Source organism: Equus caballus, chromosome 8 (genome assembly GCF_041296265.1).
Source record: "Equus caballus isolate H_3958 breed thoroughbred chromosome 8, TB-T2T, whole genome shotgun sequence".
NCBI classification, from domain to species: Eukaryota; Metazoa; Chordata; class Mammalia; order Perissodactyla; family Equidae; genus Equus; species Equus caballus.
This window is the reverse complement of record NC_091691.1, coordinates 24662573-24778508: the sequence shown is the minus strand read 5'-3', so window position 1 is coordinate 24778508 and position 115936 is coordinate 24662573. Positions and strand designations below refer to the sequence as shown.

Below are 115936 nucleotides of genomic sequence, written 5' to 3'. Positions count from 1 at the left end.
ATCCCACATACAAAAGAGGAAGATTGGCACAGATGTTAGCTCAGGGCCAGTCTTCCTCACTACAAAAAAAGGGGGGGGGGGAATAATCATACCACCAACTTGAGAATTGTCCACAGCCATGTATGTGTCCAAGGTGGCCCAGTGGCTGATGCTGAGAACAAGATCCAGTGTTCTGGCCTCACTCCCTTTAGACACTCTGCTCCTCTTTCCAGCCTATCCATACTCTACCTTCTTCTCCAAATTATGCCCCAAGCATCCTTCAAGATCCTATACATAATAAAACAGACATATATCAATTAGCTCAATGGACAGTGAATTTCTCCTAGCCCAAAGGAGTCCATGAGCCACTTACCTCCCTAGGGCCCCTGGTTCTCAAGGCCCAAAGTCTTGCTTTGCGTCATGAAACTTTTTTTCTCAGGGCAGGCGTGGGGGTTTGATCAGACAAGAGCCTGTGTACCAACCCACTGCATTTTAGTCAAGAGATACGGATCTGGGCAGTTGTTCAGTAAACAAGCCGGCAGCTCCACACAGGGGCCAGGCAACCTGCAAAGGGACAGCTTGGCTCGTCTCGTTGGGTCACCCTGCCGAGGCACAAGGAGCTGGGGTGGGGGAGTGGGGAGCACAGGAAGATGGTGTGTAAGAGAAAAGCTTCTACATTAAACAGAGATAATTAAAATCTTCTCAGCACAACAAAGGGACATCTCTGCTTGTAGACATCCCAGCATTTTCCATCTATGATATTGGGTCAGTGGTTAGCAGGGAGCCCATGGCCTCCTGGGGCCACTGCCACGACTCAGAATCCTTTCAGTGCTGGGCCAGTGTTGGCCGTCCTGACGATAACCTACACTCTCTTAAGTACAGTGCTTCATGGGTTACTGAGCACCCTGATGTCCATGAGTCTACGTGAACCTCAAAACCACCCTGTGAGGTGCACAGGGCGGGGGCTGTTTGCCCCAGGTCCAGATGAGGAAACAGGTAGTTTGTAGAAATACTACTGAACTGCACCCCCCTGGGAAGGGCCTGGAGCACCAGGCCCTGGTGAGCCCCTGTCACACTGGGTGCTTGTCATTGGCCCTTTGAGCGGAGGCCTCCCTGAAGGACCACTGTCTTTTGAGGCACACCTCCAGAATCAGCACCCCTCCTTGGGCCTCTCTTCTTACCCCAACACCCCCAGTCCAGGCTGAGCCCACTCCACCCACACCACCCGCCCCAAGGTTGGAATGGGGGAGCCAGTTGCGGCCATCACTTTGTTCTGATCTCATTTTATCATCTCTTCCACAGCTCAACAGGGTAGCATTTAAGACACACGTCACAGGCTTTTCAAAAAAATACGGCTTTTTATTGTCTTGGATGCAAATATAGTTTTAAAACTGCATTGTAGTGTTGAATACAGCTGGTGGAAACGTGCTTGTCAACAGCAGAGCAGAAAGGGCCGTGTTCTGGATGACGCAGGCCTGAGGGAGCCTCTGATCAAACAAGACTCTTCTGGGTTTTGTTTTTCAGACCACAAGGGTAACTCTCCTAAAGGTGCCCTGACACTACCCCCAAGGCTCACAACAGAAAAAACGAACCATTTACACAACGAACTGAAATCTGAAAAAGGAAAAGAAAGCAGTGTTTCAGCTGTGGTGTACAGAATAAGCAAACGAATACAGCATCCATCTGTGGGCTGTGTGAAGACTCAGATACCGAAAGAGCAGGACATTGTGGGGCAGAGGCTGCGTTCTCCGAGTGCCCTGTGAGAAACACAGCCGAGAATCCATCTCCCAGGGCCAAGCCTTTTACGCCTTTCAACTGTGGGGTGTAAACTCCATGGAAATGTCTAAAACGTCAGTTTCTCACAACCTGCCACAACCTCGACTCCTGAGAGCAACACATCTCTGTTCAGAAACCCAGAAGAGAATTCTTCAAATTCGCGACGCCTGGGGCTGACGGTGGAGCCAAAAGTTTGACTGGGAGATGGAGGTGAATTTTGCTACGTAATTGGAAAGGAATTTCACAAAAATAAAATCCCATTAAAGTAAACACACACAGCTTGTGGAAGCACATGCTAGTGCGCACACACACATATACACACACACACTCAAAGTCAAAGCCAACATTCAACATGAAAAGTTCCCTTTTCGTTCTCAAAGGCTGATTTTCTTAGGCCCCAACAAAGAAACAGCCGTGTGGTGAGCTGGGAAAGCCAAGTGCTCAGAAGGAAAAGAAAACCGGGCAGCTGATCCGTGTGCGGGCACATGGGAGGTCCTAAGGCTTCTCCCTGTCCCTGGAGGCCCTCTGATCACAGAAACCCGCCGAGGGGATGAAGGCCACGGTGACTAACGAATGGTGCAAACTCACACTGAGCTTCCAAGCTCTTCCGCCCTCCAGCTCTCCTCTCCCCTCACCCATGTTCAGACGTGGTGAAAATCTTCTTTAATACACAGGCCTCAGGGGCACCAAACCCCAAACCACGGCCCACCAGGCATCCTAGTGCTTCCCGCGCCGTCCATGTGAGGGCTCTCTCAACTCCGTTCCCCAACAAGACCAGGACCAAGGAAACCCTCTGCAAAGCTCGGTTTCGACACATGGTGGATGGGTTTCACCTATGGCACAGCGCCCAACAGGAAACAGGGTGTCTCCAGGGAAAGGCAATTCTTCCCGCCAGAGAGAGGAGAGAGGCTTCAGGAACGAGGTGACCACAGGAGGGGATGGGACTGCTGAGCGGGGAGGGGCAATGAGGCGATGGCAAGCCTGCCCATCTGGAGCCAGAGAGATAAGGGACTGACTGAGGCAAGGTTGGCCAGCGCAGGACCTGGGTCCACAGTACCACGCCTGCCCCTCACTGAGCGAACCTGCCGGCCACAGCCAGAGGGACCCACAGGACAGCCCCAGCTCCCTTCTGATGAGTTTTTGTTCAGCTAGACAATGAACACTTGTGATGCAGAAAACAACAATGAACCTGCCGCCTCAGGATTCATCTAGGCAGGAGGCCAGCGCCTCACAAGGAAGGGAGGCCTCCCTGGAGGAAACTGGGGTGGAGCCTGCCAGGATTGGACATGGAGCGGAGAGGTGTGTGACCCCTCTTGGCAGAGGGTCTGCCAGAATCAAGCAGTGATGTCACTCACCACCATCCCCCTTCACCTGGGGCGAGACACAGCGGTTTGGCACCAAACTGGGGTGCCATGTCCCTTAGGAATCCAAGTTTATATTTCTATTGGCCAGAACAAAAACACCTTCAGGCCTGACCTCAAGAAGGGGCTTGGGGATGGGGTCAGGTCACAAGGACAGGAAGTGGAGGTCGGGCGCACGAGGACACGTGGGTGAGTAGTGACCACCCCTCCTCCTACAGAGCTTCCAGGAACACAGCGTGCTGGGGATTTTGCCGTCCTCTCAGTCCTTCCTCTTTGACAAAATCCAGTGCTTTCATCAACGCTAACTTCTGATATTGGGACTGCTTCCCTTGTGCCGTGAAAAACCGCCGGAAAGCGGCCAGTCTGCCACGGGTCGGGGCCCTGCAAACGGGGCGACAGCTGGTGTATAACCTGCCTGAGACAGGAGGGACGGGCCAGTCAATTTCAGAAAGCCCTGTGGTGGCACCTGCTCTGTCCCTGTGCTTCTCACTCATCGTGAAAGAGCGAACAGTGCTGGGAAGGGAGCCGATGGCACAGAAAGATTTCACAGAATCACTTTCAGAGATTTATGTGCCAGACAGGCTCTTTTTCTTTTCAGTATGATTTTCTTATCCTTCAAATTATCAGCATTTTTAAGTTTTTTTAATGGGAGTAGCAACAGGAGTGTGGGTGGAAATGAGCGTAAACAAACCACAGGCCCGTGTTCAATGTTCAGTGGAGGCTGCTGGCCGGGTGGCCTGGAGGTCCCCACACCCCGGCCCAGGACTCCAGGAAAGAAGTTGAGGCTAGGCCCCTGAGATTCATCGGACAAGATTCTGAAACACGAAAACTGCGAGACAAGAGACAATCATGTCTATAGTAAGAAATACAGCTTTGTGGCCCTACAGCTGTGGTGATGGTGAGCACCAAGAGAAATGGATTTAAGAAAGATCTCAAAACAGAAACGTGCATCTAGTAACAGTCTGCTGGGACACACACACACCCTTCAAAGTCTCACACAACCTAACAGCCTTAAATATTTAACAGAATCACAAACATTCAATCAGCAAAAGGGAAAGAAGAGAGTTAGGCCAAAGAAGCAAGAGGCCCATTTCATATCCCACGGAGTTTAAAAAGATGATGCCCAGCAAAGGGTGGGGAGAAAGCTATCGATTTTGGAGAGGTCTTGGCAAGCCGAGCACTGTGGCCATCCACGCGGCTTACGAAGGCACAGAAACTGGGGAAGAGGCCGAGGGGTCAGGCTCAGGACCCTCCACGAGCCCTCACGGCTGGGAACATGTTTCGTGTTTTTCTTGTGACCCTAGCAGAATTCTTACCACAGGGGTTTCTCCTTTCAAAGGGCAACTTCATATTTATCTAGGGGGTGAAGGACGGGTTCTCTTACCACTTCCCAGTGGGCATGATGGACCAGCCCAGCCTCATCTAGGGCTCACCCCTCAGGAAAGTGATGCAGAAGACCTGTAAACACATTTTCTGGGGGTGCTCAGGGGTGCTGCCAAGCTGCTCTTCCACGGGGCTGAAGAGAGACACAGGAGCAGGCGACTGGTCAGTGACCTGTGGCATAGACATTAGCAGGGAGACGGTCCCCGTCTGTCCTCCATCAACCGAAGCTGAGGTGGGGCTGGCTGTCCTCTGAGGACCTTCTGCAGGCCTCCGAAGCAGTGGGAGCCTCCGAACTTCGGGGGTAGCACGTGGTACCCTCCCCCAGTCCCCCCTGGCTCCTCGGCTCCCTCAAAGCCCATCCTGGCCTGCCTAGAACTGCCCGGTCTCCATCTCTGGCAGGAAGAGCAGAGGTGGAATGGAAAGCCTGCTGGCTCTGAACTTCACAGCAGGACGTTAAAAGCACATTCTGTCAGCGAGGAGGTGCCCGTGGCTGGGCTTCCTGAGTGTCGGAGAGAGCGCCCGTCCACCTGCGGCCACCCATGCAGACGCAGGGAGCCCCGGACCCGCCCTCCTGCTACCCCTTCCTCTGAACCCCTCCAACTGCAATTCGCACATTCAGAGACAGCCCACTGCCCCCACAAATTCCTCTACCTTGATCAAATCTGAGTATAATTCTTTACTGTCTGATCTGGGAGATGCCTAGACAGCTCCGAGGCTGGCCACCTTGGAGTTCTGCCTGTCAACATTCAATTTCTTCTTCCAAATACAAGACAAGACAGACTTTGGGCATGGTGACATCTTTGGTCCGAGAACTCTTATGGTTTGGAGCTCCCGGCTGAACAATCCAGACAAGAGGACCAGGCTGACGGCAGCACCGTGGAGTCTGGCCTTTCAAACACTACACCCTAAGGACCACGAGTGTCCATCAGGCACAGCTGGCTTGTCTGTGGCTGCAGCCTGGAATCAGGTGGAGAACAAGGGTAGAAGGGCCATGTGGTGAGGATGCCTGAGGAGGCCCGGGCTGAGTCCTCGTCGTGATTCTCAAATCAGAGATCCAATGGATGCTGCAATGCCACGTGGAACTAAATCAAGACAGATTAAAACGTTGCCCGAGAGCACAGTCCAAGCCAGCGTAGCAGCTTTGCGTTGTTGTGCTTTCCTTCTCGTCCCACAGGCACCCACACCTGCTTTTGCACACGTGTGTTTGGGGGCTCCCCCAGCAGCCCAAGCGGTGGGAGAAGGCAGCCCACCATGCATAAGCCTGAGCAGACATCCAGGTCCACCGATAAGGTCAGAGTCAGGGGATGAAGATGCCTTCTAGCTGCTCCACAGGCGGGCCAGAGTGGGCACAGGGAGTCGTTCCCAACAGTACAAGTGCCCAGGATGTGACAGGAGGGAACATCTGTAAGTCTCAAGACAGGAACCAGGAAGCACCCTGAAGTTTCCTAACTTGCAGGAGCAGGCGTTGCCTCCTCTTGACCCATCTACTCCCCACGCTGGTGCTGTGGCCCTGACACACCACCAGCAAGACAGGACAGCACTGGACCGGGCGGTGTTCCCCTTTGTCTGGGCTGCTCCAAGGGGAGGCGAGGTCGGTGACGGAGGTCACTGAGTGAGAGTTCACAGCAAGGGCTTCCCAAAGATGGGCTATTGCTGTTGGCAGGACCCGAACCTGCTTCAGACCTGAGCATGGCATTCTGAGTGGCCCGATGGGCCAGCAGAGTAGAAGGAAGGTCCTGAGGCTCTGTGTCAGGAGAGGCGTGGGCGCAGACTCCTCTCCACAGGCAGGGAAGGGGCTCCGTGGCATCTCATGCAGCCACATGCCTGCTAAGCGTTGCTAAGACTCCCCCGATCTCTTGCCAACTCTGGTGACAGCCTCTGCCGCCTGCTCCGGCAGCTGGGACGGGTCTGTGAGAATGGAGGTGGTGGTGCTCAGATGCCGGAGGGTGTTCAGCACCACTGGAAGACAGGAGGGGGGTTAGCCTGGGGACAGAGGCACGCGCGGCAGCTTCGAGCCCCACAATGGACAGTACACACGTTCTTATATACAACTCGCCTGGTGATGCTCATGCCTGCCAAAGTGGGAGGCACCGAGCTCGACTGGCAGACCCAGGAGAACCTCGCTGCTGGGATCCAGGCACTCGCGCCTCTGCGACAGACCTCTGAACCCCACCTCCCACCTGCAGGTCGGAGAACCCCAAGCTGCTCCTGCTTGTCCATTTGTTTCAATATTACACCTCTCTAACCTCAGTTATCCTAAGAATTAAACAAGAAAAGATTTCTGAAAGCACCCGAGACAGGGCCTGGTGAATAGGAGGTGCTCAGCAAATGTGAGCCGGATTGGATCAAAGTGACACACACAGATGGTGGGGAGCTACAGTTGAAGTGCTAGAGACTGGCTCCCTGCCGAGCAGGCGGCATTTCTGGCTCTGGGCCTCCTGCACAGCAGCACCCTCGTGCGCTCTGCCCCTTGCAGTGGAGTCTGGGTGTCCTCAGCACTATCTGTAGCTAAGGGCCCTCCTCTCTCTGGGACCAGCATGAAGGGGCTGGCAAAGCCCCCGTGGCCCCATGACCCGTGCAGCCCCCACTCACTTGGCCTGAGGACGGGCAGGGAGCAGTGCTGGTCCAGCCAGGACAGCGCCGTCCGGTGCAGTTCTTCCAGGCTGCTGGTGGACACCATCCCTTTGAAGGACTCAAACAGCGGCTTGATGATGATACTGAACTGCATGGCACGTGGGTTAAAGAAAACGTAAGCAAGGAGGAGGCCCAGGTATGTGCAATGGAGCATGGGGAGAATGAATTCCAGTTACGGGCTTGCCTGAGACCGACTTCCCTTGGGATTGGCAAGTAATTGTGCACAGGGAGAGGGGTAGGGGGGTAAGGGGGAGAAGGAAGGGAGGGAGAGGGAGAGAGATCTAGACAAGGTAAGTGTTTCCTTGCATTCACCTAAAATGTTTCTAACTATAACTGAGCGCAAGTGATAACCACTGAGGAGGCCGGAGGCATTTGGTCTGGAATAGGTCCTGATACAACGACATGAACGTGACAGTTTTTATGTGTACTGGCAAGAATATTGGAGGCACACAGCAGACTGAAAGGTAGATCTGTCTAGAGATAGATCATGTGTGTCTTTTGTGTTAAACACACATATGCTGGCTCTTAATCATATTCTGTGCAGGTGTCCCAAATCATCTTAGGCAATCTGCTTCGTGAGGTCAGAAGCCTGTTTTCTCTTTGATTTGAGCCAGGATAGCACCCACAGTCCCAACGCCTCAGCCTGAAGGGGAATGCGCCATTTTACTATGAGGTTCTAACTCATCCCCGCTGCCACCCAGCTCCATCAGTGATAAGGGATCAGGACCAGAGCCAGCCAATAAAACACAAAGTAGGGAACTGGAGCTGGTGCCGGCCACCTCCTCTTTTATAAACCAGCCATCAGAGTGCACACAGAAGCCACCTGCCCTGTCAGAGCTGACGCGGTGCTGATTCTCTCCTCCCGCACTGCCTCCTCAGTCTGTCAGACCCACGGCCGGGTGGCGGTGGCAGACCCACCACGTGTGCGGGCTGTCTGCTCAGAGGGTGGAGAGTGACAAGGCAGGAGCTGCCTCTGTAAGGGCCCTGCCACCACCTAGAAGGCCAAGTGCAGGGAGGCCTTGGCCGCAGGGACAGACCCCAGTACTCAGGGGTACGTGCCTCATGACAGCATTCAAGGCCATGCGGCACAAACGCAGAGAATAGCCTGGAGGGAACTGGTTTCAAATCCAGCCTCTGCCACTGAGTTAGTTTTGAGAGTCCCGGTTTTCTGTGGTACCCGCCCTTCCCACTGTCGTAGGGACTGAGCTGGCTGCTGGGATACGTTAGACTAGATCCCACCTCCTTGCCACATTATTGCTCTGCCTCCCAGGGAAGCCCCAAGCCTGGACAGTCACCAAGGACAGCCCCACCCACACCACAGGCCTGGCCAGGCCCCTCTCTCCCAGGGCAGGAACTAGAATTGCCTGTCCTGACGAACTCAATGACAACATTTAAAGAGAACCCTTCTAAAGGAACCACAGTGTCAACAACAATGTCTGTTGTTTCAGTGCACTGGGTGGGAGAGTAGGAGGAACGAAGAAAACCCAAAGATACAATCCAGAACTTCCAATTCTGCAGGGTCCGGCTTTTTACATACTCGTCAAACATGTCTCTCATGTGATCAAACTGGCGCCGGGTAACAGGGACTCCCGTGGCAGGGAGTAGCTGCTGGCAGGAGCTGAAATAACAGGAGGAGTCAGAGGAAGCTCAGAGCAGCCAGTGGCAAATTCGGACCCTGGGCACCAGATGGGCAGAGCCAGCCTGTTGCTGGCCACGGCTGGCCCAAGAGGAGAGGTCTGGGAAGGAAGAGGATGACAAAAAGCTGAAGTGCTGCAACAAAGAGGCATCCATCAGCCACGACACCACAAAGGGTCCCCCTGCCTCTGTGTCACGCACATGTGAGAGGACAAGGCCCCGTCCCGGAGCCCCCAAGCCCCCAGCCTCACAGGATGGTGGCGTTGAGCTCCTCGATCTCCTCCCGCAGCCGCCGGGCTTCCTCCTGCATCTGGCCCCGCTCCTGCTGCAGCTTGGTGATGTACTCCACGGTCTTCTGCAGCGTGATGGCATGGCTACTCTGCAGAAGGAGCGGCCGGTCAGAGCAGTGCCCACAGTGACCCTGCATGTCCACCCAACACCAAGGCCAATGCATGGGATGCAGAAAGCTCTCGGCTGTCCTATCGGCTCCCTCACTCACCCAACACCCCCAGGCCACTTACTGGCTTGGAATTATTAGAGATCAAACTGTTCAGGGTGTCAAAGCCCATCTTGATGTTGAAGCGCCTTTTCTGCTCAGCTGAAATGTGCTTCATCTGCCGGTTCTGTTGGGGAATCAACCATCACTGTGATACAGGGCTGCTGCAGGGCCAGTTCCCTCATCCCTCCCCTCCTCCCTCCCAACCTGCTGCTGCATGGCTGGGGCAGACGAGGACCCTGCAGCTGGGCTAGAGAGGTATGTGGAAGGACGGGCACCAGAAAGCTAAAAGGCTCCAGTAAGAGCCGGGAGGGGGACAGGACAAGATGCTAGAAAACGATCTCTGCAGAAGGCAGCAGCAGGAGCTGGAAACAACTCTCAATGAATGCTGCTGACCGGGCACTTCCAAGCCACCCTCCAACATCTGTCTACTGACCCACTCCTCATGGCTGCCAGCTCCCCCACAGCGCGAGGATTCAGTGGTGGTTCCTGGGCAAAGGGCCGCCATCACCTCGAGGTGGCTAGTGGGTGGGGAATGGGAGGAGCCGACTTGATCTCAAGATTAAAGCAGCAAATGTCCCTTTCTGATGCTACCCCAGCCTGGTGGAGTACCAGCAGAGCCCATGGGTCTCTCCAGGGTGGCCCTAGTAGGGGAGGTCCCTGATATTCTTCTCCTCCTTGCCTCCTCATCTTTCCAGGGGAATCAAGACCTGGGAGAAGTGTATGATACCTTTAAAGCAGCCATGTTTTTGGGGTCTGCAGGTTTCCCTGAGCAGTGGTTCTGGGGAGACTGAGGACTGGGGCTCTGTTCCGAAGCACACGGAGAGGCCTGCCCTGAGTTCGGGCAGTCTCGACCTGAGAAGATGGAGATGCCTCTTAGGACAGTGCTGGAGACGTGGGCTCGGCAAGGCTGTGCCGGCCACAGCAGTCCCCACCCATGAAGGAAACCCCCAGGAAGTCCCGAGACTCGGAAACCCACCTTGAACCTCCCATAAAGGTTCCAGAGCAAAAACTAGAGAAATCCCTGCTAACATCCTTAGGGGGGTTTTGCTAGGCCTGAGCAAGGCCTGACAAAGGCTGGCTGGACGTGGAGTGGGAATGTGGCCTGAGCTCTGCCAGTCATAGGCCTTGGGGAACATGGGGCTTTTGAGAGGAGGCCACTCCTGACAGCCTCCTACGAAGCCACCTGGAGGCAACCAGGAGTTTCCAGGGTGTGTAAGGCTCCACTTCTTCCCCTGGGCGCTGAGTAAACAGGCATCTGCTTTACTTTTGTTCTTTAAACTCTACATAGATGTTTTCTTACACTTTTTTTCACTCTGACCCACTCTTAAAAATTTTTTAATTAAAACAACAATTCTGCACCTTTATCTTTCCAGACTAAAGGTCCTTATTCTTCAAAACATGTCCTTGGAGAAGTTCCCCTGTCTGACCCCTCTAAGTAGAGACTTTTCCCCCTTGCATCTTTTCAAGGCAGAGGCAAGATAACTATTGGCACACAGTTCCACGAGTAGCCACACCATGGTTTTATTTTAGACAAGAAGACACTTTTGGTTTCCCTTCCTGATGTGGCATCTGAAAGGAAGGAGGCGGGGTTCCACCCCCACCAGCAGCAGCACAGCCTCAGGAAAACCATTTATCCCTGACCTCCTGGCTCTTCAGATGTCACTGGACAAAATCAGTCCTACCCCGACTGTCTCACTAACAGAAGGCCCAAGATGTGGAACGGACTCACGGATGCACAGTGCCTGAAAGCTGTAAGGGACAACAACACTGATGTGGAGACAAGGCTGGGTGGCTTCTGTGGCTGCAGCAACCCCAGGCTCACCTTTTCTGAAAACCATGACGAGGACTCCTCAATCCTTTTTCTCGATCAGAACTGGCAGCTCAGAGCCAGGCCTTTCTGAAGTAGTTTAGGAGATGCACTTCCCCAAGAACACGAGTTGCCTACACTGCACCATGTCTCCTGCTTTACTGTGGTGCATCCTGCCCTGTGTTGAGCATTTCCCTAGGCTGGGCCACTGCAGGCTTACGAGACCTCCCTGCACAGCCTGAAAACCCAGGCTCAATCCTGGGGCACCCCCGGGTGGCCTCCCCAGTCCAGGAGTGGGCCTGCTCGTTTCACTCACGAAGTCCTAATCGTTCCAACTGGAGTGAACACTCACTGGAACCCGTGGCAGGGACCTGGGGACTGCCCCCGTGCAGCGGGATCTGCTCGCCCTTCACCAGGGAATCTTGCACTGTGCTTGGCGAAAAGAGCCGGGAGACGGGGGCGGGCTGGCTGCTCGAGGGGCGGCCGAGGTCTGTCACTAGGATGCCACTGTGGAACTCCGTAACTCCAGGAGCCTGAGGTGACAGAGTATAAAGAGGTCACCCCCAACCAGTCATGTGAGGTGAGGGCCATCCAAGACCAGGGTCACGCTGGGATTATTAGGATGCTGAGGGTCTGTCCAGGGTCCCCTCACCCTGGCAATGGCAGCAGGCTTGATGACCACGTTGGACTGCGACACGGTAGAAGCCAACATCCCTTCTCTCTTCAGAGGGCCTGATGTCATAATCACTGCTTGTGGTTGTCCTGAAAAGGCAGCTGCCAGAACAAGAAGGTGAGGGTGGAGGCCCCGAGGCACGGGGGCCTGCTCCCAACACTGTGACTGAACCCAGGCCCAGCCAAGCTGCACAGTGGGGTTCCCCAGGAGAGCAACGACCCATGAGCTGCCGCTGAGACACTGCCTTCCTCACCGCAGGGCACGGAAGGACAAAGCCACCAGTGCACCTGACATTTTTTACAACTTCTTGAAGGGGACAGATTACAGACCCAGGACGAGATGACCAGGACCATGTTTTTTCAAACTGGGTTGAGACTAACTTTCAGAGAACAACACAGAATAGAAAAGATACTGGATCATACACACGTAGTAACCCCAAACACTTATGTTTTATATCACAATGTGTGCATGTCAGGAGTCTGCAGCCTTGAAGATAGGAAATATCCCTCTCGGGGGAGGCAGGGGTCACGCTTTGGCTTTCCTCCACCTGACTCACCTGGGGCGATGCAAGCATTCTTCAACACCAAGGGCATATGCTCTGGTTTGGGAGCAGGCACTATTTTGGGGGGCTGCTTAGGCCTCCCGCCAGACATAGATACAGATTTGGGGTGCACAAAAGTTAAGCGAGGTTGGGGAGGCCCAACAGTCGGTGGCCGGGTGACCGGAGACAGTGCCAGGCCACAGGAGGACACTGAGGGGTTGGGGTGGTGGGTTGTGATCACAAGGCCCTGGCTCTGGCTGAAGGTGGTGGCAGAGGCATCGTGGGTAAGGGTGGCAGAGGCCGTGTGGGTGATGACGGAAGGCGACTTGCTGACTCCGGCAAACTTCTGCGGTTGCAGGAAAGCAGGTGGAGTTGGAGGGGTCAGGGCAGTGGCAGGAGGAGGGACCAAAGGCAAGGGAGGGGACACAGGCACTGGGGCAGGACTGGGAGAGAGCAGCGGCACGGTGAACAGGGGGAGGAAAGGCTGTGGGACACTCAGTGGCGGCGCAGAGGGACCAAAGTCTGCAGGCTGGATAAAGGGGTCCCCAGGCCGGGGAGCATGTTCACAGCCCTGCTCATCCGTGGGGTCCAGGGCAGTGGCTGTGGGGGGCACGATGAGGCTGTCAGGGAGGCTCACAGTGGGGAGAGTGGTGGTTGGTAGGATGCTCTCCTGAGAAAGGAAGAGAGAGAAGAGAGGAACAAATGCTGGGGTTCCATAACCCGCCATCACTTTCTAGCGCTACACACCACAAAGCCCAACAGACATCGGTGCCTGAGACGAACCCCTGGACAGAAGGGACAAAGGCCATGTCTCTCATCCCCGTTACTGCTGATCTGGGGAGATGATCTGGGCCTCCCCTGGCGTCTGCAGGGGTCTTGTTTCCATAAGGAACTAATGATAACATGGCTCAGACAAAGCAACTGTCTGCACACAGCTGGCTCTCGGCCTGGGACTATCTTGTTTCTGCAATCCAGCAGGGGTCCCCCAAAGTCCCTGCCATCTTCTGTTACAGAGCACAGGCAGCCTGGATCACAGCTGCTCATGGGGTTCCCCCAGGACAGTTTCATGTATCAACTTCTAGAGAGGTCACCTCTTCCTAAAAGGGAAATGCTAGAAGGAATTGATTGTTCAGGTCTCAGGCTCTATAGAAGAAACTCTTCCCACAGCCAGATGGAAGAAGAGCAGGCCAGGTTGCTGGTGTCTATCAGGATACAGGCACCAGCCTGAGAGCCCCTTCAGTGCAAAGAGCCGTGCCTCACTCAGCTCTGTAGCCCTGGCACCTGGTAACCAACCTGTGTAGATTGCTGAGTAAAAAGTAAAAGAAATACACAGAACTTCTTTTTATTAGTGATCCACATTTCTTTTCTTTGCTGTCTTGCTAATCTTGTCTTAAGTGATCAGAACAGAGCTTGCTGCGCACAGGTTATCTGGAGCCTTAGGCAGGAGCATATGTTTACAGACAGTCTCCCACCTCATGGATATTTACAGATGCTTTCAAGGAAGGCTAGAACAATTTCTTTAACATATCAGACGTGTGCTCAGCACTACATCTAGCAACCCCTAGCACTTTGCTTATGACTGCCTGGTTATGTCATTAGTCTAGCCCTGGCTGCAGAGCTTTCATGACCAGTCCTATGCCCCTAACCCCCAGCATCCTCTACCTGAGCAGTTGGGATGTTGGGATCTGGTGCAGGTGTTGAGGTGGGTGCAGGCAGCATGGAGCCAAAAATGGAGCGGCTGGAAGAGAAGAGGTCTGAAAGACAACACCAGGGGCTTTTCAGCTCCGCGTACCCATCACTTTCTTGAATTAAGATCCAAACAAATCAGACACTGAACCCCACCTCACCCAGAGGAGTGTCATAGCCAAAGCACCCCCCCAGTTAAGTCTGCAGAAAGAGGTCCTCTGATTGGAACCGCACATTCTGGCAACCAGTGTGGGTTCTGAAATACTCCCAGCCTGGCCTTTCACTCACTCTTACAAAGGCGAGCTCGAGGACCAGTTCTAACTGCAGGAAACCGCTGGGAGGCGGCTATGTCGTCAGCGCCCTCTGCTGCCTAGAGGGAGAACTGCTTATAGACACGGCCAAAACCAAGGCTCTAAGACTGTGAGAAGGAGAATGACAATTTCCTTGAGAGAACAATGCCCCAGAAAAATTTCCCAGACCTTGCAGCTACTACCAAAAAAAGGGCAGTTCTGGAAAAATTCCACATCTTCCCCTTGCCCATTCTAACAGTTCCCTCTATGAAACGGAAGCACGAATCCACTGTGTCCTGGGCAAAGAGATCCAGGAGCCATGCTCTCTCTCTGCCCATGTCCTCACCCTGGAAAGGCTCAAAGGTGTCCATGAAGTCCAAGTTGGGCTGCAAGGGAATCAGCCCCGGCTGAATCATGTCTGCATTGCCCAGATGTGCTGCAGGAATCAGAAAGGAGACAGAGGAATCATTCTGCCTTCTCAGACAACGTTGTAGGAACATACAAAAGGCCTGGAATGGACCTTCCTGGCCCTGCTCACATTCTAGAGTCTTCCAAGGACAAATGCAGGCAGCTGGCTTGGATTTCTACCTTCTTGTGGTTCATGGTCATTCTCCACTCTCAGAAGGCACGAAAGAAAGTTTTTACAAGAAAGGCAAATTGTACATCAGGGACGAGACACCCCCGGGAAGCCATGAACAACCATGCAGAGATCCCCTGGTTCTAATTTTTAGTCTGTGGGCTCTTCCCTGAGGAGCTGACTGCATAACTGAATGCCACCAGGTGAGACGTGGTGCCCAGGAATTCTTCTGATTTTCTTTAGAGTGAGTCCCAGGTCCTATCACTCGGCCTAGGCACATATGCTCTGTTAAGAGGACAGTATCAGAAATGTGAAACTGATTCCAACCAAACCCCCTCGCTGTTTTCTCACAGCGCCACCAGGAAGCTGCCCAGGAAGACTCAATTTGCAGTGTTACCCACTCAGTGCATGTGGTCCTCAGATGTCAGTGAGGTTGGCCAATCCTTCTCCTTACTGCCTACCCTAGATAAGTGACACCGAGCAGCTCAGAGATGGCCCTGAGGTGAGGCCTGCCCCTGGGGGTGCCTGGCAGAGAAGCAAACCAGCTGGGTGCTCAAAGTCAAGGATCTAGGGGTGGGTTACCTATTTCCCGAGGGTTGGGCCAGGCCACCGGCTGATGTGAGGAAAGTGTGGAGAAGAGAGTGTCGCTGAATTCTGACATGAGCATGTCTGTGTCCAGCAGTGGGTCCTCCTCCATGGGGACGGGGGTCTTCCATTCATCCCCATGTTTGTGCCAATAAAGCATGTCATCATCCTACCGCCAACAGAGGGGGAAGGAAAACTCAAAGGGTCAACAGAGGACCCAGGTTCCCAATTACGCTATGCTGGGGAATATGTTACCCTACTTTATGGAGCAGCAGGTGCTCCAGAAATGCAGGGAGCACCCCTCCAGCCCACCTGGCAGAGAGAAGGGGCCCATTTCCTTAGCCCTCCTTTTGAGAAGGGAGTAGTCCCTCCCCGAGCCAAAGGGAGAGTTTGTGCCCCCATCACCTTCTGCTACAGGGCTCACTGTGGGGCCACCGAGCTGTTCCTTGTCAAAGGGGGTTTCCCATGAGGGTCCTTATGTCCTCCAGGCTTACTCACCTGGGCCAGGCTGGAGAGGTCCTCATCCTTGTGCTGCTGTAGCTGTGGAGAGAAGGAGAGAGACCAGGTGGTCACCCAGGGCCCTGGGAGTGGATGAGGCCCTCAGCCTCTCCTCCCCAGGGGTGAATGAACTCTGGAAGCATCCAGGCCTTTTCTCTCCCGGAGGTATGTAGAGAGAGGGACCCTGCTCCCTGCCATCCCTAGGCTGATGCCGGCACAGGAGATTCCCAGCCAGCGTTTGTGGATAAACAGCCCTGATTCACAGCTGGAGAAAGTGAGAGCACACGTCACACGACCAAAGCAGGCCCCTCCCTGAGTAGAATTCCAGTCCTACTCGGTCCTCCACACCCCTGGGGCGGAGGGGTGGGGTCAGAGCCATGAAGCCACAGCCTTGGGGCCAGTGTTCTGAATAGGAAACTCAGTTCCTACCCTCCCCTACGGGAACTTCCTGAACATGCTCTTTTTGGAGCCCAAGCCGGATACCCTTTTCTTGAAGTAGGTTCTCCACTTGTGATATTCCCGAATTACAAACTCAATGCGGCTTTTCCAGTACTTCCCCTCTGTGGTGATGGCCTATGAGAGAGAGGCAGGTCAGAACAAAAAGACAGCATCTTGGTTGACCAGCAGAACTCAACCCGTGAACAAAGAAGTGTCTGACGCTGGAAGTCAGTCCTGAGCAATCCAGCTCAGAGAACCCTATGACGTGCCTACAACTTCATTCACAAAGGGTCCCACCTCTTCTGTGCTACAGCAGCCTCTAAAGATGAGCTTTCATCTCATGACCTAGATAACCCAGTGGGGCTTTAGCCACAGGTCCTGAAGATCTGGATTGGAGCATAGCGTCAAGACAGAATGCTGAGGCAGGCAAGACGTACAAAGCCCCTCCATGCCAGTGTAGGAGGATCCCTACAGAGATCATGGGTAGCACCCACATCCCCTTTTCCAGTGGCCTCTGCCACATTTTCAAAGGGTGAAAACAAATGGGCAATCACAGAAGTTTCAGGTGGAAAGTGACTTTCAAGGGCATTTACGCAACCTTTCCATTATGCAGGGCATGAGTCCTTTCCACGCTATCCTTGAAGAATGCTAGAGCGCCCTCTTCTCTTTCGGACTCCTTCTTCTTTATGACTAGAGTATATTAAAGCAAGTCCTAGATATCAGAAGTCCCATATAATTTCACCCTTTTTGGGACTCCATTGTGTGTCTCTAACAGTGAAGAATCTTCACAGCACAGTATTATTACCCGACCTAGCAAAATGACATTTCTTAATACAGTCACGTGTTGCTTAACGACAGGGACACATTCTGAGAAATGTGCTGTTAGGTGATTTCTTCCTTGCGTGTACATCATAGAGTGTACCTACACAAACCTAGACAGTGTAGCCTACTACACACCTAGGCTATGTGGTACTCATCCTATGGGACCACTGTCATATATGCAATCTGTCGTTGACTGAAACGTAGTTATGTGGCGCATGACTGTATTGTCTAAAACACATCATGTCCGACTGCTCAAAACTGTAGTTCATTAGGTTACTTTCAAATTTTTCCCCTTTTTTCTTAACAGTAGGACATGCTTGGACAAGATTAAAACCATGTAGAAGAATGTAAAGAGAAATAATTCTCCCCTCCTCCTCACCCTAATCCCACGCCCTTGACATACTCACTAGTAAGAGATTCTGCATATCCTTCTAGACATTTCCTATCATGCATAATCATACAGATACACACTTTTTAAAATTAATGTAAAGATACTAAAATACTGTAGTGCAACTTGCTTTTTTTCATTTACTATTTCTTCAACATCTTTCCATCTCAGTACATACAGACCTTGAGGTCATTCTTTAACTGTTAAAGATATCTGCCTTGTAAGGAGCCAGAATCGCCCCCTGTTGACTTACAGAGAAACACCAATTTTAAATGAAAGCAGAGGGTAAGTCCTGATTGGAGAATCCCTTGGTCCTTGGGCAGGTCTAGTCTGAGAAGGGGAGAGCCTCCGCCCCCCATGTCCCCATCGCTTTCCAAGGTCACAACAGCTGATGGGACAGCGCAGCCCCAGCACTCTTCCCAGTGGTCTCCCACTGCAGAACCCAAGCCTCGCTCCTAGCCCTCACTGAGTGTCTCCTGAGTGGGGTGGGTTCCCGTCCCGGCCACCGATGATCCCACGCCAGGTACCTCTGGCCGGCGATGCTCATCTACTTCAACAGAGCCGTCCAGGGGAGTGACAAAGTGGCACACGGGATTCTTGCGCTTCTCCAAATCTGGGCAGAGAGAGGGTGAGACGTCATCACTATGACTAAGAGCCCCAAAGGAGCCCTACCCTTCTGTCCACAGGCCTCCCCTCAGGTGGGACCCTCCCAAGTGTTCTTTCCTTCTCCTTCCCTTAGAAAATGAGGTTTTGGACAAATAAAGGAATCCAGGTTAAAGGAAAAGAATCCATGAATATTGTGTGGGCAAGAAAGAGAGTCTGGCTTATTAAGAGACACATCGGCCTAACCCAAGCATGGCCCAACACGCTGATCTGCAGAAGTCACCGGATCCACTGGTATGCAAGCCAGCTGGCGAGAGAACAAGGGCCTGCATCCTCTTACACCTGCTGAAATGGGAACTGTTCCCTGACTCTTCAGGGGATTCAGATGTTACCTCTCCGCTACGTCCTTCCTGACTCCTCTGAAAAGAACTAACCCCTCTCCCTGGCTCTGCCTTTACAACACTGGGCCCAAGCGTCTATTATAACAGTGAAAAGCTAGCTAATGCGTCCATCTCCTGCAGACTATGGGCACCTTCATGACACAGACAATATGACTGGCCCCTGTGCCTGATGGCCAATCAGTGTCCAGTGCACCAGGATTTCTAGGATTTAGCTTGGTTTTCCTATCTTTGCAGACTGCTCAAGAAAGACTTCTGTTTGAAACACAATGCTCCAAGAGCAGACCCTGGGCCCTGAGGTACAAAGGCCTCCAGGTGGTCATAACTGGAGGTCTGCCCCCCACAAGGCCTTGGGGCCACTGCAGTCTCCTCCTGCTCCCAGCTCACGGAGCACTTACACTGCATGTACCATGCCCGCCAGATGGCGTTATTGAGCCGGATCTTATCTCTCCACTGGAGCTTCAGGCCCTTGAAATTCTTCCACTTTGGAGACACCAACTTTCCACTGAAAGGCAAGATGAAGAGGGGAAACTCAGTGGTTCCTCTGAAAATGAAATGAAATCAATAGTGCCATCCGATCATTCTAGGCCTCAAAATTCTGGATTAATCCATTACAAGCCACAGACTAGGCTTGATAGAAAATGCAAATCACTTTGGGCGTTCTTCAAAGTAATATGGAGTAGGGAGGGGGTGGGGGTGGGCGTGGAGGTGCTGATGTGTCAGGGTATGGGGGAAATAGGATTGTGGTAGGCTGGTAATTATTGAAGCCGGGTAATGGTACGTGGGGTTCAGTATTCTTTTCTATCTACTTTTGCATGTCTTTTAAATTTCCCACAATTAGAAGTTAAAAATCTGTTGATTTTGCAGTATATATGTGTATGCAATCATCACGTTGCATACCTTAAACGTACACAACGTTATATGTCAACTATATCTCAATAAAGCTGGAAAAAAAAAGACAGAAAGAAATCTGCTGGCCCCTGAATGAAAGCCAAGCTCCTTTAACCTGGTTTCGGCCTATGTCCTTTGCCACCAGTCCTCACGAGGCACTTACAAACCAGGCACCCAAACATCCCACTGGCCCGAGAACCTGCAGAGCCCTCCACTGCCTCCAAGCCTCTGCACACACGTCCTCACTCTTCACGGAGCTCCCTCCGCCCCTGCCAACCTGCTTATCCTGCAAAATGCTGCTCAAACACCATCTCCTCCGAGCCAGCACGGGCCTCTCCCAGGCTGCTGCCAGTTCCTTCAGGGTTCCCTGAGACTATTCAAACCTCTAACACAGCACCGTTCACACTCCATATGGCAACATCTGTACCCACACGTCCCTCCATTAGACTGCAGGTTCTCAAACAGAGGGCCCTCAGGCATCACTTGCCCTAGGCACCCAGCACAGAACCTGGCACATAGCAGGGGCTCATGTAATCATTCTTTGCTGAATGAGTTAAAGATCCCTGCAAACCAAGATAACAGCAGGCAAGGGAAGTTCCCTGGTGGCACAGCCTTCTCAGACAGTTTAGTTTTTCCGAGGGCTTTGCCAGGAACCATCTCTGAGCCACCAGCATAGGGTTTCCCTTTTTCAGATGGCTTGAGATGGGCACAGCACTATTTCTGGTCCACACTAAAGGGGGTGCAGGTTCTCCCTGACCACAGGCCACAGACCTGTCCCTTTTCCAAACCCACTTCAGAAAACCCACGTGACGAGCAGAGATGTGCCAACAGTCACAACAGCAAGGGTCGTCAAACACAGTGCCCAAGCAACAAACATTACCTGCACCTGAAAATCTGGTTTATAAAGCAAAAGCCGCTGGCTGTACACCTGGCAAAAACTTCATGCCTCCCTCCACCCAACCCAGCATGGAGGCAGGCTTTCAATTACACAGGCCAGGAGGCTGTGACCTCCACAGAGAAAATGTCACAGCACATCCTCTTAGAATCTGAGGGACAAAGGGACAGCAGCAGCCTCAGCTTACAGGGTTAGGCGCTTCAAACTAGTCACACACCTTCCTTTCTGTCTCTCCCCAGTGCAAACGGACTTCTCACCCACCTCCATGTTGATCAGCTCCCACCTAAGTTCAACAGCCAGCAGCTTGCTGTTTTGCAGCCTCTACTGCATAATTGCATCCTAGCTCGGCAACTTCTACAGTCACTTAGCTTTTCTGACACAGCAGTTTCCTGGGAAAAATCAGAATAATATCATTGCCTGCAGAATGTTTTAATAAGGATTAGATGAGAGAACGTGTATGTGTACGTATGTATGCGACACACACAACTGGTAAACCCTAAAGCAAAATATAAATGTAAGATATGAATACCCATCTCAATTACCTAGATTTGTGTGTGTGTGAGGAAGAATGGCCCTGAGCTAAGATCTGTGCCAATCTTCCTCTGTTTTGTATGTGGGATGCCACCACAGCATGGCCACAGTGTGGCTTGATGAGTGGTGTGTAGGTCTGCCCTGGGATCCGAACCTGCAAACCTTGGGCCGCTGAAGCAGAGCGTGCGAACTTAACCACTACACCACTCGGCCAGCCCAATCATCTAAGATTTAAGTTATTACCAAAAGGCCTGATTTTTAACACCTCCTAACTTGAATAGTCCTTTCTTTTGTGTTTGTCACCAATGTCATTAGGCTCCTCCTCCACAGGAGGAAAAAGGTGCCACCCATGTGCCCGCTCTCAATACCAGTGAAGAAAGACTAGGTCAAAGGTTAGCCCTGGAGCCCACGTAGCTGCAGAACCACTTGCTTCTCAAGTGCTTTGAAAGCAGAGACTGGCACTCCCTTACTCATCTGACAAGTGTTAAGTACCTACCCTGTGTTGTGCCTGTGCTAAGAACAGCGCAAAGGGAAGGAGAAGGTGGATGAGGTCCCTCGCCCTCATGGAGCATACAAGTTGCTGAGGCATAAGTCCTGCCTACATGCCACGTGTTGCAAAGAAGACCAGAGGTCTGCAGGAGCGCACAGCTGGCGTAACTGGCCTAGTCTGAGCAGTCAGGAGAGGGTTTCTGGAGGAGGTGACATCTAAGCCAAGGCCTAGAGGGCAAGGGAAACTTCGCCAAGCGAAGCAGAGGAGGGAAGACCTATGCTGTTCCTTCTGCTCGGCTTGTGATGGCCCTGAACTGAGCAAGAACATGCCTGGCCAGGCAGCAGAAAACACTAGAGCCTGGAGAGCAGAGCACACACCGGAGTAAATTAGGTCCCACAACTGGGCAAAGTCCACCGTCTTTCCTCTCCTCTGCAAGATCTTCCAGCAACCTGATGTCAAGCCAGACAGCAGTTCCAGGAAAAAATAGAACAAAATAGAAAACTGTTCCTATTTTTTTATTTCCTTAAGGAAAAGCAACTTTTCTATAATTCATTTTCCTCACGCTGAAGCCTAGAATTGAAAGGCAACTTTTTCTGTGAATCTTGATGGAGCATTTGCCACCTGCGAGACAGCTGCAGGACAAAAGCAGGAGAAGGGACACAATGGAAAATGAGGACTCCGGGAAGAGAACGACCTTTGGTGTCTTGCAATGTTCTGTGAAGAACTAACCATTGCGCTGAAATGCAAACCCAACCTCACCCCTGCTTTGATACTTGAAACAAAGTGGGCTGACAGGAGCATAAGCGCATCCTCTCAGAGAAGTCCCATTATGCTGGCAGCTTCAATTATTACAGTCAGGGGGGCGGGAAGATACAGACAGAAATTTAACCCTACAGGCTAGAAATTGAATCTCATAGGCTGTAGTTTGCGGTTCTCATCTTCCTCCTTCTTGTTTGCTAAAATGTTTCATTTTTCCTTGGTATGTATATCAAACTGGGCAAACTTCAGGAGGAATATGTAGGATTTTAGAAAGTCCAACTGCCATCATCCCAAGTTTCTCAACAGCCAACAGGTGGCGCTCAACCAACACAAAGAAGTGAGTCCAAAACCAAAACCTAAACCACCCAAGAGGTGGAGGGTGAAGGAAGAGTGTCCCAGATGTTTTCATGGTGATGACCACCCCTCCCCCACCACAGTTTCAAGACAAGATCTGAAGAAGTAATATGCATAGTTCTGTGGTATCAAAGTATTACAGAGAAAAAGGATTCCATAGACAAATTGGTAGAAAAATGCTGGGATAAATTTCCGTACATTTCTTTACTGACGGGCTTCTCAGAGGCTTTAACATACTGATGTCACTTCAGTCTTCAAGGAGAGGAAGAGGAGACTTTCCCTATGCAGACGTCCACAGACCAAACCTGGACTGGGACTCCTTTATGGAGGTCCCCGAAGTCTAGTTTCCCCTGGAACATACTAGAAGAGGCTGCTTTAAAAAGTTCTAAGAGGGAACTTGAGGCGCTTGGTGGAGCTCCCTGAGGCAGCATCTCCAGGAAGCATCCATGGCTGGACTTCTGCTCCCCTCAACCCTGCCCCAGCTTAACTCATCTCCCAGACACGGTAGCTGGGATACTTCTCGGTCTACCCCAGGATTAAGCCGCGTTCCTCGTTAAAGTGTAATCAGAAATACACTATGAATATTCCTGAGACCATTAGCTTCCCTCCAGCAAATGGAAGATCTCCTGGCCTCAGCCTCCTAAACCTGCCCTCACTATGCATAGCTCCCTGGGCTTCCCTGTCATCGTGACCGGAGACTCACCTCACACTCTCCCCCTCTAGGGGAAAGCTAAGGTCTAGGTCTGACTCATCAAGGCACGGTGCTTGGGACATGGGAGGTGCTTTTAAATATGGAGTTATTAAACGAGCGCTCGACTTTTCCATAAAGAGAAATCTTCACACTCTCCTGCCATGCTGCCCTTCCTGGAAGACAGGTTCATGACACGAAACAGGAAGTTCACAGTACAACAAAGGTCTCTCTCAAAACTTTTATTGGATGGAACTGGCAAACACTGAATTCTTCAGAGGTCTGGCAAGAGAGTGCTCTGGAATGGAAATTAATGTGCAAGCTTTGCACAGACAGGAGCTGGAATTAAGAACAGGAAGTGTGGGACTGGGGCAGGAATTTCGGATTCTGTCAGTCCGGGTAGGATTAGCTCCTAACTCCTAGTCAGACCATGCTCTCCAAAAGAAAGCGAGCAAAGGGACCCGGGGTCTGTCACTATAGGTCCCAGAACAGTGGTGGAGTTCATTCACTTGCTCATTCAACCATATTTGCTTGTTATGAGGCCAAATTTCTCTGCCACTCCTGATGCCTCCTCGACACCCACTACCAAAACATTCCTAGCCCTGCCTCCCCCTACTCCCTCACAGCTAGGGGCAATGGGTATGTTACCAGCGAGTGTAGGCGGAAGAACTGGCATGGTGGGGTCCTGGCCCTCCCCCACCTGTCCCCTTTGGGGAAAGCTGCCCACTGAGGGCCACATTCCTCCTGCTCGGCTCCTACAGAGTCTGAGGGTGGGGAGGCCTGTCCTAGTCCAGGGCTACCTGGGGCTGCCTGGAAAGGCAGTCCAGGAGTCACTTATAAGCCACACTCACAGCTTTATCAAAATAGAGGTAAGGTTTTGGCTACCATCTGCTGACTCTTTTTTATTGTGGTAAAATATATATAAAATAAAATTTACCATTTTAAAGTGTACAATTCAGCGGCATTAAGTACATTTATGATGCTGTGCAACGGTCACTGCTACCTAGTTTCAGAATTTTTTTCATCACCCCAAAAGGAAGCTCTGTACCCATTAGCAGTCACTCCCCACCATTTCCTCCTCCAGCCCCTGGCAACCACTAATCTACTTTCTGTCTCTACGAATTTGTTTCTTCCAGACATTTCATATAAACAGAATGATAAAATACAGGCTTCTTTTACTTAACACAATAGTTTCAAGGTTCATCCACGTTGCAGCATGTGTCCACACAGTCAGCCCTCAGTATCCACAGGTCCCACATCCATGGATTCAACCCACTGAGGACTGAAAGGCCTACGGTGGTTGCATCTGTTCTGAATATGTTCTGGCCTTTTTCCCTCTATTATTCCCTAAACAATACAGTATGACAACTATTTACACAGCACTTACATTGTATTAGGTATTCTAAGTAATTTAGAGAAGATTTAAAGTATATGAAGGATGTGCCTAGGTTATATGCAAATATTAAGCCATTTTATATCAAGGACTTGAGCATCGGCAGATTTTTGTATCCGCAGGGGGTCCTACAACAAATCCCTAGCAGATACCAAGGGACAACTGTACGTTGTTCCTTTTTATGACTGAATCATATTCCATTGGATGGACAGACCACATTTTATTCTTTCATCCGTCGATGGACATTTGGGTAGTTTCACCTTTTGGCCCTAGTGAATAATGCTGCTATGATGCCATAATGCTGCTTCTCTGTTTTATTTCCCAATCAGTTCAGAACTCTGACAGGGGAGAGAGGCCTGATCATTAAGCTGGCACTGGGGACATGATGGGCAAAAATAATTGTGAACTTTGTTGGAGGGCAAGTGGACAGCTGTCTGCCAACATTTTAATTGTACATCCCTTTGACTGATAATTCCACTGTTAGAAACTGATTCTATAGACCCACTTGCACATGGGCACAAAGACACAAACAGGACATTAAACTGCAGCCTGTTGATCTAGGTGTTGATCAGAGGGAATTGGTGAAAAGTGTGGTATATCCAGACAGTGGAACACTATGGGGCAACTGCACAAACGACACACACTTTACATGTGCTGACATACAGGCGAGATTGACATGATGCAGTAAGTGGGGAAAATCAACGTGCCCGACACACGGCACAGCCACCACCTGCATTTTTAACAGGGAGATATGCACAGACACACAGACGAGGGAGCGTGGGAGGGAGGGACGGAGGAAGACAGCCAGTCAATCTCAGGGAAGAGACGGAAGAAACAGGTAACAGTGGAGCAGTGATTTCCCTTTGGAGAGCTGAACTGGGAAGTTAAGGGGTTCAGTAGGAGACTCAGTTTTCACTGTTTACCATTTTATACTGTTTAAACATAACACAGGAACATAATATTTTTTCAAAATAAGGAGAAAAGACCAGGTACAGTGCAAGACCTTCTAGGGCTTCTAGTTAATTGGAGAAGGCAAATAATCACATAAGGAGATAGAAAATTTGTGTGCGAGTCAACTTTGTGCACAGATCCAAATACGAGGATAATGGGTATTAAGCGGTCTCTTTAATGAGCGAGTGGATGAATAATGCTCAGACGAGTCTCTCTTCCACGACTGCGATTCTTTTTCTTCAAAAGAGCGGTCTCTATTGGCTGTTCCTGAGATCTGGGCCTGGTTCCACAGGCTGCTAGGAGCCAAAACTAACAGGCTCCAGACGACAAAGGTTCATTGAGGAGCCAAGACGTGGGGAGCAGCCGTGGAGAGAGGCCGTGGTGAGAGGCATAGCGGGAGGAGGGCGACGTGTTTAATGGAACTGCCTGGAGCTGTGGGCCCTCCGCCCTGGGTCACCCACCCAAGCAGAGCTTCCTCCCAGAGGAAGCCCATGAGGTTTTCAGGCCCTGCTCTCAGGCCCAGGCATGGGTCCTATCACCTGCATTCAACATTCATCCTCCTCGTGGGTCACTTAGTGTCTATTTTTTTTTACATTCAAAGGGAGTCCTGATGGAGAAGCAGGCTCTGAGGGCAATAGCAGCAAGGCAGAAGAATATGGGCTCTTGAGGTCCTCATCACAAGTCTGCCCTACTGATGAGGTGAGCAGGTGTGGTGTGTTATGTGGCGTATATGGGTATGTGCGTGTGTGTGTGCAGGGGTGGGGGGGTTAGGTTTGTGTGAGTGAGCAAGCACTTGCATATGTGGGCGTCCTACTGTGTCTAGGTGTGCATCTGCCCATGTGTGTGAGCATGTTTGTGAGGGCTGTGTTTGTCTGTTTTTGTATAAAAAGCTGGGAGTAATCATTTCCATGATCATCAAAAATTAGAACAACTAGAGGGAGCTGAAACCAGGCAAAATCAGACTAGCTACAGAGTGACCTCTCCTTCACCCTGTGAATGCTAGTGACCCATGTCCTTGCTGGGAACATTCTAGTGTGTTCTAGCCTTCCACCTGGGGAGAGCTATTACCATGCTTATACCATTTCCAAGCAAATGAGGAAAGTAAAGTTGTTTCCATTTCTGGACAAGTGACATAAGCTGTCCAAGCTTCACCTTCTGTAAAATGGCGATGATGTCCACCTCACAGGACAGCCAGGAATATTACAAATAAGTGTGAAAGGCCGGAGCCCAGCACAGAGTGAGCGCTGGTCAAATCTGGGGCACGTTGCTGAATGTTAGCTGGTTCTTGGGCATGTTCCTGAGTTTCAAAGCCTGGAGTTTCCTGTCAGATTCTAGCCATAACTGGACTCTCAGGGAGGAGCAGGGACACGGGCAGGCACCATTTAAAGCCATATTTATATGTTTATTTGCCACAAGAGTAAACTTGAATCCAGAACCCAGGATGTTCCTGACTCCTCTGGACTGGGGATGGGACCACACTTATGATAGGAAAAAAGTGGTATCCCTCCTTTATTTGCATCATTTGTTAATAAATTTTAATACTTAAAAAAATCCAGTGGCCAGCCTGGTGGCATAGTGATTAAGTTTGCATGCTCTACTTCGGTGACCCAAGGTTGACAGGTTCAGATCCTGGGCACAGACCTACATACATCAAGCCATGAGGTGGCAGCATCCCACATATAAAAATAGAGGAAGATTGGCACAGATGTTAGCTCACAGACAACCTTCCTCGAGCAAAACAGGAAGATTGGCAACAGCTGTTAGCTCAGGGCCAATCTTCCTCACCAAAAAAATAAAAAATCTGTGTATTAGCCATATATCTCTTACACTTTCTGAGCTGGTTGTACTCTTTTTTTAAACATTTTATCTTGAATTAATTATAGACTCACAGGAAATAAAGCTCACAAAATATAAACTCACAAAAAATAGCACTAAGAGTCCCACGTACCCTTCACCCAGCTTTCCCCAGTAGTGGCATCTACAGCTGTAGCACAATTTCAAAACCAGAAAACTGGCTCTGGTACATTATTGTTAACTAGATGACAGATCTTACTCAGTTTTCACCATCCACTGAAATGTTAGTCATTCTTCTCTAGCTATTTTATGTTGGTAATACTATAATATTAATGATATTAATCCCTTGCGATCTTTATGCAAATGTTTCCCCTAAGTTTTTGAGTTTTATTTCTTTTTATGGCATGTCTTTGAATAAGTACATTACTATTTGCGCAGCCATATCAACAGGTCTTTCTTTATAATTTCTTTTACTGCTTCCCTGCCTGCTCGTTCACCCAATCCAGAGATTTCGTTTTCCTTTTAATCCCTTTTTTAGCTTTTTTAGTCTTACTGATTTTCAGTAAATAATATACCCACATTGAGAGAAAATCCAAATGATACAGAACAGTACAAAGAACAAACGCAAAGTCACCTGCAATTTCACCACCTAGAAATAACCATTGTTTAAACGTTGGTGATAACATTGTGTAATGTAGAAATAACCTTACCCAAAGAGAAGTCTGGCCTTTGCCCTCGCCCCCTGAGAGGTGACCTCTAGGCCCCTGGAATGTCCTGCCCGACAGGAGTGTCTTTGTTTGCTTGGGGGCTTTGGCCACAGAACAGTCTCACAATGTGATTTACGATGGGTGCTTTGGACCACAGGGGATCAGTTCCGGTCTCCAGAGAAAGTGATGACTAAAGTATTAGCTGGATCTCCAGGAGGGGCTGCAGAGTAAGGCGGGCCATACCGGCAGTATGTGATCGAGCCCCATAAAAACTCTGAATACCGAAGACTCAGGTGAGCATCCCTGTTGGCAATACTCTGTGCACATCACACACTGTGGCCAGAGGGAGGTAGTGCCGACCAGGACTCCACTGAGAGGAGACAACCAGAAGCACCACATTAAGCCCCTTCTTGGACTCTGCCCTATGCATCTCTTCCCTTGGCTTGGGAAGGGCTCAATGTGAATCTTTTCCCTGTAATAAACCATAACCATGAGTATAACAACTTTCAGCGAGTTCTGTAGGTCTCTCTAAAGAATTACTGAACCTAAGGATGGTTTTGGGTACTCTCCTAACGTGCAATTGGTGTTAGAAGTGAGGGCAGTCTTATGGACTATTCTAACTTTGTAGTTGGTCCCTAAGTCCTTGTAATATATATTTATCTGAATATATATATATATTTACCTGAAAATATATATATATTCAGATAAATATATAAACATACTATTTAAATATGTGTGATCATAATCTTGTTTTACAACTCATTTTTCACTTATATGTCATAGACATCTTATTATACCAATAAATACAGTTTTATAATATTTTTATTGGCTATAGAATATTCTACCATATATATTTATCACAATCTACCTAGCCATTTCTCCACAGACATTCGTTTATATTAATAGATATATTTCTATTTTTCACTATTATAAACAGTGCTGTGATGAAGACCCTGCTACTTACATTTTTGTGCAATTGCATGACCATTTCTATGAGATAAATTCCTAGGAATGGGAAAGCTGAAATAGAGGTATGTAGATATTTATAATTTTGTTATAGTCAAAGAATCTTTCAAAGTTTGTACTAATTTACATTCCCCAAAGGCAGGGAAGAGTGCCTATTTCCCCCAAACCACTGCTCATATCAGTTACCACTAATGTTTGCTAACCTGAGAAGCAAAAATTTACTTTACTGATTTTTTGGTTCCCTATTATTAGTATCTTCTTGCTTATTGCTATTTTTATGTTAACTGTCTTCTGCTCATTTTCTGTTGTTTGAGAGCTCTTAATTTGTTGGAAATGTCTGAATACACATGACAGAGTAATATGCCCATCTTGACTATCTTTGCCTTGAATATTTACAGTGTTCTTCGTTTGGGTTTCTGCTCTATTTAACTTTTTAATGTATGGTGGATTTTTGTTGTTATTTTTAGTAGAAAATTTTCATTCGTGTAGTGAAAATTTTTAAGTCCTTTCTTCTGCTTCTAGTTATTGTGTCAAACTTAAAAAGGCCTTTTCCACCCAAAGACTGAAAACACTTATCTATATTTTCTTCTAGTACTTTCAAAGCTTCACTTTATACATTCAACTCTTTGCTCCATCTGGAAGTTATTTTGGTGTACTGAATGATACTGAGATCCCACTTTAGACAATAGTTTCTACCCATTTACTTAATCCATCTTTCCCTTGATCCTGACAGACTAAAATAATCATCTTCTTCATACACTACATTCCTATATATATACTTGGGACCACTTGTGAATGTCCTATTTCTTTTGTGCATATATTCATAAAGGTTTCACTTTCTACATTTAACTGATTTATCTGGGGGGGGGATCAATTTAGTTCCTTACCCAGCTCACCAAAATAAATTCCAACTAGCTGATTGTCTGTCGCATCTTCCCCCACTAACTTATGACACTTCCATTAATATGCATTAAATTATAATATACACAAGGGTCTGTTCTGGGGCCTTGTATCACTGATTCGTGTCCAATTTTGTGCTAGTATTACACTGACAATAATTATAAATTTGTGATATACTTTATTATCTAGGTAAGTTTAGTCCCCATCATTTTTTAAAACAAATTATACAATTCTTATTTATTTTTCCATGTGAACCTTACAATCACATTGTCAAATGTCAAAAGAAAACTATTCTAGTATTTTGATTGGGGCTGCACTTAAATAAATTACTGTGGGCATTAACTGCCCATTCCAATTGGGTCATCTCCATCCTAAGTCAGCATCTGCTTCTCCGCTTATTCAAGCTACTTAACCTACTCAAAAAGTCAGAGGCATCTGCAGCTGTCTGGTAGCCTATAATTTTCTTCATATATGTCCTTCACATTTCTAATCATAACACTTTTATTAACATTTCAAAATAATATAAAAGGAAAATTTAGGAAGAGAAACCAGCAAGACAAACAAAATCACACAGGTACACACCCAAACACAAGTCCTATCCACATTTTATTGTGTTCAGGGTGGCCCCGCCTAGCTGATGTGGTAACTGCCACCCTTACCCTGATCAAAGTGGCTAAACCCCAGATACAAGAGAGAGGTTTCTACCATATTCAGTATGGGAATAACTATCCTCAGAGAACATAGCCTTTCCCTAGCACTTTCATTTACCTCTGGAAAAGGAAATTAGCAGGTTCAAATATTCAGCAAGGTTAAGATTTTTAAGTAAAGAATGAAAAACTCCACCCCATTCCAGACATTTGGCTTAAAGAGGAAGAAATTAACAGGGGACTCTGGCCAGAGTACACATCTGGAGTCAGGACTCTAGAAACTGGCTGCCAGAGATGTAACAGAAATAGATCATGTTTGCAAATGTTTCTGAGTTCCTATGAAGACTGGCAAGAAACAAATTTGTTATTATCACCAGTATTAGTCATTTTCGAGGCACTGCCAGCTACATAACCTACTTAAAAGGCAGAGAAATCTGAAGCTGTCTGATGCATTTCAAAGGATAAGGTAACACTCTCCAGGTAGCCAAGACCTATAAATAGGCTTTGAAAGCACTGGCTCCTTTTCTAAAACGTCAGCTTTGACTATTAAAGAAAACCCATGGAATCTGTTCTCTATTGAATTTGAAACCCCAAACCTTTGGTAATAACTAGGGTCTCAGTGACACTAGGGTAAGTTAACTAAAGTGGGTATGGGTACATCTATCAAACTCTAACCTTTCTCGGGCCAGGAGATGGAGCTGTTAGTCAATTCTGCATAGCACCTACTGTAACGCCCTGTGTAAAATGGTGCATAACGAAAGAAATGGGTTGATGGTAAGAATCGGAACCTTTTCAGGTTGCATGTGGGCTATACACAGCATGAATAATTAAAGCCAGATTAACCTGGATGAAATACTACTTTCTTCATGACATTATCCTGATTCATCCACTCAATTCATTTATTTAGCACTGTTACAGGTGCTAAAGATAGAGCAGTGAACAACCAAGTCCTCAGCCTCTATTCTATAGGGGTAGACAGGCAGACAACCCAATGTGTGCCATGTCAGGAGTACCCCGTGGTATGGAGCAGGCAGGGTGCAGAGGGAGCTGGGAGGCGCTGCTTACACGGAGCAAACGGCAAAGGTGTGGGCAGAGACATGAAAGTGAAGGGTGGGCAGCAGGGCCTTGGATGGATCCCAGCGTCTGCCTCAAGAAGCCAACAAAACTGCTCTTGCCAGGGATGCTGATAATGTTCACACTGTCAAATCAGTCATTTTCAGACCTCATTTGACCAGAGCTTCCCACAGCATCTGATGCCTCTCTGGCTCCCATGCCGTCACCCCACTGTCTGGCCTTCTCCTAGCTCCAGCTGCTCCTGTTGGGTCTCTCCTTCGCCAGCTTCTCCTCCTCTCAGCCTCCAACCCTGGTGTTCTCAGGCCTGTCTTGCACTTTTCTACTCCGCACTCCCTCCCTCTCCTCTCTTCCACAGTGGTTCTTCAGGCTTCTACACCAGCTGCCCCACTTCCTCTCCTGGCTCCTCCCCACTTGCCTCCCTCCCACCCAGCAAGCCAGAAGGACGGGGGCAATGCGTGTGCCATGTCTACTGACATTTCTCACACATCTATTCACATCCCTCCCTGGCTGAAACTCTTCAGAGGTTCCCCCTGCTTGTAAGATAGAGTAGAATCCCTGAATATCCACCAAGGTAGAGGCCCTCCAGCTGCACACATCTGGTTTAAACAAGAACCTCATTCACTGTCTAACGCCTGCATCTTCCAGATATTAGCTTCCCGAGGAGGCCTCCTGCATCAGTCAGTTAGCTGTGCCTTCTCACAACACCCTGCACCTACCACCATCTGCAATTACCTATTCATGTGTCTGTTGACTGTCTGCCTCCACAATCAGACTGCATTTTCCAGGAGGCAGAGGGGGTGTAACCATGCCTGTTTGTTCACCAATACCTACGCCATGCCCAGCACAGTGCCACCACACAATATGTGTTGAATAAACTCCAAAATGAAAACCCACCGTCTTCTTACTGCCCGCCGAGCCCCACTCTTGACTAGAACAGCCCCTGCTCCCTGGCCCTGCCCCACACCTCCTGCCCTCAGGGCTCCTCTAGGCTCTGCACTGTGCCCAAGCCTCCCAAGCATCCCTGTCTATTTCAGTCCACACTTTCGTTCTCCGTCACCTTAACTCCAGACAGTTATGTGGGTGTGTTAATGTCCACTTGTTCTTGGTTTATGGTTCCCACCTCCATTCCACCTCCCTTCTCCTCCCTACCCCATTTAAAATCAGATAACATAGCGGGCCGGTCCAGTGGTGCAGTGGTTAAGTGAGCACATTCCGCTTCAGCGGCCCGGGGTTCGCCGGTTCAGATCCCGGGTGTGGACATGGCACCGCTTGGCAAGCTGGCTGTGGTAGGCGTCCCACATATAAAGTAGAGGAAGATGGGTACGGATGTCAGCTCAGGGCCAGTCTTCCTCAGCATAAAGAGGAGGATTGGCAGCAGATGTTAGCTCAGGGCTAATCTTCCTCGGGGGGGAAAAAAGAAAAAGAAAAAATCAGATAACATAGTTTTGTCAATTAACTGATTACAACTTTTTCCAGGTTTGCTTCATTTTAGAGAACACACCTAGATGAAAAGGAAGAGTATATTACAAATTGAGCAAGACTAAATCAGGAATCAGGATCCAGCACTGCAGTCCCAGTTTTGATGCTAAATAGCAGTGTGACTGTAAGTGGGATACCATCTCTGCGCAGCAAGTCATTTCTCCTCCTTGGCCTCAGTTTCTGTTTTTTACATGAAAGAGAACTGAATTAGCTTATCACAACTCCCTTGCCAGTTCTAAGGGTCTAGAACTGTACTCCTCCCCAGAAAGGGAGATACTGGCCCTAAAGAATACAAATGAGAGCTACCCAAAACAGGGATGTGTTGGGTACACCAGCTACCATCAAGCAAAAAAAAGTATAGAAGGATCTGCAAGAGCCCAGCCCCACCACAAACATTTGTCTTATCTCTGAGGAGGGGGATTTTGAAGAGCACAAACTAAAAATTTTGTACAGCGCTCCTCACATTATAGAAATTCCAAAATAAAATCAGTTTTACCTTTGCTGCTAATTTCCCTTCCAAATGCTACTGAGAATCAGCTGTCAGCTTAAATCGTTCCCTCTTTTCAGCCTCCCATGCGTGCTTTTTAATCAACTTGTTAACCTTCCAAGTAGCAGAGGAGTTTGGGATGGGCAGGAGAGCTGGAGACTAACCCACTAAATCGAAGGCAAGCTAGATAATCTGAGTCAGATTGGTTTCTATTTCAGAAACACTGTAAATCTCCACACGGATCCCACTGAAAGGAACAGCCCTTCCGCTGACAGTCTCCTGAGGCATATGTACATATTAAGTCTTTATTAGCATTCAAAATACCTACATTTTTTCTTTGTGATATACTCTTTTTCACTATGTCCTTTCTGTCAAAAGCAACAATTTGTTATTCATAAAATCAAACTTAAGGGGCTGGCCCCGTGGCCGAGTGGTTAAGTTCGCGCGCTCCGCTGCAGGCGGCTCAGTGTTTCATTGGTTCGAATCCTGGGCGCGGACGTGGCACTGCTCATCAAACCACGCTGAGGCAGCGTCCCACATGCCACAACTAGAAGGACCCACAACGAAGAATATACAACTATGTACCAGGGGGCTTTGGGGAGAAAAAGGAAAAAATAAAATCTTAAAAAAATCAAACTTAAAAACTGCCCTGGAAGATGAAGTTTCAGTTTATTATCATATCCCAATTTTAATCTCAGACCTTTATATATTGTTAACCCTGCTGCATGGCTATGTCCCGTCCTGACCAGAGTTGCAAATGCTTAAAAAGAAAAGTGTTTTTATAGCTCCATGAGAGGGTAAACACACCTTTAGTTACTACAGTGCTATAAAATCAAGGTCAGGGTAACTTATCTCTCTTTCATATTTACCCCTGCTTCAAGGCCTCCTGGCAAAATAGACATAAATAAAAAGAGAATACTAAGGCACAAATCATTTAACAAACTACGGAGAAGGAAAAAAAGTCACAAGAGAAAGTGATGGACATTTATTTTCTCAAAAGTGAAGTTCCTGATCACTGATTTTTTTCCCTCCACATTCACAAACGAAACCAACACATCGCCCAGCAGGGGCTTGTAGTCTAAAGAAAGACTGAACCGCTTGGTAAGCAGATTTTCTGTTTTCTTATCCCACAGATCTCTGGGGACCAGTGTGCATTTTCGGGGGGAGGAGAGTAGGGAGAGAGGCACTTATGAACGAAACTTGAAGTCAACCATTTTATCTGACTTTTTAACTGTAAAGTTTCCGAGTCGTCCTATTATTGCAAGGGCCTGCTCTGTTTTCTTGGCATAAGGAAGAAGGATTACATCTGATTCCTCTGAAGTAAAAATCCCAGATTTTACTGAGGAAATCTGATCCTGTCCACCATGCGGGTCTTGATGTCATAAAAACTCATCTATCAACAGACTCTCTGGCCAGGCCACCATTCGTGGTGGAAACAGTGTGCCTTCCAATGAGGGCTGACTCTGCAGTACAATAGTAGCTTTTCTACTTAGGACACTTTCACAATCACCCTTACCTGCCACTGGCCATAGGAGCGGGGCAGAGAGGATGGCCCCCACCTGCCAGCCATGCAGCCTTAGGCACAGATCTGGCCTTTCTGAACTCCACTTTTTCAGGGGGAAAAAACAACAACCTATTTCACAGGGCTGTAGTGAGAATTAAATGAAGCAATGTATTTAGAATGGACTAATAGTGTCTGTAACACAGGAGGGTCTCAATAAAATGGATTTGTGGATTCAGCTGCCGTTCCCCTTGACAACGTTCAGAACTGTTATGACTCCTGGTGCTGGGATAAAGCACAATTAAAGGCCTCTAGGCCACAGCAGCCAAGCCTCCCAGCGACTGGACTCAGGGGAAAAAGAGAGAGAATGACTGTTAGGGGTGCGTGATGAGCAAAGGTCCTTGAGAGCAGGAGAGAACTCCATTCAGATTAGATATGCGGTTCTTCAAAGCAAATGCAATCCCACCAGTACCAATAGCAGAGACACAATTGTCTTTCTTTTCTTGTTAGCACCGTTTCACTCTCCACCACAAAAGTGTATCTACATAGTAGAAAAGTCTAACAGCTCTTCCGGAGGAGCTGAAGTTGGGGGGTGCAACACTTAGGCTAGAGAGGGGAAAACCTGGGAGAGGGCAGGAGGGAGAGGAAAAACGCAAGGAGGAACGATGTTTAAACACTGCCAAGTGCTCTAGGACAAAGTGGACAGCCCTGTGGACTCATACTTGGTAGTGTAGCTGACCGCTAAGCCTCTTTCAGCTCAAAGTCCACAATTCTATGAATCTATAATAAAGAACAATAAAAGGTACCAAATGAGAAATAATCACCCTCGAAAGACAACCGGAACAATTAAAAAGGGGATGGCCAAAGAGTTTTAACTCCTCAACTATTTATAAGGTACAGATAAACATGTCTTTTGATTAAAAAAAAACAAAAGCCTGAGACTCCACCTTGCTTTCACAATCAGGAAGCAAACGTATCTATTCCTTACAGATGTGATGTGTGCATACCTGCGATGTTACAGGCTCTGCACTGAGAAATGGGTGGCAAAGACCTCAGGACCTCACAAGCTAATGGGAAAGATAGAAATGTCTTCCTTCAAGGGAGCTAGGGCACGCGTGGAGCATATGGAAACACAGAGAAGGGCGCTAAGTGGTGTCAGTGGGTCCAGGACATCTTCCTCAAGTAAGATGGCTGAGCTGAGACTCCAATGGGTAGGAGTTAACCCGGGAAAGGGAATGTAGAGCAAAGGGTTTCAAGCAGAAGAAATAAAGAGGTCTTTCTCAAAATACCAACGGTTTTGGCTTCTGGTCCCCTCCCTCCTCCATCCTTAGCTCTGACGACAGGAGTGAAGATAAGAGCACTTATTGTTTGGAGCCCTGAGGATCAAAGTCTCAACCTCACTGTGCCTTGCCTTGCCAGTGGGATGGGATCAGTGACTGCAGTCAGGTTCCTGGAAAAAGAAGACAGAGCTATGGGAAAGTCAGTCCTTATCTCACATTTAGGCTCAGTGTAATTTTCTGAATCTGCAGTTCAAAAAGGTGACAGACTAGGAGGAAGAGCTAGCTTGTCATCCCAGTTTTCGATGTAAAGCAGGATGAGAAAGGGGAAGGAAAGACAGAAAAAGAGGAAGAAAAGAAGGGGAGAGTAGGATTTAGAAAAGGAAAGTTGGGGAAACAGATCTCTCGTACTCTTGGTGGTTTGAATACATAAAAGTGAAAAATCTCTTCTAAATCAAGTCAATAAGCAAAGTTAGAGGGTAAGTGCAGAGCTGAGGGAAAGACTGTGAAAAAACCTTACTGTCTAGGGAGTTCCACAAAAGTCAGTTAAGCTTTCCAAATTCCTAATCCCAGAGAGAAAAACATATCTTTACAATGAAAAGATCTGGCAGTTAATCTTAACCAAAAGATCAAATTCAGCATCACTAATAGGGGGACACCCTGACATTATGTACATTTGATGTGACTATCTGTGAAGCACACTAAAAAAATGTTGAATACAAATGCAGTTGAGCCTTTTAGGCCTAAAAAATATGTGGTTTACGGGAAACACAGGGGACAGAGGAACAAGTCAAGCACCACACAAGAAGACAAATACAGAATGTGGGACGTTCTCAGAGACAAGACTGGTTGCTTCAAAACATCAATGCCAGGGGGGAAAAGACAGAAGGATTATTCTAGATTAAGAGAAACTAAAGAGGGACCAGCCCCGTAGCCAAGTGGTTAAATTCGCGCGCTCCGCTGCAGGGGCCCAGGGTTTCACTGGTTCAGATCCTGGGCACGGACACGGTACAGCTCATCAGGCCATGCTGAGGTGGCGTCCCACAGGCCACAACTAGGACTCACAACTAAAAATACACAACTATGTACCAGGAGGCTTTGGGGAGAAAAAGGAAAAATAAAATCTTTAAAAAAAAAAAAAAAAGATGAAAACCAAATGCAAACTACAAGTCTTGACTGAGACTTGATTTGTAAAAACTAGTTACAAAAGACATTTTGAGGAAAACTGGAGAAATTTTAATATAGACCGTATAGCATATGAATTAATATTTCCTTTGGCATGAAAATGACATAATGGTTATAAAAGGGAATATCTTTTTCTTTTTTTAGGAATAAAATGCATGATGTCTCCAACTTTTTTCCTGAACCATTTGAAAGCAAGAGAGACAGATACATAAAGCAAGTATGGCAAAGTTAAATTTGGGCTGTGTAGTGGCTATAATGGTGATGACTGCACCATTATTTCCACTTTTCTCTGTTAAGATTTTTTATAATAAAACGTTGGGGGAAAAAACTGGAAAAAGAAAGACCCACATCTCAACTTAAAAAAGAGCAAAAAAAAAAAAAAAAGAACATTAATAAATAGGTTTTACATCAGTTATTGAAGGGTAATTCAACATTAGAAAATATATTAGCATCATTCACTCCATTAAAATTAACAGATAAATTTTTTAAAAAGAGCAAAACAAAAGAACTAAAAGGAAATTAAAAAATATAACACAAATTGTCAAATTCAGGGAACAAAAACTCACTAGAGATCAAAGAATGCAAATTAAAATATCAGAGATATCATTTTTTTGCCTATCAGATTAACAAAGATTTTTAAAAGCACAGTAATAATGGTACACATTATTTTTCAAGGTAACAGCCATTTTGGAAAACAGTTTGGCAGATTCCTTTGAAGTTAAATATAACACATGACCCAGCATTTACCCAAGAGAAATGAAAACCTATGTCCACACCAAGACTTATACGTGAACATTCATAGCAGCTTTACTAAGACAAGCCAAATGTCTACCAACAGGAAACGGAGAAAACAAACTGCGGAATCTCCATGCAACAGAATATCAACTCTCGAGACCTGGAGCAACACAGATGAATCTTAAAAATAAACTGAGCGAGAGAGGTCAGGCCAAAGAGTCAGTGCTGTATGATTCCATTTATACAAAACACAGGGAAAGACAAAGCGAATCTATAGTGAGAGAGCAGAGGAGGGACAGAGAGGAACACCCGGGAAGCGAACAAGGAAACCTGGGGTGATGGAAATGTTCTGTATCTTGATGGACTAGTTACATATGTGTACACATTTGTCAAAACCATACAACCGTACATTCAAAAGGGTGAACTTTATTGTTTACATATTAAACCTCAATAGAGCTGATTTAAATTTTGAAATTACAGTAACGACACCCAGAGTTGGGAAGAAGGTGTGGGATGGCTCTCCTATGCACTGCCAGCGGGAATATTAACTGCTACATTTTTTTTTTTTTGCTAACAGCTTTACTGGGATATAAGTCACATATCATACAATTCACCCAAAGTGTACAATTCATGTTTTTTTAAGTACAAAGTTGTGCAACTATCACAATCAATTTTAGAACATTTTCACTACCTCAAAAAGACACGCCGTACCCATGATGGGGCTGGCCCCGTGGCCGAGTGGTTAAGTTCGCGCGCTCCGCTGCACGCGGCCCAGTGTTTCGTTAGTTCGAATCCTGGGCGCGGACATGGCACTGCTCATCAGACCACGCTGAGGCAGCGTCCCACATGCCACAAGTAGAAGAACCCACAACGAAGAATACACAACTATGTACCGGGGGGGCTTTGGGGAGAAAAAGGAAAAAATAAAATCTTTAAAAAAAAAAAAAATTAATTAAAAAAAAAAAAAAAAAAAAAAAAAAAGACACGCCGTACCCATGAGTCATCACCTCCCATCTAAGTGACTACTGATCCACTTTCTGTCTCTACATATGTGCCCATTCTGAACATTTCATGTAACTGCAATCATATAATATGCGGGTTTTTGTGACTGGTTTCTTCCACGTCACATGTTTTCAAGGTTCACCCACGTTGCAGCAAGTATGCCATTCCTTTTTTAGCTGAATAATAGTCCACTGTGTGGATACATCACACTTTGTTTATTTATTCATTAGTTGATGGGCATTTGGATTTTGGCTACTACAAAAAATGCTGCTATGAACATTCATGTACAAGTTTTTACAGGGACACATACTTGCATTTGTGGAAGGGACTTGCTGGGGCAAACGGCACCTCGTATTTTAACTTTTTGAGGAACCACCAGACTGTTTTCCACAATGGCTGCACCATTTTACATTCCCACCAGCAGTGTAGGAAGGTTCCAACCTCTCCACATCCTCGCCAACATTTATCACATCCTACTGGGTGTGAAGCAGTGTCTCAGTGTGGTAACGATTAACAGTGTTGAATATCTTTTCGTGTGTTTATTGGTTAGCTGGACATCTTTGGAGAAATGTCTATTCAAGTCCTTTACCCAGCTTTTAATGGGGTTGTTTGTCTCTTTCCTTTTGAGTTGTACAGTTCTTAATATATTCTAGATACATGTCCTTACTAGATACATGATTTGCAAATATTTTCTCCCATTCTAGAGGTTGTCTTTTCTAACTGGTATTGCTTTTGAAAACCAGTCTGGCAACACATATCAAAGATTTCAGTGTGAATATCCTTTGATCTTACAGTTTTACCTTTAAGAATTTATCCTTGGAAAATAATTAAAAAAGTGAAATGAGAAGAGCTATAACAAGAACACTCATCAAACTGCTTTTTAAACTGAATCTCAACCCTTACCTCACACCAAACACAAAAATAGATCATAGTCTTAAATTTAAGAGCTAAAACTATAAAACTTCTTGAATAAAACATAGGAAAAAATCTTAGAGACCTTGGGTTTGGTAAAGATTTCTTAAATATGTACTACAAAAAAAGCATGAACTCCAAAAAAACAAAAATAACATAGATACATTGGACTTCATCAAAATTAAAAACTTTTGCGGGGCTGGCCCCGTGGCCAAGTGGTTAAGTTCGCGCACTCCGCTGCAGGCGGCCCAGTGTTTCGTTGGTTCGAATCCCGGGCGCGGACATGGCACAGCTCATCAAACCACGCTGAGGCAGCGTCCCACATGCCACAACTAGAAGGACCCACAACGAAGAATATACAACTATGTACCGGAGGGGCTTTAGGGAGAAAAAGGAAAAAATAAAATCTTTAAAAGAAAACAGAAACAAAAAAAAACTTTTGCTCTTGAAAAGACAACTGAAAATGATAGCAAAGGACTATTTTTACCTACACAGTAAAAGGAGATAGTAACAAAATAACTAGGTATATAATTCCAAGAAGAGTGTTTCAGAGGATTCTGCTCCTTTCTTTATATTTTTCTGAAATGTCTGAATTCTCCAGTTACTATGAGTATGCATTCCTATATAATGAGGAGGAGGGTTGAAGAGGAACCTCCACAAAACTATGTCCATTTCAAAAAGGGGAGAGGCCGGCCTGGTGCCGCAGTGGTTAAGTTCGCACGTTCTGCTTTGGCGGTGGCCCAGGGTTCGCCGGTTTGGATCCCAGGTGCGGACATGGCACCGGTGGCAAAAGCCATGCTGTAGTAGGCGTTCCACACATAAAGCAGAGGAACATGGGCATGGATGTGCGCTCAGGGCCAGTCTTCCTCAGCAAAAAGAGGAGGATTGGCAGCAGATGTTAGCTGAGGACTAATCTTCCTCAAAAAAAAAAGGTGGGGGGGCAGTGAATTTCCGTCTCATAATTAATAGAAAATAACACTCAATTACCCAGAGGACACAGTGCACCATGTTGATTTGGAGTTATTTTTTTATTTGCCACATTTCAGAAATAAGAATATACTGCCATTTTCCTTTGCCTCTTCCTATGATTTGCAGATAATTTCTATCCTTCATACAAATTAATCTGGTCAACAAATTGCAGTGATGTAACTGGATAATAATTAAGATTATTCTGTGAAAGAAGTTTATATGTATAGTATTATCTCACAACTATGTGGAGCTTACTTTAGTTATATAGAAGTAAGCAAAAATAGTTCTAGATAGATAATAAAGGTCTGTGCACTTGACTCAGAGGAGAGTCTCTAAACCCTCACTAAGTTAATTACTCTTATTTTACACTCAATTTAACAAGTTATGCAAACCAACAGAAAGTGGGAGGCCCCAGACAAAAAGGGAGGGTAAGTGGCCAACTCTCTGCAGAGCTAGCGGCAGCCAGCAGCCTGGAGGAGACAATGGTTAGACGTGAAAACCCTCCCCGTGAGAGAGCCCACAAGCGTTGAGAAGAGAACCAAATATACTCTAGCGGTGCAAGAATCTAAAGAAGTTAGTATAATAATACAATGAATAATATTCAGAAATAGGTTTCTAAATAATCAAAAGTTATATTACACTCAATACGCTCAAGAAAGCAGTGAAGATTATTATTCATTTGAGATTTCCACTTTCCATTAAAAATGGCTAATTTTATAAAAGAGATGATTAATGAAATAAACAATGGTGATCTGGAAACCTAGCTTACATCACAGGAAGCTGTATTCTTTAAGAGAGGGGCAAATAAGTAAGGTATCTCTGCAAACAAATTTTAATAGTTGTACAACTTTAATGCCACAAAACTCAAAGGATTGAACAAAAGAAGTAATTTAGATTCATTATAGATTCTTCTGTCCTCCTCAAATCACACCACGTAGGTGGTTCCCAAACCTGCCTCTGAGTAAGAACTAACCGTGTGGATAGGGTCATTTCTACATTACTACCCTCCCATGCAGCTCTGTCCACCACATATAATCTCCTCCTGTCTTTGCAGCTCCACCTTTGAGAAAAAGCACTTTAACTTCGCTGTCTGGGGCTGGGGGTCTTAAAAAAATTTTTTTTCAGACTGCATTTCCACATTTCTCCTAAGCCCTTCAAATGCCACTTTGCGAGCCACACTGCTTTGGAGAGCTATCCATTCAAATGCAAAGTTCCCAACTCTGAGAGAGGAAACAGTCTGGGTCTTCTCACCACTGTGTGAGGTACCTCCACCTCCATGTGAGCTCCTGCTGTCCTCACCCATGAGGCTGGGATGCCCACAAACACAGCTGGATATGACTAATCTGACCACACAAATATGAAACCGAACGAGGGGTAGAGGTAAGACAATGAGACCTAAGTCAGCATCAGAAAGAACCCAACACTGAGTTTCTGCTCCCAGTCTTGAGGGACTGCATTTGGGAAGCCAGCCAGAGGAATCATTTGCTCTTCGAATTAACTACGTAGCTTGAAGCATCATACATATGATAGGGACAGGTGCCAGGCCAACATGTTGGCAGGAAGGTCAGCCAGGCAGCAGTGAGAGCAGGTGGGGAACCTGGCCAGAGCAGGTGGTCTCCTGTACAGGTCCTCAAGTGCCAAGTGAGGCTGAGGCCACAAGCAAGCAGCCTGATTCCTGGAAGCTCCATGCCAAGAGGCTATGATGGCTGCGACCCAGCTGGGGTTCAGGAGCAGCCTGGGATGCCCACTGACCAGGACACAGCTGTCTATTCTGGAATGGTTAACTGATCACCTAAGATGCTGCTGAGCAGAGAGGGGAAAGGAAAGCAGGTTCTCCCTCTAGAATGGGCAGTCCTCTTCCCATGTCCCCTCAGGAACGCGGCTGAGGTGGAAGAAAAGCAGCCAGTTTCAGAGCACCGAAGCGATTCAAACCAAACCAACCGGTGCTTTATTCAAAACAATGATGGTTTTGTCAGGAGATTGCAACAGCCCAACAAGAGCCAGTTGAAAAACCTTCCCTCCTCTCCTAATTTCTACCCCTTAGGCCCCATGACTTTGAGACATCACATTAGAAAGAGGGAAAGATACATACATAAACTGATATCAGCCAATCCACGTGACGCAACAGAGGCAGGTCGGCTGCCAGTCAGAGATGTCACGGCACTGGAGCTGGCTGTTTGGCAGCCATGGATCTCCTACCCAGGAGCTGGAGCTCCCAGGACATATTTGAGTCTCACTTGCTGATATATTTCCAGTGATCCTAGCCAACAAAGAATACAGGGCTGAAACGTCAAGTTTTTCTACAGGGCTGTAGGTTCAATGTTCCAGTCAATTTGGGAGGGCAGCACACCCAAGACCTCAATTAGAGCTGCTGAGCCAGGATGGCTGCTCCCAGCTATACAAGAGCCTGAAAGCTGCTCCCCAGGCCCTCTAGGACAGGAAACAGAACGACACTCTCTTCAGGGAAGAACTGGGGGGAAACCAGCAGATTACAATACTTCACACCACACCCTGCCCTGATCACTTCATCCATATTTTACCAATCAGCAGCAATCATCCCAAGAACTATACACACACACCCAAATCTCCAAGGAGCCAGCAACAAGCACAAAAACAGAGATAAGCAAACAAAGCCATTGAGCAAAAAGCAGCTGGCTCACACGGGGCTGAGCCAGCTCAACCGTCATCAGTAGGTCTCTGGTGTGCTGCTCTGAGAAGCGTCTGGAGGAGGCCGTGCATAGCACAGGTGAGCTTCCCCAGCACCACCTGCCTACTGGCTCTCATGTACTGTGCAAGGACAACGCCAAGGACAAGCCAGAGGTTGGGCTGATAACTGGGTTCTTTGCTTTTATGAGAAGGCCTTTTTCCCATGGGACAAAGTCTTATGCCAAGGTTTCACATGGGGAAAGAAAATCATGAATTCCAAAGCTAAAGGGAAACAGACTGGTCCATTAGACAGGGGAACAATCAGAGAGCGAGCTGGGAGGCTGGGGACCAGGCCCTGCTGGGCTCGGAAATGGAGTCTCAGTAAGCACTCCTACACTAGAACGTAGTGGGTGGACGTGGATGCCACAGGGGGCAGCCGAACCTCTCCACTGGGCCTCAGGAGTCATAACGACCTGATCCAGTTTTTAAAACATAACCAAACCCCTCACACCTTCACTCAGCCCCTCCACCACACACTCTGCCAGCAATACAGGGGGTGGGATAGATGGGATCCCAGAAACCCCACACTGATTGAACCGACGAGTAAGGCTGCCAAAGCCAGAGATCAGCATCTCTGCACGCAGTGTGACTGAAAGTATTTAAATTGTTTTCCAGTGTGCTGAGCCAGTTCTTCCTTCCAGGTACCAAGTCATGCCAGTGCTGTGTTTTGTAACTCGAAGGAAAGTGCATCCACATGGCTCCCCATCGCATGTCAGCTCACCAAGCCAAGTGGACTCAGCTGAAATCACCACCTTTCGAGAAGCTCGATGCTCTCCCTGCCTCTGGAACAACAAAAAGCAAAGGGACAGCATTCACCTGCTCACATCACTGCGAAGCCCTGGCCTCAGGGGTCTGCCAACCAGCAGGGCACAATATGGACATTCAAGCTTGGGCCCCGGTCCAGGTGTGCATGCTGCTACTGGGCGTGTCAAACACCAACTGTGTGTCCCCTGCCCCTCTGCAGGCTGTAGGGACACACGTGAAAATGCGGTGAGCTTTCTTAACAGCAGCCCAGGGCACAGAACAAAGGCTACTTTTCAGCTGCGTACCTGCTCACCACCTTCCTCCACACACGCCTTATCGTAAAGGTGGGAGGGTGTGACAAGGCAGGCAGGGCACCTAAGGTGACAATCCCAACTGCCAGCTTTCTTCAAGAGTCCTGCTGAAAGGTTCTCAGGGTAAAGGAAGGAGGAGACAGAGGGACACTCTCAGAGAAAGTAGCCAACCTGGGGTATGTTAACAGAAATGACTGGAACAGGGGCCCAGAAACACCTTCAAGTCACACAAAAATACCATGAAATATTCTCAATGACCAACAGAGATGGATTAAATAAATAATAGCACCTCCACACAATGAAATACTATTCAGCCACTAAAAAATACTGCAGATGAATATTTTGGAGCTTGGAAAGGTGTTCACAATCTATTAAATGGAAAAAAAATACATTCATCATGCCAAAAAAAATGAAAAACAAACAAAAAACCCACAAGGTCTGGAAAGATAAACATTAGGGAATTGACAGCGGTTATCTCTGGGTGTTGGGATTTTTTTTTCCTGGAAGGAGGCATGGAATACAGTCAAATTCCAAAAAGTAAGGTCCTAAGCTGAGAAAACGAATTCCCCAACTTTTCAGTGAACGTGTCTCAGCAGAGGAAGCACTGCACCTCTGATAAACTCAGAGTCTGCTTTCATCTGGCTGAGGAGCACAAGCTACAGCCTTTAAGCACCAGAAAGCTATTGGCCGACACCTTTAGAGATCAGATCAAACACAGATAGAAAATCCGAGTACACTTGTGTGTGGATCTGTGTGTTAGGGGGAGGATTCTGAAGTGGGCATGTCCATTCCTTTCTTAACCACCCCAAATGCACACACGTGTGCACGCACACAGGCACAAGTATACATACTTGTACTGGGGAAGCAAAGCCAGAGGCGTGGAATGCAGTAATGTCAAACGTGTAGGTTAGAAACTTTAAACAAGAGCCAAGAAAGGGACCTCCTCAGTCTAACTTAAAGATATAATTTTGTTTCAACTATAACGAAATCAACTGTTTGCAGTTAAGTCAAATTACCATCCTTTCCTCTACCCCAGAATCACCCCATGAAAAGAGCCCACCCCAGGCAAGCATGGTGGTGAAGTTAAGGGGTAACAGTCCAAAATGGAATGTAAAGCTAGGAATTTCAGAAAATGGAGAATCAACCTTCCAGCTCCAAGACAAGAGTATTTAAAATAACTGTGCGCGCTCCTCACACCTCAGAGTAACTTCATACCGCTGGGCTTTACCAGGCAGACAGTCTCAGATGGTGTATTCAGATTATGGTCCTGCGACTTTAAATAGGTACATACAAGAGTGAGAACACCTAAAAAGATTTTCCTTAGGCCTGAGCTGAGCTGCGGTAAAACAGCACAACACACCCCTTCATCTCTTAGACCAAGACTCATTTCTAAACTAGGTTCAACCCAGCTGAAACTTACTCTCCCAGAATAACTAATACCTGAACTCTGACATTAAATTACAAATTGAACCCAAATTTAAAAGCAGAGTTCACATACAAATTCAGATTTCTTTCAATTTTTCAAATATGCCAGCTCTCGGGGCCAGCCCAGTGGTGCAGCAGTTAAGTTTGCACATTCCGCTTTAGCAGCCCAGGGTTCACTGGTTTGGATCCCAGGTGCAGACCTACGCACCGCTTATCAAGCCATGCTGTGGCAGGCATCCCACATATAAAGTAGAGGAAGATGGGCATGGATGTTAGCTCAGGGCCAGTCTTCCTCAGCAAAAAGAGAAGGACTGGCAGTGGTTGTTAGCTCAGGGCTAATCTTCCTGAAAAAAAACTGTAGCACTCACAACTAGAATATACAACTATGTACTGTGGGCTTTGGGGAGAAAATTTAAAAAAAAAGAAGATTGGCAACAGATGTTAGCTCAGGTGCCAATCTTTAAAAAAAATAATGTACCAGATCTCATCACACTGGGCTCACATTCTCAAATAGCAAGAATCACCTGCAGCTGAGTGATGGCTGCCTCCTTTAGACCAGGCAAACACTCTCTAGTGTGCCACAAACCCCACCACTCCCTATAACCTTTCCATAACTGAGGCCAAGTCAATTGCAGTTTATGCTTGCATGGTTGTCAAAATGAAAAAAATATTTCTCTGTAACCATGACTTTATCAAAAGGAGGAAAATGAAAAACAGAAAAGGTCCTCTTGGCCTTACAGATGGTCCACTTTATTTCCTGGTCCTTGTGGTCATTTGAGTTTGTGACCTCTGACCCAGACAATGTTAAGAGGAAAAAAGATCTTAACAGGATAACCTTAAAGAGGGTGATTTGGCAAGCTATAGGGCAAGTTGGAGAGACCAATTCCTAAGCTAATTTTGATCTTGGGGAAATGCTCAGGGCAGGTCACTTTCCCAACCATTCTCTCATTTGCTCTACACAGAAGAGATGGAAGATACAGAATTAGAGAATTTCAGACACTAACATATTTATGATCTTTAAGATCACATGGTCCAGTGCTTGCCAAATCAGATTCCCTAAAGATAACGCCAAAAACCTCAAGTGTTTTGAATATCTTTTTAAATAACAGCTCTACTGAGACCTAATTTACATGTCATGAAATTCACCCTTTAAAAGTCTTCATGGGGGGCTGGCCTGGTGGCGTAGTGTTTAAGTTCACGCGCTCTGCTTCAGCAGCCCAGGGTTCACGGGTTCAGATCCCGGGCGTGGACCTACACACTGCTCATCAAGCCATGCTGTGGTGGCATCCCACACACAAAACAGAGAAGACTGTCCCTGAGCTAACATCTGTGCCAATCTTCCTCAAGCAAAAAGAGGAAGATTGGCAACAGATGTTAGCTCAGAGCCAATCTTCCTCACCAAAAAAACAAAACAAAAAGTGTTCACTGGTTTTTCATATATTCACAGACTTGCGCTGCCGTCACCATTCTCTAATTTTAGAACATTTTCATCACTGGCTCCAAAAGCCATTAGCAGTGACTAACCATTCTCCTTTCCACTTGGCAACCACTACTCCACTTTCTGTTTCATGGGTTTGCCTAATCTGGACATTTCATATAAATGGAATCACAACAGGTGGTCCTTTGTGTCTGGCTTCTTTCACTTAGCAAAATGTTTTCAAGGTTCACCCATGTTGTTGCATGGGTCAGTACTTCATTCAAAGACTTGTTTTCAGTATTTTTTAAAGTATTTATTTGCCCATGATAAAGACACAGTGGTCATTCTTTAAATAAATGCAATTTATCTCACTTTTCTAACATTATGAAAATTTTAAAATATACATAAAAATCGAAAGAACTGTACAGTGAACGCCCGTGTACCCACCACCTGATGCTACAATTAACTTTGATAGATTTACTATATTACAAATTCAGCTATCCATCCACCCTTTTTTTTTTTTTTAAGCAGTGGTTCTCAAAGTGTGATATGGAGACTCCTGAGGGTCCCTGAGACCTTTTCAGGGATCCATGACATCAAAACTATTTTGAAAATCATACTAAGAGGTTAATTGCCTTTTTCATTCTTATTCTCTCAAGAGCCTGTGGTGAAGTTTTCCAGACGTGAAATCACAACAGATGAATGCAAAAGTCAATACGAGCATCCAGCTGTCTTCTAACTAAACGTTAGCCAAACATTAAAGAGATCTGCAGATGTACAAATCAATGTCACTCATTTTTTTTTGAAAATAGTTATTTTCTACAAAAATATGTTGTTTATTTTGACATGTAATGGGTTTATTTTTAAATGCTTTAACAAATATTGTACATTTTTCTCAGTTTTCCTTTCTAATACAGTAAACACCAATAGCTCTAATCCACACAAACAACAGCTCTTTGGAGTTTTCGATATTGAAGAGCGCAGAGGGGTCCTGAGACCAAAAAGCTGGAGAGCCACTATTTCAAAGCATTTCCAAGTAAGACGCAGGCATCAGTCCACTTCATCTCTGAGTTCAACATCTGTCAATGGTTCTTTTTGTGCTGGGTAAGATTTACATATAATAAAATGCACAAATCTTAAGTGTGCCGTTCAATGCGTTCTGACAAACGCGCACACCATCCCTACCAAGTAACCCCCATCCTAGTTCTCTCATGCCTCTTCCTGGTCAACCCCTCTCCAAACCCCCTCAGAGGCAAGTACCGAGGTAATTTTTTTCACCATAGATTAGTTTTGCCTATTCTAAAACTTCATATAAATGGAACAGCATACACTCTTTTTGGGCAAGGCTTATTTCATTCAACATGTTTCTGAGATTCATCCATGTTGTTGCACATTTCAGTAGTGTGTTCTTTTTTATTGCTGGATGCAATTTGTTTCTAAGGCAATATCTCTCAAAAACTTAAGGTTCGTGGAACAAAAATCAGTTTGGTAACCATGATTCTAGTCTAACCTCCCCCCACCCTCCTCTTGCTTTTTTTTGTTTGTTTTACAGTTGGAGACACCAGGACTTAGAGCAGCTAAGTGACCTGTTGCCACCAGTGGCACAGCTGTCCTGTGGCGTCCAATCTAATCATCTTTCCACCATATTCACTGCCATTTCCTAGTCTCACCTTATAAGCAAGTTCCTATCTGAATCTGTAAGAAAAGTTTATCATAGGAAACGGAAAGTCAATACCCAAATAATGAAGGTTTTAGGCTTCTCTAAAAAACATGTCTGTCAATGAATGGGTAAACAAAATGTAGTATATTATTACAATGGAATATTCAGCAATAAAAAAGAACACACTACTGAAATGCGCAACAACATGGATGAACCTTGAAAAAGAACCTTGCTGAGTGAAAAAAGCCAGACACAAAAGGCCATATATATGATTCCATTTATATGAAATGCCTAGAAAAGATAAATCCTTAGACACAGACGGCAGATTACCAGTTGTCTGGGGCCAAGGTGGGACCTGGGATTAAACGTAAAAGGGCATGAGGCATCTTAGCAAGCTGATGGGATCCAGCTCTAGAACTCGACTGTGATGACAACCACACAACTAAAGCTCAGTGAACTGGACACTTACCACGAGTGCACTTTATGGTATATAAATGACATACGTATACAGGAGATACATGGTATACAAATTACACCTCAGTGAAGTTTCTAAAAAACAGCCAAAATTTGTCTGTCTACAAGTGGATGAAAGAGTCCTACTCTAAGACAGACAAAGACCTGTTTAATAATTTAAACAAAGGAGGCAATTTAAAAGTCCCTGCTATTCAACCAGAAAATAGTTGTTTAAAACAGCAAAGTAATATAATCATATACATTTTAAGAATTCATTGGAAGTGTTTCATTTTAATAAATAAAAGGGATTTACAAATCAACTTTCTCTAAAAAGCTTAGTATCAAGCTATCTGAGCAGGTCCCAACTGCCAATCATAAGACAAGGTAGTCCATTTGTAAAAGGGCCAGTTATCACAAGAGCATATGAAGAGGTTCTTTAGGTTGTTTTTTCAAAATGCTAGACTATTGGGTAAATATCTAGAAACTGAGTTAATTCCCCTACTTTCTACATAAGAATTTGGTTTTTGTTTTGATGACCGAGCTTGTCTCATGGTGACAAACCAAAAGTGGTCACCTTCTCCCCTACGCCCACAAGCCCCCGAGGGAAGAAATCCGAACTAGCTCCCAAAATGGATCCTCCTACTCACAGAATATTCCTCAACAGTGAAGACATGCTACCAAAACCCCCATGGCTTCCCCTCTCCAGTGCAGCTCAACCGCCCAAAACCTCTGTTTCTGCCAGCAGCTGGTTCTCTCTGCCGTCCCCCCACTCCTCAGCTCTCCTCATCACCACTACTCAAACGGATTCTTTATGTTTACTCCTGAGACTCAAAAGCTAACAAGGAATTCTGTTTCTGGAGTTATTTTTCGAGATCTTGGACACCCTCCTGGAACTACCAAAATAACCCCTTCTACACTGCCTCCTTCTAGAAGATTTTCCTGATAGTGCAGTCTAACCTCAAATACATTAAGAACACTAGCTTGGGAGAAGTTTCTTTAGGGCATTCAAGACCAGGCAGTATTCCTCTAACACAACCAGACCCAACTGAGTAAAGTTACCATTTGGGATATATGACATATACATTTCATGGGGAAAGACATTATGTTCTGAATGCCAGCTTGGCACTCCAAAACCTCCCCTCCCCAAAGGGCGCCCTCACGAGGCCCAGCAGCGGTTAGGGAGGCAAGATAGAGCAGCATGGACAGAAGAAAGCATCCAGGGTGTCTCGACTGGTCAGGGCTAAGTGGAGAATTGCTCTTGGCGACAGTGAGGACCTCACTGGGCAACTGTAGTGCCCCCTACACTGACAGCCCCGTTGCAGCCCCTGCCGGGGAAGCTGCCCCACCGGCAAGGCAGCCTGCGGCAGCCACATTTATCGTGCAGCACAGCAGTGTCCTCAGCAAAACACACACCAGCCACACAGTCAACTGGGCCTTCATCAGCTTCCTCATTTCAATAACGACCCATGGCGCAGGCCAAAAACTTCAGCCACTATTGATTCCTTTCTTTGTTTCACCCCCCACATCCAATCTATCAGGAAGTCCAAACCCACCTTGAATCCATCCACTTCTCATCACTTCCATGCTGCCATCCTAGTCTGAGAAAGGAGCGCAACAGCCTCCCAACTGGCACCCCGCTTCTGCTCCCGGCCCCCATCATCCAGTCTCCACAGAGCAGTCTCAACGAGGCACTGCCCAATGCAATGAGCAGAGTATCTCAACTTCTCACCACGGCCAGCCAGGCCCCTTGCCTCCTCAGTCTTGTCTCCTACCACTCACCGCGGCCCTCAACATTCTAGGCATGCCGGCCTTTTTTCTAGCCCCGAATGTGCCAAGTTCATTCCACCTTGGGCCTTTGCCTCGGGCCCTTCCTCCGCCTGGAATGACTATCCACGCCTGGCTCCTACTCACCACTCAGGTTTCAGTTCAACCTGAAATGTCACCTCCTCAGAAGATTTCTGACCACCCTCCCCCACCCCCTATCACTTTCCACCTTTCATCTGGTTTTAAGTTCTTCACTGCACTAACACCATAAATCTGATTTGCTTACTGATTCCCCTACTAGAACATAAACTCCATGAGGGGAGATGACTCATCTGTCCTGTTGACTACTCTATCCCCAAGGCTACACCAGTGCCTGGCATACAAGAGAGGCCTGATTAATACTTCTGAAAAGAACAGCCAGTCCAAAGACCAGGGCCAGACTCATGCTCTGTGGCCTGTGACATTCTGCTCAGTGACGGAGGAAGCAGCTATTCTCCCTCAAACATCTGAATTGGAGGCTATGGGGCTAATTTAATTAGACAGTTGGCAAAGAGCACTGGCAGTAATAGGAAGCTCTAAGTGAGGTCTCTATGTGAAACACAGGCCATGGGCAAGCTCCAGTCAGGCAGATGCAGAACCTCCCATAAGCAGTAGCTCTGAAGCAGAGAAGAAACAGGGCAGCAGGTGACAGAGCCAGCTGGGAGTGGAAGAAGTAAGACCGCAAAGAAAAGCAGGGCCTGAGAGAGGAGCCGTCACTTAATGGGGTGAACTAGTAAAGAAGGACAAACTCCCCCGGCTGAGGACCCAGAAGAGCTTGGAACCCAGCTCCAGTCTCCACTGAAGTCAAGCAGGCCTAGGCATCCTGGAGTTGTGTGAGACTGCTAGCACCCTTCCTGATCCTTGCAATAAACCCCCATTACACAAGCCAGCACAAGAGGGTCCCTGATCCATGCAGCCAAAAGAACTCTGCCCAAAACCCAAGTCCTGTGGCCTGGAATTCTAGCCATAGACAGAATTCCAACAAAGGATAGGAAATATCACCTAAGCTATTTGCTGTCTGGACTACAAAAAATATACCCAAGAAGTCATTCAATTCTGGGGAATGGGAGCTCACACTCTGAATTTTTCACCAGCCATGATATGAATCATTAAAAATAAGTAAAATGAACTGTCCTGGGGAACAAGGAAACAGCCCACCTTACAGACTTTACCTTTTACAATGAGGGCCCTCCTGTCACTAGATCCTCTGAACTCGTGCCTAATACACTCAGTGTAATTCAGTGTAATCCAGGGTGGGCCGCTCTGCTCCCCAGCAGTGGAAGAAGAGCTGGGAGAGACTTCGAAACCTGAGTTATGTGTTTAAGAATGTTACTGCAAGAAACTTTTGAAACCAGTCAGTGTTAGTCTCCTATTGCTGCTACAACAAACAACCACACGTTATGGCTTAGAACAACACAATGTACTACCCCAGTTCTGGAGGTCAGAAATCTAAAATGGGTCTCACGGGGCTAAAATCAGGATGTCAGCAGGCTTGGGTTCCTTCTTTAGTTCTAGGGGGAATCCGTTTCCTAGCCTTTTCCAGCTTCTAGAAGCTACCCACATTCCTTAGCTCATGGCCCCTTCCTCCATCTTCAAAACCAGCAACATCAGCCCAAGTCCTTCTCCCGTTGCTCCCTCTCTGGTTCTCTCTTCCGACTTCCTCTCCACTTTTAAAGACCCTTGTGATGACACTGGGCCCACTCAGATAATAATCTCCCCATTTAAACGCAGCTGAGTAGTAACCTCACTTCCTCTTTGCCATGAAACCTAGCATACTCACAGGTTCTGGGGATTAGGACGTGGACATCTTGGGGTGGGGGCATTAATCTGCCTCCCATACCAGTCCACGTGGGCCACAATACAAACACCCACCTGGCAAAAGCACTTAGCCCACTGTCCCACTCCACACCAAAGTCCCCTAAAGCACTGTTCCACAGAGGCTGTATTTGTCTTTGCACAGCTGAAGATGAACAATGTTCACCAGAGGCAACTTTATGATGTTGGCTTCCAGGTCTCTAAGCTTTCCTTTTCAACTCCATATATATTTCCTAATCACGCACTATGTAGCAGACACTGTTAGGCTCTGTGGGAAAGTCAAAGGTGAAGACAGCAGGAATCCTGATCAAGTCAGGTCTAGGTAATGACATGAGGCAGGATCAGTAAGGGCCACAGAGTTACAGAGGAATATGGGGTTCGCTCCCTTTGGGAAGACTTACTAAGGCAACTGGCACTCGAGCTAAGTCTTAAAGGAAGAGCAGGATTTCACCAGTGGGAAGGGCAGCACATGGAAGGGCATGGAGCAGCCTAGAGGCACTCACTTAGCCCAGCTTGGATTCTCCATGCCTTAGCAGAGGAATTAGCACTTTCACCTCCTCTAACAGAAGTGCAGGCTTTTGCCAGCAGATGAGGGAGGTAAGCCCCAGAGACGCTGCCTTGGACAAGCTGCCTAACCTCTCAGAGACAGGGCAAACTAACTTCTAAGCTCAGGTTTCCTTCTTTTTCTCCTTTTTAATCTGAACAATAAGAATTCCCCCATCACCTACCTGAAAGGATAATTGTGAGAACTGCTTAAGATAATGTAACAAGAATCTAGGACATAATAGTATGCAGTTAGTGTAAATTCTCTTCCCTTCTCCCACCCTAGCAAATAAACTCCTTCCATCTTCTCCTCTAACCTCTTTTCCCAGGCTCTTCCCAATTTTATCCCTCTTCCTCCCCCTTCCAGATGGCAATTAGCCAATCAGCCTCTATATAAAAAGGAAATTTGGTTCTGTGCTACTGAAGTGGAGAAGATAGGTTAAAGGAACACTGGGGCTTCCGGTTGGGCAATATGATCCATAACTTCTGACAGCTAGCCACATGGGGAAGGGGAGATAAGTATTAACCTTGATGTCAGGGGAAACTGTCCACACTGATACCCATTATGGAAACACATACTCAGTCTGGTTTTGGCACCCTTCCTTGGTACTGCCATTAGACCTGGTTCACATGTTTTATCACAGCCCTTGATAACTGTTCTACAACTGTTTATCTGTCCCCAAGTCTGTGAGCTCCTTGAGGACAGAGACTGTCTTTCTCACCTCTGGAGCTTCACTCCTATCTCAGTGCACACCCTTTAACGGCACACTATGCAATGATTAAAGACTAAAGAAAGCACAAGAGAAGAAACACTGCTTATTTTCAGCACGGTTGCAGAAGAGGAACATTAATTTAGTCATTCGTGGGAATGGTTCCATTCACAACTAGTCACTCTGGCTACATTAGAAAGTTCCTCTGTTGAAAACTTACAATTTGGAGGACATAGTGCTCTAAACCTTTAATCCCTGCTATTCCTTAGGTGTGGCAGAAACTCCCACCTTGGGCAGGAACAGAGGGTCACTATACAGGGCATACATATATGGGGCAACATTCCAAGGCTGTCTTACAGGTCCAAATGAAAAGGTCTCCTCAAATACACATTTAAGCAGAAACCCACTGTCCAAAAAGCTATTGCTTATCTCTATGTACATAAAAAGACCCTCTCTTACTCCCTGAGACATTCACACCAAAACACCCTAATAAAGAACTACATTAAAAGGTAGAGAAGTGAAACCAAAACCAACCACAAAAAGCTGTCTACGAGATGTGTTCAGAATCTGTGTGGGTGATTTACATGTGTGACATTCCTTAAAATGTTAAGAGGGCAAGAACCATGAACTATGTTCTAGAGTACATAGCTCCATTGTGGAGCCTTAGAAAGTACGGGCAAAGCAAGAATGCAGCTATTTAGTATTTGTCAAGCAGGCATTTGAGGGCCACACTAAAAGATCCTAGTTAGATACGTTATTTCCCTCCGTTTACAGATGAGAAACTTGGGCTTCTAATAAATGTCAGTTGAATGAGGACACAGAATTGGACTCAGCCTGTTAAAGCTCCTCTTGCGTCGTCTTTGCCAGGTACTGGACATGTTCAGAATTATCTCAGTTAATCCTCACATCCACCCTGCAGGGAAGTTTTAGCCTCCCCATTTTACAGTGGCAGACAGGAAGGCTTAGAAAAGGTAAGCCATGGGCTTCTTCCCCATCCTCTATCACCTAAGTTTTGCCCTGGGGAAAGGCAACTTCTTCCCCTCCAAAATGTCTCAATACCTGAGCACATGCTGTAGGATCAAATCGAGATGTTTCGCTATAGGGCTACTTAGCACCAGAGAGTGGGAAAGACATGGATTTTCTGTTTTTTAAGATTTTATTTTTCCTTTTTTTCTCCCAAAGTCCCCCAGTACACAGCTGTGTATTTTTAGTTTTGGGTCCTTCTAGTTGTGGCATGTGGGATGCTGCCTCAGCACGGCCTGATGAGTGGTGCCATGTCTGCACCCACAATTCGAACTGGGTAAACCCTGGGCCACCGAAGCAGAGTGCGCGAACTCAACCACTTGGACACGGGGCCGGCCCCAGGGACATGGATTTTAAGGCCAGCTGCACGAAGCCGGAATCCCATATGCACTGTTACTTACCCAGATAGGACACTGGGCACACTCACACACAGTCCCGATTCCTCAAACACCCTATTCCCCACCCAAAGTCAGTCTTGCCAAAGACCCTTTGGGAGTTCAAGACTTTGCATGTTCAGGAACAGATCACATTCAGAATCCCCAGACCACTTCACGGGACTGGGGAAAAAATAACCACAACTTCCCCTGCCCTTAGTACCTCCCCTCAAAGAGCTGTTCAGCCTCATCTGGAAACAGCTGGGAGGCGGCAGTTAACAGGAAACCAAACCAAAAGAAAGCACAGAGTGTACCAGGGAGTTAGGCAGCTGAACGAAGAGGCCAGGGGACCGACAGGAAGTTGAAGTTAGAAAGAGCCTAGGCCAGAAACAGTCGCACAGAAGAGGAGGCCCAGCTGGCCTCCCCCTCAGCCCAAGGAGAAGGAGAAAACCTGGAAAACCAGTGGTGAAGCCTCAAACCCCACTGAAAATGAAGTTAGACCACCTGAGAGGTTAAGTCTTCTTTCCTCCCTGCCCCCGACCTCGACCCTACTTCTCAGAAAGCCAGCGAGTGGTCACGATAGGACAGTTAAGGTCAGAAACTCAGTTCTGTTCTCGAGCTGCTTTCCGTGCCAAAGGATACAGCACAGACAACTGGTTTTGAGTCATTCCTCTCTCAATCTGTACCAAAGTTCCACACTGCCAACTAAACTCGGGGACCGTCCAAATCAGCCTCCCATAGAGAGACAAAGAGCATCTTCATGAGAAATTACTAGGCAGATATTCACTGCGGACCTGCAGAGGCAGGATTTGTACACAGGGAATACCTGCAAAGCAAGAGAGCCAGAGGGGATGGAGGTCCTGAAGGGCAAGGTAAGTCTTGAAACAAACTAAGGGTGCATTTTTCAATGAAGAAAGTTAACTGAGCAATGGCCAGGTGCCAAAATATTTTTGAAAGAAGTAAAAAAAATATGCCACTACTAAAATTCTTTGGTGTTAGCCCATGCCGCCTGCTACTCAGTCATCCATTCTCTCCCTGTACATGTAGAAGTTTATATTAAAATAAAAATGAGGATTAAGTTCTCTTAATAAAACATTCCTGTCCTTCACCTCTAGTTTTGTTTGAAAGGGCTCTCTCAAAGTGTAGCACATGCTACAATCTAGTTGGGTTTGATTCCAATGGAAGTGCTCAAACTTTGAGACTGAGTAAGCAAGGCTAAAAAGACGGCTCAGGGCTGCAATCTCAATACCATTTGCTTTTTTACAAAACAGAACATCTTCGCAGGCTCAGTGCCAGGTGAAGCCGGCAGGACCAAAGAATCAGAGCAGAGCCTGACCAATGTGTCACGTAAGGGGATGGGAGAAGAGCTAAGGGTAATGTACAATCATCAGAGAACCCTTCAGAAGAGGAAGGGGGGTTCATTTCAGGAACACAACGAAGGAACAAGTTGACTAATCATTTATTCCAGAGGGGGAAAATGCCACCCAGAGCCATGTATCTAGTGTTTTAACTTCAGGTAAATGTGTAATGTTTTAACTTGGATATATCTGGGGCTCAGGGCTCTCCAAAAGGAGGGAGCGGGGGGTTGTTCCTGCTCTTCTTTACACTGCTTCTGGAGTCTCCTAGGAAACTCTTCCTGCGCTGCCTGCAGAGTAGACCTAAGACAGCCCCAGCCAGTCCAGTTACTAATGCAATAACTCCCATTCAGCACAGATCCTATCATGAGCTTTGCGCAGGGCTGGGCTGCTATGCACTGCAGCTAGCCCAAAGAAGTTCTGTCGCTGAGGCAGAAGTTACCTGAAGCAAATACCTAACATACACACTGAGGAAGGATGAGAGAATGGAAAGACGTCTTAATCCTTGAGGGTCAGGCATCTCTGTGACTTAGGAAAAAGGGATCTCCTCCTGGAACCAAATCCACATGTCAGGATGGTGTCTGGGATGCCTGCCCTAAACACTGACATCCCCATATCATGTTTCAGGGTTGGCCAGAGAACTCTCCAATTTGCCAGGAGGACAGACTGCACCTCCAACAGCTGTGGCTCCAAACGCCTTCCTAGGAGGCATCCAGGGCCCCTCCCAAGTTGGAGGAGGGCTTTCCAATAAGGGGGATGTGAGGGGACCCAGCTTCCCTCTGCCAGGACAATAAGAAAAGTAGCTAACATTTATGGAGCATCCAATTATGTGCCAGGCACTGAAATAAGCACTTTACCTATCTTATTCCATCCCCACAACAGCCAATGGAGGCAGATACTACTGTCATCCCCTCTTTATAAAGGAGGAAATAGGCTCTGAGATTTTACACAACCATTAAACACAGTGGAGCCAGTGCTTAAGCCACCCCCTGGACAGGTGATCTTAGCCACTACTCGATATTGCTGGAAACAAAGCATTTGGGGTAAGGGGCGGAGAGAGTCCAGTAACATAAGGTGCAGCCTGTATTTACACCTCTCTCTTGCCCAAAATCGGTGGCCTGGGGACACTGGAGGGGAAGGCCTGGATGGGAACGTGGAGCCGGAAGAACCCAAGCACTGCTGACAGGAGAAGAGGCCAGGACCCCGGCCGCTCTCGCTTCCTCTGGGGACCCCAGACCCTAACTCCTCCCGAAGGGGGAAGACCCAAAGGGAAGGCGTGAAGCCAAGGAGCCCCCAGGCGGCTCGGCCCTCCACGCCAGTTTTGTCAAAGAAGGAAGCCCTGCTCGAGGTGGGGCGGGCCGGGCCCGCCGGGGGTCGCCGAGTCCCTACCTGTAGGCCAGGGTCATGCACTCAAAGAGCTTCGTGAGCGAGGCGTCGATGGACAGGTGGCAGGAGCTGGTCTTGCCGAAGCTGTAGGTCTGACACGTCTGCTTGTTGACCGTGTCGAAATCGTAGCCCTTCTTGGGCGGGTGCTCGCGGTGCGGCGACGACACCATGAAGTGGCCGCTGTGGATGATCTGCTGGCGGCGCGGAGGCTCCTCGCGGCCCGACCCGGCCCGGGACGGCTGCGGCGCGGCGCTCGCCTGGGCCCGGGCCGGCGTGGCCGAGCCGGAGGCGGGCGGCGGGGACGGCTCATCCGTGTCCGAGTCGTCGTCGTCCTCGGGCACCTGGGGCTTGAGCAGCATCGGGCGGCACCGACTGCGCGGCCGGCGCGGGGAGCACATGAAGACGTCGGTGGCCATGGGGGGACCCGGCCGGGGGCATCCCCCGGGGCCCGGGGCGACGCCAGGAGCGAAGCTGAGGGGCGCCGGCCCAGCCCGCGCGCCGACCGTCCGCGAGCGCGCGGCGGGGCGGGAGGGGGAGGGCGCGGGCCGAAGGGGCCGCCTCGGCGCCGGCCCCGGAGTGACGTCACGGGCGCGTCTCGGCCAATCGGCTGCCCGCGTCGGCCCCTTAAAGGCGCAGGGAAGCCTTTCCGCATCTAGGCGGACAAAAAAAGAGAGGAGGAGAGCCGGAGGCCACGCCTCCCGGCCCCGCCCCTCGCCACCCCCTCCCTCCGGGCTGCCCCGGGTGCTGCGGGACGTGATGGCTGGGTGGTGCCGCTCGCCAGTGCCGGGGCCTGGGAGAGGCGTTGGCCGAGCGGGCCGCGCTGACCCCGCCCGGCGGTCCGGAGAATCGCCCTGCGGCCTTGCTGCGGGCGGGGCGGGCGCTCCACGTGGTGGGTGGGGGTGGGGCTCCTTCCCCCTCACAGGTCCCGCTTTCTCTTGCAGGGCCCGGAACTGCGTTCTACCAGCTCGTCCCGAATGTTACTGTGTGCTGTCGTTATTGTCCCCATTTTATTGATGAGAAGACTGAGTCGCTGAATACCAAAGGGATTTTTCTAACGCGAAAACAAGAGCAAGAACTCTTCTCACTGTGACCTCACGTCCACAGACGTGCAAGCTGGCTCTGCCAAGTTAATTCACTTGACTAGGGCATCACAGCTAGTAAGTGGCAGAGCCGCCAGCTCCTTTACAACTCAAACTATTGTTAAGATCTTAAGTTTGGAAGGTGAACCAGCCTCCAAACAATTCCAAAAGGGGAAGTTCTGAGCCGTAGTTTTCTTCTCTTTCAAATAGAGAACAATTCCTATGCCTCAGAAAGTTGCGACAATTTAAAAAACGCCTTAAATTGCTTAGTACTGTGCCTAGCACAGAATGAGTGTTAAATAAATGTATGCACTAGACTGAAGGAATTGAACCAATCAGACCATGGGTACCTAGAAATTCCCAATACTCAACCACTTTTTGACTGCGAAACAGTAATTTCATATGGTTCAACCTAATACTTGACACTTCTAGAAAGCTGGCAAGGGGTTCAAAGCCAGCCTAGGGTGGGGACCGTGTGGGGAGGGTGGGGGATGGTAAGGCATCAGGAGGGTGAGCAAGGCCCCTGGGGCAGGAGCACCCACAGTCGTCCCGGCAGGGCCTCACGAGTCCTCCTCGAGGCGCCAGTGCTCTGCTTTGAAGCCATTTTCACTTCCAGATTTGGATGGGGGCCGACAGCCCCGCCCCACCCTCCTCCTGAAGGGGAGGGTGTTGGGAAGGAAGGAAAAAAGGCTCTTTCCAAAATGGCTGCACTAACTCCTTACTTAGATGTCTCCAAGGAGGCATAGGCCACAGCGACTGGCAGCCTCGGCATGAGTTTGAGATCTCCCCCTTGCCAAAACCACTGCTCTCAACTCTGGTTGCAAATGTCTGCAAGTCCACCCTTTGAGTTGCCTTCCTTTATCTGGAGACTTTTCCCCTCCGTAAACTCTTAAATGCCCAGCCACATTTATCACAGCAATTTCACTTCTAGAATTTTTTTTTTTTTGAGGAAGATTAGCCCTGAGCTAACATCTGCTGCTTATCCTCCTCTTTTTGCTGAGGAAGACTGGCCCTGAGCTCACATCCGTGCCCATCTTCCTCCACTTTATATGTGGGACACGTACCACAGCATGGCTTGCCAAGGGGTGCCATGTCTGCACCCTGGGATCCGAACCGGCGAACCCCCAGCCACTAAGCAGAACATGCAAACTTAACAGCTGCACCATGGGCGGGCCCCTAGAATTTTAACCTAAGGATATGTGTACAAGGACGATGATTGTAGCATCAATTATAAAGAGGAAACATTGGAAACAATGTCATGCCCAACAAGAGGGAATTCATTGAATATTATAACCCCCAATACAATGGAACACTACATATTAAATGATGTACATGTATATTTATTGACAGGGAAAGAAGTCCATGATATATTATTGCATGGAAAAACAACTTTTAAACAGTTATCGGTGGTTTGATATCAATTTCAAAAAACTATGTGTGTGTGTATATATATATATATATTAAGATTTAATTTTTCTCTTTTCTCCCAAAGCCCCCAGGTATATAGTTGTGTATTTTTAGTTGTGGGTCCTTCTAGTTGTGACATGTGGGACACCGCCTCAGCGTGGCCAGATGAGCAGTGCCATTTCCGCGCCCAGGATCCTAACCCGTGAAACTCTGGGCCGCCAGAAGCAGAGCTTGCGAACTTAACCACTCGCCCACGGGGCCGGCCCCAATATCTATTTTTATATGTATTTGTCATAAAGTACCATCACTATAATGTTGACACCAGTTATCTTTGGGCAGGGTGATTTTTTCTTCTCTTTTTTTTTTTTTTTTTTTGGAGGAAGATTAGCCCTGAGCTAACTGCTGCCAATCTTCCTCTTTTTGCTGAGGAAGACTGGCCCTGAGCTCACATCCATGGCCATCTTCCTCTACCAAGCGGTGCCATGTCCACACCCGGGATCCGAACCGGTGAACCCCAGGCTGCTGAAGTGGAACATGCAAACTTAACTGATGCACCACTGGGTGGGCCCCTGTTTTCTTTTTTATGCTTATTTATTTTTTCTAATTTCCAAAAGAAACAATTATTACTTGTATTCTTTTTTGTTTAGGAGTGTACTCTATTTCTCTTTGGTTTCTTGACACAAAAGACATCCATGTGGGAGGATGTATACTTTTTTTTTAATTAAAAAAAATGAACATCAATTCACTGGGAGAAGATAACCTCTTAAGGCTGATGTTGCAAACTGGCAATCCGTGGGCCATATTCGGGGCACAAACATACTTCGTTAATCCTCACCATAAATTCCTAAAAAACTGTATTAGAGAAGAAATAAGACTGGAGGGAAATCACAGTTAAAACTGCAGGAAGCAGAGGACCACCACGAACGAGATCTGGAGGAGGGCGCTCCAAGCTCACAATCAATGGCTGGAAGAAGGTCTCAGGGGCAGTTTTCCAGGAAATGTGGAAATGCTCGAAGAGGATCTAGGCTGATGGCCCCCACCTTCCTTCCTCCTGAATAGTGGGCAGCGACAGCAAGTGCACAGAGGGACCTGGAAGGCAGTGCCCCGGAGACTTAACAACTCCCGGGAAGGACAAAGAGCTCCCACACCCAACAAGCCACAAAGACACAGAACCTGATAAAACTGCCGTCTCTTGACCAAAAATCAGAAGCAGCACTCCGTTGTCATCAAATCAGCAATCAGGCAAATACGAATTCCCAAACGCATGTGTTACGGGCCAGCAAAAGCCAGCAAACAATTAAGGAAAGTCAGCACTCTGGAAGAAAGCTCCCTGAGAACTAACGCGTGAAGGGGAAAAGTTAACAAACAAAAGACTTTAAAAATAGTAGCCCTAGGGGCTGGCCCAGTGGCGCAGCGGTTAAGTTTGTATGTTCCGCTTCTCAGTGGCCCAGGGTTCACCGATTTGGATCCCGGATGCGGACATGGCTCCGCTTGGCACACCATGCTGTGGTAGGCGTCCCACATATAGAGTGGAGGAGGATGGGCACGGATGTCAGCTTGGGGCCAGTCTTCCTCAGCAAAAAGAAGAGGATTGGCAGCAGTTTGTTCAGGGCTAATCTTCCTCCAAAGAAATAACAATAATAATAATAGCCCTAGAAAGAATATGGAAAATTCTGCATGCGTTAAGCAACAACCCATTATGGGAAAGAAGCAAATAGAGGTCTTGGAAAATACATATAAATATAAAATTATAATTTTTAAACAAGCTGAGTTGAATAGCAAAATGAACAAGGTTGGAAAACACAGTAGTGAGCTAAAAGAGTAATCTGAGAATTTCTCCCATAAGACTGCCAAAAGGATAAAGAGAGGTTAACTAACATGGAGGATAATCCGAAAGTCCCAGGACCTGCCTGATAGTTCCAGAAAGAATGAAGAAAGTGAGAGAGAGAGAGAGGAAAAAATAGAGAGAGGAAATAATCAAAGCAGCAATAAAAGAAAATTTCCCAGTGCTAAAAACACAAGCCTTCTGTATGGGTTAGTATAGGGTGATTGTGCTGTGAAAACAAACCATGCCCAGATCTCAGTGGCTTAAAACCACAAAGGTGTGCTTCTGGTTCAAGCTACCTGTCTATAGGCTATGTGTCCATCGCAGGTCAGCAGGGGGCTCTGCTGGTCATAGTCACTCCAAGACTCAGGCTGACTGAGCAGCCACCATCACAAATGTTGCCCATCACTGTGGCAGAAGGGGAGAGAGCTCAACAGGATCTTGCATTGTCAATTAAATGGTCTGGCCCAGAGATGCCGTGTACTCACAACTCATTGGCCAGAAACAACTCATTGGCCAGAACTAATCACATGGCCCCACCTAACCACAAGGGAGCCAGGAAGTACAATCTGATCTGTGACCAGAAAACAGACAGCCAGAAATATTTGGTGAATGGCACTGATGACCACTATACCTTTGGATTTCAAAGGTCCCCATAAATGCAATACTATGGATGACTCTCAAAAGTATTATGCCAAGTAAAAGAAGCCAGGCTTAAAGGGCTGTATATTGTTTGATTCCATTTGTATGACGTTCGGAAAAGACAAAATCATGGGGACAGAAACCAGATCAGTAGGGGCCAGGAACTGGGGGACAGTGGTCTAACTACAAAGAGAAATAAGCAGACTATTTGGAGTGATTAAAATATTCTGTCTCCTGGGGCTGGCCCCGTGGCCGAGTGGTTAAGTTCACGCGCTCCGCTGCAAGCAGCCCAGGGTTTCGTTGGTTCGAATCCTTGGCGCGGACATGGCACTGCTCATCAAACCACGCTGAGGCAGCATCCCACCTACCACAACTAGAAGGACTCACAACGAAGAATATACAACTATGTACCAGGGGGCTTTGGGGAGAAAAAGGAAAAAATAAAATCTTTAAAAAAAAAAAATATTCTGTCTCCTGATTGTGCTGGTGGTAACACAACTGTGTGAGTTTCTCAGAATTCATAGAAATGTACACGTAAAAAGCGTGAATTTTACTACATGTAAATTACACCTCAAAAAATCTTGGCAGATAAAAGGTTAAATGGCTTTTGCATCCATAGGCCATATTTGAAAGAATTACTAGAGGTTGTTCTCCAGCAAAGTAGACATTAAATTCAAGTAAGAGAAAGATAGGGGACCCAAGAAACAGTGTAGAGCAAAAAAATAAAATAAAATAAAACAAAATGGAATTTTTTAAGTTACAGTTTTTAAAGATTTTTATAAAAATAAAATATAGAGTTTTTAAAAGTCCACTCATGTTAGAAGGCTTATAGTTAAAAACAGTAGTCTCCTCTGTGGCCCACACATACTCATGCCTCTTACTACCTGACCAGAACTGGTCATACAGCCCTACCTACTGCCTGCCTGGAGGTAACTGCTTTCAAATTTTTTAGTTATTTCTTCTAGTATTTATCTCCAGATTAAAACCTGTATATTTTTTTCTAGAATCATCAATTTCAGACATCATCTACTGACTTACGTTAGAATGATTTTACTTTGCTTTTTTATTTATACACTTCTTTCCTCCCTCATCCTACAAACATAGCTAAATCATATCTTGTTAAATTCATACCAATGTTTTTACTATTTTGACCACAAAAATATTGCGTGCTCTTAAGTCAAGTTGTACATTATGATTTCTTTTCCTTTATTGTTGAAATTTTTGATTTTCCTGGAGTTATCAGCTGCCTTAATTTTTTCCCATTTGCTTAGCTTTCTTTAAACCCACAGTTTAGGACTTTGCACATCAGCCAATAGCTTTGTTACATATCTCTCAATATAATTCTCACACAGTCAGCCCTGTCAGATCCTATCTGTCTCAATTTTCCCCTCTAACACCCTTTGTCCTAACCATATGGACCGGCTGTTCTCTAGGCCTAACACATAGCTATTGTCCTGGGACCTCCCTTTATCATCCTGGAAATTTACTTCATTTCTTTCTTGCTTGCTTTTTTTTTTTTTTGAGGAAGATTAGCCCTGAGCTAACATCTGCCACCAATCCTCCTCTTTTTGCTGAGGAAGATTAGCCCTGAGCTAACATCCATGCCCATCTTCCTCTACTTTATATGTGGGACGCCTGCCACAGCCTGGCTGGATGAGTGTTGTATAGGCCATGCCCAGGATCCAAACCTGCAAACCCTGGGCCGCTGAAGCAGAGTGCATGAACTTAATCACTATGTCACTGGGCCAGTCCCTGTACTTCATTTCTCTTGTATCACAGCTGCTATTTCCTGGATCTCTTGTCTTTGTCTTTCTTGATGTACTTCCTTGTTTTACAGGAGCACATCCTCCAGAAGTCTCTTCAGAAAGGTCACAGGAAGCAGAATTTTTGAAACTTTGCACAACTAAAAGTTATTTTAGGGGCTGGCCCGGTGGCACAGCAGTTAAGTTCACACGTTCCACTTCAGCGGCCCAGGGTTTCACCAGTTCGGATACCGGGTGCAGACATGGCACCGCTCATCAAGCCATGCTGTGGCGGGAGTCCCACATATAAAGTAGAGTAAGATGGGCATGGATGTGCGCTCAGGGCCAGTCTTCCTCAGCAAAAAGGGGAGGATTGGCAGTAGTTAGCTCAGGGCTAATCTTCCTCAAAAAAAAAAAAATTATTTAATTTTACCTGCACACATGTTGGGTAGTTTGGCTGGGTAGAGAAACATAGGCTGAAAATCACTTGCCCTCTGAATTTGAAAGGTATTGCTCCACTATTTTGTAGCTTCTGACATTACTTTCGAGATACCCAATGTCATTCTTTTTTTTTTTTTAAGGTATGGTTTTTGGTGAGGAAGATTGGCCCTGAGCTAACATCTGTTGCCAATCTTCCTCTTTTTTTTTTTCTTCCCAAAGCCCCGGTGTGTAGTTATATATCCTAGTTGTAAGTCCTTCTATTTCCTCCACTGTCATTCTTATACTGTCTCCTTTCTCTGTGACCTGCTTTTTTTTTTCAGATTGGCCCTGAGCTAACATCTGTTGCCAATCCTTTCTTTTTCTTCTTCTTCTTCTCCCCAAAGCTCCCCAGTACATAGCTGTATATTCCAGTTGTGAGTGCCTCTGGTTGTGCTACGCTGCCTCAGCATGGCTTGATGAGCCGTGCCATGTCCGCGCCCAGGATCCCAACTGGTGAAACCCTGGGCCGCTGAAGTGGAGCGCATGAACTTAACCACTCGGCCATGGGGCCGGCCCCCCAGGATCTGCTTTTCTCTCTGAGAACCTTACAATCTCCTCTCTATCACTGGTGTTCTGAATTTCATGATTATGTGCCTTGGTGTGAGTCCTCTTAACATTAATGGGCTTGGGTAATCCAGGGCTCTTATAACATGGAGGGTCATGTCCTCATGCTAGGGATATTTTGTTATATTATCTAGTTATTTTCTCCCTTTAACTTTTTCTGTTGTCTCTTTCTGGAACTTCTATTAGATGTTGAACTTGCTGAATCAACTCTAGTTTTATTGTATTTTCTGATTTTTGTCTCTTTGACTTACTTTTAGGGAAATTTTACAAAAATTAAAATTTTTTTTCTTAGAAGTCTTTCTTATCTTCAAGTGTTACTTCATATACAGAGCATCCTGTTCTTGTTTCATGGGTGCAATATTGTCTATTTCTCAAAGAATATTATTTGAGTCTATTTGAAGTTATCTTTTGCTCCCTGCACTGTTTGCTTATTTTTCTTCTTCTCCTTCTTCTTTTTTTCCCACTAGTATGTTTTGAATTCTCTCTTCATGTGGAAAGCTTTCTAAAGTCTGGATGCCAGGGCCGGCCCTGTGGCCAAGTGGTTAAGTTCATACACTCTGCTTTGGTGGCCTGAGGTTCACTGGTTTGGATCCTGGGCACAGACCTACACACCAATCATCAGGCTGTGCTGTGGTAGCATCCCACACAGAAGAACTAGAATGACTTACAACTAGAATATACAACTAGGTACTGGGGCTTTGGAGAGAGAAAAAAAAAGAGGAAGATTGGCAACAGATGTTAGCTCAGGGCCAATCTTCCTCACTAAAAAAAAAAAAAAAAAATCCAGATGCCCATTAGGATGGCTGCTAGGACCAGTGTACGTGACAGAAGCATGGCTCGTCAACCGGCAAGTCAATAGATGGCCAGGCAGCTTTTAGGTTGGAGACTCCTAAATGTCAGAATCTGAAGGCTTTCTCTCTGGGTGGTTCCAATCACACAGATGACCTCCATATGCCTTCTGGGAGGGTATAAGCCTGGCAGCTGATTCTCTGGGGCAAGGCCAGGGAAGGGGGCTATGGTCTTGCTGTTCACTCTGCCCACTGCCACTAAACTCCCTGCTTGCAGCCTCTGGCAACGCACTCCCTGTACTCCTCCATGCCTACTGGCCCTGAGTCTGAACCACTCTGAGTTAATTTCTCCAGACACTAAACCTGTCTCCAGTGGAAGTCAGCCGGGACTGTGCAGGATGGGGGGTGGCAACCTGGAGGTCTGACTGTTTCATATACAGACTTTCAACCAAAGCCCAGTTTTAGTCCTCTGCTTCCTGCTGTACTTGATGCCTCCAATTCCTACATTTTCTGCGATTCCAGGAGAGGACTGACCTGCTTCTCATTGGGATCGACTTCCGCAGCACTTGGGTCTGAATTTCCTCCACTTTGCAAAGTTCATTTCCGTTCCTCCCTCCTCCTTTCACTTTCGTATATTGTGGTTTGGGGCTCTAGATGTTGCCTTATTTCACTAAGCATTGGTTTTCTGCTTCTGCTTCTTATTTTCTCGTACTTTGGGGGTGATTTTAGAGAAAAAGAAAGGAGTGAATGTCTTTACAATAGTAAAAACTAACATCTGAACAGTTTTTTAAAAATGTGACTTGCTTGCATCTTAAAAACCACAGGATTTTGTATAAATATGACAGTGTTAGGATCTTCTTGAACTATCTGAAGATCTGACAACACTGGGCTCTTACTACTTCCACATGGTAGAGCCTGGAGCTAAGGAGCGATTAGCCCCTTTAGACACATCCTTTGCTCTTTGGCTTTCCACAGTCCCCACCACTCCCTATTGTCCCAGTGTGTTTTGCTTATTTACATTACCTGCCTGGTTCCTGAAGGCATGTGAGTTTGAAATCCCTGCTAAGCTTCATTATTAGCTGTGTGCCCCTCAGTGGAACAAGTTAGTGGAAACTTTTTCTACTGTGGCTGTGGGCGAGAGGAGACAGCCACAGGAGAGGTGAGGGTTACAGAAGGAAGAGGGCACTGGGGATCAGACTGATGCAGGAGGAAACTGGAGAAGGTCAAAGGGCGCTGGGGCAAAACTTTCACAGTTTGGGGATAATTAATACCTACTTCATAGGGTTGTCGTGAGGATTGAGTGAGGTCATATATGTAAAGTACTTCAAACGGTGCCTGGCACATAGTTCGTGGCACCATGTTGGCTATTATGATTTTTGTTTTATTAGGGTGTGATTTACATGCAGTAAAGTTCTCTTGTTAGTGTACAATTCCATGAATTTTGACAAACATATACAGTCGTGTAATCACCATCACAATCAAGGTACAGACTATTTCCAACGCTCCCGCACACACACGCGATTCCCTCATCCCTTTGCCGTCAGCCTCTCTCCCCATCCCAGCCCCCCTGGCAACCACTGATCTGCTTCTTGTTTTGCAGTTTCCAAAATGTCACGTAAATGGAATCCTTCAGTAAGCAGCCTTGAGCCTGGCTTCTTTCACTGAGCACAACACGGCTGAGACTCCTCCCTATGGTTGCGTTCCTGTGGTTCATTCCCTTTTATTGCTGTGTAGGAGTTCATTTTCAGAATGTATCACAGTTGGTTTATCACTCATCAGGTGAAGGCCATTTTAGTTGTTTCCAGTTTGGGGTGGTTACAAACGAGGCCACTGTAACATTCATATACAGGGCTTTGTACATTTTAATTTCTTTTCAGTAAATATCTGGGAGTGGTGCCAGGCTGTATGGTAAATTTATGTTTAACTTTGTAAGGGCCTGCCAAACTATTTTCCAGATGGCTGTGCCATTTTACCTTCCCCGCAGCAGTGCAGGGGTATTCTAGTTATTCTGCAGCCTCGCCAGCACTTGGTGTGGTCTATCTTTTTAGCTCTTCTGGTGGGACTGTAGTGGTATCTCACTGTGTTGTTTTTTTTTTTAAATTTTATTTTTTCCTTTTTCTCCCCAAAGCCGCCTGGTACATAGTTGTATATTCTTTGTTGTGGGTCCTTCTAGTTGTGGCATGTGGGACGCTGCCTCAGCGTGGTTTGATGAGCTATGCCACGTCCGCGCCCAGAATTCGAACCAATGAAACACTGGGCCGCCTGCAGCGGAGCACGCGAACTTAACCACTCGGCCACGGGGCCAGCTCCTCTCACTGTGGTTTTAATTTACATTTCCCTAATAACTAATGATGTTCAGCATCTTTCATGTGCTTATTTTCCTCCCGTATCTTTTCTATGATGAAGTGTCTATGCAAATATTTTGCTAGGGTGTTTTTGGGTGGGGGTGTTTGCTTTCTTAGTATTGAATTTTGAGAGTTGTTTATATATTCTAGATCCAAGTCCTTTATCAGACATGTGTTTTGCAAAGATCGTCTGCCAGTCTGTGGTTTGTCTTTTTCATTCTCTTAACAGTGTCTTTGGCAGAGCAGAAGTTTTAAATTTTGATAAACTCCAATTTATCAATTTTTTCTTTTATAGTTAGGGTTTTGATGTCATGTCTAAAAAGGCTTTGCCTAAGCCAAGGTCACAAAGATTTTCTCCTCCGCTTTCCTCTAGAATGTTTAGAGGTACATTTTGGTCTACCATCCGTTTTGAGAGAACACTGCAATAAGGTGTAGGGTATGGGCTGAGGGTCCTTCCTTTGGCGCCTGGATGTCCAATTGTCCCGACGTCAGTGGTTGAATATTGGCAATGATTATTTGCACTCTCAGGATTCCCAGAGTTCCGGGAACTGGGGGTCAGCAAGGGGACATCCTGGCCCCACACATCCCTCCAACCTAACAGCTGGGGCCTGTCGCAGTCTTTTGCCGGCAGAAGATTGGTTTCAGGTCGCTTTACCTCCTCTCTCTCCTCCTGAAATCTCTTGTATAAAACAAACCATGAAAGGGCAGGGCTGGCTTAGCAGTCTGGCAACGTCCCTTTGAAAATAAACAAGTGCAAAAACTGAAAGGCAGCGGCCATCTCGGGGGACCACTTGGAGAAACAGTTTGGGGCCGGTGCATCCGCTGCGCGTGGCTCTCCTGCCCCCCGCCAGGCGGCAGGTCGGATATAGTAAAGCCAAACAGGATCCCGATTGCCTCAGATGTCACCTCTGGCCAGGGAGATGCCTGACACCTTTGCAGGGAGAGGCCATGCTGGTGGGGAGCATCTGATCGTAGCGGGCACCGGAAGAGTTCTGTGGCTGAACAGCCCTTGACAATTTGCACAGCCAGCCTCACACCCCTAATGGAAATTGAGGCACAAAAGGGTGAAGAAATAGATGCCTGTGGGTTTGGGATTTTTTTGAGCTTTATTGAGGTGTAATTTACATCCCATAAAATTCACTCATTTTAAGTGTACAATTGAGCGAGCTTTACTAAGTTCACACAGTCGTGCAATGATGCCCACGATCCAGATGCCCCGAATCATTCCCTCCTGCCTCTTTGCGGTCAAGCCTTGCTCCCAGCCCCAGACAACCCAGGCTCTACCTTCTGTCTCCATAATTTTGCTTTTTCTAGAAATCTCATATCAATGGGATCATAGTCTGTAGTCACAGTGGAATTTCAAGCCAGAATCTAACAAGGAAGCCAGAGAGCCAGGACAGTGAGCACACCTGCACCGAGGGCTTCCCCTACCTGCTGTGTCACCTTGTGGGCACCTTTGTCTCTGAACCTCAGTCTTCACATCTTTAAAATGAGGCTACAGGGGGCCAGCCCTGTGGCCGAGTGGTTAAGTTCATGCTCCGTTTCAACGGCCCAGGGTTTCGCCAGTTTGAATCCTGGGCGCCGACATGGCACCACTCATCAAGCCATGCTGACATGGCATCCCACATGCCACAACTAGAAGGACCCACAACTAAAAATACACAGCTATGTATCAGGGGGCTTTGGGGAGAAAAAGGAAAAATAAAATCTTAAAAAAAAAAATGAGGCTACAAACTAGTCTCCCTCTCAGGGTTGAAGTCAGGGTGAAATGAGGTCTCGTATCTTGCATATTCATAATACTCCATGGAAACCAGAAAGAGACCAAACACCCCACACAGGAAAATGGGTAAAGTACATGTCGGGTCCTCACTGCATGGGATATTCTCCAGCACGGGGAAGGAATGGACTCCAGTGACATGCAACACTGATGAATCTCACAAACATCATGTTGAGTGAAAGAAGGCAGGCACAAGGAGCACAAACTATATGATTCCATGAACATTAAGTTCAAAAACAGGCAAATGACATCTGCGCGGGGAGACATCAGAGTAGTGGTTACTCCTCTGGGCAGAGTGACAGGAGGGGTCCCATCCTGGAGGGGGACTGCTGGGGGTTAGTAATATTCCGTTCCTTGATCCAGGTGCTGGTTATGCAGGTGTATTCAGTGTGTGAAAATTCATTGAGCTACACCCTTGCACGTCAATAAAAATTCAGTTAAGGGTTGCATGGTGCTTGGCACATAGTAGGTAATCATGATGATTGTTATTCTCTCAGCTACATAGAGTTTCAACAGCAAAGTGTGTTCGAGTGTGGGGGTTGGCAAACTTTTTCTGTAAAGGGCCAGATGGTAAACACTTTTGACTTTGCAAGCCATACAGTCTCTGTAGCAACTACTCAACTCTGAGGTTGTATCGCAAAAGCAGCCAGGGGCCATATGTAAACTAACGGCCGTGGCTGTGTTTCGATAATACTTTTACAAAAACAGGCGGCGGGCCGGATGTGCTGACCCTCCGTCTGGTGGAAGAGGCTGGGTTCCAAAGCATCCTTCACTGAGTCCCTGCAGGCCCCTGCTCAGTTACTTCCCTGGCCTCAGTTTTCCTACCTGTAACATGGGGGGGCTGATCCCTGCCCTAAACTACCATTCAGGAGTTCAAATGAGGTCAAATGAGCTCATATCCCAGAGAGCCCTGAGGGAGAAAAGAGCAGGATTTGAGTCTCTTGAGATTCCTTAATGCAAAGCAGATTGTTATTTCTGCCAAAGTCTGAAGAGAGGAAGCCATTGACCCCAAGTCACCCCCTGCCTCCATGGGCACCAGTGCATCCCAGAGGAGACAGGACCCACAGGCCTGGCACCGCATCCTGGTCCTTGCCTCCCAGAAGCCTTTCCCCAAGAGCCTGTGGAGGGACAACAGTGGTGAAGGAGAGAGACTGGAAAAATGAGTCCCCAGGGGCCTGTTCCTCTGAGACCCGGGGACCAGAAGCTCCCTGCTTGGGTCTGCTTAGTAACTGAGCAGCCAGGGCCTGCGGTGGGGACGTGCTGTCAAGTCTCCAGCCCTTCCCTCAGCCAGGAGTGTCTTCCCTTCTGCCTGTTTCCTGGTGGGCTTCTACTCACCCCATAGGGCATGACTCAGGCCATGGCCTGTTTGGGGCACGCTGGGTGGATAACTCCTGTCGATCATTTGAGGGAGAGGCCAGTCTTCAGAGAGCAAAGTGGCAAGCCCAAAGCAGCTGGGGGTGGGGATTCTTGCCTTTCCCTGTGCCTCATTTTCTAGGAGCTGAACTTCTGGAGTCTGGATATATAATAGTAATAATAGCAGCTAACATTTATTGAGATCTACTATGTACAAGGCTTATCCCAAGCACTTTATATGTATTAATTCCTTTAATCCTCCTGACAACCTGAGTAGGCACTATCATTCTCCTCATTTTACAGATGAGGAAACAGGGGTCCAGAGAGGTTAAGATACTTACCTTAGATCACCCAGCTCTGAAGTGCTGGAGCTCTGAGGATTATAGAAGAGGCTGCTTCAGAAGTCCAAAACAGGTCCATGTTAACCTCTGTTTGTTCCCTTGTCCTCAGCTGTGAAACTTCCAAGTCCTTGTCACATGGAGCATGGAAAGGGCAGCAGTGTGGAAAGGGAGAGAGACACTCCCTCCAAGAGAATGACACCAACAGGAGTCAGAGCTCCCATGTGGGCAACCACCCCTCCTTCTGGATCTGTCCAGGAAACACTCGCAGTCCTGGCAGAAAGGGGTGGGAGGTTCCAGGGGGAAAGACTCAGTGAAAACTGACCTAAACCGTCAAGGGCATTGATGGGCTCACGAAATCAACAAGTTCAGGAGGGCTGGCTTCAGGGCCGGCTGGGGCTGCGGGCTCCAGCTCTGCTCTCAGGAAGCTCACACTCACCATCTGTCAACTCTTTCCTGCGCCCGCTCCATTCTCAGGCAGGCTCCTCCCCACACTGGAGCAAAGGTGGCCCAAGGCTCCAGTTTAACTCCAGCGAATACTCTAGCAGAACTCTTTCCCACAGTCCCTGCAAATATCTCAGGGCTGACTCTCACTGGGCCACATTGGGTCATGAGAGCATCCCTGACCCAATTGCTGTGGCCAGGGGAGAGCCTGGGGTGGGTCACACGGCCGCCTGAGAGTGACAGAGAGTGGGCGAGGGCGACCCCTACTGGAAGAAGAGGGGAATGCAACTGGCAAAGAGCTCTGTCTACTGAGCCTCTGGAGGGAAATATGCATGGGGGGCGAGGGGTGGGTAGACATGGCCTTTAGGGTCTGCACATCCCTTCTCAGCCCAACCCTGGACCTCCATCACACTTGTTGGCTTGGTCTGGACTTGGACCTGAGCTTTCTCTGCCTGCCTCTCCCACCTGACCCCACCCACTGGGCTGCAGCACTGATTGCCCTCACATCACCTGGGGGTACACGGGTCCTCTTGCGAACTCCTGACATCCTGCTTGACCTATTGTCCCAATCCCCTAGTTGTCCTTCCCCCACCTCCAGTCTGGCCTTTTCCAACCATGCCATTCACTGGCAGTACCATCCCCAGGCCAGCAGAGCCCTGGCTCAGAAAACCTCCAGCCACTCATTAGTGTCAAGGAGAAACGAGCCTCTTAGCCTCACACCTGGGCTTCCTCCACCATCCTAGGAGTCTCCCTGACCCCCGCCATCAACATGCACCTCTTCCCTAATTCCAAACTGTGCTGGGCATCCTGGTGCACCGGCTCACTTACCTGCCTAGAGGGAAAGGGTCAAATTTCAGTCAATGTTGCCCAGGGCCCAGCACACAGATGGTGCTCAACAAATGCCTGTAAAACCTACATTTCCAGCTCTCGTGCATGACTGCTCCTTGACGAAGGGAGAAATGAGAGAAGTCAGACAGCTCCACAGAGACAGACAGGGAGCTGAAAGAGACAGAGAAACCAGGAGGGACACAGAGGAAGTGAAACAGAATGACAGATCCAGGGAGGTGGAGGCAAGAGCAGCCAAGAGAAAGGGGGAGATCCAGAGAGACGAGTCTGGGAGAAGGGGACCTTCACCTGGAGACCCAGGAAACAGACACACGGGGAGGACAGAGGAGAGCGAGGGTGTGCCAGCTACAGCATTTTTTTGTTAAGCAAACAAGGCCCCTGTGATTTGTGTTTTGTCAAGCTGAACTTTCTATATCAGGAATTTATTTGGCTGAGCAACCAATCCTGGTAAAACACTGGAACACGTTTAAAAGGGTGGGGAGGAGAGTCAGACAGAACAAAAGGGCAAGAACATTTGCCTCTAGGTGGGTGAACAGAGTACGACTTGGCACAGGCATGGCCAAAACAATCATCTCACCCACTCCCCGGTGTAGGCAGCTCACCAGGCAGGCTTCAGGTGGAGGAGGAGGAAGGGAGACTGGACAGGGAAAGAGGAGAAAGTCCACTCGGGGGAGGGAGTCTGAGCCGAGGGAGAGAAGTGCTCAAGTTGCTGGGAGGGGAGAGGGCCCTGGGAAGCTTCTGGCTCTGGCCTGACCACAAGTCACTAGATGTCAAGACAGAGTAGCAATCCACCCGTGGGCGACCCCTCAGAGTCCCTGCCAGAGGCCAGAGCCTCCTAACGTCAGGGATGTGGCAAACTGATGTCCAGGTCAGGAACCCAGGCTGGGGGTCGGGTATGGCTTTTCAACAGGGGCTCTGACTGGCTACATGACTCGGGCAAGCGACAGGCCTGCTGCTACCTCACTCACACAAGGTGGCTGACAAGGCTGCCCGCAGCATCCAGCTGGTGCTTAATGACAGCAGCTATCATGACTGTGCAAGTCCCTGTGTGCAAGGAGCTTACAGTGTCCTTATAAAGCCAGGGCCACACAGCCGTGCAGGAGGGGCCAGAGCGGCCGGTGAGGGACACCCTCCCTAACAATCTGATTTTATGCTTTATTATAACGCTACGAAATCACATGGTGTTCATGATTTGAATTTTTTTATTTTCTGAAATGGAACCATTGTACATTGTACAAACCATATCTACCGATGGAATAAATAAGTGAAAAATTATACTGCTGTACAACACACCAAAAAAAAAAAAAAAATCAAGAGGAAAATAAATTCGGTAATGGTGAAAAAAGGTCTTTATACCTCTAACCAGGTCCTTGGCCATAACGAACATTCCAAACCATGACATCGTTTGTGATGGGAGGTCACCACCCTATGAGTCGGTCAACTGCCTTCCGGGTTATGGGTTAAGTGCCAGCACTTTGTGGAATGTGTAGCCGCAGCCTCCCCAACGTCAAGTTTTGCGGGGAGTGAGTTTGCCCCGGGAGCCCTTTCGGCCACGGGGCCAGTGTCCCCAGAAGGCATTCACTGGGCTCCTGCCCCTGGCTCGCCGGCTGGCGGTCTGAGATTCTGGGGTGGGGGGAGGGCGAGGGGCGCAGGGCAGGTGGGGCAGCGGCCCCGCGGGGCGGGCAGCGGCGGGGCGGGGAGCACAAGTGGATTTCTGCAGTAAATCATCCGTGTGGAAGGCCTTCCTGGCCAGCAGTGAGTGCAGGGCCGCTGGCGCGCTGCCTGGCATGGTGGTGGCGGGGCCCATTTGGTCCCAACCACTGGCCCATTCCTACCTTCAGGCACTTCAGAGAAAAACTAATGACAGCCTCGGCATCATGGATGGTGTCTTCATCCTTGACCGTGTTGACTCCCCTTGCCTGCCCAGAGAGGCCACCGCAAACAGAAAGGGCGCAGGGGACCCTGGCCACCTGCTGTTTCCGTGGACGAGTGTGTGTGGTTCTCCTTCAGCTGTCTTGGTTGCAACCTCTCGTTTCCCAAAAAGAAATGGAAATAAATATCCAAATTCATCTTTCATCAACATGGAGTTTTGCTGCAAAGGAAAAAGTTACTCTAACTACAGGATCTGGAGGTAACACCGCCTTGAGATACGCTGAGAGGTAACGCAGGACACAGTTCTCCACAGAACTGACCGCCTGAGGGGCAAAATTGATAAGGATTTTTTTTTTAAGACAGAAAGCTTTCGGCATCGCTAACTCCAACATTAAGATTTTCAAAGTTTTTTTTTTTTCTTTCCCTTATTTCAGGAGACATTTTTGCATGAGGTATTTGAAATTCAGGAACATTTTGAATTCTTCTTGAAGTGCAGGAAATAGATTGGCTCCCTTTAAAAAAATAAAGAGCCTCACCCTCAGAAACTCTTAGAAAATGGAATCTGGCAGACACTTCCCATGGTGGTCAGGAGAGAGATCCACACGTCAAAGGTGGTACCTGAATATGCACCAATTAGCCAAAAACAAAACAAAACAAACAAAACAAAAATCAACCGATAAAACCCGAAACCCGCCCCGCCCCCCACACACAACTCAAAGGGAGTTGGAACTCCAGTGCAGTAAAGAAAGCTCAGGAAAAAGGTTAAGGTCTGAGGAGTCCATACAGGAATTAAGAGCAAACCAGGCCTCAGAACCAAACAATTAGGCAGTTCGTACAAGGGGGCATCTCCATTTCAGCGAGAGGAAGCTGTCCCAGCACAGGCGGGCAATGGAGGTCGCGAGGGATCGCCCCTTTCTGGAGGAGTGCAAAGCTTTCCAGCTTCTTGGTGCCTTGTTTCTGGCCTTCAAGGCCAAACCCTCAAGGCCCCGATCCCCTGTGGGGACCGTCGGCACATCCTGGGAATGAGACCCGATCTAACTGTTGGCTCTGAGAGTCAGGAACAGTGCAGAAGCAAGTGGATTTCAGCCAACGGCCGTCTCGCCTCCCTGGGGCGGGGCTGGGGGCGCTGGGGGGCAGAGGATGGCAGGTTGCTGTGGATTTGAAATCCAAGCAACGTCCTACGAGAGAAGTTCAGCACCAGCTATTCCTGCCACCTGCTCCCAGCCTCCTCAGCCCTTTTACCGTCTGAAGGAGACAATCCTGCAGTCAGCCACAGAAGCCATTTTGTCTTCGGAGGTGTGAGAGAAAGCGGTATGGTGGAGGCAGAGGGTGGAAGTGCCAGAACCATCTAAGGGCTCTGTGTGTCTGTCTGGGCCGCTGTGGGCTTGGAAATACCAGCCTCAGATGCCCCGAGGAAGCGAGACCATACGGAGTGGCCAGCCCTTGGGGACAGTGCCCTGACATCTGAGACTCCCTGGACCCTGGAGGCTGGTGTTGCCCCCTACCCAGGGCTCAGGGTACGTGGAAGTCAGGCGGCCTCGGGCTCTCCTCCTCCCTGCCTGCTCCGCTCCGCTCAAAGGTCCTGGGGCAGGGAGGGCAGGAGGACGGTGACAGCGCCCACCGGAACAAAACCGAGAGGGCACTTGGCAAAGGGAGATGCAAAACAACCAGGAAAACGTGCCAGAGGTCACCTCAAGGGCACAAGGCACAAAAAAAGAAAGCGGAAGGAATCGGTTGAACAGTGAAGAGCCCCGACGAAAAGCAGATTCCTGATGGGTACCACCCTCAAATAGCTTATATCGTTAAATAGAGAAGTGGAAAAAAAACAATACAGCAGCAACACAAATGAAATCTTGGCTTCAGAGACAGTGTGCAGACACTCCTGAGCTGTCGGCCCCGCTTCCCAAGGACAGTCACTTCCAGACTCGAGTGTTTTGCTTCACAGCAGAAAGTTCTTCAGTGTCTGAGAAGTCACGCCGTTCTAGGTTTTCTTGGATTTGCACTTGGTAAACGTGAAAAGTTAGTAGTTCTGTCTGCACCCGAGAGGAGGCGCTCGGGTGAAGTTGTTCTAGAATGAAGCCTGCTGATGTATCTCCCGTGAAACGTGGGTCGGAGGACTGACCTCAGCGTCTACATGTCCTCGGAGCTCTGTTGCGAAGCCTCCAGTTTCATCTTTTTAGAGGGCGGCACTCCTTCCAAATCCTGGGGGGCAGAGAAAAGAGGAACGCAGGTTAACAGGCCAGGAGGGCCATGGAGGCCAGCCGTGCGGTGACCGTCAGCCTGGGAAGGAACCGTGGGAGGGACCCCGCGGCCCGAGCGTGGACTCCAGGAGGTTCTCGGACCTACGGGGAGCCTCAAACCCAAACTGCTCCTGTGTCCATGCAGCCCCGTGTCACCCGGGCCCCACCTGTCCCTGCCACACCAGCTCCCTTCCAGGTCTCCCCGACATTGCCCTCTGGACCTCTAAGCCCTCCCTCCCTGCACCCGCCCAGCCTGGAGCAGGTGTCCCCATTATCGATCTTCCAATCTGTAATTAATTGCGAGGGTAATCGCAGTGGGGTACAAGTTTCCAGTTTTCCTCTCTGAGCTCTAAAGCCGTCTCCTGAAGGCCCAGACCAACTTGGTCAGCACGGGAAATGTCCTCCAGGGCTCCGCGCAGGTGCCTGGCCTGGGCAGACGCTCAGCACGTGCCGAAGGTGCAATGCGCATGTTATTCTGGGGAAAGGGTCTGCAGTGGTCACCACATTCCCAAGAAGTCCCATGACTCAAAAAAGAGGTTCACCACTCACTCCGCCACCTCTCCCTTGACCTTCCCACCTGATCGCCTCGGCATCTTGGACCTAACCCATGGCGCCGCCACCAGCCTGGGGTAAAGCTGGGCAGTACCTGGAGCCCCTTGCTCCCGCTCCCACACCCAACCTAACAGCAAGTCCGTCAACTTCGTCTGCGAATACCCTTGAGCCAGCCCACCTCCCCCTCGGCCCACCGCCCCATCCACACAGCCCTCAACAGAGCCCAAGCCATTTCCCCAAAGGAGAAATCATTTACAGAACACAAAACCTGCCAACACTTTCCAGCTGACTTCAGAACAAAATCCCAACTCCTCACCAGGCGAGAAGGCCCCCGTGCCCACTCTCTCTACCTCTCTGCCCTGATGGCTAGGCTCCAGCCACCTGGCCTCCCCTTCTGCTCCTCAGGCTGGCTCCCGTCCCCAGGCTGGGCACCTCTGGCTCCCTCGGCCTGGAAAGCCTGCAGTCCCAAACCTGACATCTCTTCCTTCAAGTTCCTGCTTGCAGCCCCTTCCTCCCCGCAGACGTGACCCAGCAGAGCGCTCCACTCCTGTGGGCTTCGTTGCATGCCTGTTCTGGGTCTCCTGCGGCTCCTGCTGTGACGTCGTAATCTGCTGTGTCTGCTGTACCCTGGCTGTGTCTCTGCCCCCTCTGACCCTATCACAAGCCCCATGAGGGCAGGGGGGACCTCGTCTGCTGATTCACCGAGGGGTCCCTAGTATCCAGCATAGCGCCCAGTACACAGTGGGTGCCCAATAAATGTTCAAGAGAGACCCCGGGCCTTGATGTAGGATGGTGCGAGTTTTCCGTGGCAGACCCCGAGGGCAGGTCTGGCAGGGAGTGCTGCCTGTCTCTCCTCCCCCTTGTTCTTATAATGCAAGCGATGCAAGCTCAACAGACGTGACAAGAGACAGTGGGCCACCTGCCTGCCGAGGAAGGTGGACCCTGTTCAGGAGGGGGTCCTTGGCTTGCAGGGCACTTGGATGGGGGGACACGATGTGGGCCTGGGAGTGGAAGCTGGAGAGAGGTGAACTGCTCTGCGTAAGGCACGGAGCAGGAGGGAGAGAGGGAGGGAGGGACGTGGGAATGAAGGAGAGACCTGTGCACTCAGGACAGACGAGCAGGGAGACGGGACACAGGAAACCTCCTGATACTGGGGAACGGGACCTTTTCTTCCTTTTTAAACAGGGATGGCCGAACTTCAGTGTCAAACTGTTCATTGACTGCAACGCATCCTCCATCTTGCTCACAAACCCAGCAGCTCTGTAGATGAGCGTGCGTGTCTGTGTGTGCATGAAAACGACGGAGGAGGCCCAATTTCAGGCTGGGTCCCCTGGAAGCAGGAATCAGAGGTGGGGGGATGCGAGAACGACCGTTTCAGATGTCAAGGGCAGAGCATTAGATGCCCCCAGGGTGTGGATCAAAGTTTCAAGCTGACCTTTCCTCTGCTGAGTTCAGGAGGCCAGGAGACCCCAGCTGACATCTTGGTTTTATAAACTATACCCGAGGCTTTGATTTTTATTTTTAATCAAATGGACTCATGCTATGCCTGAAGCTCTGGGACTCGCTTTCTCATTTCACATTGCAAGAATATTTCTTTACTCTCCGTCTGTACTTGGGTAAACCACACTCTTTATAGCCACACACTAGTCTGTTTTATACACCGCCCCAGATTCAGTTAACCAGTTCCCTTTCGACAAACTTAGGTTGTGGGCGATTTCCTGCCACTGCAAACATCTTTCCTCAATGCTCCCTCTGAGTCATGGGACCTTTGGAGGAATGTTCCGTGGATGAGGGGAGCTGCGGGTCCACAGGTAGACATACGTCAAAGTCTGAGAGACACTCCCCCTTGGGACGGCCTGGCTCAAGGCTCCACAAAGTGCAAAACAAGTCCTGCTGTGTCCTGCCCCTTCTCTTCTTTCTGCTGCTACTTGACAGTTTCTCCTGAAAATACTCAGCAAAATGGGAACAGTTTTATTAGTTGAAGTCTTGAGACCTCTGAGGCCCCACTCCTCTTTGATGAGCACAGAGGGCTGACACGGAAACATCACAGTGGTGGCCGAGGCAACACTGGGGCATCTTGTGTGTCCAGCTCCACACTAAGTGTGCTCCCCACATTCTCTCGTCTCATCCGCACCGGGCCCCAAGACAGTTCTGTGATCCCACTTTGGCAGCTGCAGACAGGGGGGCTCAGTGTATGCTAAGTGAAGGAGCTGGGATTCGAACCTGGGACATTTGTTCCTATCCACTGGGTCATTTACTTCTGCACTGTCTGATTCAGACCAGATTCTGACAAACAGTGATCACCCAGAAAGGTGCCCAAGCACGGGAGCATGGTCAGCTGCAAAATTCCAATGGGAGATTCACCCAGCAGTTAGGTTTCTGAAGACCTGTCTTCCCAGCTCTAAGGGGAGCTGACTTTGGGTCACTGAGACCACGCAATGCTTTTGTGGACCTGAATAAACAAAGCGATGAAGCTGAGGCTGGGATAAAGGACCCTTCCTCTTCCTACACCCTCCCCGAGGGCCGGGCCCATGTGTCTGGTCCTTCACTGTAACCCCAGCACCCAGGACAGGATGCAGAAGGACACTCATGAGTCCTGCTCAATGAACACACGAAAGTGCCAATCATCCAACGAGAAAACAACAAAACAAAATAACAGAACACCTTTCAACGTACCCCCGACACCCCAGCGGGCTCCCGGCCGATCTGGCTGCCCCTCTGAGACCTCGATCGAGGTACCTGAGAGATTGTGGACGTCTCTGCAGCTAGCCCCGCGTCTCCAGATGGCTGCCGTTCGACTTTTTCTGAACTGTTCATCGAGTTTTCCATTGAAGACTGTGAATTCTGCTCATCAGAAGCATCTGAGGGAAAAGCAAGACGACAGAAGCTGTTTTCAGACACATGAGATGCGGAGCCAGATGGACCAATTACTAAAAATACCTGGAACTGGGTAGTTTTGTGGCCAGGCGGTCTGTCAGGGCTGCAATGAGCTGGGGGGCTTGGGAAGCCTCTTTCTTAGTTTTTAGGGATGTCGTTTTAAGCAGCCAGGCCACACGCGGGCCCTGGGGCCTCCAACCTTTCCCTGCACGCCCATTACTGCCCATTACCTGCCAAGCGCCCTGAGAGGACATCTAAAGGATGCTACGGGCTTTGCGCTGCGTGCACCTGGCGCCCTCTGGTGGACACAACGCGCTCCAACCATCATGGCTGCTGACTCCTCCCTCTTCCATTACAGAGCGCGCATTCTCCACCTGGGGAACCCGCAGCCGCTACCCGCCCCCGTGTAAACATTTCTTTCAATAATATGGGTATTTTTCTGATCGTCAGAGCAATGCCTGATCATTGCACGAAACAGAAAATACAGAAAAAAATTAAGCAAAAATCACCGATTATTTCACACCACCCACAGTGACCACCACGCTTACATTTTAGAGGATTTATTCCCATCTTTCCAGATGTTTTCCCCCTACATGCATATAATTCTCCGCTCTCCGAAAACAGGGATCACACAGTATTTTAGAAGAATTTGTCTTGTCTTTAAAAATTCTCTGAATACAGGAGCATGCAAGATGGCTGCACGGCATTCTATCAACAATCACTCAGCGAATCCGGTTTCGCCAGATATTTGGGCTCTCTCTTATGCCTCAGTCTCCCTGGTCCACCCACCACGCTCCTTCAGCAGAAGGAAGGTGCAGGCCCTAGCTGGCTGTATGAGGGGGGGCGGCTTTGGAAGTGAGGAGCCGTGGCTGTCCTGAAGCTTCTTTTGGGCACAGAGCCGGGGAGCTCATAGAGAGGGCAGGAACATCCCCCCCAGGGCTCCGCTCCACTTGCTCTCAAGGCCCCAGCAAAATATGTCACCCTGATTTTTAAAAAGTGCACTAAAATACTCAAGAATGCCTTACTTTCTGGGGTTTCTGAGGCAGTGGAGTAACAAAGGGGAAAAAAAATCCAGGCTTAAGCTGTAAAGTGAGCAAGCAATATGGGGAAATGGGAAAAGTTGGCAGCCCTCCAGGGCCTGAGGCAAGAGGGGAGCAGGGGGCTGAGGAGCAGGGCAGAAGGAGCTGCAGGACCCTCCTCCCAAGGAGGCTGACCTCCCAGCCCATGCACCCAGGTGGGCAGCCCTGATCTCTCGTGGGCGGGCAGTGCCAGGAGACCTGACTCCCCACCAAGGTCTGAGCTGGGTTTTCCTGCTGCCACGGGGAGGGTCAGGGGTTTGCCCTCACCAGGGCTGCGCTCCACCTACAAGCTGGTGTCTGGAAAGACACAGGGTTTAGAGACAGATCTGGGTTCCAATACTGCCCTTGCCTCTCGTTTCCTTTGGGCTGGGGTGCTCAGTCTCCAATCCCCTGGCCCCTGAAAAAACCAAGGTTGACAATAGCCACCCTGTTGAGTCACTGTGAAGAATAAATGAAATGAGAGGGAAAGTACCCAAGGAGCAAAATAACCCCAGGCGAGAGTAACTGAGGGGTTATCTGGGGCAGAGAACCAAACTCCCCAAAACCCGACATTTCTTTCATATTTTTAGTTTTACCTTTAAAACCCATGTTAACGGCAGTTCCTCAAAAAGTTAAATACAGAATTACCGCACGACCCGGCAATTCCACTCCAAGGTACAGACACAAAAAAACTGAAAACAGGTCCTCAAACTACTACTTGTACACAAATGTTCACAGCAGCACCATCTGCAACAGCCAGAAGATGGAAACAGCCCAAAGGTAAAGGAACAGACAGATGGATAAACAACTGTGGTAATCCCGTCAGTAAAATACTACTCAGCCATGAAAAGGAATGGAGCACTGACCCATGCTACAACATGCATGAACCTTGAAACTATTGCACTAAGCTAAAGAACCCTGACACAAAAGGCCACATATTGTGTGATCCCTGTAAAGCTAATCCGTACAGACAGAAAGCAGATTGGTGGTTGTCAGGGGCTGGAGGGAGGGGATGGGGAATGAGTGCAAAAGGGCATGGGGTTTCCTTTTTGGGTGATGAGAATGTTCTGGAACTAGATACAGGTGGTAATTGCACAATATCGTGAATGGACTAAATGCCACTGAACTGTGTACTTTAAAATGGTTACTTTCATGTTATGTGAATTTCACCTCAATACAAAAAATCCATGTATGTGTTTGCTTTAACAAACATTTTTGACTGCTATTGTCTTCCTTCTCTCTGACCAGTTCCCTTTCTGCCCCACAGCGTGGGCTCTGTGGAGTGGAGAGGGAGGTCGGGGTCCCAGACGGAGGCTCAGAAATCATGAAGGTGGCTGGTGACCCAGAGTCACGCTGACCCCTTGCCCAGCTGGAGAGCTCAGTGGGAACTGGTCCTGAAGCTGGTGGGGCGTTCAAGGGCTCAGCGTGGCGGCCTGATTCTCTCGGCTCAACGGTACTGGAACTTACCCAGGGGAAATTATTTTCCTGGGGCCTAAATTTAGTCCAAGGAGTTTGGACATTACGTCATTCTTGAACTCGCTCAGCAGTAAACAAGTTCAAAGCAAGGTCAACAGCTGGCAACCAACGCGCCCTGTCCCGGCAGGCAGTCTGCACCCACCTGCACAGGCTGTGGGGTCTGCCTCCATGCCCTTCCCACAGGGGCTCAGACAGCCCCCAGCAATAGGCATGTGGGCCTGGCCCACTGTGGGGGTCCCGCCTGAGCAATGCTGGGCAACTGTGCAGACCCAGTGGCCTGGTGGAGCTGGAAGAGGACCCTGGTATGGTGCCCACCTGGACTTGTAAAGCTTGCAGTGGCTGGGGTGGGCAGGGGGTCATAGTCACCAAAATGGGGCAGTTATGGACTCATTAACCCAAGACAAATCCTGCAGCTGAGCTTTAAGTGGCCCTTTAGGGCAAAGGAGATGCAGACCCCAAATGTGGCAGAAACGAGGCCACGGCCAGAAAGAAAGTAGGATGGGAAAGAAGCCAGGACGTGGCCCTTGCCTGGTCCTGCACAACCCCTGCACCCAGTGTCCCCATGACTCCCCTTACAGGAGGGGGGAGAAGGCAGCTCCCACGCTCACCAGGCCCTTCCTACCCACAGTCTTGGGCTGAGCATTTCACTTCCTTTCCTGGTTCATTCACGCCTCGCAATGACCTGACACGAGGCAACTTTTATTTGTCTCATTTTATAAACAAGGAAACAGGAAGGCGTGCAGAAGGTGACGCTGCCAGCCCAAGGCCATGCAGCTAGCAAGCGTCGGCCCAGAGGTGACCAGCTCCGGTCCCAGCCCCCTGGCTTCACTGCCTGTCTGCAAAGCCACCTTCCCAGGACGGTGCAGGGGGCTACTGTGGGGGGACGAGAGGGGATCTGACATGCTGTACATGGCAGGAGGCTAGGCAAAGCCATTAGGACAGTGGTTCTCAACTGGGGGCGGTTTTGCCCCCTCCTCCCATTTGGCGCTGTCTGGAACATCTTCGGTGTCACAACTAGGCGCGGGGCTGTGCTACTGGCATCTAGTGGGAAGAAGCCAGGCATGTTTCTCCACATCCCACCGTGCCCAGGACAGCCCCCACAGCCAGGACTCACTCGCAAATGATTCTGGTAGCACCGAGGCTGAAAGACCCTGCTCTGGGGGAAAGCCACTCTACCCACCGCCTCTCTGGAGAAAACTCGGCAGGGCCTACCGACACTTTAACTGCCCGTAACCTCTGACTGAACAGTTCCACTTCCAGGGCTGTGTCCTACAGCGCCACTCACACCGGAGCAAAGATGCAGAGAGACATGTGCACAAGACTCCCTGTGTGTGCGAGAAAAAGACGGAAACGACCCCATGCCCATCAAGGTGGGGACTATTTGAACTATGACACACTCATATCAGTGAAAGATAAGCCAGTAAAGAGAATAAAACACACCTTAAGTCCTAATGCAGAAGAATCTCCAAGGTGATTAAGTGAGAGATTCTAAAAAGGGAGGCTATAGTCCCACACAGATGCTCCTAGGTGCACAGACTGCCTCTGGAGGGCTGCAAAACAGACTCGGCCGTGATCCTCCCTGAGGACGGGGAGGACTCTTGGGGGGGCTCGCTTCAGTCTGCATCCTAATGTCTGAATTGTTCCCATGTGTACCGTTACCTGCATCCCACCCCCAGGGCCTAGCCGGGACACGGGCACCTTCCTTACCTGGCTCGGAAAGGATGTCACACTGAGGACACGAGCCCCGCACACCCGGCTGGCTCACTCCTTCCTCGCACATCCTCAGGCACTGCCCCTTGGTCCGTTCGGCCTGGACTGCATGACCCCCTTCTAAGCCCTGCTTATCCTTCAGGCTCAAATCAGACAGCACCTCCTCCAGGAAGCCTTCCCCGAGGCCCTCTCGCTCCCTTTCCTTTCTGTGTCTATCATAGCACTGACCACGAACTCACAAGCCCCCTTAGGGGCCAGGAAGTGCCATGAATGAGTCAAGTGAGCTGTTTAATTCAGACACAGATAAGCTTTGCAAAGAAAATCTAAGGAATAGTCTCCTCTTCCTCAAAGAAATGTGCATTTCCTCAGCCTCTCTGCCTTTTACTATTCTATTGGTAGAGAAGTATGTTCAAGAAACATCTTAATTTTCCTTTTAAATCTACAATAAGAAAACCAATAGTGATCACAGGGTAATACACAGCAATTGTCTTTGGCCTCATGGTGGGGGACAATAGGGAGTGGTGGGGAGTGTGGTAACCGGTGAATGCAGGTCCTCTGGTCCTCCCTGGAGAGGCAACTACGTCTCTGTTCTAGCTCGTTGGTGCTCCATGGAAAGGCAGATCCAGTATTGCCAGATCTTCTTCTTTTTCAAGAGAAGCTGGAAATCAATCTTATTTTAAGCGAAATTGCTCAATTTTTAAGTTTTGACATCCAATTCCAATTAAAAACAAAAATACCACTGGGTTCTGTGGTCACACCTGCACACCACACACTGGACCTAGTCTGTCTGTGCCCTCTGTAGACTGTAATTCTCAGTTTTGATGTTTTTCTCTCCCTATGGGTTCTTCAGGGTCAGGAGGCAGGACTCAGCTGTGACGGAGGCCCAGGACCAGCAGAGAACCTCACATGGGGCTGCTGTGGGTAATGTGTGTCAAAGGGAATGGAACGGGATGTGAACGAACCCCACAGCATCCATGGCCTTTCTCCCGAAGAGACGCATGCCTGCCCCAAGTACCAGGAGCCCCACCTCCAGGCCAGCTGCCCCCTGCACTGGGTGAGCAGCACATCAGCCTGGACCTCTCCCCTGCCCTCTTCGCTCCTGTAACAGATGATGGCAAGGCTGACCCTCGAGGTGCCGGGAGTCACCTGCGAGTCCCCTCTCTCAGCCCACGTACCACCCATCAACACATCACTCTGACCTTCGAAATATTAGACAATCGGAAGCTATCATTCATTTTCTTAGGTGCGATAATGATATTTGTGATTAAGCAAGAGGACGTCCTTATTTTCAAAGGCGCATGCCGAATGGTTTAGGAATCCAACGTCATAAGGTCGACAACTTACTTCCAAATGGCGCCAGAAAATATTTACAGACAAAAAAAAAAAATTAACGATTGCCGAATTTGGCTGGTAGGTATACAGGAGAGTATTATACTATTCTTTCAAATTTTCTGTATATTTGAAATTTTTCATTTAAAGAGAATCAGGAGACCTCAAAATACACAAACATTTCTACACACACATATGTGTACACACACACACACGTCCTCCACAATCAGACCTCTCCTTACCTCTTCCTCTGCCCACCACCAGTGCGGCCACCATCCTCTCCCACCTGGACCCGCCCCTTCACTGGTCGCCTGCCTCCACCCTGGTGCCCCTATTATCTGTTCTCAATCACAGCAACCACAGTGATCCTTCAGATCACAGCACTCGAACTCCCAATGGCTCCTGTCTCACTCAGCAGAAAAGCCGGTGTCTGCGAGGTGGCCTTACGAGCCCCCCACACTGGAGGCCCCACTTCCTCTACAACATCTCAATTTTTGAGCCCCTCACCCACTGTTCTCCAGCCACACTCAGAACGTCCCTGCCCCAGGGCTTTTGCACTGCCTATCTACTCTGCCCAGAATGCTCTTCTCCCAGTTATTCACATGGCTTGCTTCCTTGCCCAAGGTGAGCCACATCTGATCTAATGTCACCTTCTCAGTGAGGTCTTCCCTTACCACTCTATTTAAAGTCACAACATGGGGCTGGCCTGGTGGCGCAGCAGTTAAGTTCGCATGTTCAGCTTCTCAGCGGCCCGGGGTTCGCCGGTTCAGATCCTGGGTGTGGACAAAGCACTGCTTGGCAAGCCATGCTGTGGTAGGAGTCCCACATATAAAGTAGAGGAAGATGGGCACGGATGTTAGCTCAGGGCCAGTCTTCCTCAGCAAAATGAGGAGGATTGGCAGCGGATGTTAGCTCAGGGCTAATCTTCCTCAAAATAAATAAATAAATAAAGTCGAGACATGCCCCATAATTCGTAAGACTCCCCATTCTCTTTCCTACTTTATAATTCTCCACAGCACTTATCTTCCAAATACTAGATTGCACAATGTTTAAATTGCCACACCAGAACACGAGCTCCAGGCATTATCTTTCTTCTACCACCGCCTTCTAAGCACCGGCACTTGGCAGGGCCCCCTTCAATACCTGTCAACTGAGAGTCTGAACTGAGGGCTGGGTGGAGAGAGGTCCCTCTGAGCCCAGGTCTCAAGGGCACGTACCTTCAGCCCCTGGGAGCTCCTTCCCATCGGCCTGGGCCTCATCTGCCTTAGCGTCGGTGCCATCGCCGGGCACAGCCGAGTTGGGCTCCGGGGCAGGGCTTGAGTTGCTGCTGTTCTCCTGTTTGATGGGGGAGGCATCTGCTATGGAGCTCTGGTTGCTGTTATCATCTGCATGGGGGAAGCAGAACCACAGGGTGAATCCCACAGCTGCTGAGGAAAGGCAGGTCGGGGGGCTCAGCTTCTCCACACCTTATCACCTGCAGCCCCACAGGATGCTCTCCCAGGAAAGGAGATGCTTCCTCCTCCTGAGACCTCTGAGCTGGCCTGTCCTGCCCAGCAAAGGGCTCTGGGAGCTGGGCCTGACCTTCCCCACTGGCTCACTGAGGAGAATCCTGTCTGGAGGCCGCCGGCTGCAGACATGGCCTAGCACATTTTAAATCTCTAGGGGACATTTGAGATCTCATCTTGGGTAAAGAAACCAGACATCCAGTGCACCTTGCTCTGAAGTAATACAAAGGCCAAAGCATGGTCCACGACACACTGCCAGAATGTTCCTCTGATCTCGTCAAGCCTGGATCAACTTCCACTCAATACAAAATAAAGGGGAGAAAACAAGGGAACAACACAAAGTGGGATGCTCCAGAGGACCATGGGCCCAGCTCCCCAACAAGTCAATACCATTTAAAAAAACAAAGAAGCAGCAGGGAAGATTACTGTAGATTAAGGAAACTTAAGGGAGCTAACAGCTAAACACAATGAGAGAAAATTATTTGGATCCTGTTTTGAATGTGCCAGCTGCAAGAGATGTTTTGGGACAATTGGAGAATCTGAATATAGTCTGAGTTTAAAAGGTATTAGGGAATTATTGTTAATTTTGTTAGGAGTGGTCATGGTACAGTGGGTCTATAGAAATGCCATTTATTAGTGGCGCATGCTCAAGTGTTAGGTTCAGACTAAAATATCACGGTGCGAGGAAATTCACCTTAAAATGCTTTAGCACAGGTTGCATACAGTTGTCAGAATTCCCCGAATTTTATACTGAAGAGCTGTGCATTTTTTATATGTAAACTGTATCTCGATTAAAAAACACAGTTTAAAAAATAGCTGAGGCAAATATGGCATCGTGTCGCCGGAAGCCTAGGTGGTCGGTGTATGGGGTTCATTATACTACTCTCTCTACTGTTCTGTTATGAAATTTTTCATAATGAAAAGAAAAAAGGGAAGAAAGTTAATCAAGCGATGACATTAGTGGTTGAGCTGGTGACAGAGCTGGGGGTGCCGGGGCACATACTCCCTTGCCCGGGATCCCCTTTTTTGGGCAGAGAGAGACATTTTACTGCAGATACCCACGTGGTAATTTTAAAAATATTCCTACAACCTTACGCTGCTTTTCTGGGCCATGCTGTGCACCTGGGACCACGGCCATTTTTGTGAGGGAGAGAGACGGAGGGGGGGCGCACATCAACGCATCCTGGGCGTCCGTTGTGTGCCGGGCACCGAGGGGCGCACATCAACGCATCCTGGGCGTCCGTTGTGTGCCGGGCACCGAGAGCATTTAGTCACCTCGCTTAATCCTCCCAACAACCCACCGGGCAGGTGCTGTTACCGCCTCATTTGACAGGGAGGGAAGCCGAGGCTGAGAGCGGCAGAGCCCCTTGCTCAGGCCGGTCTGCCCAAACCCCGAGTCTTTCTTCTACCTCAACCTGCCGAGGAAGCACCAGGCAGGCAAGCAGCCCCCACTGGGTAAACGGCATCTTACTGTAAGCGTACTCTGGGGCACTTGTTACACAAAAGCATCCTCTTGTGAATTCTGGGACCTAAAAAAAAAAAGTACACTCTCCTGATTTACCTTTCGAGAAAATCTAAACTTCCTTGCTACGCCAAGATATGTGTGCACGTGTGCAAGCAGCACAGAAGGCAGAGGCCCGACCCATGGGTCCCAGCACAAGGGTTTGTTAATTAATGACAGTAAGTGCTAATGTTTAGCAAGTTAGCTGCCTGAGCCTAGCCTGGTGACCTGGTAACAGCGTGACCCTGACACTTGGGCTAACCTCGGTCGAATCTTGGAGACTTAGGCACTGGACGCAGAGGTCTTCGCCCTTCCCCCCCACATGCCGGTCCTCCTTGCTGAGGCCTCCCAGATGACTCTAGCCAGGCCCGCGTCTTTCCCTGTGCTTTCACTGTACATGCCCTGTGGTCAGACTTGGTCTTGGCTGCACATGTACTAAAACGGAAATGACACTGAGAAGGTAAGCGTGGCTCCTGCACTGGGAACCTGGTTTGCTCAGCATTCCAGATTTTTCTGAAGTGTTAGTCTGGGCTAATGGTCACAAACTTGGATTCTGCCTCCAAAGGACCTCAAATGGCAGGACTGACATTTATGAACTTCCTAAGCCTGGTGGTCTAGCGGTTAAGATCCACTGCTCTCACCACCGCAGCCTGGGTTCATGTCCCGGTCAGGGAGCCACACCACCCTTCTGTTGGTTGTCATACGGTGGCGGCTGTATGTTGCTGTGATGCTGAAATCTATGCCACCGGGATTTCAAATACCAGCAGGGTCACCCATGGTGGACAAGTTTCAGCGGAGCTTCCAGACTAAGACAGTCGAGGAGGAAAGGCCTGGCCACCCACTTTTGAAAAAACTGGCCAAGAAAACCCTGTGAACAGCAGCAGAGCACTGTCTGGTATGGCACTGGAAGGGGAGAGGATGGTGCAAAACGACCAGGCAGGGCTCTGCTCCGCTGACACAGGGGGTTGCTAGGAGTTGGAATCAACTCAATGGCACTAACAAGAAAAAAACCTCTGGGCAAGTGACTTCACCTCTCTGAACTGTAGTTTCTTCTTCTGTACGATCCGGCTCATTATTAGGATTAAATGAGGTAAGGCATGAAATGCGTTTAGCAAGACGCTTGGCACATCACGACAGTTTTTTAAATGTTAGCTGCTAACATGCTAAGGTTTTCAAGGGATTATCTTATATAATACCCACAATAACCTTATGAAATAGGCATTACCATCCCCATTCGACAGATTAAAAACAAATAGACAAACTCGATGGCTAGATGTTCAATAACAAGCCCGGGAGCACACGGCTGGGGGAGATCCCAGGAGAGTCAGATCTGAACTCAGGCGGCATCTTGCCCTCTGCTCTAAAAGGCTCTCATCAATAATTCCATGATTCCACCGAAACTGAGCCAGGTCCAGGGTCCCCTCGGTCTCTAGAGAGAGTGGGGATGCTAACCAATGCCAGGGAGACAGGTCATGTCCCAGCTCCAATACTGATTTCTGAAAATGAAATGCATCCCAACTACGTCTGCAAGGCCAGCTGGGGACCTTTCTTGACACGTTAACCGTCAGCAAGACCCTCCTGGGCTGCGCTGAAGCCAATTCACCAACCAGCAAGACCCCCTGCCCTTGGAGCTGGGACTATGTTTCCAGGCAAGTCCGTCTGGGCAAGCGGAGAAGTTCGCTGGCCTTCCCGCCCCAGAACAAGACAGCCCTGGTTCTGGAGGGCTAGGAACTAGATCAAACCAATACTCCTTCTTGATTTACTTATTTGTTTCCCTCATACCACCTTGCTGTGCAAAAGACTCGGGGCGGCCAAAAGTACAAAGACCTTAAAATTGGCATCAAGAGACAGAAAAAGGCACGTGTTGTAAGCTCTTATGCCAGTGGGCCAGGCAGGTGACTAAAGGAGGTGAGCCAGGTGGGGCTGGAGAGGCCACACCCTCCCTAAGGGACAGCTGCTCCGGCTTCAGCGAGTTGCTGCCTCGAGGGAGCACCCACCCAGGGCTGCCGGCTCTGATTTCTCAAAAGATGGAAAAGATGCAGATTTCCTGATTGATAACTATGAGAAACTCAATTTTTCAGAACCTTCAGGTTTGACTCTCTGAGATTAGAAGTCAGGCGGTAGTTTTCCCTGGAGGGATGGGGATGACCAGCAGGGGACACCAGGGGGATTGCTGGGAACATTCTGTCTTGGTCTGGGCTGGTTACATGCGTGTGGGCTGTTTGTGAACATTTCATGGAGCCATATATTATGATCTGTGCCTATCCTCTCACCTAAAAAGAAAAATGAACACCAGCCATGTCAGAATAACTACAGACTGTCTAAAGCACACCTCCAGCCTGGATTGGACAGGTGGAACACTGGTTACAACTTTTTTTTTTTTGAGGAAGATTAGCCCTGAGCTAACTGTTGCCAATCCTCCTCTTTTTGCTGAGGAAGACTGGCCCTGAGCTAACATCCGTGCCCATCTTCCTCTACTTTATACGTGGGAAGCCTACCACAGTGTGGGTTTTGCCAAGCGGTGCCATGTCCACACCAGGGATCTGAACCAGCGAACCCCGGGTCACCAAGAGCGGAATGTGTGAACTTAACCGCTGTGCCACTGGGCTGGCTCCTGGTTACAACTTTTGAGATAAGATAGCAAAGGAAATTAGGCTGTCAATGTGGAAGGCAGGTCCCAAGGTCCCAGAGTGGTTAACATGGTGTCAAAATCCCGTTTGAAGGGGCCGGCTCTGTGGCGTAGTGGTTAAGCATGATGCACTCTACTTTGGTGGCCTGGGTTTGCGGGTTCGGATCCTGGGCATGGACCTACACCACTGAACAGCCATGCTGTGGTAGCGGCCCACATACAAAATAGAGGAGGATGGACACTGATGTTAGCTCAGGGACAATCTTCCTGAAGTGAAAAAAGAGAAAGCTTGGCAACAGATGTTAGCTCAGAGAGAGAATATTCCTCAGGAAAAAACAAAACAAAAACAAAACATCCAGTTTGGAGCTTCCCAGCAGCCAAAGCAAAATAGGAAATGGAAAACAGAGTCATTTATATGCTATGTCAGGCCTAGGAGGGAAAAAGACAAACATGTACACAAAAACAACCTTCCTGGGCACACAAGGTTGAAGGAACATCCGTGAAGTTTGTGTTACTGAGTGAGAAGAAGGTCTTATTTTATATCACCAGCTTATTTTGTTTCTTGGCCTGCTGTATTGGGAAAAGAAGTTTCTTCTCCTCCACTGAGACTTCTCCTTGGCACAGAGGCCTCCTGGTCCTGCCCAGCCCTCCTACCCTTTGCCTGGAATGTGAACAAACCTGCTGGTGAAACAGAAGCACAACTGAGCACTCTGCCATGGCCAGGGGCCTGGCAGGAGAGGGGCCCCCGCCAGGGGAGGGGGCACTCACCGTGCATGTCCATCATCCCTGGGGAGGAGCTGTTCTCCGGAGTGGTCACTTCTGAGCCACACTTCTCATCTTTGCCCTTTTTCTTATTCTTGTTTTTCTAGAGGAGAAAATGGAGCAGAAACCGAGTCACTAAATCACGTGTGTGCACAAGAGTGAGACCCTGGGGAGGGGTATGAATATTTTATTCCGCCAATTCATCTTTGAGGCCCCAAGTCCCCGGAGGGCTCTCCTTGGCCTGCGTTTGAACACATCCCATTAGGGGCTTCACCTGCTTCAGAATCAAAGCGCCCTGCAGAAGGCAGGATTCTGGGGCTGCGCCGGGGGGCTGGCAACAAATGTGCGTTGTTTGTGGGGCCAGCGCCAATGGGCATGCAAATGCCCTCGGTGGCAGGAATTTCCTTGTCCTTGAGGGAGCACATCTGGGGAAAAGGCCATGGTCCCCCGGCCCAGAGCAGGGACAGTGATGCCAGGTGAGGGACGGAAAAGCCAGAGTTCACGCACTCCCACTATCTGCAGGCCCTGGGGGCTGCACTTCTCAAAGCATACGCAGCTGGCTTCCAGTACCACCCTGGAGACGAGAGGTGGCAGTCTCCGGGAGGCCTGAGGGGGAAGCGGGCGCTTTCTGGGTGTGGTTCCATCTTTCCCGAGTGGAATAGAATCGTGTTGGAAACAACCTAACTGTGTCCATCAGTAAGAGACTTGGGAAATCAATTATGGTATGTTCATTCAAGGCAACGCAATGCAACAATTACAGAGAATAAGGCAGCTCTGCATGTCCGGATGTGGAATGTCCTACAAAAATATCAACATATTACAATATTTCAGTATCTCCAAGGTGCATAGAAGGAAGGTGCAGACCATGCGAACGGAAGGTCGACATTAATGGTAAAAAGCAGGATAAAAGAACGTGTATTTGTGCGTGTGTCTGTGGCACCCACTATCGAGAAGGATAAGCCAGCACCGGGTGCCTCCAAGGAAAGGAGCTGGGCGGGGTGGGGTGGTGTGTGTGCAGGGATGGGAAGCAGATTTATGAAAAGATATACAGTAAAAAAGGTAATCTTTGAAGAATATGCAAACCCGTAGAGACAGAAAGTAGGTTGGTGGTTTCTGGGATCTTGGGGATGGGAGAGTGACAGCTAAGAGGTATGAGTTTTCTTTCTGAGGTAATGAAAACGTTCTGGCATTACAGTGGTGATGGCTATATGCTGTGAATATACTAACACTGACGTGTACACTTTAAAAGAGTGAATTTATGGCATGTGAATTGTCTTAGTTTAAAAAACATTTTTAAAGTAACCTTTGAAAGTTGAACTATGTTTTACCTATTTAAAAGAAGAAAATTTTGGGGCCGGCCCCGTGGCCGAGTGGTTGAGTTCGCGCACTCTGCTTTGGTGGCCCAGGGTTTTGCCGGTTCGAATCCTGGGTGCGGACACGGCACCGCTCATCAGGCCATGCTGAGGCAAAGAAAATTTTCAAAGCGCTGAAGCAAAAAAATGGAGTAACCGTGGCGTAACTGGGTATTTAAAAAAATGGAAAGCTCTGCCTCCACAAAGCAGATTCCTAGCCACAACCACCAGAGATCTGGAGTCAGCTGTCCAGGGCAGGGCCCAGGAACCTGCATTTCTTCAAGACTCCCAGGAGACAGGATGCTCAGCCAGGCATGGGACCCATTGCCCTAGAGGGAAAGGGGGAGGGGGAGACAGCGTATTGTACATCACGGCTCAGAGATGACAGCGAATTAGCATTTTGTGAGCACCGTCTGCAGGGCCGCGCGGGCTGAGTTCTCTCCGTGTGATATATTGCCTTTGCTCGGCTGCAGCAAGCCCAGGAGCCAGATATTACTGCTCCACTGCACAAGGGGGAAGGAAGGCCCAGCAAGTGGGGTCACCTGTCTGACGTCACAGGGTAATAGGGGGTGGTCTGTCCAACTCCAAATCCAGTGCTCTTTGCCCAGCCAGGAGCTGCCCTGTCCTTCCTGACAGCCCGTGGATTACATTTTCTCCTTGATCACAATCCATTTGGCACTTCCCTGATGTCTGTTTCATGCTATTCTATAATTATCTTCCCCCAACGAGATTATAAATTCCTTGAGAGCAGGGACCACATCTTCTCAAATGCAACCGGCGTTTATACAACACCTAATGATGTGCAAGGCACAGACATGGGCAAGAGCCAGGAGCTGCCTTCGAGGAGCCTGGCCCGGCTCGCTCTCCCTCTGGAACAACCAGTACTGACTGCCGTGAGCGTCTGTGTCTCGGAACCTCTGGGGAAAGCAGCCCTGGTGGCTCCACGAGCCAGGCCACAACCGGAAAGGACGACAAATGCCCCTGCTCTGTTCTCAGCCCAGCGCCGACCCACCCAGGGGCGGGTATGTGATCACAGGGTCAAGAATGGATCCTCGGCCCTGCTGGGAAACCAACACAGGCAACTGAAGATGCCTAGCCCTGCCTTTAAGGCCCCTAGAAACCCACCCATCATGACCATGGCAGGACGGGAGCCAGAAGGGGTAGTCTGAGCCATCTTCCCAGAGGAGAGGACTGTTTCCATGAATAGGGAAGGCACTCCAGGCAGGAGGAACAGCCCACAAAGGCCTGGAGGTGGAACCTTCTGGATTTTGACTGGAAACGAGAATAGCTGACCCGGGGTCTTTGCGGGTAACTGGCCTAGGAGGCGTGAAGCTGAAAAACCTCTGCAATGTGGGGCAGCTGCCTATCATCAATCCGCCGTAAGGCCAAGCACGCCCACTGGAGCTCCCTCTAGTGGTTGTCATCAAGACCCTTCCTGGAGCTTCTCGCAGCGGCCCACACTTCCCTGCGCCAAACTCACTCTGGGGTTACCAGTCCTACCAGCAGCTCCGACCACAAGAAGGCTCTCCAAGAGCAGAGAGAGTGTGTTCCTGGAGTCAGACAGACGTGGCAGTGGCTGTGTGACTCGGGAGAAATGGGTTCACCTCTCTGAGCCTGGGTCCTCACTTGTACAGAGAGGATAAAAAGATCAACTCCACAGACTCAGTATGAGAAATAAAGGAGGAAATGCCTGGCAGATGGTCAGGGGCTCAGGAACAGTGCTACAATGATGAGGGTGAGTCTGCTGTCTGTGGGTACTACCACACCTGCCCCCCAACCACAGTGCCCAGGGCCATGGGGAGGGGGCACCTTTGCACTAAGGCATGTCCCCACTGGCCTAAACTGGGTCCTTCCGCTTCCCAGGTGGCCTTGGCCTCAGGGTCCCACCATGGTGGGCGGCAGCGGACAGCCCCCTCTCCCTGTGATGGGAGGGAACACGGATGGACGGCCCCAGCCCAGGGGACCAGCCTTACATACTCACATCATCAACCTTTGGCTCAGTCACAGGGACCCACTTGTAGATTCGCAGGGATGTGTCACCCACAGTCACCCACTTCTTCTCCCTGTGGAGAACGAGGAAGAGCCTGTTACCAGAGGGCTTCTGGGGTAGGACTGTGCTCACCCCTCATGGGACCACAGGTCACACTCCCTTGCAGCAGCTGTGACACATGGCTGCTCCGCATGGAGTTAAGAGAATGAGCTCTGGGTCACACAGACGAGGGCTTGATCCCAGCTCTGCCGCTCACTAGCTGGGGGCTCCTGGGCAAGTCACCTCACCGGTCTAAGCCTCAGTTTCCCCATATGTTAGACCACATAGGATCATCAATCGCTCCGCGCTGCCATGAGGATTACAAGAGACAAGGCATGGCAGACACTTCCCGTGCCTGGAAGCAACTAAGGAACTGCTTGGTAAGACGGGGGGAAGAGAGGGGCTGCCATTAGCGTGATTCCTTGGGATGAAGGGAATCAAGCCCCGGGTCCCTCCAGCTTTCGCCCCACAGAGCCAGTGAACTGGGCAGGAGAGAGGGCTTCAGGCCAGTGGGGGTGGGTAGGGGTCTTCACCAAGGGCACCCAGTGCCTCCCCAGCCCTCGTGGCAATGCCTCTGAGGTTGGGGGAGGGGAAGCAGGACCAGACAGCATGGGTCACCACCCTGTGCTCTTCCCAGCAAACGCCATTTGGAGCAGCCAGGGAGAGCAGGGGCACACCTGGATGCCCAGTGGCCTTGACCCTAAGGGCGGTCCCCAGGCATTGATACCAAGGGACTGTGACAGGGAAGCACAGTCTGGCCGAGAGGATGCTCGGAGACCCGACAGCTCAGTTCTGAGATGGGCATGCATTTCAGAGTCTCAGCTCCTGACACCCACGTCTGCACGGCTGCCCCCAGCCCTCCCCCAGCCACACTGCAAACTCCTGAGGGACAGCGTCCAGGGCCCCCCAGCTGCTAGAGGCAGGTCTACAGGTGAGGAGAAATCACAAGCCATGAGAAGGAAAGAGGGTGACTGGTTTTCATTAAGGATTGTAATTACCCCCCCGTCTGCCCCCCGCTCCGCTCCAAGCCATCCTCCCTCCTCCTAGATCATTGCTGCAGCCTCCACTCCTCCCTGACCTCCCGCAGACCACAAGTCAGGTCATCTCACTGCCTGCCCCTAACACTGGGAGTGACAGCCACAGGCTACACACCAGAGGACACTGAGGCTCAGGGAGAACTCCCTAGAAGGAAAGCTGCGATTCCAACCCAGGCAGTTTGGGCTCTGCAGTCCACGGTGCCTGCACCAGGCTCTGCCATCTGAGAAGTGGGAGGTCAGGAAGGACATGCTCGATGAGGAAACCAGCTGATTCAAGGACCCACAACAGGATGTTGGGAAGGGACACACACCTGGGACAGGTGGCCCAGCCACCAGGAGCCCTCAACAATTTTAGTGACAAGGGTTCCACCAGAACCGAGAATTACATGTGGCATGAACACCTGTTTGTGAGCCACTGGGCACCTTGTCCAGCCTCCCCACCCAGACCTCACCTCGGGTCCTCCCCACTGTGGGTGGGTGGCCCTCACGTGCTGCTGGGACACGTTACAGCCACCTGCACCCCTTTACCATAGGGGGTTCTGGGTGCCCGAGCGCACTCAAAACCAGCTAAAACCACGGACACCTCCTCTCCCCAAACTGCACCTGCTCAGGTCCTACACACTCCCTGCCAGAGGAAGCTGGGGTCTGGCTTTTACTTATTCTTTTGGGACCATTTCTAGTGCCTTCTCCGTGCTAAGCACTGTACACACCGGGTCTAATCCTCCCATAACCTTGTGTAGCAGGAATTGTGACCTCCCCTGTCTGACAGATAAAGAAACTGAGGTCTGGGGAGGTGATGTCATTCTCCCCAGAGCCGTTATTCAAACCCTCCAGGCCACACTGCTTTTTGGAGCAGCCCCTCCCGCCCCATCCCTGCCCCTTTTAGCCCAGGAAGAATTAAGTAAAGGCAGGTATCCAAGCCACGCCCACCCATCCTCTATCTCCAGGAGGCAGGATGGACCAGCTGCAAGCCCAGTCTTTCCCCATCTCCAGTCTGAATAATCGGAAGGTACGTGGAAGGGACAGGGGCTTTCTAAGGAACAAGCTTGGTGACAAGGCAACAATCATAATAGCCATTGTGTGCCAAGGGCTTCCTTCAGGCCAAGTGCTTTATTTACATGCCCTGTCTCCCGAAGATTGCCAACAGGCCCAGAGAGGTTATACCACTAGTTCACAGTCACACAGCTAGGCAATGGCAGAACCAGGATTGGTCACAGGCTCTGACCCCAGAGCCCACCTTCTGCTATTCTGCTTCCTGTGAAAAACTAAGAAATCATTCCACAAAGCACATCGGTAACAAGCTGGACCAAGAAGCACAAATTGCTAGAATCCCACGCAGATGGCCAGGGGCACTCAGTACTCCCAAGCCCTCAACTGGCTTCCTCGGCCTGGGCCCCAGTGGGTCAGCAATTCATGGTTTGATTGTGTTAAAAAAAAAAAAAAAGTAATTGACTTGCAATACACAGGACACCTCTCAGGGCAGAAAGTGTGCCAGATCCAGGCTTTGTAGGCACACGAGCCAAGACGAAGGTTTGAAGTTGCAGGTGCTTCCCAGAGGTTACAAGCCTGCAGGCTGTGAGCTGAATGCAGCAGGTTCTCGTGCTCCCTGTGTCCCAGCTGGGGATCCCCTGGCCTAGGTCCCCAACTCCCCCCAGAGATTAGAAACTGTTCTTCAGTTGCATTTCTAGGCGTGGACATTCAGGGGACTACAGGACAGAGGGAAGAACATCAAGAGCTTGACCTCAGGACTGGACCTCGGGACTGCCGTTCAGCCAGAAGCCGCCCAGGGAGAGGCAAGGCCTGGACCTCAGGTCTAAGTCCCTGAGCCAGCATCTGGAGGACGGGACAGGACTTCACAGACATGTTGAGTGAGCTCCCATGTCTCATCAGGCCAGCGGCATGGCAGCACCTCGGGAAATGACACATGGGCTCAGCTGGGAGTTCCCACTACCGCCCCCAAACCCATCACCCAGAAGGCACTGACCCCCATGAGGGTATTAAGCTGAACTTATTACCTTATATCTGGGTGGCAAATAAGTAGCCAACAGGCATGTTTTGTCCGGCCTGCATGGCACTTTAAAAAATTTTAGTCACTTGCCAAACTTTAAGAAAAAAGAAAAAAAGTCACACTCTGCATAGAAATCCAGATTCCTGGATACTCTCAAAAACAGGATCTGGCCACGGGGGGCCCACACCCCCTGAGGAGCAGTGGCTCTCTCCAGATGGGGCTCTGTGGCTCGCTCAGACGTCCCAGCTCTCACCACGTATAGGCACTGGCCTGGATTCACCACGACCACCAGGCTGCACGCCAACCCTGCCATGAAGACGTCCCTGGGTGCACCCTGAGCCCTCCTGTCCTGCTGGCCACTGGTAACCAGCCGGGCTGAAGCACCTCTCTCTTCTCCATCAGACTTAGCCTCCCGGACAAAAAAACCAAAGGAGGTCCCCGCTGTAGGAACAGAGCCCCAAACACTCTTCCCCAGCACAGGCTCCTATATAAACCATAAGCACCCATCCCAGATTCTCCAAGCCAAGGCCAATTTCTACTGTTCTCCTGGGTCCAGGTCCATGGCTAGCCATGGAGACCATCTTGGGGTTACCCACCATCCAAGGGGACCCTGCTGACTCCCTCGAAGAGGGCTCTGAATCCCTCACTTTGCATTCACTTCCCAGGGCTAATCCTTGACACCTTAGGGACTGGCTATAGCTGGCCTCATTCTAACTAGGCCCAGGCCCACCAAACCTACTGTGTGCCTGGTAGGAGGCACCCCTGGAGGTAGTGAGGTGAGGCCCTAGGCACAAACCTCCATCTCCCCCAGGGACAGGTGGGAAGTCCTCAGGGAACAGGCCTCTCTCTGTCTTCACAAGGTGCTGAGGGACCCTTCAGACCAAGGGCCCAAGGGTCCCCAGCCTAAGCTGACTTCCTGGCTCAAGCCTTTGCCTAGTGCCCAAGGATGCCCCCTCTCCTGCTCTCCGCTGCCCACACTGGGCCTACTGACCCTGGCCCAGTTTCCCAAAAAGAGGTCCACCATTTTGTTCTGCCTTCAGCCATCTCCTGGCTGCCTCACACTCAACCAGGCTGCCTTGCTGAGCCACCAGACAGAAAGGAGAGGAGAAAGGGCTGCTAGCTACAGATGGGGTGGCCACAGCTGGCTGCCAGCTTTTTCCAGGGGTAGGGGAAGGGTAGGGCTGGCAGAGGGGGAATTTTTAGGGGTCCCAGGGGCTGAGGTGAAACACCACCCTAAGCTTACAGGCTGAATGGTACGCCAGACACTTCCATTCTCCTCTGGCTAAAATACAGGATGCTGAAATAAATCTGAATTTCAGATAAACAATGCATATTATTTTAGTATAAGTATGTCCCAACTATGACATGGGACATACTTACGCTATAAAAAAATTTTTAAAAGATTATTTTGTTATTTATCTGAAATTCAAATTCAACTGGGTGTCCTATAATTTTATTTGCTAAATCTGGTAACCCAGTGTCCCAGACAGTGGTGAAATGCATGGTTGGTGGCCACGCAGTTAATAAACAACCCAGAACCTCCAGGTCTGACTGGAAGACGCATTCTAAAGGCACAGTGAAGAGGAGATTTGGCTTCTCGGGGCTGGAGAAACCCAGGCAATAAGGTGAAGTCTTTTTTGCTTAGAAGGGGCCAGAAAAAAAGAAAAAAATCAGCAAAATGCAAGTTTCTCTGAAGCCTACCTTACAATAAGGACGACAGTTAATGACACCTCCTGTGTGCAGGGCTAAGTGCTCTTGGGGACACGATCTTGCTCCAGGAGGGACAAAGCTGCACAGGACCGACCCCCCTTGCTGCCACGGTCAGAGAAGTTCCATGGTTTGCCAAGGTCACAGCAAGGGAGAGAACTGGAAGCCCAGCCATGAGATCCCAAAGCATGAGGTCTTTAGAGGACATGACAGGTTTCCTAAAACACAAGGGAGGGAGAGGGGCGCTCTCCTCTCCTCCCCTCCCGGCAAACACAGGCCTGGTGGGCAGTGGGTTCAGCAGCGCTGAAGGCCTCCAGGCTGGCTGCTCTGGGGCCAGGCAGGGTGGAAAACCCCACAGCTCCATCTGCCCTCCTTGCAGAGCAGCTGGTGGGCCCGCCCTACAGGAGCAGCTGTCAGGGTGCAGGAGCCTCTGCCAGGCTGGGAACCTGGGGCAGAAGGCCCCACCACGCCTCCTGGAACAGAGAAAGGCAGCTTGCCCCCAGCCCGCTTCTCACCTACAGGCCGGGGAAAGAAGGGACTCAGGCACAGACACCAGTTCTTTCTTTGCACAGGCGCTAAGGCAGGGGACAACTCCAGCCTTCCCTCTAGGGATCCCGCAGGAGAGGGGGTTGTGAGCTTGTTTTCCTGTATGTGTTTTGGCCTGCAGCTGTTTCTGCCATTTTTAAATGGCTCCAGTCGGGCACTGGGTGCCCTGCACGCCAGGGGAGCTCCCACGGCTCCGAAGACTTGCATCTCAACTTTGGAAGGCCTCCCCTTCTCACGGTTCTGAAAATTCTTTGTCCCATTGGAGCCAAACCCAGCCCTCGGCCGGGCATCCGGCCATCTGCAGACAGCCCTTTCCATAGGAGGCCCGGGAGCACGTGGACTTTATTGATTTTCCTCTCGCCTTTTTTGTTGGGTTTGACTCAGAAAGGACAGCTAACTTGTGACACGGTTAGACTGGAGGCTCGCCCCCAGTGGTTTTTAGAGACCAAGGCGTTACTCAAGAATTGACACCCCTACACAGAAACGTACCCGCTAAGGGGCCGGCCCAGTTTTTAGGCTCTAAATAAAGGGTCAGGACGAGCCCGCGGGCGCTGACACTCGAGAGCGTCGCGGCTGCTCCCTCTCTCCCCGACCCTGGAGAAGCCGTGGGAAAAAAATAATAAAGTTGAAATCGGGGAGCTGGGAGTTTTCAACAAGTCTGCCCCAACCCAGCGATGTGCTCGCGCCTCGGGCCTGGCCCCCGGGCCGACCCGGCGCCCGACCCCGCCGAGGCCGCGCGAACGCTCAGTCGTGCTAATGACAAGGCCACGCGGGGCAGACCCCAACCGAGCAGGAGCCACGCGCGGCCGGCCTCGGGCCCCCTGCCCCCGGGCCGAGAACAAAAACAACGGCTCTCTCCGCCAACAAACACGAGCTGCGGGTCTGGGGAAGGCAGACGCGGCCCAGGACCGGTTTTTGGCCAAAAATGCTCGCTCGCCCGAGCCCCCGCGTCCCCGCGCGCGGCGCCCGGCAGAGCGGGGTGGAGGGTGCCCGGCGCCCCGGGCCCGCGGCCGCCGCCGGCGCTTCCTCCCCGCGCTCGCCCCCATCTTTCTTCCTCGCCGAGAGCCCTCGCTCCAGGCAGCCCAAAGCGCTAAATTTAAACGGCTCGCGCTCTGCAAACTCCGCAGACTCGAGGGCGCCGGGCCTGGGAGGCGGGGAGCGAGCGAGCGGGCGAGCCAGCGCGGAGGGAGGGAGCGAGGGAGGCCGGCGCGGGCAAGGGCGCGGGGGCCGGCGCTGCGCCGCCCGGGGCGCGCGGGGAGGAGACGGCGACGGCGGCGGCCCGCTCGGTGCCTGCACAATGGAGCTCGCGCTCTCCCCTCCGCCGCCGGCATCACGGCCCCGGCGCGCGGGAAGCCGCTTTCATGTGACTTGCACAAAACGAAATGGCTTCTGGGGCCGGCCCCGAGCCCCCCTCCCGGGAGGCGCGCGCCGCGGCGGGGACTGCCCGCCATCCACCGCCCGGCCCGGGGCGCCCGCCGCCTGCAGGCTCCGCCGCCGCCGCGCCAGGTGGGCGACAGGCGCGAGCGCACCTGGGCAGCGGCCGCGGCCCCCGCCTGGCGCAGGTGACCGGGCTCGCGCGCCGCCCGCCCTCTCCAACTCCCGGGCCCGGGGCGGCCCGGGGCGCTGCGCCCCGCCGGCTTTTTGTATCGGGGCTCGGGGTTCGGGGCGGCCGCGGCGCCGGCGAGGGAGCGAGCGAGGAGGCGCCTCCGCTTACCATTTGCGCACTTTCTCGATAGCCGCCATGACCCTCTTGATATCATCTTTGGCGCGGCTCCTGGTCTCGGCTCGAACCGACCTGCCCGACATGGTTCTGGCGGGGAGAGAGAGGCTGGGGAGCGCGCCCGCCGGGTCCTGCTCGCGCTCCGCGGCGGCCACACTCGCGCCCGCCCGCTCACTCACTCACACACACAGACACTCACACACACACACTCACACACACATACACACACAAAGCCTGGTGCCGCCGCGCGCCCGGGGCCCAGTGCGCAAGCGCCGGGCGGCAGCTGCACCGAGCAGGGGGAGCAGCGCCGCCGCGGCCGCCAGCAGTGCGGCCTCCGGGCGCCGCCGCCGCCGGGCAGTCCGCGAGTCTCCTCGCCGCCCGGGGAGGCGCCGCGACCCCGGCCCCGGGGAGGCGGCGAGGGGCGGCCGCCGACGCCCTGCTCCGGGCCCGCGGAGGGGGAGGCGGGCGGGCGGGCGGACGTGCGCGCAGACACTCTCTCGGAGGCCGCAGGTGCCGTGGGGTCCCCCGGGGAGGGCGGGCCCGCGGGGCGGCCGGCCGTGGAGGGGGCGCATGCCGCGGGAGCCGGCTCGGCTGCCCGGCCGCTGGCCCGGGTTGGTGGCGGCGGGTGCAATAATGCAAGTTTCCTGTGGGGCTACTGACTTCTCAGAGTTGCAGGCGGCGATTCGGGACGCGAGGTGCTCTTGGAAAGAGTTGAGAGACGCGGATCCCTGCTGGCCCGACGCCCTGTTCAAATAGGCGAGCTAGGATGTCGCTCCCCTTTCCTTCGTCCTTTAGGAAAACTCGGGCCGGAGGAAAGGTGCGCGGGTGAGGCGGACCACGAGAGACATTCGACCTTGCTCGTTCGGAAGCTTTTGGCGCAGGAAAAGCTCAGTGATCATGAGCGTTTCAGCAGGGGCTCTTCCCTCCCCCCCCCGCCCCGCCCCCGGAGACAAGTTGCCCTCACCATAAATGAGGTGAGGGGCCCACGTCGGGGTTTGTGTCAGAGACCCACGGCTTAAATTTAAGCCGTTTCTGACTGAAGTCCCAGGCTCAGACCAGGTGCTGCCACCGCGCAATGACCCCAGCGGGTAAAATGGACCGGCCCGTCTACAAGGGGGACTTGTGAGGTTTCTTCTTCCCCATCTTGCCTCAGGACAGTTCCGGAAGGAATCAACTACTGCCGTCAGGATAACGCAGGTGCCGTATCTTCGTGTTGGCTGCAGCTAAACAGATTTGAGCAGAACTTATGCTGTGATTTCCCCAGATGGATGCAGGGGAAAGCCCAGTGCTTTGGAGATAAACTAGCCCAACACCCGTCATTTTACGCGTGGGGAAACTGAGTCCCGGGGAAGTTCAAGGTCACAGCCATAGGCTAGATCTCTGAATCCCACTCATTCTAGAACCAAGCAGTTTCCCCTGAGGTTTTAGTTTTGGGGAAAAGAGCTACTGGGGAAATGGAGTACCTAATGTGAAAAATGAAGACAAGAACGCTTACCTCAAAGAATCATTCTAAGGGTTATATGGGAAAATATATAACAGCAGGTCATAAAACAGAGGTCTCACACTGTCGGCCCTTTGACTGTATCTGGCCAGCAGCTATTTGCTTAGGGCCACACAGAACTTTTTAAAATATATATTTGAATTTACAATAGGAAGATATATCAAAAATCCAAATATCGACCAATGAATGGATAAATATATATCTACACAATGGAATATTATTCAGCCATTAAAAAGGAGTGGAGTACAGACACATATCACAACATGGATGAACTCTGAAAACATGCTAAGTGAAAGAAGCAATCACAAAAGGACAAATATTGTATGATTCCACTTACATGAGATATCTAGACCAGGCAAACCCATAGAGACAGAAAACATTGGTGGTCGCCAGGGACAGAGGAGAGGGGATGGTGGAGTGACTGTTAATGGGTATGGGGTTTCCTTTTGGGGTGATGAAAAGATTCTGGAAGTAGATAATGGTGATGGTTGCACAATGTTGCAAATATACTTAATGCCACTGAATTATACACTTTAAAATGGTTACAAGGGTCAATTTTCTGTTATGTGTATTTTGCCACAATAAAAAGAAATCTGAACATCCAGCTTCTCTAGAAAGAGCAGAAGGTCTGCAAACTGGGCCCCCAGAGCCACACGGCGCAATCAGCTGGAGTGGAGGAGCCCGGTGCCCCTCAGACAGAGCTCCCCAGGTCGCCATGTGTCACTCAGTCACTTTACTCCTTTGTGTTACCTGATGGCCCCTGAAGGTATTTGCGGGTTTGATCTCTGATTAAAGTGTAAAACTTTCTACAAATATTCTTTGTAAATCTGGTACGTCACTTTTGATAGTTTCCTGTCCCCTGTAGATATTTTTTAACTTCTTACTTTCAGCAAAGCACAACGGTGTTAAAGTCTGTGTCTGATAGTCCAATATCTGAGGTTTCCAAGGGTCTGTTTTGCTGGTTCTTGATCATGGTGTTCTGTTTCCTTGTGATCTGCTGGTTTTCTTTGACCATTCTGGACGTTGTATCTTCAAATGTATTTATAGGGATGATTTGAGGCCTGGGATGAAGTTACCTTCCTTTAGAGATGCTGTACATCTGCTTCTGCCAGCTCCCGAGGCCACTGCTGGCCCAGGACGACCTGCATCCAAGTTCAGGGCTCGTGGTTCCCGGAACCACCCAGCTGATGCAAATATGGGCTGCCCAAGTGGGCAAGACTGGTTTGCTTATTGTGTCCTGAGGGTGGGGTCAGTGTGTGGGGCAGCTGGCTGACAGGCCTGCGCTTCCCAACTCTGACCTCACGTCTGAAAGCAGCCATGGCAAGAGTATTGATACTATGGAAATTGGCAAATGCCATCTATACATCAGGACCCTTCCCCCAACCCCACCCAGAGCTGGTTGGTAAGCATTTACCAGCATACCACAGGTGGAACCTGATAGGGTCCCAAATAATTGTGTGCAAGGTCTCATGTCCCACCGAGTATGGCCCCTGGACTTTGATTTCTGGCCTTTTCCCTCGAAAAAAACCATTCACACTGAAGTTCAAATATGCTAGGCTTGGCAGTTATCTGCAGGGTTCAAGTGGCTTCCTTGCCGGATTATCTTTCAGGGTTCTCTCTTTGCTTCAGTTTCGGCTATTCCTTATCATCTTATCAGCATGTAGTGGCTTTTAGGATGTTTTTAATTACTTTTTCTAGCATTTTTAGTTGCTTTCAGCTTGAGAGTTTATCTGAATAACTAATTACCAGAAACTGGAAGTCAAGCTCTCTCTGAATGTTGGTGGTTACTCTAGATGTGTTAAAAGAGTGATCCCAGGGTTACAGAAGGGAGTTACTCAGTTATGCTTGTGGCTTAACCTCTCTGTGCCTCATCTGTGAAATGGGGATAACAGAACACCTGCCTCAGAGTTGTTATGAGAATTAAAGACAATACTCGTCGAGCTCTTAGAACAGTGCCTGGCACAAGGCGAATGCTGGATACTGGAAAGGATTTGTTACATAAAGGACTTGTATGATCCTTTCATCATTAGGCTCCCCCCAGGGACTGAAGTCAAACCGCTCCTCTTTCCTGGGTTGCTAAATTCAAGCCTTAATCCACTGCTCCTGTTACACGCTCCTCCAGGGTGAAGGCTCATTCACCACCGGGATGGGGGATGGGGTGCATGGGGGCGGTTTCTGTCTCTGGAACGGAGATGCGTAATTGTGAGGAAAATGCAGGCCCGGCTCCAGCGCCTCTCGGAGCCTTGGTCCTCACCTAGCAACTTGCAGCAGTGGCAGCAGCATGCTGTTTTCATAGACAGGTGCTTTGGTGTTTGGGGAGCAGGCCATCAGCAAGGCCCAGCAAAAGGGGAACTCTTTGAAGAGAATGCTCCAACCACAGAACGAACTATAGTCCCTTCCTCGGGGACAGGAGCAGAAAAGGTGTGCTGGGCCAGCCCTGGAGGCCTAATGGGTAAGTTTGGCGTGCTCCCCTTCAGTGGCCCAGCTTTGGTTCCCTGGCACGGACCTACACCACTCATCGGCGGCCATGCTGTGGCAGCAGCCCACATACAAAAAGAGGAAGATTGGCAACAGATGTTAGCTCAGGGCCAATCTTCCTCAGCAAAAAAAAAGAGTGAGAGAGAGAGAGTGTGCTGCAGAGGATGAAATCTGCCCCCTTTCTCAGAAAAGGATGCTAAAATCCAGTAGTCACATAGCCAGTTAGCAGAGTTCTGGCCAGAACTCCACTGTCCCGATGGCAGTCTCTGGGCTTCCTCACTCCACATTCATCACAATGTTGATAGTTGGACATCAGCCATGGTGGGAGTATTGACACTATGGAAATCGACAAGTGCTGTCTGTATATCAGGACCCTCCTGTCCCTCCCCCACCCAGAGCTGGTTGGTAAACGTTTACTAGCATACCACTGATGGAGCCCACTGGGATCCCAAGTTATCGTGGGGAAGGCCTTCCCCGCAGTGTGGGCCTTATGATGAGTTTCAGATAGACTGGGGAGACCTGGAAAACAAAATGTTTTTTTTTTTATAAACCAAACAGGGCAATCTGCCTCTCTGCGTACTTTTCTTGCCTATAACCACAACTATAAAATTGTCACTAGCTCAGATACTAGTGGATTGACAATTTGCATATCCATCCATGCAGCCATTGGTTTGCCTAAGAGTTGGGCTACTTGAAAATAAAAAGATAGTAGATATAAAGTGCTTTGAAAGACTAATGTGTTCAAAGGTGAGACAATGTAATCCAGACGCTCCTTTAACAATGAATGATGAAATGCAGACTGTCTGGTCATGACCCAGTGACTTGGAGCAAAGTTGGAATCCATCCACACACAGGCTTGCTGCATCCTTAGGGCAGGAATCTAGGAGGCTGCCCAGTGTCTTCTCCCTCACTGCCACTGTGCGGTCATTTTGGCTGCCCAGCATCTGGATATCCTTCCTAGTCTGGGGTGAGCCTTTGGGGTGGAGGCTGCCCCATGACCACAGAAGCTGAAGGGGGCCCATCTCTCTCTTCACCCCAGGAGACTTAGATCCCGGGTGTGGACGTAACTTAGCCAATTGGTGGAGGGTCTAGCCACTGATTTTTTTCAATAATAGCTTTGCTGAAATATAATCAACATACCATAAAATTCACCCTTTTCAAGTGGTTTTTAGTATATTCAGAGTCAGTTGTGAAACCATCACCGCAATCAATTGTAGAACATTTTTGTCATCCAAAAAAGAAACCTTTACCCATTAGCAGTCACTCTCCCCCTCCCCCCCAGCCCCAGCCCTGGGCAACCACAAATCGAAGTCCTGGCTCCATGGATTTGCTTATTCTGGACATTTCGGTAAATGGAATCATGTAATATGTGTCCTTTTGTGTCTGCTTCTTTCACTTGGCGTATTTTCAGAAGTTCATCTATGTTGTAGCATGTATCAGTCCTTCATTCCTTTTTAGGGCTGAATAATATATTCCATTGCATGAATTTACCATATTTTGTTTATCCACTCATTCACTGATGGACACTGGGTTGTTTCCACTTTTGGCTATTATGAATAATGTTGCTATGAACGGTAGTATACAGGTTTTTGTGCAGATGTGTATTTTCATTCCTCTTGCCAGTATATTTAGCAGTAGAATTGCTGGGTCATACGCTAACTCTACCTTTAACATTTTGAGGAACTGCCAAAGTGTTTTCCAAAGCAGTTGCACCATTTTACATTCTCGCCAGCAGCATATGAGGGTTCCAATTTCTCCACATCCTCACTAAGACTTGTTATTGTCTGTCTTTTCCGTCTTAGCCATCCTCGTGGAGGTGAAGTGGCATCTCATTGTTGGACTTTGACTTTGACTTTGATTTTTGAGGCAGGGTCGGGGCAGTGGAGAAATGGCTGACAGGAGGAGTGGCCATTGGAGAGCCTAAGAGGACTGGAGGCCCTGAGCTCCCAGGGGTGGCAATACCATTGGCAGCCTGGCCTTCTTTGGTTCCTGCTCATGTTCAGAACTTGCTTCTCCAGTCTCTCCATTTATTCTGTAAGTTACCAAATAGTCTTCAAATAAAGTCCCTTTCCACTAAAGCTAACCAGAGCCAATTTCTATTGCTGCAAACAGATGATCAGGATTGATACCGTCTTTAAGCTGCCTCTTAATTTTTATACTTATCCATAATTCCTGAAGGCCTCTTCCCTTGTTGAGATCCTTCACTTCTCCCCAAACTACTGTAATAATCTTGTTACTGTTTTCCCTTTCCCCAGCCACCCTGCCCCCCGCCCATCACCCAGTCCTATGCCTCTAAGGTACAAATTCGATCCACTTTCCCTTCACTTTCATCATCAAGTTTAACCTCCTTGATTTAGCACACAAAGCCATCCATAATGTGACCTCTGCCTCCTCTGGGTAGCTCTCCTGCCCCCACTCCCAGGTACCCCTCATATTGGCTTAGAGTGCCTCATTTATGTAACTGCTCCTCCACCTTCCCTGCTCCTTTTCACCCCATCTGCTCTGGATGCCCCTATATCATATCACAAGATACTGTAATTATTATTGACATATCTGTTTCCTTCACTACAATGTAACCTTCTTACGGGCAAGGATCATGCTTCATGCCACATTGTATCTCAGGGTTTAGCAAGCTGAGTTGACTCAGGGGTCACTATTACTTAGCGGATCTGTGGGCCACAAGTTACTGCCATTCTGTCATAAGTGGCAAGCATCTGTTGAAGCTTCACTATCTTCTGGCGATCGCCACCAACTCAGGGGAATGTGCATGAAGGCACAACAAGATCTCTGAGAAAATCATGGTTACGTTTTTAAAAATGTTGAAATCCCTGGAAACCTAAGAATGATGAAGAGATGCTGACTCAGGACTTACGGTTTAAGGGGCTGAAACCCACTGTGAGCTTTTTCAGCTTTGGCAAGTGTCATGTGAAAGAACGCACCAACTTCAGGGCTGGCTCCACACATGACTCGTGCTCTTTCCCGGCGTCCTCTGAGTGACAGCCTATCTCACATCAAGACTCTTTGGATATAAAGAAATGAGAATGGCCCGATCTTCCACTTGGAAGACTTGGCTGGTCTCCACTCCTCCTGCTGATTTCCCACATGAAAACATTCCTATTCAGACTTGTGAGGCAGAACCACACAATGGGGGCGCTGAAGGAACACTCGAGATCCTTCTGGACCCCTGCAGACCTCGTCTTTACGGCCGGACCGCACAAACCTTTGGTGCACACTGTCCCCTCTGTCTGGAGTGTTCTCCACACCCCGCCCCCCCGCCCCCCCCAATCACTGGCTCTCAACTTTAGTATCTTATCTTCGGAGAGCCCTCCCTCACCACCTTAACTAGAACACATTCCCCTCCTAGTGTGCTCTCTCACAGGGCCCAGCTTTTCCTTCACGACTCTGAGCACAGTTTGCAACGACATATTTATGTGTTTGGTTAACATTAGCTCCCTAAAGACAAGGGCCATGCCTGTCTTGTTCACCACTGCATACCCAGCCCTAACACAGTCTAGCACGCAGTAAATATTTGCTGAATTCATGAATGGATAAATGAACAAAGCCCATCTATGAAGAAATCAGACACGCGCAGAGGACAAGCGGGACAGCGGCCAGCCCCCTGGAGGGGACTGTGTGCTCTGGGTCTGCCACGCCTCACGTCCCCCGCAATCCCAGCCTGCTCTTGAGGCGCTCTCTCGGTTTCAGACCCGTGGTCCTCGTGCCCTGCTCCTCTCCCCAGGGCAGACCCGCTGGCGGTGGGCTGGAGGGACTCACTCTTACAGCCCCTGCTCCTGTATTGTCTGAAGCGCTGTCAAGGGTAGTTATTGTAACTAAACTCGTCCCCCTCCCCACTCGCTTTGAACAGTAAGAGATACAAAAATAAATACCATGTTTACATCCCTGTGGTTGGTGACTTCCAATCAACAAGAGAACGTGAGGGGTGCGGATGGAACACAAGGGCTCGGTCTCTTCCCGTGGGGGCAGCTTTGGCACTGAACTCCTCTGCGGTGCTGCCAGTGATTTCAGACTGTCAAGAACGACAGTGGTGCCAGCAGTGGAAAGCCACCTTCCCAGGCCTGATGCCTCTCTCCAGGGCACTGATACACACCCGCTGTTACCTAGAAAGGCAAGAGGCCTGCCTTAGGCATCAGCAGCTCAGGAAAACACCAGCTAAGGGGCACAGGGACCCCGCTATTAACTATCCCCTGAGGTCGGTCCTACATGCAGTATTGCACTGCCGTTGAAGAATGTTGCATCAACTTGGGCTTTTTTTTTTTTTTTAAATATTCCTTTAAGTTAAGCTAGCAGAGGGTAGTTATACGACACATGAGAGGGTGGCGGCAACTTGCCGTGGATTCCCAGTGCCCTGCATCTATTTATGACAAGCGATTTTGAAGCAGAGGCCTGTAGGGGAAATGCTGGCCAAATCCCTCAAGAACACGCTCAGGCCGAAAACACCAGTGTCCAGGGCAGCCGCGGCTCAAGGACACGAATCTTTTTAAAAAAGACCCTTTTTGTCTGCATTGCCTCGAAGCACAGCCGAGGGTCGTGTTCGCAGAGGACAGACAGCAAGGGCGGTGACCCAGGAGCAGTGGGTCCTCACCGGCCTCAGGAGCATTTGCTTGAGAACTAAGAGGCACAGGGCAGATCATGAAAACAATTTAGGGGTGGCTGAGTCAGAAAGGTGGCACGGATTTCATTTTCTAAAAAGTTTTAATTTTGAAATAATTTTAGATTCATGGGAGAATTGCAAAGGTAGAACCACGGGTTCCCATGGACACTTCACCAGCTTCCCTGGTGCGCACAGCTTATGGAACCATGAGGCATCGATCACTGATACCATTGATCATTGATTATCACGACACACTGATGAGAAATCAACATTGGTGCAACACTAGTAACTAAATTGCAGACTTTATCTGGGTTTCACCAATTTTTCCTAACGTCCTTTTTCTGTTCCAGAAATCCAGGGTCCCACTTTGCATTTAGGCATTGTGTCTCCTTATCCTCCTCCCATCTGTAACAGTTTCTCAGTCCTTTCCTGTTTGTCATGACCTTGACATTTTTGGAGAGTACTAATCAGGTATTTTGTACAGATTCATTCTACTTGCACACATCTGTTGGAATGAGTAATCCTGGCCCTTGAGGTGGAGCCAACCCCAGCCTGCGGGACAAACCAGGGCTGCTGTTTTTGTGTGGTCCACAAGCTGAGAACGGTTTTCACATTTTCAAACGGTTGAAAAGAATCAAAAGAAGATTTCATGATAGGTGGAAACTATCATGAAATCCAAATTCCAGTGTCCATAAATAAACGTGATTGGAACGCAGCCACATCATTCTTTTCTGGATTGTCTGTGGCTGCTTTTTAGCTCCAGCAGCCGAGCTGAGGAATTGCAAGGGAGCCCACTTGGCCAGTAGAGGCTCGATATTTACTCTCTGGCCCTTTACAGAGACAGTTTGCCGACCCTGATGCAGAGGGCCTGTGAGGACCAGCAGTCACTTTTATTCAAAAGCACTGATGCTCCAAATTCATTCATTTGATCTTTCCACAAATATTTTTTGAGGGCCCGTTGTCAGAACTAGCAGAGGCTCCTGTCAGAACAAGTGTTACTGATGCTGAAACTCGGGAGTTGGGAGACGTTAATTCTCAGCAAACGTCTTCCCAGGCCCAGGCACGGTTTCTGCCCAGAACGACAATAGCTGCGTCCTATTTTGAGCACCACCTTCTGCCAGTAACGCCTTACTTGCAGTATCTCTTTTAATCCTCACAACCACCCCAGGGGTTGTTCCAGGAGGAAACTGAGGTTTAAGAGATTAGCCACACCCAAGGGCACACGGAGCCACTCAATGGCAGAAGCAGAGACGAGCCCTGCCCAGCCTGTGGCTTCCAGAGCAGTCACTGTGCAGATAAGACACTCACCATGCTCAGCAGGGGTCTGGGGGGTCTGGAGTAGAGAGTGGAGGTTGGGGGAGGCTTTGGTGGCTCCTGGAAGACCACTGCTATTTTACATGTTCCTGAACTCTAGAAGCAACAAACCAGGAGGTCAAGGTCAGTAGCCAGAGGCTCCATCTGAAGTGGTATTCTTTTCCCAAAGGAACATCACAATGTGCTTTTTCTGTCCCTAAGTCTTGATGTGCAAGCCCAGCGATACTATCTTCGTTCTCTCCTTCCTCCTTTTCTGTCATCGCTGCTCAGCCACCCACACTGCTGGAGTCTGAATTCTCTGCTCACTTGGCAGGAAGGCCGCCGTCTGCCTCCTCCCCTGCACGGGGTGCCGACGCCCTGCCTCTTCACTACCTGTGTGGCCAGCAGGTGGGCCTGCCTGGGGCAGGGGGCGAAGAGGCCTGCCTGGGGCTGGAATGTGCACAGGTGCCACTCTCCGCCTTGGTCAAACAGGTTGAGAGATCTTCAGAAAGGGTTCCTGGAGGTGAGAAGGGCCCCACTGGCCAGGCCAGGCTGGGAGCGGGGTGGGAATGCCACCAACACTGATCCCGCTGTCCTTGCTGTTTTGGCCTTCCTGGATGAATGTTATAACCAGGTCCCCCCACCCCCCATCCTGGCTTAAAGAGAGATGTAGGAAGCTGGCTCAGCATAGAGGGAGCACGTCAGCCTGGGTTTGACGGTGGTTCCAGCTCACTGGTCCAGCCATAGTGGGTCCAACTGGTTGCTGGCCAGTTCTGGTCAAGACAATTATCCCAATAAGAACAAAATTAGAGCATGCTGGATTTAATGAGAGAAGTCTCTGGTTGGTGTCCAGACTGCATCTAATTCTGAGGGGGTTTTTTTTTGGAGAGAACAACAAGTCATTTGAGAGTTTCCTGTTCCCTAAAATGTCCCCAGGAACTTTTTTTTTTTTGCTTGAGGAAGATTAGCCCTGAGCTAACATCTGTGCCAATCTTCCTCCACTTTGTATGCGGGACACCGCCACAGCCTGGCTAGTGAGTGGGGTAGGTCCACACCCAGGATCCAAACCTGCAAACCTGGGCCACCAACGCAGTGCAAGTGGAACTTCAACCACTCGGCCATGGGGCTGGCCCCCCAGGAACTTTTTAACTGGGTTGGTAATATATCTCCTAGGCCCTTAGCAGCTGCCAAATTGATTCATAGAGCTTGTTTTTCTTTTTGTGTTTTTTAAAAAGAACAAAATGTAAACCAGGTTGCAAAGCCCTGGTGACGCACTGTGATGAGCAGGCGCTGCAGAACCTCGGCCCACGCCATCTCTCCCAAGGTCATGGTGACACAGCCTGGTTTGAGGCACACGGTTCCATTCCGTGTTCCAGGGTGTTCAGGCTTCCGAGTGGACGCCACGCAGTGGGGAGGGCTCTGTGCATGGAGGAAGAGGGCGCTGCCTTTCCATTTCTCTCACACAGATCTCTGCTCCTGCAGAGAACGTACCTTTACAGGGATCAGAAATGTCACCTCAAATGCTGGTTTCCCTGGGGAAGGACCTGGTTTGGGTGGGAGGGTGTGTTGGACTGAGTAAGCGTGGAGAACAACATGTGGCACATTTGCCCGAATGAGCCCTCCTAAC

The 115936-nt window shown here is 49.3% G+C and overlaps 2 protein-coding genes and 2 long non-coding RNA genes across 9 annotated transcripts; 1 reads left to right on the top strand and 3 right to left on the bottom strand.

Moving 5' to 3' along the window:
• Positions 1–1317: 1317 nt before the first annotated feature.
• On the bottom strand, positions 1318–59427 carry MLXIP (MLX interacting protein). Of its 5 annotated transcripts, XR_011420841.1 has the most exons (18): positions 58889–59424; positions 18972–19078; positions 18100–18185; positions 16408–16497; positions 15925–15966; positions 15424–15595; positions 14611–14700; positions 13951–14042; positions 12304–12958; positions 11727–11848; positions 11391–11607; positions 9995–10119; positions 9701–9785; positions 9290–9391; positions 9020–9147; positions 8628–8751; positions 7092–7221; positions 1318–6458 (listed from the first exon to the last, which is right to left on the bottom strand). XR_011420841.1 is itself a non-coding variant. In XM_023647213.2 (17 exons), the coding sequence occupies exons 1-17, from the start codon at positions 59299–59301 to the stop codon at positions 6337–6339; spliced, it is 2781 nt and encodes a 926-aa protein (XP_023502981.1). In that variant the 5' UTR covers positions 59302–59427; the 3' UTR covers positions 1318–6336. The 5 variants fall into 5 exon arrangements, 4 of the variants coding, with proteins under 4 accessions (XP_023502981.1, XP_023502982.1, XP_023502980.1 ...); XM_023647213.2 differs by lacking the exon at positions 9701–9785 and having other exon boundaries at positions 11427–11607; positions 58889–59427; XM_023647214.2 differs by lacking the exon at positions 9701–9785 and having other exon boundaries at positions 1318–6407; positions 58889–59423.
• LOC138915215 (uncharacterized) lies at positions 25776–33556 on the top strand. Its single transcript, XR_011420843.1, has 5 exons — positions 25776–25906; positions 26127–26224; positions 28184–28319; positions 28964–29057; positions 33090–33556. It is a non-coding gene; the product is annotated as an uncharacterized lncRNA (long non-coding RNA).
• A 2358-nt stretch (positions 59428–61785) lies between the features above and the next one.
• On the bottom strand, positions 61786–73764 carry LOC138915313 (uncharacterized). Its single transcript, XR_011421115.1, has 3 exons — positions 73229–73764; positions 63496–63604; positions 61786–62460 (listed from the first exon to the last, which is right to left on the bottom strand). It is a non-coding gene; the product is annotated as an uncharacterized lncRNA (long non-coding RNA).
• A 1935-nt stretch (positions 73765–75699) lies between these two features.
• Positions 75700–104796, bottom strand: BCL7A (BAF chromatin remodeling complex subunit BCL7A). Of its 2 annotated transcripts, none has more exons than XM_023647211.2 (6): positions 104420–104796; positions 97360–97441; positions 94033–94129; positions 88847–89014; positions 81919–82040; positions 75700–78589 (listed from the first exon to the last, which is right to left on the bottom strand). In XM_023647211.2, the coding sequence occupies exons 1-6, from the start codon at positions 104509–104511 to the stop codon at positions 78518–78520; spliced, it is 633 nt and encodes a 210-aa protein (XP_023502979.1). In that variant the 5' UTR covers positions 104512–104796; the 3' UTR covers positions 75700–78517. The 2 variants fall into 2 exon arrangements, with proteins under 2 accessions (XP_023502979.1, XP_023502978.1); XM_023647210.2 differs by having other exon boundaries at positions 81856–82040; positions 104420–104696.
• Between the last annotated feature and the right edge of the window lie 11140 nt (positions 104797–115936).

Bases quoted from the DNA above. Each gene is read 5' to 3' on its own strand.
- BCL7A (XM_023647210.2), bottom strand. From the start codon at position 104,511: ATGTCGGGCAGGTCGGTTCGAGCCGAGACCAGGAGCCGCGCCAAAGAT. The intron at 94,130-97,359 runs GTGAGTATGTAA...TTTCTCCTCTAG, and splicing joins CTGAGCCAAAGGTTGATGAT to AAAAACAAGAATAAGAAAAA. The intron at 89,015-94,032 runs GTGAGTGCCCCC...TCCCCCATGCAG, and splicing joins AGGGATGATGGACATGCACG to ATGATAACAGCAACCAGAGC.
- MLXIP (XM_023647212.2), bottom strand. From the start codon at position 59,301: ATGGCCACCGACGTCTTCATGTGCTCCCCGCGCCGGCCGCGCAGTCGG. The intron at 16,498-18,099 runs GTACCTGGCGTG...TCTCTCTCATAG, and splicing joins ATGAGCATCGCCGGCCAGAG to GCCATCACCACAGAGGGGAA. The intron at 9,148-9,289 runs GTAAGTGGCCTG...CTCCTTCTGCAG, and splicing joins TCTCTAATAATTCCAAGCCA to AGTAGCCATGCCATCACGCT.